Source organism: Hemitrygon akajei, chromosome 1 (genome assembly GCF_048418815.1).
Source record: "Hemitrygon akajei chromosome 1, sHemAka1.3, whole genome shotgun sequence".
Lineage (NCBI taxonomy): Eukaryota > Metazoa > Chordata > Chondrichthyes > Myliobatiformes > Dasyatidae > Hemitrygon > Hemitrygon akajei.
In genome coordinates this window covers 128,394,316-128,538,494 of record NC_133124.1, presented here as the reverse complement: position 1 = coordinate 128,538,494, position 144,179 = coordinate 128,394,316, and the positions used below count along the sequence as shown (strand labels likewise).

The 144,179-nt window shown below is 42.2% G+C and overlaps 1 pseudogene; it reads left to right on the top strand.

Moving 5' to 3' along the window:
• Positions 1–52,636: 52,636 nt before the first annotated feature.
• LOC140716818 (E3 ubiquitin-protein ligase MARCHF5-like) lies at positions 52,637–133,154 on the top strand (annotated as a pseudogene).
• The last annotated feature ends 11,025 nt before the right edge of the window (positions 133,155–144,179 follow it).

The following is a 144,179-nucleotide window of genomic DNA, read 5'->3' as shown; positions in this document are numbered from 1 at the left end:
AAATATAAATAAATCCTATAAAACACAATGTACAAGTAATTGTTAGAGTGATCACATATACATACATACGATTGCTTATATAAGTAGATTAATTGTATGTACAAAGCATGAAGAGACAGTGCATAGAGGGATAAACCAGCCACTTCAGTTTTGTGCTGCCATGAGTGACTCCTTCCAATTCCCAAAAGTTTTCCATTATCCACATAGAAGAAGAAGAATAGCCCTTAACTCAGTAGTGGAGTTATCGAGGCACAGACTTTTGACGGTGTTTCCGTAGCAAGTTATTCTTGTTTTCACGAGGTCGAGTTGCTAGCTCGACGCTCAACCCAACTGGGATTCCAACTCGGTAACCTTCACTCTGGAGCCTGGCGCTGCTATTATTGCATCACCAAGCGGGACATTATCCATATAATCCAAGTTTATTTATTGACTTTGTATAGCTCTAACATCCTTCACATACATGAGGAGTAAAAATCTTTATGCTACATCTCCGATAATGTGAAATGTGCAATTGCACAATTGCACTAGTAATTTATAATAATTTATAATAAATAGAAAAGTCAATGTCACATAGAAATACACTCAGATCAGCGTGAGTTAATCTGTCTGATGGCTTGGTGGAGGAAGCTGTCCCGGAGACTGTTGGTCCTGGGTTTTATGCTGTAGTACCGTTTTCCAGATAGTAGCAGCTGAAGTAGATCGTGGTTGGGGTGACTTGAGTCCTCAATGATCCTTTGGGCCCTTTTCTCACATCTGTCTCTGTAAATGTCCTTAATCATGGGAAGTTCACAACTACAGATGTGCTGGGTTGTCCGCACCACTCTCTGCAGAATCCTGTGATTAAGGGAAGTACAGTTCCCATACCCAGCAGTGACGCAGCCAGTCAGGATACTCTCAATTGTGCCCCTTTAGAAAGTTCTTAAGATTTGGGGGTCCATACCAAACTTCCTCAATGATCTGAGGTGAAAGATGCACTGCAGTGCCTTTTTCAGCACACAGCTGGTGTGTACAGACCACATGGGGTCCTCAGTGATGTGGATGCCGAGGAACTTAAAGCTGTTTACCCTCTGAACCCCAGATCCATTGATGTCAATAGGGGCTAGCCTGTCTCCATTCCTCCAGTAATCCAGAACCAGCTCCTTTATTTTTGCAACATTAAGGGAGAGGTTGTTTTCTTAACACCACTACCGCAGAGAGATGGCTTCTTCCCTGTAGGCCACCTCTTTATTGTTCGAGATTAGGCCAATCAATGTAGTGTCGTAGGTAAAATAGTTAGCAGATTAGAACTGTGGATGGCGACACAGTCATGGGTATACAGGGAATAAAGGAGAGGTCTTAGTTGACAGCCCTGAGAGGCTCCTGTGTTGAGAGTCAGAGGGGTGGAGGTGAGGGAGCCCACTTTTACCACATGCTAGCGATCTGTCACGAAGTCCAGGATCAAGCTGCACAAGGCAGGGTCAAGGCTGAATACTTGTCAAAGGATGTGGTCGAACACTCATCAGCTGCCAGTTTGTGGGGATGGAAGCAGCACAGTGGAAAGGCAGGTGGAGCTGTCACCTCATAGTTCTAGTGATACAGATTCAATTCTCATCTGCAGTGCTGGCCATATTGAAGTTTGAAGTAAATTCATTATCAAAGTATGGATTTGTCAACCGTATACTACCTTGACATTCATATTTGTGCAGGCATTTAGAGGAAAATACAGAAACACAATAGAATTTATGAAAATCTACACATAACAAAGGCAAACAACCAATGTGCAAAATAAGATACATTTTAAAAACAATAAATTTAATAAGTAAATAAATGATACTGAGAATATAAATCGTAGAGTCCTTAAAAGTAAGGTTATAGGTTGTGTAGTCAGTCAGCGTTTAAGTGACAGAAATTATCCATGCTAGTTCAGGAGCCTATTGGTTGAAGGTAATAACTGTTCATGAACCTGGTGGAGTGGAACCCAAAGCTCCAGTACCTGTTTCCTGATGGTAGTAGTGAGAAGAGAGCATGGCCTGAATAACGGGGGTCCTTGATGATAGATGCTGCTTGCTTGTGGCAGTGATCCTTAAAGATGTTGTAGATGTGCTCATGGTGGGGCTGGCGTTGCCTGTCATGGACTTGGTTGTATCCACCACTTTTTGCAAACTTCTCCATTCCTGGGCATCAGTGCTTTCAACCCAGGTTGTGATGCAGCTAGTCAGGATACTCTCCACTGTGCACCTACATAAGTTTGTCAAAGTTTTGGATGATATCCCAACTCTAAGCAAACTTCAAAATCAGTGGAGGCAATGGTGTGCCTTCTTTGTGATGGCACTTATAAGGAGGTTGCATGTTCTCCCCGTGACTTCCTTGTGCTCTGGCTTCCCCTTACATCCCAAAGAAATGCTGCTTGGTAGATTAATTAGCTAATGCAAATTGTCCATGTGAGTAGAGGAGTGGTACAATCTGAGAGGAGTTAAAGTGAAAGTGGAGAGAATAGTTTGGGATCAGAATCAGGATCAGGTTTAATATCACCCGCAAATGTCGTGACATTTCTAACTTTGCAGCAGCAGTACAGTGCAATATAGAAAATTATAGTTGATACATATATGTATATAAAATAGTTAAATTAAATAAGGTGTGCAAAAACAGGAAGAACAATGATGAGACGGAGTATAGAGAAAAAGTGGAGCAGCTGGTGGATTGGTGTCAGAGGAGCAACCTAAGCCAGAATGTGGAGGTGCCCAAGGAAATCATTGTGGACTTCAAGAAGGCGTAAATGAACCACCCCCCCCCACCCCTTTGTAAATACATGCCTCCTCTGTAGAGACAGTCAAATTCCTGGGTATTCATATCATGGATGTCTTCACCTGGTCTTTTAATATCACCTCACTGAACAAGAAAGCACAGTAACACCTTCACTTCCTCAGAAGATTGAGACAAGCAAGGTTCACCCCCTCCCATCTTAACTGCATGTTACAGAGCACCATTGACAGCATCCTGACAAGTTGCATCTCCATCTGGTATGGGAGTAGTCGAGCATTGGACCAAAAGTCCTTACAAAGGACTGAGAGAACAGCTGAGAGGATCATAGGGGTCTCCCTACCATCCATTGGGGATATTCATCAGGAGCATTGCATACGCAGGGCCCTTAGTACAGTATTATTAAGGATCACAGCTATCCATCCAGTATCCTCTTTGACTTTCTATCATCAGGCAGGAGAACACGATGCATAAAAACAAGAAGGGTTAGAATGAGAAACAGTTCCTTCCCCCAGGCCATTAGGCTTCTGAACACCTTGCCACATCATACTTTACAGTATTTAATATTAATGCACTTTATTTTGTTATTTATGTGTGATTCATCTGTAGATCTTATCCTTACCTTCATAAGTTATCGTGAGTTAAGTGTGTTGTGTATACTACTATGCTTTACACCCTGGTCCAAAAAAACATTGTCTCATTTCTATATGCACAATATGGTTATATACATTATATACATGTATATAGTTAAGTGACAATAAACTTGATTTGACTTGACTTGACTTGACTTGACTAGTGAAGAACTAGTACAGTGAGCTAGAACTAGTTCATAGGTTCAATGTCCATTCAGAAATTGGATGGCAGAGAGGAAGAAGCTGTTCTTGAATTACTGAGTATGCGCCTTAAGGCTTCTGCACCTCCTTCTTGGTGGCAACACAATGGGAAAAAATGCATCTCCTGGGTGATGGAAGCCCTAAATAATAAATGCCACCTTTCTGAGGCACACCTCCTTGAAGATGTCTTGCGTACTACAGAGGCTAGTACCCATGATGGAGCTAACTAATTTTACAAATTTCAGCAGCTTACTTTGATCCTGTGCAGTAGCCCACCTATACCAGATGGTGATGCAGCTATTCAGAATGCTCTCCATGATACATATATAGAAATTTTTGAGTGTTTTTGGTGACATGCCAACTTTCCTCAAACTCCTGATGAAATATAGCTGCTGTTGACTGCTGCATTGATATGTTGGATTGATATGTAATATAGGATTAAACTAGGATCAACTTAAAAGGGCACCTGATAGCACATACTCGCTAAACTGCTTCCCTGCTATATTATGTGTCTGTGCATATTAAATGTGCTAAATGCTTTCCAGGACAAAATCATCTCAGGAATATTTCAAAGTTCGAAGTAAATTTTATTATCACCATATATAACCCTGAGATTCATTTTCTTGTGGGCATACTCCTCAAATCTATAGAATAGTAACTATAACAGGATCAATGAAAGATCAACCAGAATGCAGAAGACAACAAACTGTGCTTGGACAAGTTGGCACCAGCGATCATCGGTGACTTTCTGTGGGCTACAGAAAAATGTTCCAAAATTCCTCTGAAATATTCTTCTTTTGAATTTGAATAAACCCATGGCTTCTTAGCTGTTTATGGCCACCCAGCACCTTTGGGAAACGTAGACAATGTTTTCAGAAAAATTGTAATCTGGCAGACAACTTAGTCTTTGTCACTCTCAGTCACTGATCCCATCATCAGACTTGGCTCATAGTCCACTCTGTCAATCTTTCCAAGAGCACAATTTTTATGCTGCTGGTAAGGAAGGATTGGCTCATGGTGCTCCCGAAAACAGAGCAGGGAAGCAAACAAGCAATGACAAGACAGCATTTTCTGAGTTGCAACACCCTGAAGAAAAACTAACATGCAAAATGAAAATGGTTATCTACATATCCATAGAGGTGTACAAGATGATAAAAGGCATAGATTGAGTCGACAGCCAGAGACTTTTTCTTAGGGCAGAAATAGCTAATACAGGGGATGCAGCATAATTTTAAGGTGCTGGGGGGATGTCAGAGTTAGTGTTTATGTTTACACAGTTAGTGGTGGATGTGTGGAATGCACTACAAGAGGTGATGATAGACGCAGATACATTAGAGACATTTAAGAAACTCCTAGATAGGCACATGGATGGTAGAAAAATGTAGGACTATGTAGGAGGGAATGGTTAGATTGATCTTACAGTTAGGTACAAGGTCAGCACAACATTATTATCTGTGGCTTGCCGTTGAGCATTGGGATTCTGGGTTTCTCGAGCATCTGTATTGACTAATTGTTTGAACCATTAAGCCCAGGTGGTTTCGGTTTTATCTTGTCAAGTTAAATCCAGCACATGTTTCCTAGATTCCATGTTTATCTAAAGGGGACTCTCATGATGCTCTGGAGTGGAGTCCTACTGTGTGTTTGTGGAGAATGATCTGTCTTGTGGTGTCACTTGGTCATGCTTCTGATGCTCTGTTGATATCCCTACCCCTAAGCTCTTGTTTCTGGCTCTTCATGTGGATTCTGCCATTCTTCCAGTCCTGCGAGTGTGCACCATCACAATTGTGGGCTGAATGGTATGTACTGTGATGTAGTGTTCTATTTTCTATGTTCACTTTACATAAACAAATTCAGCAATAGCAAACTAAATTCAAAAAGTACTAAAGCTGTGATCAGCAATCTGGATAGTGTATACATTTGTGCCTTTTGTTCAGTGTGAATGGTTCTATTAACAAAAGCAAGCAGTCTGTCTATTTTGGCTACATCTTCTCTGTATTGTTCATCAACCATGAGTGATCGCTGTACAACCACATCCAGATCCTATTATTTCTCAGTTGTTTTCAATATCATTTCCTGGAAAGGATAAATATCTCCCTTTGCCAATACTATGTCTACTTGTCACACCATATTTTTCTTGCTCAAGTGACATTGTGATTTCTACTCAATAACCTTACTAACAATGCCCAGGGATTTAACTAAATAACTCACAAGGCCAAAACATAACCTTGGTTTAGATCCAGATGGATAAACAAGAATATGCTCATTTCATGAAGGTTATTTTAATAAAAACTAGTTTACTGATGTATCACTCATGCATTTATACTTATATCCAATGACACATTTTTTTCCTTGCCAATTTTTCCTAAGTAACACATGCAGGAAGTTATTTGTATAAAATATTATCATTTACTCTTTTTAAATTTACTCCTTCATTAAATTTAAAGTTTTCACTTAATGCTATCCTTTCATTTAGACCACCTCAAGTAAAGTTTTACAATTAGGTATTTTGTACTTCACTCTATATTCAGCTTTGTTCCTCTAAATTGAGGGAGAAATAAAAAAAGACCTTATTTTTTTCTCCTCAAAATGTTCTTTTACAATAATACAACGTGTAATTTTAAATGTCTTCTCTATTACCTTCATTGGATGATCAAAGACATGCTCACATCTTGAATTCTCTATGTCAGGTAATAAGCAATTAGACTCAAACTGTAATATGGTGACAGGAGCATAGGTGTGACGGAGAGCACTCGGTAAATACACTTCTTATTGTTGTACATTTTTGCACACACAAACATTGCCCTGCCATTCTGCTGTCATTGCGCAGAGGGTGTATCCTTCAATGCCTTCCCCTGGTACAGTCTCATAATGTGTCCTAAAGGGATGGCTTTATGGTTCCTTTCAGGCTATTTGTTGTGCAATATTCTATTTCTTTAGAAATGGGGGTCTGTAATTTTTTTATGTTGTTTGTATAGTGCATTTAAGGCAGATACTTCTGTTTATTTTGTAATATGATTGTAACTATATTGTGGGGTGCATCATTTTCTGATTCATGTGCAGACTTAAGTTAACTTTGTGGGTAATTAATGATAGGATGTCCTGGTGCCTAATAAGTGGGGCGGTATGCTCTCAGTAGCAGAGAGGGAGATCAAGCTGCCAGAAGTTCACACTGGACAAAGTATTGTGTTTTCTAGTAGATATCTTTTTGTAGATATTGGCAGTTTTCTTTTCACCAATTTCACTGATGTTTGCAAGTTTGATATTTGATGCACCTAATTAGCATCCTTACATTAAAGTGCTTTGCCACATCAGTAAATTTTCCCTTTGGACATAACCCATGTATCTAACATCAGAATTTGATGTGGTCAACAATAACTACAATTTATATTTATAAAGGACCGATAATAAGGAAAACATCCTAAGATGCATGTCTTTCAGAAATAAAAATAACAGTCTTGGCAGAGTTATCAAGACTTACACTATCTCAATTTGGTGAAGTTGGAAATCTATAGATGTTCACTCTCCACCATCCATTTTAAAGTAAAATTCTGAAGTATTCACTACTGGACTAAACTGATGTAACAACCTGGGAAAGGTTTTCCTGCTAATGTAATGGTTTCTTTGTATCACAGTGTTTGGTTTAGGACTAGAGGTAACAGGGGCACTGGCCAATGAGGAGAGATGTTTTCCTTTCTTGTGTGCCCGAGCGAAGGTTTTGGGGGCTTTTGTTTGGCGGAAGATGGAGAGAGAAGAATCCAGAATGGGGAAGTCATTGACTGTAAGACGGAGTGGAATTGGAATTGGAACCGATGACCGGTGGGAAGATCGATGGAGAACGAACAGATGGGAAAACCGTGAGCTCCAACATTGCGCATTAGACTATTTCATGAGAATGGGACCTTTTTCTTTTTTATTTCTTTACTAACCTATAGCCAAATTAAGAATTATAAAGCTCAATCATTTAATTACATATTGTGTACTGTTTGTTACTTTGTGGTACTGATTTGTAACAGGGGAACACATCATGTAGCATCCACACAAACAAGATTACTCAAGTTTGGCTGGGCCAGAGGCTATCTTCCCCTAGATTAAGCTGCCAGCCAAACCTGAGGGTTACAAGAGTGGATAGAATCAGAGAAAACCTACAGCACAATACAGGCCCTTCGGCACACAAAACTGTGCGGAACATGTCCCTACCTTAGATTGATTTCAGGATTGATTTCATTGGATACTGTGTGATTACCCTGAGCATTGAACCAGTGGCGTAGATATTCGTACTCTAGATGAATTGTTAATTCGCCTGTTAAGTACTATTAAAGTTGTGATTGGGGGTGGAGATTTGATAAAATGATGGGCGTAGCTCTCATTTTAATGCAGATCAGCGCCGACATAGCAGTAGCTGGGGGCAGAGATTGTAAAGACAGGGTTCTATGGTTTCTGACGAGTGAGGGGAAGGAGTGGTCAGATTTGGAATATCTAATTAGTCCCCGTTCCCTATGGAAGAGTGAGAATTCTGTGTTAGAGTGAGGCTGTAAGTCCTTACCTCTCTGGTGAATAAATGGGAAAATGCAAAGGGTCAAAGTTCCAGTTATAGTAGGCTCTGCCTATTCTCTGGAATAACACCCACCCCTGAAGGGGGGGGGGGGTAGGAGTATGAGACCTGGGCGGAGCAGAACTCTCAGCTGTTAGATAAGTGGCAGAGCACTGATGATGTAAAGTGACAGAGATTGGTTGAGAGTTTGAGTGGGCGGGCTGCTGACATTGTGAGAGCCATCAGGTTGTGGTATCCCCTAGCAACTATGACTGATTACATGCGAGCACTGGAGAATGTCTAGCACGACAGGAAGCCCAATGGCGCTCATGGAAGGGTTTCAAAATATGCGTCAGGGGAAGGGGGAGAAGCTTTCTGCTTACAATTTTTGGCTAGAGAGGCAGCTAAATTGCTTGCAGTACAGAGGGGTCATTCAGGTGGCTGAGGTGGGTCAGTTAAGAATGGACCAGATAGCCAGGGGCGCCCAGTCCCAGGACCTGATTGTTTGGGGTCTCCGACAGTCTCATAAGACATAACCCCCCTCCCCTTTTGTTGAGCTGATCAGAGAGGTATGGGAAGAGGAGAATGCATCAGAGGCGCAGGAGGGCTCTGTCAGCAGGGTCCAGTCCTCGATGAAAGGACCACTGATAGCCTGCCCCAGGGAGTGGTAGACCATGCTCCAGTGTGTTGCTCTGGATAGATGAAATTTATGCAAAATCCATACTCGCTATGGGTCCCAGGTCACCTTGTTGTACTGTTTGTTTTACAACAGGAATCTGAAGCATTTACTATTGACACCATTCAGGGCACTGGAGATCTGGAGTATTCGTGCTGGTGATTACCCATACGTTATTTGTCAGTGAAGCTGGAGTTCTCAGAGGCTGATGTGGGAGTATCTGAGGTCCTTGATATATTAGTGCTGGTTTGTCTGGAACCTGTTGAGAAGGGCGGCATTCCATTTCTGGTGAGGACCAACACCCCCATTGTGAGGAGGCTCATGGGGGCCCGCAAGGAGAAGGCTTCTTCGTCGGTGCTGGCTTTTGCAGATCCCCAATTGCCGTATGTACTGCACACGGATCCCAGCCAAGAGGGTTTAGGGGGAGTCATGTATCAGGATCAGGGCAATGGCTTGAGATCCATTGTGTTTGTCAGCCAGAGTCTGTCACCCTCAGAGTAAAACTATGCCACACACAAGTTCTGGGAACACTGTTCGTGCACCCGGTGTTTCAAGCTGCTTTTGAGGAAGTGTGTGGTTGCAGTGGATCGGATACTGAATTTAGACAAGGGACTGTGTGGTTCACCCAGTCGAAGCCAATGGTGATACAGCCCGGGGCAGTAGTGAGAGTGATAGGGACCCCCAAATTTTCTGGATTGCCTGAGGGCAAGGCCCTCTTAGTGGACACTCCAGAAGGCCTCAAGAGGGATTCAGGATTTCCTGCTGGGGTACTAGTGAGGCCCGAACTGCAGAAGTCCTCAGTTGTACAGGTGAGCAGGATAGAAATGATTGTCAGGAACACTACGAAGAGGGAGGTCACCTTCAAGCAGGGGATGCCCCTGGCACATCTGTTCATGGTGATGGTAATGATTAGTGTCCCTTGAGACAAGCCATGAGGAACTATTGGAAAAAGGGGGAAAGTTGACCGCTGAGTCATTCAACTTCAGGGATTCCCCGATTCCTGCAGGTTGGAAGAGGAGGTTGGTAGAGACCATGTTGAAGCTGAAAGTTGTCTTTTCCACTGACGAGTTTGATGTGGGTTGTTCCAAGGGCACTCGTCACACCATCCAGGTGGCCAAAGACACCCCGTTTAGAGAGAGTTTGTCGAGACTGGCCCCTGCAGAGGCGGAGGACATTCAGCAGCATTTTTGTAAGTTGAAGGAAGCTGGGATCATCACCAAGTCCCGAAGCCCCTGTGTGTCTCCAATAGTAGTGGCTAGAAAGAAGAATGGGAACGCACAGATGTGTATCACTATAGGTTCTGAACAGGCACACCGTCCCTGACCAGTATACAGTCCCAAGGATGGGAGACATGCTGGTCTGTCTGAGTGGCGTGAAGTGGTTCAGTGTGCTGGACTTGAAGAGAGAATATTACCAGATCCCCATGAGTGAGGCTGACAAAGAGAAGACGGCATTTATATGTCCCCTGGGATTCTTTCAGTTTGAAAGGATGCCCCAGGGCATATCAGGAGTCTCTGCAACCTTCCAGGGGGTCATGGAGAAGACGGTGCGGGATATGAACTTGTTTGAGGTATTTGTGTATCTGGATGACCTCATAGTATTTGGATCCACCTTGAAAGAACATGAAGCGAGGCTGCTGATGGTGCTGGGCCACCTGAAAGCTGAAGGGTTAAAACTTTCCCTAGACAGTTCTGCAAAATATCTGTTAGATATGTTGGGCACATTGTCTCATGAGGTGGAGTAGCTACAGATCCGGCTAAGACAGAGGCGGTGACCACTTGACCAAGACCCTAGACAGTGAGCACTCTGTGCTCGTTCCTCAGATTCTATGGATACTATCGGAGGTTCGTGAAGGGCAACGCAAAAGTGAGTCACCCGTTGAATCTGTGCGGTCACCCTCCCTTCGGGAAGAAAGGGAGGGGGAAAATGGACAGGAGGGTGGAGAGAATCTTAGCCCATCGGAGCCCTTTGGACTGAGGTGGGATGTATACTGTGAGGAGGCCTTTCAGTCGCTGAGGGAGCTGCTGACCCAGGCGTCGGTGCTGGCTTTTGCAGACCCCCAATTGCCATATGTACTGCACACGGATCCCAGCCAAGAGGGTTTAGGGGGAGTCATGTATCAGGATCAGGGCAATGGCTTGAGATCCATTGTGTTTGTCAGCCAGAGTCTGTCACCCTCAGAGAAAAACTATGCCACACACAAGTTGGAATCTCTGGCATTGAAATGGGCAGTGGTGGATAAGCTGAGTGACTACCTCGATGGGGCCAAGTTTGAGGTGTGGATGGACAACAACCCCCTAACATATCCTGACCTCAGCGAAATTCGATGTCACAGGCCATCAGTGGTTGGCGGTGTTGTCTGACTATGATTTCAGCCTGAAGCACCTGCCGGGAAGCAGGAACTTTGATGCTGATGCTTTGTCTCAACGGGTGCATGAGGGACTGGACAGGGACAAGGAATGGGAGAGCATTCCTGACCTGGGGGTGAAAGCCGTGTGTCAATTTGCCATCACCGTGAAGGCAGAGGAGAAACAGGACCGAGCGGTGGATCAGTTGGGGGCTTCTGATGACACTATTCCCCAAGTTTATTGTAACCTGCTCTGAAGGCCAATCAGCTTCCAGAATTGAGTTATGGGGAAGCGGCAGCTGCTCAGCAGGGTGACCTGAGCATCAATACCCTTTGGTCAGCAGTCAAAAAGGGAGACATGGCTCAAGCAGAGAAGACGAGACATGTCCTTACTGAGCAAATAGCCTCAGATGGAGTTGCGGAACCAGATTCTATACCAGGTCACGTCACCCCCAGACGGACCTCGGTGTTGCCAGCTGGTTCTGCCGGAGAAGTATCGGAGGATTGTGTCGAAGTCACTTCATGATGATTCTGGTCATTTGGGGGTTGAAAAGACCTATGGATTGCTCAGAGATCGGTTTTACTGGCCCGGAATGAAGTCGGACGTCGAAAAATGCTGCAAGTCGTGTTTTGGATGTATATGGCGGAAGATGCTGCCTAGGTGGGCAGCTCCCTTGTCTCACTTCAAAGGTTTCAAAGGTACATATAATATCAAAGAAATGCATACAGTATACATCCTGAAATGCTTTTTCTTCACAACCATCCATGAAAATAGAGGAGTGCCCCAAAGAATGAAGGACGCCTAAATGTTAGAACCCCAAAGTCCCCCCCAGCTCCCCCTCCTGCACATAAGCAGTAGCGAGCAACAATCCGCCTCCTCCCACAGACAAAAAAAATGCATCATCACTGCCACTGAGCACTTAAGCATTAGCAAAGCAATAGCAAAGACACCGACTTGCAGTTACCCCAAAGACTTTGCATTTCACCTGGTATTTGACACACCACAGGTTCTCTCTCTCTCTCCCTAATAAAGGAAAAAGAAGTGTCTCCATTTTTCCAGTGAGTGGGGAGACATAACAAACAACTCGCTGGTTTACGATGTTAAAAGTCCATTACGTCACTTTTTTCGAGCAACTTGCCTGAAGATCGCATAGATCACAAAGATCCCAGGTCTCCAGGCACACAGCAGATATCCCGACTCCCCCAACATCACACAGGTCTCCTGTTGTGACACCAACCCTCGATCCACCCGTCTCCAGAGCCCTGAGATCCTAGACTTCCGAATTTGAACCGGACTCTCAGGCCGAACCCTTGGCGTGCTGAACAACGGCCAGTTATGCAACCCCCCCCCAAGAGCGGGTCCCATTCCCACAAAGAACAGTAGTCAGCCTGTAACTCCAGGTCAGGGTCTTCAAAAGAACCCTGAAAGGAAAAAATAGAGATATTAAGGACGAAAATAGAGTTTTTTCCAAAGATGCAAGCAAAGGAGTCGCCATTAGGTGCCATTAACTCTCCTAAGCACCGCCTTAAAAAGAAGAGTGTGGGGCCTCTGGACCTGATGTGTTTGGATTTCCTGTCAATAGAACCCGATGCCAGCAGCACAGCAAATGTCTTAGTCATCACGGACTACTACACTAGATATGCACAGGCTTTTCCTACCAAGAACCAGAAGGCATCCACGGTTGCCAAAGTGTTATGGGAGCAGTATTTCATTTATTATAGGCTCCCTAGGTGGATACATAGTGATCAGGGATGGGATTTCAAGAGCAGACTCATCCATGAGTTACTGGGCATGCTTGGAGTCGAGAAGTCAAGGATCCTCAGCCCGAGAGGTTTAATTGGACCTTGCTCGGGACCCTGGAGATCAGCAGGTGGAGTCAGCATATTGGACGTCTGGTCCACAGTTATAACTGTAACTGAAATTCACCATACTATCTGACGTTTGGGCGTGAGACGAGGTTGCCCATTGACCTTTGTTTTGTGACTGTCGAGGTCCACTTACCACCCAAGACTTATCTGAAGTATGTATCTGATGTGACAAGAGATCTGAAAAGGGCTTATGAATTAGTTGGGGTCACAGCAGCCAAACAGAATCAAGGAAGTAAGAGGAGGTATGATCAAAAGGTGATGTTCTCCCAACTCCTGCCTGGATACCATCCTCATAAGGAATTTGGGGCTACCTGGGAAGCACAAGTTGGTTGACTGCTGGGTGGCTATGCCCTATGTGGTGGTGAGTCAGATGCCAAACCTACCAGTTTTCTGGGTGAAACCAGAGGATGGGAATGGACCTGTCAAGATTCTCCATTGGAACCACCTGCTACCCCTGGGACAAGAGGTGCAGGTAGACCCAGAGCTTGACCTGGAGCCTGCACTTAGTAAGAGGACTCTGTGAAAATGTGGGGTGACTGCAGGGCCCACAGCAGGAGAGGTTAGGCTGACAGGGATACTGTTTCGGAGGATGAGGCCTGGATGTGTGGTATATGCTGCCTTTCCCTAACTCCCCAGTGATTGTGGAAGAGACTCCCAGCCCTTCTCCCACTGAGTCAGGTGAAATTAGGGGGCTATCTGTGGACAGCCTGGGTTGCAGCAAGATCCTGCAAGGGATGAAGCAGGGCTTGCCAACGGGACAGAGGTGTCCGAGTTGCCGGTGGGCACGAATGAGAGGCCAGGGGAGGCCTCGCCAGTTAGACCAGAAGTATCCTCAGTAGTGTCGGAACCTGAAGAGTTAGGTGAGTGGGAATGGAGGTCTCAGAGAATTAGGAGACCACTGGATAGGCTAGCCTATGTAGCACTGGGGGAACAGAGTGTGGCCCCTGCTGTTTTGGGGAGCTATGCCACTGCCTTTTACACCTGGGTTGGACTTTGTGTTTTGCAGGAAGGGTTGGCAAATTATCTCAAAGTCATGACTAAATTAGGTGGGGGGAAGAGTGTAACAACCTGGAAAATGTTTCCCTGCCAATGTAATGGTTTCTCTGTAGCACAGTGTCTGGGTTATGACTAGAAATAAAGGGGGCTTTGGAATGTGTGGTGGCCAATGAGGGGAGATGTTTTTTTTCTTGTGGGCCTGAACAAAGGTTTTGTGGGCTTTTGTTCGGCGGAAGATGGAGAGAGAAGATTCCAGAATGGGGAAGTCGTAGACTGCAGGACGGAGTGGACTTGGAATGGGGTCAGGAGTCGACGGCCAGTGGGAGAACAGACGGGAAAACTGTGAGTTCCAACGTTGTGCATTAGACTGTTTCATGAGAACGGGCACCTTTTACTTTTTGCTTCTTTACTAACCCTATTGAAAAATTAAGAATTATAAAGCTCAGTCTTTTAATTGCATATTGTGTACTGTTTGTTATTTCGTGGAACTGATTTGTAACAGGGGAACACATCACACAGCATCCACACAAACAAGATTACTCAAGTTTGGCTAGGGCAGAGCTGTCTTCACCTAGATTAAACTGCTAGCCGGACCTGAGGGTTACAATGTTAAAACTTACATTGTTGTACATTAACAGGACCATGTTGTAAAGGAAAACTGAGAAAAAGACATCTGTTTAGAAGCTGTTCTGGTATTTATGTATGACCTTCAGCAGGTCAAATATCTAATTAGATCCATTGGAGATAAACACCTCCCTTAATTTCACATGTTTACTGTCTCCTGGCAAACAAAATGTTCTACTGCAAGGTTAACAGAACTATAGTAAATGCTCAAGCAATTTCACATTATCTATTCTCTTTGAAGCATTTCTCCCAGATATCATTAGGAAATTCTCTTTTTCTCTTCTTTGATCTGACATGTGCTTTCTTATATCTCTTGTCAAAATATGTTTATAAGATCATAAGACATATGAGAAGAATTAGGCCACCTGGCCCATCAAGTCTGCTCTGCCATGCCATCATGGCTGATTTATAAACAATTTCATCTCCATTTTCCTGCCTACTTCCTGTAACCTTTGATGCCCAGACTAAGTACGAATCTATCAAACTCTGGTTTAAATATACTCAAAGACTTTGCCTCCACAGCCATCCGTGGCAATTAGTTCCACAGATTCACCACAAATTCCTCCTGATCTCTGTTGTCAATGAACGTCCATCTATTCTGAGGCTGTGCCCTCAGGTCCTCGACACACCCACTATAGAAAACCTCCTCTCCACCTCCACTGTCTAGACCTTTCAATATTCAATAAGTTTCAATGAGATCCCCCTCATTGTTCTAAACTCCAGCATGTACAGGATCGGAGCCATCAAATTTTCCTCATACGTTAAACCTTTCATTCCCAGAATCATTCCCATGAACTTCCTCTGAACCCTCTCCAATGCCAGCACAAAATTGCTCATGATATTTCAAGTTCCATCTGACCAGTGCCTTATAAAGCCTAAGCATTTCATCCTTGCCCTTACATTCTAGTCCTCTCAAAATGAATGCTAGCACCGCATATGCCTTCTTCAACAATGACTCAATCTGCAAGTAACATTTAAGGAATGCTCCACGAGGACTCCCAAGTCCCTTTGTACCTTGGATTTTTGGATTTTCTCCCCATTTAGAAAATAGTCTATGCCTTTATTCCTTCTATCAAAGTGTATAACCATACAGTTCCCTATGCTATATTCCATCTGCTATTTATTTGCCCAGTCTCCCAAATCTGTCTGCATCCTTCTGCAGACTCCCTGCTTTCTCAAAACTACTTATATTTACCATAGAACATTACAGCACAGAAACAGGGCTTTTGGCCCTTCTTGGCTGTGCAGAACCATTTTTCTGCCTAGTCCCACTGTCCTGCACCTGGACCATATCCCTCCATACACCTCTCATCCATGTACCTGTCCAAGCTTTTCTTAAATGTCAAAAGTGAGCCTGCATTCTCCACTTCATCTGGCAGCTCATTCCACACTCCCACCACTCTCTGCGTGAAGAAGCCCCCCAATGTTCCCTTTAAACTTTTCCCCCTTCACCCTTAACCCATGACCTCTGTTTTTTTTCTCTCCTGGCCTCAGTGGAATCATTTTCTCAATTATTCTCTCAAACTAATTCACAAAGCCATGCATTCCATCATCCAAATCATTGACATGCCTTGTAATGTGAGAAGAAGCAGTGTCAGTCCCAAACCTTGAAGAACACCACTTGTCACCTCAGCCAACAGAAAAGGCCCCCTATATCTGATTCGTTCCCTACTGCCAATCAGCCAATATTCTATCTATGCTAATATCTTTCCTCTAATACCAAGGACGTAACTTGTTAAGCAGCCTCATGTGTGGCGCTGTGTCAAAGGCCTTCTGAAAATCCGGGTAGACAACATCCACTGAATCTCCTTTGTCTATCCTGCCTGTTATTTGCTCAAAGAATTTAATTAGATTTATGATGCAAGATTACCCCTTAAGAAAGCCATGCTGACTTTGGCCTATTTTATCATGCACCACTAAATAACCTGAAATCTCATGCTTAAAAAGGGACTCCAATATCTTCCCAATCACTGAAGTCAGGCTAACTAGCCTATAATTTCTTTCTTCTGACTGCATTCCTTCTTGAAATGAGGAGAGGCATTTGCAATTTCCAGAGTGTTCCTGAACCATTCCAGAATTTAGAAATTCATGAATCATCATTAATAATGCCTCCACAATCTCCCTCAGAATGCTGGGGTATAGTCCACCTGTTCTAGGTGACTTATCTACTTTCAGATCTTTCAACTTTCCAAGCCCTTTCTCCTCAGTAATAGCAATTAGACTCACTTCTCTCCCTGAACACTCGCAAATTACTGGCATACGGCTAGTGTCTTCCATAGTGAAGACTGACAACAAGTACTTATGTTTGTCCATTATTTCTTTATCCCCCATTAACAACTCACCAGCATCATTTTCCGGCTGTCCAAATTACACTTTCACCTCTCTTTTACTCTTTATAGATCTGAAATAACTTTTGGTATCCTCTTTGATGTTATTGGCTAGCTTACCTTCATATTTCATCTTTTTTTCTCCTTATGGCTTATTTAGTTGCCTTTTGTTGGTTTTTAAAAGCTTCCCAATCCTCTAACTTCCCATTATTTTTTGTTTTTAACACACGCAAAATGCTGGAGGAACTCAGCAGGCCAGGCAGCATTTATGGAAAAAAGTACAGCTTATCTTTGGCAGAACTGGAGAAAAAATGCAGAGTAGTAGATTTAAAAAGTAGGGGAGGAGACAGAGCAACACCAGGTGACAGGTGAAACCTGAAGGGGGAGGGATGAGGTAGAGAGCTGGGAAGTTGATTGGTGAAAGAGATACAGAGTTGGAGAAGGGGGTTCTGATAGAGGAGGACAGATGGCCATGGAAGAAAGAAAAGGAGGGAGTGCACCAGAGGGAGGTGGTGGGTGGGCAAGAAGATAAGATGAGAAAGGGAAAAGAGGATGGCAAATAGTGGAGAGGGAGGGGGGTATTAACTGAAGTTTGAGGAATCAATGTTCATGCCATCATGTTGGAGGCTACCTAGACAGAATATAAGGTGCTGTTCTTCCAAACTAAGTGTGGAGGAGGCCATAGATAGACATATCAAATGGGAATAGGAAGTGGAATTAAAATGGGTGGCCACTGGGAGATAGAAACATAGAAAACCTACAGCACAATACAGGCCCTTCGGCCCACAAAGTTGTGCCAAACATGTCCCTACCTTAGAAATTACTAGGCTTACCTGTAGCCCTCTATTTTACTAACCTCCATGCACCTATCTAAAAACCTCTTAAAAGACCCTATCATATCTGCCTCCACCACTGTTGCCAGCAACCCAATACACACACTCACCACTCTCTGAGTAAAAAACTTACCCCTGACATCATCTCTGTAGCTACTCCCCAGCACTTTAAACCTGTGCCCTCTTGTGGCAACCATTTCATCCCTGGGAAAAAGCCTCTGACTATCCACATGATCAATGCCTCTCATCATCTTGTACACCTCTATCAGGTCACCTCTCATCCTGCTTCACTCCAAGGAGAAAAGGCCAAGTTCACTCAGCCTATTCTCATAAGGCATGCTCCCCAATCCAGGCAACATCCCACTTTTTCTGACAGATGGAGCGTAGGTGCTCAGCGAAGTGGTCTCCCAATCTACGTTGGGTATCACCGACATACAGGAAGCCACAATGAGAGCACCAGACAGGGTACATGACCCCAACAGACTCACAGGTGAACATTCTGGAATGGTTCCAGAAGATTGAAAAATTACATATATCACTTGACTCTTCAAGAAGGGAGAGGGGCAGAAGAACGGAAACTATAGGCCAGTTAGTCTGACCTCAGTGGTTGGGAAGATGTTGGGATCGATTATTAAGGATGAGGTCTCAGGGTACTTAGAGGCACATGATAAAATAGGCTGTAGTCAGCATAGTTTCCTCAAGGCAAAATCTTTCCTATCAAATCTGTTGAGATTCTTTGAAAAAGTAACAAGCAGGAGAAGCAAAGGAGAATCGGTTTCTGTTGTGTACTTGGATTTTCTGAAGGCCTTTGACAAGATGCCACATACAAGGCTGCTTAGCAAGCTACAAGCTCATGGTATTACAGGAAAGATTCTAGCATGGATAAAGCAGTGGCTGATTGGCAGGAGGCAAAGAGTGAGAATAAAGGGAGCCTTTTCTGACCGGCTGCCATTGACTAGTGGTGTTGCACAAAGGTTTGTGTTGCGGCTGATACTTTTTACATTATATGTCAATGATTTGGATGATGGAATTGATGGATTTGTTGCAAAGTTTCCAGACCATATGAAAATGGCTGGAAGGGCAGATAGTGTTGAGGAAGTAGAGTTGCTACAGAAGGACTTAGACAGATTAGGAGAATGGGCAAAGAAATGGCAAATGATATACAATGTTGGGAAGTATATGGTCATGCACCTTGTGGAAGAAATAAAAGGGTTGTCTATTTTCTAAACAGAGGGAATATACAAAAACTGAGGTGCAAAAGAACTTGGGAGTCCTTGTGCAGGATTCCCTGAAGGTTAATTCATAGGTTGAGTCTGGGGCGATGAAGGCAGTGTTAGCGTTAAGTTCAAGAGGACTAGAATATAAAAGCAAGGATGTAATGTTGAAACTTTACAAAATGCTGGTGAGGTCTCACTTGGAGTATTGTGAGCAGGTTTGGGCTCATTATCTTAGAAAGGATATGCTGAAACTGGAGAGGGTTCAAAGGAGGTTTGTGAAGATGACTCCAGGCTTGAATGGCTTGTCATATGATAAGTGTTTGATGCCTCTAGGCCTTTATCCACTAGAATTAAGAAGAATGAAGAGTGACCTCATTGAAATGATCAAATGATGAAAGGCCTTGAAAGAGAGTGAACACTCACAAGCCAGAAAATCCAGATGGAGTACTGGTAAGCCTCTGAAAACCTATGGCTACCAACTAGTGGGAGCATTCAAGGACATTTTCAACCTCTCACTGCTACAGGTGGAAGGTCCCACTTGCTTCAAAAAGTCAACGATTATACCAGTGCCTAAGAAAAATAATATGGACTGCCTTAATGACTATCGCCTGGTAGCACTCACTTAGACAGTGATAAAATGCTTTGAGAGGTTGGTCGTGACTAGACTGAACCCCTGCCTCAGTAAGGACCTGGGCCCATTGCAATTTGTCTATCGCCACAATAGGTCAATGGCAGATGCAATCTCAATGGCTCTCCACACGGCTTTAGACCACCTAGACAACACAAACACTTATGTCAGGACACACAAAATGCTGGTGGAACACAGCAGGCCAGGAGAAGCACTGTCGACGTTTCGGGCCGAGACCCTTCATCAGTCCTGAACTGAAGGGACTGAATTCCTGCATGGTAGGTCAATCTAGGTGGTTCAGTCACTTGGCATTCAGGTAGTGAATTGGATTAGGTATTGGCTTTGTGGGAGAAGCCAGAGAGTGGTAGTAGAAGGTTGCCTCTCCGACTGGAGGCAGTAACACAGGGATTGGTGCTGGGTGCTTTCTTACTTGTCATCTGTCTCAATGATCTGGATGATAATGTGGTTAACTGGATCATCAGCAAATTTGCAGATAATGCTAATAATGGAGGAGTAGTGAACAGCAAGGAAGACTATCATGGCCTGCAGAGGGATCTGGAAAAATGGGCTGAAAAAAATGGCAGATGGATCTTAATGCAGACAAGTGTAAGGTTTTGCACTTTGGCAGGACCTACCAGGATAGGTCTTACACAGTGGCAATTAGGGCACTGAAGGGTGTGGTAGAACAAAGGGATCTGGGAATACAGGTCCATTATTCATTGAAAGTGGCATCACTGGTAGAGGGAAGGTCATAAAGGAAGTTTTTGCCATATAGACCTTCATAAATCAATCTTTTGAGTACAGGAGATGGAATGTTGTATCAAAATTGTACAAGACCTAATTTGGAGAACTGTGTGCAGTTTTGGTCACCTACCTACAGGAAAGATGTAAATACGTTTGAAAGAATACAAAGAAAATTCACAAGGATGCCTCCGGGTCTGGAGGACATGAGTTATAAAGAAAGATTGAACAGGCTGGGACTATAATCTTTAGAATGTAGAAGATTGAGAAGAAATTTGATTGAGCTATTCTAAGTTATGAAGTTATGGTGGGTAGATAGAGGAAAAAACCTGCTTGCATTTATCCTGAGAAGAGAAAATCTGCACATGCTGGTAATCAAAGTAATACAAACAAAATGCTGGAAGAAGTCAGTAGGCCAGGGAGCAAACGAGTAAACAGTCAATGTTTCAGACTGAGATACTTCATCAGGACTGGAAAAAAGAGATAAGAATTCAGAATAAGGAGGTAGAGGGAGGGGAGTAAGAAGTACCAGGTAGTGGGTGATAGGTGGAACAAGGAGAGGGGGAGTGGTGAAGTAAAGAGCTGGGAAGTTGATTGGTGAAAGAGATAAAGGGCTGGAGAATGGGGAATCTGACAGGAGAGGACAGAATTCAATGGAAGAAAGGGAAGGGGGAAGAGCACCACAGGGAAGTGATAGGCAGTAAAGGAATAAGGTGAGAAGGGGAAATGGGAATGGGGAATGGTGAAGGTGGGGAGGACAATTAAAAGAAGTTTGAGAAATCATTGCTCATGCCATCAGGTTGGAGGCTACCCAGATGGAATACAAGGTGCAGCTCTTTAATCTTGAGGGTGGCCTCATGGTGGTAGGTGAGGAGGCCATGGACTAACATGTTGGAACAGGAATGGGAAATAGAATTAAAATGGGTGGCTACCAGGAGGCCCCATTTTGTGTGGCAGATGGAGTGAAGGTGCTTCGCAAAAGGACTGTTTGGGGCCCTGAATGGTAGTGAGGGAAGAGGTGTAGGGGCAGATGTGTCACTTGTTCTACTTGCAAGGATAAGTACCACGAGGGAGATCAGTGGGGAGGGACGAATGGACAAGAAAGTCACAAGCATATTCCTGCAGAAAGGGGGTGGTGGGGGAAAGAGATGTGCTTGGTGATCGGATCCCGTTGGAGATGGCGGAAATTACGGAAAATTATGTGCTGGGTGCAGAGTCGGGTGGGGTGATAGGTGAGGACAAGAGGAACCCTATCCTTGGTGGGGTGGTGGGTGGATGGATTGAGAGCAGACGTTCATGAAATTGGAAAGTCGTGAGTAATGGCAGCACTATTGGCAGAGGAAGGAAAACGTCTTTCTTTGAAGGAGAACAATCTCTCATTAGTTCTGGAATGAAAAGTCTCATCCTGAGAGCAGATGCAGTGGAAACAAAGAAATTGAGGAAGGGAATGACATTTTTACAAGGAACAGGGCAGGAAGAGGTATACTTCAAATAGCTGAGGGAATCAGTGAGTCGATTAAATATACCACTATTAAACTGTCTCCAAAGATAGACACAGAGAGATTGAGAAAGGGATGGGAAATGACAGAAATGGACCAGGTAAATTTGAGGGTAGGGTGGAAGTTGGAGGCAAGGTAAATGAAGTCGACAAGCTCAGCATGGGTGCAGGAAGCAGCACCAATGCAGTCGTCAATGTAACATTTGAATAGTTGGGGGATGAGACCAGTGTAGGCTTCAAACATAGACTTCCATGTAAACGTCAAAAAGGCAGGCATAGCTGGGAACCATGCAATTGCCCATGGCTACACCTTTTGTTTAAAGGAAGTGGGAGGAGCCAAAGAAGAAATTATTGAGAGTGAAGAACAGTTCTGATAAACTGAGGAGAGTGATGGTGGAGGAATATTGGTTGGGTCTGGTGTCCAGAAAGAAGAGGTTTCCACTGAGGCTGGGTGGGACTACAACTAGAAGTTAAGGGTCAATGGTCAAAGATGAGAAGTTTAAGGGGAATATGAGGGTAATCTTCTTCATTTAGAGGATTTGTGAGAGTGTGGAATGAGCTGCCAGCACAAGTGGTGCATGCGAGCCCAGTTTCAACATTGAAATCTATAGAATATTGAAAGGCCAAGATAGAGTGGATGTGAAGGTGATGTTTCTAATAATCGAGGAATCTAGGACCAAAGGGCACAGCCTCAGAATACAAGGCTAGAGCTGAAGAGGAATTTCTTTAGTCAGGGGTGGTGAATCTGTGGAATTCATTGCCACAGACCGCTGCAGAGCATGAGTCATTGGGTATATTTAAGGTGGAAGTTGATTGGCTGTTGATAGACTAGGGTGTCAAAGGTTACAGGGAGAAGACAGGGGAATGGGTTCGATATGGATAATAAATTAGCCATGATCAGGTGGAGCAGACTTGATAGGCTGAATGGCCTAATTCTGATCCTTATGGTCTTATGTCCTAAAACAAAATTTAATTCCCTCAAGAAAAAACATGCATGTGAAGGTAATTGACTAAGTAATATTTAAATTACATTTATAAAATAAACCTATAGTTAAATTAGTCATTGATGATGATAGAAGACAGTAGAAACTATGCAGCAGAAACTAAATATAGTGGTTACAAACTATTTAAGCACAACAGCAGTAATTCTGAAGTAGGCTGGAAAATAACTAATGTAAAGTGACTAGAACAGTTATTCTAACACTCATTCAGTAAAAAATAATACTTATTACTAAGTGTTTCTTTTGTGATTATCAGAGCCATAACTGAAAGCCAAGACAGATTCAGAAGTACTGATGAAGGGTCTCAGCCTGAAACATCAATTGTTCTTTCCTCTGCATAAAACTGCATGACCTGCTGAGTTCCTGCAGCATTTGTGTGTGTTACAACAGATTCATAAGGGGAAGATTCTGCCTGACAGATCTCATCTGAGACATTGGCAAACCAGCCTGGATCACAGAATGAGGCTAAATGGAAAAGGATATTGAATTGACTGTAACTCAGGGTATGATTATATCTTCTCCTTGAGGCCAATGCAAGCCTGAGATTCAAAAGATTTCAGATAAATTTCTGCAGGGAAGGCCATTCATCAAACTCAAAACTTCACAGTTCAAAGGAACACAGGGCTAGAAAACAATGAATAATTATTAAAGAAGCTATACCAAATTGACTGGATAACTTTCTCAGCACTTGGTTTTGTGAGTACAATCTGATTCTCTAACACCGACCACTCTTTTGGAAATGCCACTCTGATTGCTTTTGCATCTGGTGTGACAGGATCACTGCACAAGACTGGAAAAGGCTGACATCCTCAAAAGGCAATACCTCAAAAAGACAGCATCCATCTTTAAAGACCCCCACCACCCATAACATGCCCTCTGCTAATTACTTCCTTCAGAGAGGAGATACAGGAGCCTGAAGACCCATACTCGACATTTAGGAACAGCTTCTTCCCCTACAACACCTTATATTCAATCTGGGTCACCTCCAACCTGATGGCATGATCACCAATTTCTCAAACTTCCAGTAATGCCCCCTCCCCTTTACCATTCCCCAAACCCTTTTCCTCTCTCATCTTATCTCTTTGCCTGCCCATCACCTGCCTCTGATGCTCCTCCCCCTTTTTCTTTCTTTCATGGTCTTCAGTCCTCTCTTAATATATTCCCCCTTCTCCAGCCCTGTATCCCTTTTGCCTATCACTTCCTACCTCTTTACTTCACCACTCCCCCCCAACCAGTTCCACCTATCACCTTGTGCTTCTCTCTCCCTTCCCTGCACCTTTTAAATCTACTCTTCATCATTTTTTCTCCAGTCCTACTGAATGGTTTCAGCCTGAAGCTTTGACTGTACTCTTTTCCATCAGTGCTGCCTGGCCTGCTGAGTTCCTCCAGCATTTTGCGTGTGTTGCTCAGATTTCCAGCATCTGCAGATTTTCTTAGTTCATAGTACTGCTAAACTCTTCTTAGCAAACACAGTCTAGAGAGAGATTATTTTTCTGTCCCTCAGAACAATCTTAACTTTAATTATAAAAATATCATTATCCTCTGTAACTTCATTTGTTTCCAACTTTGTCATCCAGCTGGTAAAAAAGAAATGGTGTATAGCTGTATTGAGCCAGGGTGTAATTACTGGACAATAGCAAAATACTATATAGTATTTAACCAAAGGTGCCTTCCATTGTCATTGGTGCTCTAAGAACTAAAACAAGGCAACTCTTCAAACAAACTTGTCCTTATCAATGATAAATTACCAAACCCAATATGATTTTTTTTGTAAAAAAAAGTAGTGATGTACAACAATGCCCCTGGTGGAGACAATGTACCGGTACTTGCAGATGTTATCTTGCCAGGATCTACTTCATACCTTCAGGAAACAGATTACAAAATCACAAGTTTTCACTCATGTTGCTGTGCATTAACCAGGTGAACTGGCTTCAAGATTGTTGAGCTCAAGCTTGACATGACGTTTTTCATGTCCTTGGCAACTTCTGCACCACAAACAGGCCAAATGTCTGCAGTTACAGGAGCATCTATATTTGGCCTCTATGACTTGTTGTTTCATTAGACACTGGCATCACAATTACAGCTAGGACTTTATTCCCAAAGCACATAGTTCACTATTGCACTCTGCAAGCTACTTATCCAAAAGACTAAACCCATTATTCTTCCCTTTGGTCAGTAATTATAAATACAGCATCCATGTTGGTGGGGAAAAATTATTTGCATAGAAAATATGAGTAGTAATTGTTTCTGTGATAAGTATAATGCTCAAAAGCACAAGAAATTCTGCAGTCACTGGAAAGCCAGAGCAACACACACAAACACATGTTGGAGGAAATATTTTATGTGATACTCTAGATTCCCAGCATTTACACCATCTGTTGTATTCATGATTTGCTGCTCCATGGTGAAATGTCTTTCAAATATAGAATGCCTACTCTGAAGAAGTTTAAATCTTCTCCTGACTTCCTCCTGCATTTTATATATTGCATTAAATAATGTTCTCCTGTAACTAATTCATCTACTGATTGGAACAGCTTTTACCTATGTATTTTATTCAGACCCCTCTATTAGATACAGCAACATTAATTTATATTTTTGCAGCTGCTTAATATTTTACAATGTTAAGAGTATTTTACAACATTTAACAGCAACGAACAACAAATTATGTAAGGACATATCTGGAGATCAGACTGGAAAATATTTGGAAAAATGAATACATTTTGAAGATAGGAGCAAAAGTAGAAAATAATTTAAACTAAAAAAAGTTTGAGTCAGCTATACCCAGCATGAGTTGGTTCCTCAGTTCTACCAAGTCTGATTTATTATCCCTCTCAACCCCATTTTCTGCCTTCTCCCCATATCCTTTGACACACTTACTAATCAAGAACCTATCAATCTCTATTTTGTATATACCCAAACCCTTGGCCTCCATGGCTGTCTGTGGCAATGACTTCCATGGATTCACCACCTTCTGGCTAAAGAAGTTCCTACTCATCTGTTCTTGTCATGGTAGTCACTGGCTGGAATGGACCCAGGTGCAGAGGAATGGCAGACTTTGTCACAGTGAGCACTGGCAATGACTGAACCCATGTGTGATGTCATAAGGGACGTGAGACTAGACTCAAATGCAGGACGCAGGCACTGAAGTACTGGGGGCAGGACGGGACAAGCTAAAGGATAGGACAAAGTGTAGAGACAGTGGCATTCAGAGATAATCTTGGAGTTCAGAGACGATCTCAAGGCTAGGGGTCTTGAGGCTTGGCTAGAGGCCTTGAGACTAGGAATGCTGGGAGTATAGCCCCCTGGGTGGACCACAGAACTCATGGGCAGGGCCCAGACCTCCCAGGCAGAGCACAGGGGCCTGGGCAGGTCACAAGGCACAACCCATCAGAGGCACAGGATAGGAAGGGGCAGAGTCCCCCACCAGGCAACAGCAATCCGGCCTGGCTTACCCAACAGAGGCAAGGGATAGGAAGGGGCAGAGTCCCCCGCCAGGCAACAGCAATCCAGCCTGGCTTACCCAACAGAGGCAGGGGATAGGAAAGGGCAGAGTCCCCCGCCAGGCAACAGCAATCCGGCCTGGCTTACCCAACAGAGGCACAGGATAGGGAGGGAGCTCAGTCCAGGGTGACTTCAAGACTCATTGTAGCTGGAAGACTTGGGCAGGCTACTGAGCAGACCAGTCCCACAGAACCCATCATTAACAGTGGTACTCCAAGACAGGACACCCCCAACTATGCTCAATCCCAGAGCTCCTTGTATTCACAGCCAACCGATAGGCATCAGGTGCACCTTCTTGAGCCCAACCAAGCTAAGATGATCCTCAGGTGTGACTACTTGAGTTCAAGGCAAAACGAGGGGCAGTCAAAAGACCCGGAGTCCAGAGTCTGCAGACCGGATCAAGAACCGGGATGCGGACTTTGGACCCGACCATAACATGTGGAGGCATAGAAGACTCCTATGTAGAGACAGAAACAAGAGGTTATTTGTAGGAACACCAACAGACCATCAGAAGTATGACTGAGTGACACCTCACAACAAACTATTCTCTATACAAAAGGACTCCTCCTTCCATACTAATCGAGAGTCTGGATTAAGTAATCATAGAAAGCAGAAAAACTGGGCCTGCTACAATTAACATGACCAGATTAAACAGAAAGCATAAGGGCTTAAATCAGGGGTGTCAAACTCATTTTAGGTCACGGGCCGGATTGAGCAAAATGCAGCTTCATGCGGGCCGGATCAGTCGGACGCTTGCAAACGCAGCTTTCGTTGCCTCCGTTTTTTCAGCCTGCTCTCATGTGTCTCAGTCTCTGCTATAACTACAAAGTGTTTCACTTTACAAATTCCGTTTCTTATGAAGAAGACTGCCGAGCAAGACTGCCGAATAAACACTAAAAACCCTGAAAACCTGGTACCTGAATAAACTCAGCATTAGCCATATCATACACCATAGGCGCTTCGATTACTGGGGCCAGCTTTAATAGTAATTAGATATTATCTCGCGGGCCAAAGATAATTCCACCGCGGGCCGGATTTGGCCCGTGGGCCTTGAGTTTGACATATATGGCTTAATGACTCACATTAACACAACAATTAGCAAGAACAGGTGCTCGAGAAGCCTCAAAGCACAATGCTCTACGGCAAGTTACAGAGGCCCACAAGTTCTAAGGAACATCCTTCTATTCCAAGGCTGTGCGCTGTGGTCCTAGACAGCCCCACTGTAGGAAACACCATCTCCACATCCATTCTACCTAGGCCTTCCAATATCCGATAGGTTTCAATGAGATTTCCCCATCATTCTTCTAAAACGCAGGTACAAACTCAGAGCTTCTCATATGTTAACCCTTATATTCCCAGGATCATTTCTGTGAAACTTCTCTGGACCAGCTGCAATATCAGCACATATTTTCTTATATGAGGGGCCCAAAACTGCATACAACACTCATTAGTGTCTCATAAGGTGAAGTGTAGTCTCATCAATATCTCATAAAGCCACAGTGTTACTCCCTTGCTTTTATGTTCTAACTCCCTCAAAATGAATGCTAACATTGTGTTTACCATCCTTGCCACTGGCTGAAACTGCAAGTTAGACTTATGGAATCCCTCATGAGGACTCTCAAGTCCCTTTGCACCACTCCATCTGGATTTTCTCCCCATTTGGAAAATTGTCAACCTTTTATTCTTCTAGCAAAATACATAACCATACACTTTCCTGCACTGTATTCCATCAGCCACTCCTTTCTCCATTCTCCTCATCTGTCTAAACCCTTCTGTAGACTCCTTGCTTCCTTAAAATTATCTTCTCCCTCCAACTTTATTTGTATCATCCATCATCTTAGTCACAAAACCATCAACACCTTTGTCCACATTACTGACATAAAGTGTGAATGGAAGTGGTCACACAACTAACCTCCACAGAACACCAGAAAAGGCGTCCTTTATTCCCAAAATTCTTTTCCTGCTAGTCAGCCAATAAAGTTCAAAGTTCAATGTAAATTTATTATCAAGGTATGTATATGTCACCATGTACAACCCTGAGATTCATTTGCTTCACAGTGAATATAAAGAAACACTATAGAATCAATGAAAAAGCACACACAAGACGATGTGCAAAAAGCAAACTGCAAATACAAATAGAAATAATAATTATAATAACCATGAGTGGAAGCAGGGGCAGCACCACCCTGGATGTGATGAGACAACAGCACCGGTCTCCGGCAGCAGGAGGCAGAGTTTGGAGAACGTGTCAGATGGTGAGCCACTCAGTTGCATATTCTTGGAGGACAGGTGAGGAGCTAAGGCTCGGTTTCGGGCCCTGCGGGATGGTCTCGAATCAGTGACACAAGGTGCAGGAAGAAGACATCTAGCGGTGCAATGTCAGCTGCAGCCACCCCAGCTCCTCAGTCCAGACAGACCTGTACTCAAAATGGGTGGTGCTATGGTCAGTGTCCATTCCCCATGTTAGCAGCAGCTGAAACTAAATTCTGGCTGTAGGTATAAAAAGCAATACCTTTATGCTTTAGAAATGGAAAGATGTCTACAGAACAGATTGATAGGGCTGCTGCCTGCCGATCGCCAGGGCAGGCCAGGAGCTGGCGCTGGGCATAACAGCAAGCGAACCAATAGTGGTGCACTGTTGAACAGGCAGAGAAGCACCAGCAAACCTGAACAAGATACTGCCAGCGCTCAAAGTAGTCTACTAACACCACAGGCTGTGACTGCTGCAAGTGTTTCTCAGGGTAACAGTTCACTTACATCTGAGACCGCTTAAGCAGTTAAGAGAAGAAAGGCACACTTGAAATGGTCATTAGAAGAGAACACATTCACAATGTGTCTATATTACCCTGTAACAGAACTTGAGACTGACGTGACAGCACACAGGAACTAACTTCAACAGTTTGTAATGCAATATCCCTTCATTCACACAATGAATAGCAGATCAATGTAGAGCAATAATAAAAAATAACTTGTTCCTGATAGACATGTTAAACAAATAAAATATGAAGTTGCACAAAAAGGAAACCAACCTAAAGATCATGACAATACTATAAAGGAAAATAATGAAGATGCAACCCACCGAAGAACTGATGAAAATACAATTATTTTGACTGCTTCAGAATCAGATGTTAACAACAACACAAATGTAGAGCCTCTGCAGAATGCTGATGATGAAGCTGAGCATACTGAAAAAAAATTATCCTAATATTTAACACCGCACTAACAGAATATATGAGCACTGACCCAACAAAAAAAACCTACATACCCAAACAAAATACATCAACAAAATTTGCAAAAATTGGTAATACTCTCAATAATATTATATTACCACAACATTTAGGAAAACTTGAAACATTTGAAGAATTACATACAATAACATACTGAGCAGCATTAACACATTGTAATGCAATGGCTCCAAAATAGAGGCACTCATTAATAGAAATTCAAAACTGAGTAATGAAATGAAAACACCAAAATGGCAGAAATGATTAACAACAAAACTGAAACCTTAAGATCAGAAATAGCCCACTGAATGGAGCATAAAAAGGATAATCCAAGCAAGTTAGTTAAAGAGAAAAGGTAAGGAGATATAAGGTCCATACAAGATAGGATCAACCTAACAAAAACACTGTAGAATTTATAGATCTACTAAAACAAAAGCTTGGTGCAAACAAAGCCAGAATAAATAGATAAATTAAGTGTACCAGATGAAGGAAACAAAATTATCAGAATCAGAATAAATTCAGCAACAATGATAAAGGTTTATATAGGACATTGAAACTAAATTTGATGCACCAAAATATCATCAACCCCAGCACAGAATTAACAACAAATACAGAGGTCACGATTAGGGAGGAAAAAGAATGCACACACATGACTGAAGAAATGCAAATACCTGAAGATACAATAGATATGCTGAAAGAGGTTATAAAAATATCCACAGCTGGAAAAGTACTGGAAGTGATAATATTGATATAAAAATTATTTGCCTTCATCCGTACTTATTAATGCATGTCAACTATTTTCTTAACGATTCTGAAAGAGTGCCTAAATTTTTGACAGAAGGTAAAACATATTTTTAACCTAAAGAGGAAATCACAGAAGTTCCATCAAAATATCATCCCATTACTGTTTACAAACTATATATAAAATTATAACATTGTGTATCTTGCAACTAATCACCGCTCACTAGACAACCACAATATACTTATAGAAAAGCAGAAAGGATGCCGTATGGATATGAAAGGATGTAAAGAACAAACAATAATAGTTTCCATAATTTAAAATCAAGCCTGGTGGAAAAACAGAAAACTTTCATGTTGGTATATTGACTTTACATTATCTTTATATTGTTATGAAGACATTTGGCTCAATCCTCCCACACTCATGGTTAATAAAAGTTCTTGATATATATAAACTATACCCAATATTTGTACAATTCTTGCAACTTCTGATGAAGCATTGTCGTACTGTAATCACCCTATCTATTAACAACTAAAAACAACCACTATCAAAATAAACCGAGGGATTTTCCAAGGTGAGTCTCTAAGTTCACGATAGTTCTGTTCAGCTTTAAACCCACTCTCTAATTTACTGAATTTGAAGAAAATTGGGTATCAAATGAGAAACAACAAAGTGAGCTATACTGTAACACACCTTTAAAATTATCCTTCATCAGTTAAACTAAAGCAATTAATTCAAATAGTAGAACTATTTTCAAAAGATATAAACATGAACTTTGGACTAGGTAAATGCAGAATATTAAACACAAAAGGTGCAATAGATATAATATAAATCAAAATAGATACAATACAAATGATGAATGAATCTGAAACACAAATATCTGGGATATCAGCAAGGAAAGAAAATAGTGCATAGTGTGGTAAAGGAAAAACCTTTGACAGAATTTACTTCAAGGCTTAAGAAAATCTAATGAACAGAAGTCAGCAGTAAAATCATAACAAAGGCAATAAACACTTTCATTATACCTATATTAATGTATTCTTTTGGCCTGATATTTTGATCCAAAACTAATCTGGAAAATTTACAAAGAAAAGTAAGAACTGAATTGACAGATTTCAGAAGGCATTATGGACACTTAAATGTGATTAGATTAACACTACCTTGGACTGAAGGGGGAAGAGGAATAACAGACATTAAAAATCTACACAACAGTCAGCTAAAACTTCTTAAGATATTCTTTCATCAATGAAAACAGGAATTAGCATTCCACGCAAGCATATGCAATTCTGATAAGTATAAACCCCTAAACTTAAATGAGAGCACAACGCAGAAAAATGAAGACATTATCACTATTGAGGAAAAAGTTGACCAATGGAAGAGCATGACACTCCATTGAAGATATCACCCCCAATCTGAGCAGGCTAGATCTCGACAAAGCTCATTGTGGGAGGCCTCTTCACAGAAACAGAAAGTTTCCATATGGCAATACAGGTCCTGTTGGTTAACTCAAAAAATATCAAAGATAGATAATAAAAGACCAACAAATTCAAGGTAATAAATGTAGAAAATCCAGAAACAGTCCATCTCATTACAGGATCTTGTAGCTACTTAATGCAATCTGATTACTTGCATAGGCACAATCAAGTGGCAAACATCATTCATCAAAATCATACTTTAATATACAAACTCAGAAATGAACTCACATCTTACTATAGCCGTCTGATCCAGTTTTAGCATCAGAATACCACAAATCATATTATGACCGATCAGTTATTACAGATAGGACAATCCATAATCATTGTTTACATATAATAATACAGGATAAACAAGCAAGAACAAATTCTGAACACAAATAGCTTACAGAAAACAATAAGTGAAAAACATCAGCGATATGATGAATTAAATGAGGAAACTGAAAGATATTGTCCCAAACATAATATCTTCAGCTGGTATCATTCCAAAGGCACTAAGCAATAGCAATAAACAATTAGGTCTACAGAGCAATATGTATGTAAATCTTCACAAAGCCACAGTACTAAACACCACTGGAAAAGTCCAAAAGTTCCTAGAAAATGAGAAATGTGCTTGGTTATGCCTGTACATTATATTTTACCAACCTGAGCTGAGAAAAAAATAAAAATACAATAATAATAAATGAACAATAAATATCGAGAACATGAGATGGAGAATCCACAAAAGTGAATCGGTGGCTTGTGGGAACAGATCAGTGCGGGGATAAATGAAGTTGAGTTAAGTCATCCACTCTGGCTCAAAAGCCTGATGGTTTAGGGTTAATAACTGTTCCTAAACATGATTGTGTGCATCCGGAGGCTCCTGCTAATCATTCCAGATAGCAGCAGCAAGAAGAGAGCATGGCAAGGATGGTAGAATCCTTGATGACAGATGCTGCTTCCCTGCAACAGTGCTGACATGAAGATGAGCTCAGTGGTTGGGGGGAGAGGTGGGTCAGAAGAGGACTTTACCTGTGATACATTGAAGTCCAGTCCATGGTATAGCAGGCCATAATGCAAACAATAATATACTCTCCATAAAGTGTCTGTAGAAGTTTGTCGAAGTTTTAGGTGACATGCTGATCTACAGAAACCTCTAAGAAAGTAAAGGTACTGCCGTGTTTTGTTTGTAATGGCACTTATGTGATTGATCTAGGACAGATCCGCTGTAGTGAAGGCACCAAGGAATTTAAAGTTGTCTGACCCTCTCTACTTCTGATCCCCTGATGAAGGCTGGCTCATGGACCTCTGCTTTCCTCTTCCTATAGTCAATGATCAGCTCCTTGGTCTTGCTGACAATGAGTGAGAGTTACTTGCTGAAGCTCCAATCAGCCAGATTTTCAATCTCCCTCCTATATGCTGATTCACCACCTACTTTGATTCACCTAACGACAGTGGTGTCATCAGCAAAATTGAACCTGGCCTTGGAGCTGTGCTTAGTCTCACAGTCATTAAGTATAAAGCGAGCAGAGCAGGGGACTAAGCACACAGCCTTGTGGTGCACCTGTGCTGATGGTGTTTGTAGAGGAGATGTAGTTCAGATTAGCAATGACATCTCCTCCATAATCACCTTCAGCACACTTGATGAAGTTATCCATGTTAGTATCTTTCCTGTAGTAACATGGACTCTTAATCTTATTTGCAGTGTCATGTGTGGCTCTTATCTTGTTTAGCAGCCTTGTCAAAGGGCTTCTGAAAATCAAAGTAAACAAAATAAGCTGACTCTTCTTTGTGTGTCCTGCCTGTTATTTCTTAAGGAATTCCAACAGATTTGTCAGGCAAGATTTCCCTTCAAGGAAGCCATGTAGACTCAACCTATTTTATCATCTGTTTTCCTGGGGAGTAGTCCATCTGGTCCATGTGACTTATGTAACTTCAGACCTTTCAGCTTCCCAAACACCTTCTCTTAGTAATAGTAACAACACTCACTTCCGCCCTCTGACACTCAGATTTTTTAGTACACTGCTGCTGTCTTGCACAGTGAAGACTGGTGCAAAATATCTATTGGGTTTGTGTCATTTCTTTGTCTTTAGCATCATTTTCCAACTGTCAATATCAGCTCTTACATTAAAAAATGAACTTTTGTTATCCCCTTTTATATTATTGGCTAGCTTACTTGCATGCTTCAACTTTTAAGTCATTATTGTTTATTAAATTGCCTTCTACAGGTTTTTAAAAGCCTCCCAATTATCTAGCTCCCCATTAATCTTTGCAATATTATATGGTTTTATGCTGTTCTTGAATTCCCTTGTCAGCCACGGTTGCTTCACCCTTTAGAATACTTCTCCCTTCAGATGAATCTATCCTGCACTTTTGGAATTTCTCCCAGAAATCCAGCCACTGTTGTCCTGCCATCATTCCTGCTAGTGTCCCCTTCCAAACAATATTGGCCAGATCCTCTCTCATGTCTCTGTAGTAGTAATAGTAACACATCACTGTGAGTAATACATCAAATTTTAATATCTCTCTCAATCTGCAGAGCAAATTCTATAATATTTAATTTATTGCCTCCTAAGGGTTTCTTTAACTTAACTTTGAGTTTGAACCGGACAAAACTGGTTTGGTATTTTGAACTGGCCAAAATTGGTTTTAACTAGCCAAAACCAATATTATCCAGCAGAAGCAGGAAGGAATACAAGCTGCAAGGTGATAGGTGAAGACAGGTGAGAGAGAAGGCAGGTAAGTGAAGGGTTAAGAAAGGAGTCAGAATGGAGAATCGAAAATGAGAGAAGGCAGAATGGGAGAAATTATTGGGGAGTGGAGAAATCTTTGTTTCATCTAAAAACTTGGTCAGAAAGCCATCAAATCAATCATCCACATCTTGACATATAATGTGAAAAGACATAGTCCCAACACTGACCCCTATGGAACACGACTAGTCACTGGGAGCCAACCTGAAAAGATATCCTTTATTTCCATTCTTTGCATCCTGCCAGTGAGCCAATCTTCTATCCATGTTAGTACCTTTCCCTTAATATCATTAACTTTTATCATGATTAGCAGCCTCATGTGCTGCATCTTGTCAAAGGCCTTCTAAGAAAACAGCTTCCACAGACTCTCTTTTGTCTTTCCAGTCTGTTAACTTCCTCAAAGAATTCCAACAGATTTGTCAGGTAAAACTTTCCTTGCAGGAAACCATGCTGACTTTGGTCTATTTTATCATGTGCCTTTAAGAACCCCATCCTTACTAATCGACTCCAACATCTTAGTAACCAGTGAAGTAAGGTTGACTGGACTATCATTTCCTGTCTATTACCTCCCACCTCCTTAAAGAGTGGAGTGGCATTTTCAATTTCCTAGTCTTCCAGAACTAATTGTGAAAGATCATTATTAATGCCTTCATAATTTCTTCAGCAACCTTTCAAAACGTTGGAGAGTAATCCATCTGCTCTGTCACTTATTAACTTCAGACCTTTCAGCCAAGTCTGACTCAAAACACTAAGAGCACCTTCACCATTCCCAATTATTCCCTCTCCAGTGTCATTTTCCAGCACTCCGATATCCACTTCTTCCTCTCTTTTACTCTTTATATATCTGAAAAAAAGCCTTTGGTATCGTCTTTTATATTATGAGAGATCTTACCTTTATATTTCAGCTTTTAACTCCGTATTGCTTATTTAAATTGCCTTCTGCTGGTTTTTAACAATCCTCCAGGTAACACAATTTTTTTTGTAACATTATATGTCCGTTCTTTAGCTTTTATGCTGCCTTTGACTTCCCTTCCTTTCGAACACTTCTGCTTCTTTTGAATGAATCAATCTTGCACATTCGGAATTTCTCCAAAAACTCTAGCCAATGTTGTTCTGCAGCCACCTCTTCCAATTAAATGTTGCCATCTCCTTTCTCAAGCCTCTATAGTTCCTTTTACTTTACTGTAATAATGATGCATCAGATTTTAGCTTCTCCGTCAAAAACTGTAGATTATAATCACTGTCTCCAAAGAGTTACTTTACCTACTGCCCTGGTTTGAACCAGATGAAACTGATTCGAACCAATTTGTATAGGCAAATACTAGTTTGAACCAGTTAGAAACAATGGAAACCAGTTTAAACCAGCTGAAATCAGTTTGAGCTAGCCAAAACTGATCTGGTCTGACTGAAACTATATTGAACCAGCTAAAATTGGATTCATGAGTTTTGACATTATGGATGTCTTCAAGAGATGAAAACTGTACAGTATACAATTTAAAGGGATGATACAGATTCTGTCCATTTGAAACAACTTAGGGGAAGACAATGAATATCGCTACTGATAACACATTGTATCTCAGCCAGTTCAGGACAGGTCTATAGCAGGCCTCTTAACATTCTGGTTATTTGTACGTATATTCATGGAGCCATTCATCAGCACAACAACTAAAGGGGTATATTTTTGGGACAGATGCAAAATCAGTGGTTTCTGATTAATCAGGCCCAGTGCATTTTGGCTCAAGTAAGCTGTTGCCCCAATTAGCCAAAGTTTCATGGAAATAGTGATAAATGTATAAAAAGACAAATTACCATTTAATTGAGTAGCAAATTATGTATTTAAATAAAATATTGTATAAATTAAAACATTATCAATACTACAACAGTACTATGAAACTGTGTTAGTTCCTAATAGATATTGATGGAGGAATCCATTGAGTCTACACTGCCGTGTTCTTTTGATTGACTGTGGGTCAGCAAAGTCAGAGCAGATACCTGGTGCAGTTAGTGGACTGTACTTAATGCCTTCCAACATGAAGTAGTGTCATAATCCAACAATAAATTTCTTTGCACAATATTATCAAAAATCACTGGTTTTTTTACCTAAATTGATAGCACAAACACAGGCAACTGATGCCATTTAAAAACTGCTCGCTCTAAGCACGGTGTAGTTTCTGATGGCAGCACAAGTGCATGTGACTGACGCTGGTTAGGAACTGTTTTGTAACAGTCTCCTTCCTCAATTAAGCCAAATAAACAAAGGGAGTCCTCGCTATTTTCTCGATCAGTTTTCATTCTTTAAGAGTTGCCCCAAATAAGTGGCTGCCCCCATTAATCGATGGCCCAATTAACTGGAATCCACTGTACATCGTTCCCGTTATATCTGAAAATCTATTGCTTTGTACATACATGATGAGTGAGTCTCCACAGCTCACTCAGATAAGCAATCCCAAATAATCCTCACACCCTGGGTAAAGTAATGTCCTCTCCTCTGAGCTCTGAAGGTTTGTCCTTTACTCTGTAACATCGATGCCTGGTTTTATATAACTCAAGCGGGGTAAATGGCAATTAAACATTTATATTCTAGTAGTGCGATCACTTGAGTCGAGTATGATGTTCTCCAAAGGGGTTGTCTCTAGATGGGTTCTCAGGTGGCTGCAGTGCTGATCTGTGACCCGCACAACTGGGATGTTAGAGGGGTTTCCATTACTGTATATTGCTTGTGTGTGCCTTTGTTTAACGTGGGGAGGCTGATGCATGGGCAGCACCTACGTGGTCCTTGACAGATCGGGGTCAGGGTCCAGAGGCATGGAGAGCAAGACAACCCTTCACTACTGCAGCCTGACTCCACCTACACCGTCATTGTGATATGTCATCATCTTCCGACAGCTCCAAGGCCCAGTGAGGTCTTGATTTCATTGCTCTTTGTCTAGAGCCTCCGCCTCAGCCTTACCACCATGTGTGACCCTACCAGCCAGATGGCTAAACTCCAGACGGCATCGCACTCAGGATCTCAGGAACTCACTAGCCTCTGTACCACGACAAGGTGACAAACCTCAGAGAAGACAATATCAAACTCCATAGTGTTCCTTTAGACCTTGTGGAAGGCTAGCAGAGAAATTACAGTGGCCCTAGCAGAGATATTCAAAATGTTCTTAGCAGTGGGGGAGGTGCCAGAGGATTGGAGGATAGCTACTGTTGTTTCATTGTTTCAGAAAGACTTTAAGTATAAGCCAGGTAATTATAAGCCGATGAGCCTGACATCAGTAGTGGGTGAATTATTGGAAATATGCTAAGGGACTGGGCATATAGGTAGTTGGATAGACAGGGACAGATTAGGAATAATCAACATGGCTTTGTGCATGTAGGTCATGTCTAGCCAATCTCAGAGAGTTATTCAAGGAAGTTATTAGGAAAGTGGATGTTGTCTACATGGACTTCATAAGACATTTGACAAGATCTTGTATGGGAGATTGCTTAAGAAGGTTCAGTCACTCGGCATTCAGCAGAGGTAGTAAATTGGATTAGATGTTGGCTTTGTGGGAGAAGCCAGAGAGTGGTAGTAGTTTGTTTCCTCTCTGACTGGAGGCCTGTGACTAGTGGTGTGCTGCAGGGATCAGTGCTGGGTCCATTGTTGTTTGTCATCCATATCAACGATTTGGAAGATAATGTTGTAAATTGGATGAACAAAGTTTTGGATGACACCAACATTAGGGCATAGTACACAGTGAGGAAGGTTTTTTTTATATTGCAGCGTGATCTTGACCAGCTCAGAAAATAGGCTTAATATGGCTGACAAATGTGAGATATTACACTTAGAGAGGACAACTCAGAGTAGGACTTGCACAGTGACTGATAGGGCACTGAGGAGTGTGCAAGACCAGAAAGATCTTGGAATACAGATTTATAATTCCCAGAATGTAGCATTATGGGTAAATAGGGTTATAAAGAAAGCTCTTAGAACATTAGCCTTCATAAATCAGAGTATTGTATACAGGAGTTGGGATCTCATGTTGAAGTTATGTAAAATGTTGGTGAGGCCTAACTTGCAGAATTTTGTGTAGTTCTGGTCAACAACCTACAGGAAAAATATCAATAAATTTGAAAAAGTGTGGAGAAAATTTATAAGGATGTTGCCAGGACTTGAGGACCTGAGTTATAGGGAAATGTTGACTAGAACTTGGTTTCCTAGGAGAATGAGAGGAAATTTGATAGAGGTCTACAAAATTATAAGGTGTATAGATAGGGTAAATACAAGCAGGAATTTTCCACTGAGGTTGGATGAGACAAGAACTGTAAGTCATGGGTTAAGGGTGTGATGCACCATTAATAACTCTTGGAGACTTGAGGCGAGATATAGGCTTTTATTGGCTGTAAGAAGGAACAACCAGCAATTGACCACCACACTACTTCCTGGAGACTGAGGCCAGGGCGGTGTCCCCAATCGCCTTCATACCGGGGTCCATGGGAGGAGCCACGGTCAGTGGGAGGAGCCACAGGAGCAGTCAGCGGGGGGGGGGGGGGGCGTGTCCAGACAGGTATATGTAGTTCACCACAGGGTGAAAGGTGAAATATTTAAGGGGAATATGAATGAGGGGGACCTTTTTCAATCAGAGGGTGGTGAGAGTATGGAATGAGCTCCCAGTGGAAGTAGTGGATTTGGGTTCTATTTCACCATTTACAAGAAAGTTGGATTGGTACATGGACGGGTGGGGTATGGAGGGCTATGGTCTAGGTGCAGGTTGATGGTATTAGGTAGATTAGTTGTTTGGCATGGACTAGATGGGATGAAGAGCCTCTTTCTGTGCTTTAGTGTTCTATGATTCCATAATTTCTATATATTATATGACTTAATCAGATCATGCATATTCCTTCTTAACTCTGTTTATTTGCTCAACCTAGAGTCCAGCCTGGTGACTATTTGTGGCATTCCATCTCTCACAAGTATACCCTTTTCAGTAGAAAAGTCAGACTTGTACATAACATTCCAGATGGAGTCTCACCAGGGCCCTGTATAATTGGAGCGAGACATCCTCATCTTGCGATAATGACTAACATAACATTTGCCGTCCTATTAAAGACTAACATGCCATTTGCCTTTCTAATTGCTGCGGTGCTGGCTTGTTAACTTTCAGTGATTCATTTACAAGAACACCAGGCCCAATACCTTCCAGTCTCTCACCATTTAAAACACACTTGGCCTTTCTAATTTTTTCTCTACCAAAGTGTTTGACTTGACATTTTGAATATTTTGTCAGAAGTCTTTGCTGACTCTTATGCCTCAGAGTGAGGCCCACAGAGAGGTCTGGAGAAATGTCATAACTATTCAATAGATCATCACTGTTTCAATTGATTCTCTAGTTGGGATTTAATCTCTAGGCTCTGGCTGATTGATAGGGCAGATTCATTTAGGAATCAAAGAAAGCCTTAGGCAGAGAAATAATTTTGCTTCTAGTGGCAGTCCAATTTGATAAAGAGGAACACAAACAATTCCCAGTCAAATTCATGCAAAATATATCCAATTTCCAATGGCAATCAATCAATGCAAATCTCTTACAATTTCTCTTCTCTCTATAAAGGTATACAATTTTATGATTCACAGTTTATTGTATTCTAAATACTTTTTATTCCCAGTGCTATGAGTACGAAGAGATATCTAGAATGTACAGGTGGGATTCAGCTGATGGCTGAACCAGCTCTGCTGATCTTTCTTTGAAAAAAAATTTCAGAAGTAAAGCAGAGTGCAGACAGGTTAATTTAGCTAGCTGCTAAGTTTGAAAATAAAATAATTGTTGACTGTTTTAGCACCTTTAGTTGAAATACAAGTCCCTTTGATTAGTTGTGAGCATTAGTATTCTTTCCCATTCTTTGAAAATAAATCTTCCGACAAAGAGCATGTGCCGTCTGAGGGAAAATGCAACTTCCGTACTGTCGTGAATACAATTTTGACAATTTTTTGGTCGAATCAAATTCATTTCATTCTTATGGATTTTGTTACTATCTTGATTTTTATCATAGATTCAATACCTTCTGGAATACCCAGGAATGAGAATTTAGAGGTGTCTAGAAAGTGGCATGTGCTGAGGTGTGTTAATAAGACAGTGCAAGGCAGTCCAACAAAAAACTGTTTGAGGCTTTACGTGTGTAGTGTATGGTGGCAAGTGATGTCCAGATTCTTAGGATTAACTTTATGGAGGGAACAACTTTCCCATTGTGAGATCAAGGAAGTCAAATCAAAGACTGGGGGAAAGTTGAGTGATGCCATACAGGTGAGAGATCTCATGTTCAGGAAAGGAAGAGCCTGTAAAATGTGGTGCCCAATCGATCACGGGAAAAGCCATCCCCATCACTGAGTTCTGTGCAAGAAAGCAGCATCCATTATCAGGTGCCTCCACTACCCAGGCTACGCTCTCTTCTCACTGTGCCATCGGGAAGGAAGTACAGGAACCTTAGTTCCCACACCACCAGATGCAGAAACAGTCATTATCCTTCAGCCACCAGATTCCTGAACCAGCGTGCATAACTTCACTCACTTCAACACTGGACTGATTCCACAACCTGTGGACTCACTTTCAAGAATTCAACAGCTCAAGTTTCCCATTTATTTATTTGTTATTTGTGTTTGTGTATTTGCACAGTTTGTCTTTTTCGTATTTTGTCAGTTTTGTCTGCGTATAGTTTTTCACTGATCTAGTGAATTTCTCCGTGCCAGCCAAGGTTCCCCACCTGTGTCCATCCCATCTGCCTGCGTCTGGCTCATCTCCCACTCTCCTCGCTGCTACCATCAGGCAGGAGGCCTGGGTCCCATTTCACAGGGTTCAGGAACAGTTGTTGCCCTACAGCCATTGGGCTCCTGGACTGCCATGGATGGCTTCACTCGCTTCATTGCTCAACTGACTCCACAGCCTGTGGACTCACTTTCAGAGACTCTGCCATTGTTAAGTATGGTTTTCATAGATCCTTCTATATTTCTTTATTTTCCTGTGGGTGCCTACAAGAAAAAGAATCTCAAGGTTGTATATAATTTTGGTGATAAATTTACTTTGATCTCTGTACTTTGAATTTTGCACAATGTGAGCTGATCAGCTCCAGGGAATTTCTTCTCAATTCACTAATGTGGCTGGTATTCTATGCCAAATCCCTTTTTAGTCTGGGATAGTCGATACTGGGTCAGCTTCATAAAAGACCACACGGCAAAGGTTTTCCCACAAGCTGAAATTCTTCTCAGAGTTTATTTTATTTTTCGTATTTTCAGCCCATAAAGTCTACATCAACTAATAGAGCATGCCCATTCTCCACTGATCTCCCCAATAACCTATTCTCACAAAATTGCACCTCTCATATACACATAAGTCACAATTTACAATGTCCAAATAAGGCACCAACATTCATTGTTTTGGGAGAGAGGAGGACATCAGTATGCCTCAGGGAAAACCCATGCAGTCACAGGGAGATCTTGCAAACACCACAGACCAAGACAGAACCAGGGTCACTGGAGCTTTCAGCTAGCAAAGTGACAATCCGCCACTCCACAAAAATAGGAGTTGTGGTTCATTATCGATCCTATTTAATACCAAAGAATGAGATGTCTGGCTGAGTAATTTTGCCATTAAAGGAGATGTGAGGATCTAGGTCCATAGTCCTTGAAAGTGGCTTAGTGGCTTATTCCATCTGCCCTGTTCACCACACTATAAACCAGAACAGGTTTAAAAGAGGTGAAGAGGGTATATTGAATGCTTGCATTCATTAGTCAGCATATAGAGTATAAGATTTGGGACTTTATGTTGCAACATTATAAGGCACTGCTTAGGTCACCCTGTAAGGAAAAGCATGGTTGTGACAGTGAGCCACCAAGATATTGTTTTGATTGGAGCACTCTAATTATGGGGAGAGACTGGAAAGGCTGGGTTTTTTTCTCTGAAGCAAGGGAAGCTGAGAGATGACCCAACAGAAGGATATGCAGTAAGATTATGAGGGGAATAGATTAGATAGATAGTCAAAATCTGTTGTTTTTTTTATGGTAGGGGTATCAAAAGCAAGGAGGTATGGTGTTAAGGTGAAAGGAAGAAGCTTGAAAAAGGATCAGAGGGTTTTGTTTTACACAGAATGTAGTTGATTCCTGGAATGTGCTGAGAAAGGAATGGTTGAATCAGATGCAAATACTATGATTAAGAAGCACATGAGCAGAGAGTTAACCAGAGGAGGCACGAAGGGATATCGACATGATGTAGGCATACAGGCAAGAGGCATGATGTGGAAAGTTGAAGGGCCTATTGCTCAAGGTTGAATTAGATTTTAAAGGACATGAACTTTGGGAATTGCGTTTTTGTTGCTTTACTGAGTGTATAATTGACATATATTTGTCATAATTGGTTACATATTTTGATAAATACATAATTTGAGATTCATTAACAGAGGTATCCTGGGAACCACAATGGTCCGATGTTTAACTCCGCTGGTATTTGATGATTGTGAATATGAAAAGTTTTCACAGTGAGGGAGATCAACTCTTTACATTATAAACACAAACACAAGGAAATCTGCAGATGTTGGAAACTCAAGCAACACACACAAAACGCTGGTGGAACACAGCAGGCCAGGCTGCATCTATAGGAAGAAGTGCTGTCGAAGTTTCGGGCCGAGAACCTTCGTCAGGACTTCTTCCTATAGATGCTGCCTGGCCTGCTGTGTTCCACCAGCATTTTGTGTGTGTTATCTTTACATTACAAAGATGTTTTACCTTCTACAAATTATTGTTCTGACAGAAGTTTTACACAACTCCTCAGAAACCTAAGGAGACTCAGCCACATTCAGCAATGAAGCTTTCAGAATTACCATAACGGTGAAGCTGCCTGACCATTGACTCCTACCGTTTCTGACTCTCCAGGCCACTCAGGAGGCAGTGAAATGACTGCGACTGGAGGTGAAAGAAACTCGGGTAATGGCCTGTAGCTGGAGGTATTGCAGGCAGGTTAACTGGTTTAGTTGTTGCAGTGCTATAGAGTAAGATGTGCAGCTTATGCTTGCAAAGAACTCCAAGGATAGGTTCCACCTGAAACTCTAGCTGCAATGGATAACTAAGTCAAGTCAAGGGCAAAGAGGAATTCAGAGTAAACGTTTTTGTCTTTCTAGTCTTATTGCACTTCATTGAATTCAGGATGACAGCAAGGCACTATGACCAAACAGGTTGTCAGTTGAGGACTGAAGGCTACCAGTGTGGGTATTAGTGTGAAATCTCTTCATGATGAGCAGTAATTTCACCAAAGGTCTTATAGTTAATGAGAGAAGGCAGTCAATAGCAGATGCTTGTTGGACTTCAGAGGAATGGTGTGGGGTAAGTGCTGTACATTTTCTGCTTATGATAAATCATGAAAGAAAGGAGTTAATTAAGGATATTAAACGATCAATGAACACAAAGATCATATGAGTCAGAAATGTTAAACAGCTTTGAAAGTAAACCCCAAGCTAAAAGTATTCGTCAAACCTTTTAATAAGAATTACTTTGTAAAAATTACTATATAGGAAGGAATACAATTTTGAAAATATTATTTATTGTACATTCAAATACAATGTTATATTTTACTAGATATGTTACTCTGGCTGCAGAAACAAAAGAAGGAAGTGGGGTGAATTTTGCAATAAAATGTCAGACGTGGTTTCAGGAACTTAAAATTTTCAAGACACAGGTTTTAAATCAGGAATGCGTTTATCTTCAAGGTTTAACATATGTGCCATTATCTCAATGAATATTTTTGAAATCAGAGCAATGACTTACCCGAACTTCAGAAAAATCAAGAAATTTCACAATTATTAAAAGCATAACTTACTTACAGATTTCTTTGTTGACAGAAAATAAACTTCCTTTAGGTGTGTTGTGAAAGCAGGCTCTTTAATATCAGTCACTTATTGCGGGAGTCAGACCTTTGTAGCATTTTAAAAAGCTTGCTGAACACATCAAGACCTGGAAGCCTTTAGGCTGTAGTGAGGAAGACATGCATTAGAGCTAGTTTGTAGTACAGAAGGGTATCTTTTAGGCACTCACAATTCAATGCAACATTGGAATTAACGTCAGACAAGCATTGTGCAATGTTCCTCCAATATGTCCTGCCACAAAAAGCTGTCCAAATCTAACCCAACCAATTACTGCTGTAGCAACATCTGACCAATCATTACCAGAGAAGAAGTCAACAGTGCCATCAAGTGACACGAACTTAAAATAGCTAGCTTGCTGTTGGCTCAGTATAGATTCCATTGAAGCTATTCAGCTCACATTATAGCTTTGACATGAACACAAAGGACAAGTTCTGTGGTACACGCCACTTTACGACACATGAAAGAGCCTTAGACAAAATTAGGCTTGTTTGGGGATTAATAGGACAACAGCTTAAGAGAATTTTTTTCTTTTTTTTTTCTGGTTATCCATCCCACAGGATGATGATGGTTCCTTTTAGTCAGTCAGTGGGGTTTGATATGTGCGTCCTTGAGTGGCTGTACAGGCCGATCCTTGACAGGCACTGCTTGCCACATTCTTGCAGGTGAGGCCTGGGGGGCAGCAGGGGCAGAAGCTCTGTTGTGGCACTTCCTGTGCCTTTCCTCTGTTGCCTCTATGAGCTTGTTCTCAGCAACGTCCGCACCTTTTCTGATGGCATCCCTCCACTGTGAGCGATCTTGAGCCAGATCCTCCCATGTTGATGGGGCAATGTCAGCTTTCTTGAGGCTCCTGCGCAGAACATCCTTGTACCATAGTCGCTCGCCTCCTCGTTTTCGGGTACCACTGGACAGTTGGCTGTACAAGATGTCCTTGGGCAGTCTTCTGTCAGGCATTCTGACAACATGTCCTGCCCAGTGCAGTTGGGCTGACATCACCAAGGTTGAAACTGCTGCCATTCCAGCTCGAGAGAGGACCTCGGTATTGGAGACCTTGTCTCGCCAGGTGATCTTCATCAGAGATCGTAGGTGATGCCACTGCAGTTGGTCAAGCTGGCGTAAGGGACTCTGATATGGGCACCACATCTCACATTCGTATAGCAAGGCTGATATGACAACGGCCCTGTACACCTTGCACTTGGTGGCCAACCAGATGTTCTGTGACCAAACTCGATCTTTCAGCTGACCAAAGGCAAAGCAGGCTTTTCTGGTTCTTGAATCAATCTCTACATCCAGAGAAGCTGAGGATGTTATTATGCTGCCCAGGTAGCAAAAACCTGTTGACAGCATTGAGACGAGTGTCATCAATGCAGACAGTTGGTTCTTTGGAGTTTGAGCCAGGAGCCGGTGGGTACAAAACTTCCGTTCTTTTTCTGGCTGATTGTTAGTCCGAAGCTTTTGGCTGCACTGGCAAAATGACTGGTGATCTGTAAGTCTTCGAGAGAGTTGGCAAGCAGTGCACAGTCATCAACAAACTGTAACTCATGTGCCACAATGACCCTGACTTTTGTTTTTGTTCTCAATCTTGCGAGGTTGAGGAGGCCGCCGTCAACCCTCATATGTAGGAAAACCCCTGACTTCAGGTCTGATGTGGCATCCTGAAGAATAGCAGCGAAGAATAGTCCAAACAGAGTAGGAGCCAAAACACAACCCTGTTTTGCGCCGTTGCTGATGGGAAATGGGTCTGACAGCTCACCACACATGTTGATGCAACCTTCTATGCCTTCGTGGAACTGACAAATGATGTTGGTTAGGCGTGGGGGGGCAACTGAATTTTGGTAGGAGCCATCTCTACCAACAGTGTCAAACGGTTTGGTTAGATCAACAAATGTGACAGAGAGACTTCTCTGCTGCTCAACACATTTCATTTGGAGCTGTCTCAGTGAGAAGATCATGTCCACTGTACTACGGCCTGTTCGAAAACCACGCTGGCTTTCTGGAAGGATGTTGTCACTGATGTTGGACACCAAGCTTCCAAGGTTGATCTTCGTGAGGCATTTTCCCGGAACTGGCAGAAGAGAGATGCCACGGTAAATGTTGCAATCTCTCTTGTCTCCCTTGTTCTTGTAGATGGTCATGATTGATGCATCTTTGAAGTCTTGTGGTAGTTCTGCAGCTCCCCCACAACTTTGTGAACAGCTGGTGCAGGCATGATGTCCATGTGTTACCATCATACTGGTAGATCTCGGCTGTGATACCGTCAGGTCCTGGTGCTTTGTTGAGTTTTAGCTGTTTGATGGCTTTGATGAACTCCTGAAGAGTAGGGGAAGCACCAAGCTCGAACAGTATGTGTCGAGGGTATACTCTGCCCAGTGCTTCATCAGTGATGGTTCCTGGTCTGTTCAGCAGCTCATGGAAATGTTCTTGCCATCTCATCATGTGCTCTGACTTCTCAGTGAAAATGGATGTACTGTCCTTGCTCAGGAGTTGTGCGATGCCTTGTTTTGATGGACCATACACAACCTTGATTGCTTCATAGAAGCTTCTTGAGACATTACAGTCAGCGAAGGCTTGTAACACCTTGGCCTTGTTCATCTTTCATAGCTCTGAGCTGCTTCTACAAAGCTGATATTGCACTCAAAAAGGCATGTTTATTGGAACTTGAGTTCGGGTGTCGAGAAAGAACCTGGTGTGCAGCTGCCTTAGCTCTTAGAAGGTCTTGCACAGATTGGTCGCTCTCATCAAACCAGTCCTGATGCTTGCGCTTGACTTTCCCCAAGGTGTCCTGGGCAGCGCTGTAGACCGTTTCTTTGAAGGCATTCCAGTGCTCAATAATATCATCTGGTGGATTCTCAGCCAGTTTCCATAGAGGATTTTAGGGCATTAGCACACTCATGGTGCTTCAGGTGGTGGTGTTCAGCTGTTTGGGTGGCTTGGCAGCATTCAGTCTGCATGGAGGTTTGATCAATAGACGTAGATCGGACCACACCATTTGATGATCAGTTGAGCACTCAGCTCCATGCGTAACTCTGGTGATATGAACGTCAGAGATGTCTCGTTGTTGGGTGATGACTTAGTCAATGAGATGCCAGCGTTTAGATCATGGATGCATCCATGTGCATTTGAGCTTGTCTGAATCTGAACAGTGTGTTAGTGATGCACAGTTTGAATTCTGTGCACATTGAGAGGAGCAGTAGACCGTTACTATTACTATTGCCAACTCCTTCGTGTCCAATCACACCAGGCCACACAATGGACTCCTTGCCAACCCGATCATTAAAGTCTCCCAGCAACAGCAGCTTATCGGAAGTTGCCACGCTACTGATGGTGGTTTTCAGCTCACTGTAGAATGCCACCTTGACTTCGCTGGGATTAGGCAGAGTTGGGGCGTAAATGTTGACTGTGGTGAGGTGGTGCTTTCCTTGCAGAGCTGTATGCAAGGTCTGGATTTGGTCATTTACAGCAAAAGGCAGGGTTGGCAGCTTTGCTGTGAGGCAGTTCTTGATAGCCAAGCACACACCAGATTCTCTTCGTTCTTCTTCGGGCCTGCCAGACCAGAAGAATGTGTACCCTCCTTTCTCTTCACAAAGCATGCCCTCTCCAGCGAGTCGGGACTCCTGGAGAGCCACAGTGTCCCCTTTGTAGTCCTTGAGCACACGAGCAACAAGTGCAGTACGTCTCTCTGGGCGATCAGAGTTAGCATTGTCCCACAGAGTTCATATGTTCCATGAGGCGATGATCAGATTCTGCTTGTGATTCTTACCGCTAGAGTTGGACGACCCGCCAGCCGCAGTAGACTGGCCAGGTTGGTGTGAGCGGGCTTTGTTTGAGCCACATTTTCTAGGCCCTTCCCTAATTCTAGGGTGAGCAGTGCCTCCCTAACAGGGCTGCTCAGATGCAGAGGGTGCTGCCTCACCGGATCTCCGCTCTGTAATCCATGTGCGACCGCTCTCCCCCTGCTGCCGGAATGCAGACTTGTGACTGCGGCTCCCAGCTGGTCAAGCCGACCGCTTCACCACTGTTCCGTCACTACAGGACTGGGGTGTGTTGTTCCTCAGAAAGGAACAGCGTGTGCGTGAATGGATTTTAGGTGAGTAGGGGGTTGCACAGGTCGAGACCCACCCTCTCGACATTCCCTCCCAGATCCAGCAGTATGGTGGGATCCAAGACAGCTGGGGAAAGTTCTGTTGCAGTGAATGGCCAGACCAAGCGGCGATGCAAGGGATGCCCTTTCCGCGCTTCATGGCACGTTTTTGCTAGATGGCCGTTGACCTTAGGAGAGAGTTCATCCGCCCTGTGACAGGTAAGAGAATATAATCATATTAAATGAAATGTCTCGGATTCCAAAGATATACAGTTAGGGCCAGTGAGTTGCAGGTCACCAGAAACATCACAACACTTACAGGCTTCTGAGCACAATCCTTGCTGATTTGATTTGACAAAAACAGTGCATTTCACTGCATATTTTGATGTACATGTTGCAAGCAAAGCTAATCTCTAAATACAATATATTCTCATTTTCAAAAACCCTGTGATGAAAAGACTCATAAGCAATCCCAGAGTGTGATAAGTTAGAGACAATAACTGAGTGGAGAACAAATTGTGTCCGAAACACGAGAGAGGACTATGGACAAAGATTGTTACACATAGAGGCAGCAAGTGGGACATGGTGTTTCATAAGGATTGAAGCAGTGACTAGTGTCGTTCAATGTGTCTTTAATCAATTTGCACTTAGCTATGGAAAAATAAAGTCAGAATTTCAAAGTTGCACTAGATCGGAATCAGAATCAGGCATATGTTGTGAAATTTCTTAACTTAGTAGCAGCAGTACATGATAATATAGGAAAAAAGTAAATAACTCAATTACAGTATGTATATATGTATATTAAATAGTTATATTAAAATAGTGCAAAAACAGAAATAATATAAAAAAGTGAGATAGTGTTCATGTGTTCAATGTCCATTTAGGTATCGGATGGTTCTAACCAGGGGTCCATAGACCCCTCGGTTAATAGTAAGGCTCCATGACATAAAAATTTTGGGAACCCCTGTACTAGATGAAGTGGTATTGTTGTTACTGGGGAAGATTGCATCAAAATACAACTCATAAACAATGAAATAAGCATTATTAATGAAAGTGTCAATGCGATAGGCACTTAGAGCAAGGTAGAGTAATTTGATTGGAAGATTAAGGAGGCTCCACACTGCGCAATTTGATCTGGAAAGTCAGTTAAAAGAACCATTTAGTGTTGCACCAAAGTCAATAAGACAATGGAAGTTATAAACAAAATACTGTGATTCAACTCCGGAAGGAAATAATTGAGAAGCAGATAAATTACATTAAATGTAGAGAACATTGGCTAGTTTAGTCTTGCAGTTATGTTATCTGAACTGCATATTTTCAAAGACACATAAAAATGCTGGAGGGAATGAAAGAACTGTTTACAAGGATATCATGGCTCATATGTTATTATTGAGGCCCTAATTACACTTAGGTGGCTCAGATAGACAAGCTACATCATTTATATGCTCAAAACTAGACTTCAGAAACTAACACTGTTCTGAGCTCTGTCACTTTAAGAGATTGAGCATGGTCATTCAAAATGGAGAAGGAATATTTGGGATGGCACTAAGAATATGGGGTCCATTTACTGTTGACCAATGAGATACATTGGAAATGGCAAAGGAATTCACCTTATAAACAGCTTGGTTTATTAAAAACTACTGCAGATGCGCTCATGTCCACACCCTCAGCCCAATCAGTGATGTACTTCAAAAATCCACCATTGGCCCACCAGATACATCAGAATCTAGACAACTGGAGTGGAGGTAAATCATCCTCAAAAAAGATAAAAACCAGTTGGAACCCTGTCTATGTGCATGAGGGGAGGAGTGGGAGAGAAAGTGGTTTGTTGTGCTGTTGTTGCCTTGCTGTTTTTCCTTGTTGCTGTTGTTGTGTGGTCCTCCCAGGCACTGCGGACGTGCTATCTTGATGCCAGAATATGCGTACACCTGCGGGGTGAACACAGCATATCCTTTGGTATGTTGGTTCTTAACACAAGCGACGCATTTCGCTCTATGTTTCGATGTACACGTGACAAATGAATCTGAATCTGAATCTGAACCATGGAAATGGCAAAAGACAGATAACTCACCAGAACTCAATTGGTCCGCCGGGAATGTTTCAAGCCGGCAAGGAAAATGGAGTTAATACGCTCAGTGGCCACATTATTAAAGTTCAAAGTTCAAAGTAACATTTATTATCAAAGTACATATATGTCACCATATACAATCTTGAGATTCATTTACTTGTCAGCATACTCAACAAATCTATAGAATAGTAATAGTAACAGGATCAATGAAAGATTAGCCAGAGTGCAGAGTACAGAGATGTTCTTCTGCTGCTGCAGCCCTTCCACTTCAAGGTTTGATGTGTCGTGCATTCAGAGACGTTCATCTGCACACCACTGTTATAATGTTTGGTTATTTGACTTAGCGTCACCTTCCTGTCAGCTTGAACCAGTCTGGCCATTCTCCTCTGATTTCTCTCATTAATAAGGCCTCAGGATTGGTGAAGTGTCTCGGCCCAAAATGTCGACTGTTTATTCTCCTCCCTAGATGCTTGACCTGCTGAGTTTCTCCAGCAAATATGAAAATATTACCAGAAGCAAAGTTGAAGAAGTTGATAGATGTTGTCAATCTGTCTAACTGTTGAATTCAGTATTAACTTTGGGGAAGTTATATTGTGTTGTCAGCAGATGAGGTGCTATTCTTTGAGTCTGTCCTGGAGGATGATGACATGGAGGAGCAACACCTCATATTCTGTGTGAGTAGCCTCCAACCTGATGATATGAACATCAATTTCTCTAATTTCTGGGTTTTCTCCCTTTCCCTTCCCTCTTCTTCCATTCACCACTCTGGCTCTTCTCTTCTCCTCAGCTGTCTATCACCTCACACTTGTGCCTCTCCTCCTTCTCTTTCTCCCATACTCCACTCTTCTTTCCTATCTGATTCCTTCTTCTTCAGCCCTTTACCTTTTCCACCTACAACCTTCCATTTTCTCAACTCACCACCCATCTCCCCTCCTAGCCACCTTCACCCTGCTTCACCTATTACCTGCCAGCTTGTACCCCTTCCCTTCCCCCCCACTTTCTTGTTCTGGTTTCTTCCCCTTTCCCTTCCTGTCCTGATAAAGGGCCTCAGCCCAAAATGTTGCCAGTTCATCCCTTTCCATGCATGTTGCCTGTTCTGCTGAGCTCCTCCAGCATTTTGTAGGCATTACTCAGAACAAAGACATGAAGAGGGGGAGGGACAATTAACGTGGCAGACAACTGAAAGCCATATTTACACTTGCAGGCCAAATGGAAGTGTTCCATTTGCAATTGGTTTCCCAGATAGAGACAGCATAGCGAGCACTGGATGCAACATAACTAGGTTACAACATTGGCTAGTAAGAATGACCCTGACATTTCCATGGGCAATCAACAGAACCTAGTAAATTGCTGCTAATGGATGTTTGTAATGCTGGTCTCTGAGAGCTTTGTTTCCTTGTACAGCTAAGAAATAATTGGAGGTTGCTAAATGGTATTGATGGCACTGTTAACCATGTTCTGCCAAGTTGTGCCATGCATCTTCCAAATTCTCCAACTTCAAATAATTACCTTGTTATCGCTGTCCACATTCAGTGGCCACTTTATTAGGTACACCTGTACACCTGTTTGTTGATGCAAATATCTAATCAATAGGTTCAATAGGTACATTTAATGTCAGAGAATTGTATACAATATGCCTCCTGAAATTCTTTTTCTTCACAATCGTCCATGAAAACAGAGGTCTGCTCCAAAGAATGAATGGCAGTTAAATGTTAGAACCCCTGGCAAGGCAACGACCACCACCCTCCCCCCACCAGCAAAAAAGCATGAGCGCCCTCCACCGAGCACTCAAGAGTGCATCAAAGCATTGATAAAGACACAGACTTGCAGTACCCCAAAGACAACTTGTCCACCCAGTAATTCAACATACTCTCTCTCTCTCTCTCTCTCTCTCTCTCTCTCTCTCTCTTTCTCTCCCCCTAATAAGGAAAAAGAGATATCCACAGTTCACAGCGAGAGGGGAGACATAACAAACAACTCGCTGATTTACGATGTTAAAAGTCTGTTGCGTTCCAAGCTCCGCTCCCAGAGAATCAGCCCCGGAATGGCTCAGGTCTCTGGACACACAGCTCCCGATAATCTGTGTTCTGTCATGATGTCTCAGTCAGGGGCACTGACCTTGAATGTGCCCGTCTTCAGAGCCACGGAAATCTGGCACCCTGAAGAAGGTGCGCTAGTCTAGTAATCAGCCAATCACGTGGCAGCAACTCAGTGCATAAAAGCATGCAGACGTGGTCAAGAGATTCAGTTATAGTTCAAACCAAACATCAAAATGGGGAAGAAATGTGATCTAAGTGATTTTGACTGTGTGATGATTGTAGGTAAAAGATCTGGTGGTTGAGTATCTCAGAATTTGCTGATTTCCTGGGGATTTCATGCACAGCAGTCTCTAGAACTTACAGAACGGTGCAATAATCCAAAAACATCCAGTGGGAAGCAGTTTTGTTGGTGAAAATGCCTTGTTAATAAGAAGAGTCAGAGGAGAATAGGCAGGCTGATTCAAGCCAACAGGAAAGTGACAGTAACTCAAATAAACATGGGTTAAAACAGTGGTGTGCAGAAGAGCATCTCTGAATGCATGACACCTTGAACGTTGAAGTGGATAGGCTACTGCAACAGAAGACCACAAACATACTCGCAGTGGCCACTTTATTAGGTACAGATGTACCTAATAATGTAGCCACATACAGTAGTGTACATCAAAACAGACTGTTTCTGCCAGTCATCCGTCTTTGATTTTCATTCTGTTTTACCTTCCCCTTGGAGCAGTATGGCCTGTTTGTCTTATCCCACAGACTTTAACAAACACAACAGGGACAAAGAAGTATAAATTGCCGCTGTCACAATAACTAATTTGATATCACTGTGATTTTCCTTTTGTTTATCCACCACCAACTCCCCCACCCACCCCGCATCTTCTCTGCTGCTTAAAAATAATTTGTTTACTCTCTTTCCCAGTTAGGAAGAAGAATCTCAGGCTTAAAAGATAAACTTTCTTTCTACAGATGTTGCCTGACTCAATGTATATATGTAGCAACCTCTGTTTTAAAAAAAAATTGTTTCCTTCCAAACTCACTATCGGATGTCACTCTCAAGCAGCTGCTAATTTTTGATTACTTTCTCTATCTTTTATATTATTATTCTTTGCTATCACAATTTATAAGAAAAATTAGTGAAGTGCCCTGGAATACAAAATGAAACTCCTCTTCTCATTAATCTAAAAGGGACCAAGAACACAGCTTAAACAGCAGAGAAACCCACAAGCATTTATCTTTTAAATCTAAAAACAACATTGTCATTTATGATGACGGAAATGGTACTCACATTAGAAAATAATGATTTGCAGTTTTGGAGAATTGTGGGAAATTTGATGTCTTCAATAAGGTGATCAACATTAATATAATCTTTATTAAATGGTACTGAAAGAAGACCTAATCCTTTAATAAATAGTGCAGTGGTTTCATTAGCACCAGCTGTTTTTTGATGGATTCACTGTCCTATACAATTCCTGCATTACTTAAAAAGAGAACTTCTTTGCTGTCATCTAGCACTTTGTTTTCAAAGATATTATTTTCATTTCTTTGAGGGAACTTCATCTTTGATTTTATCTGACTGAAACATAGCATTTGTGAAAGGAGCATCTGTGGTCCAGACTTCGCAAGTTTTCAAAGGCATTCTGAGAGTTCAGTGTAAGAGATATTAGAGCAACATTAAACATTGGACAATAGAGCATTTTTAATTGGCACTCATTGAATAGGGAATATCTGAATAAGAAATGAATCCCTGGTTCAATTAGGATTAATTTGGCACAGATTCTTATCCGCTGTTTTGTTGAGAATTAAAATAACACAAAAGAAGATTATTAAAACAACTTTATTCTTGCTGAGTGGCCAAAGAGGGGGTATGCTTTGGGAAGTGAAAAGAAGCTTAACTTAGGTTCTTGCATCCATTTTTCATGATTAATCAATTGAAGGATAAAGATAACTATTACAAAAGCAAATGGAATTCTATGCCCCATTTTATGGAAAACTACATTGCACTCCATGAAATGTTTAGCTCTCTGTAGCTTTTCATCAGAAACTTTCTTTTAACTGGTCCTGTTTAACGTTAACCTTTCAGTTAGGTACACTGGCTGGTCAATGAAGTAACATTTGGCTTGATGTAGATGAGGAAAATAATGTCTATATGGTTACTAATGACATTATCCTCAAAGCAACAGAGGTCAGTTGGTCACAGCTTTGTTTGTCTGTCGTAATAGCCGGGATCTCCAGGTGGCCAGCTGTTGTGTGTTTAATATTCAAGTAATATTTGAGTAATGTTGTAAGTATTGAACATGAGAAATTTGCAGATGTCGGAAATCCAAAGCAACGTGCGCAAAATGCTGGGGAGCTAAGCAGCCAGGAAGCATTAATGAAAAGGCATTAACTGTCGATGTTTCAGGCCAAGACTCTTCTTCAGGAGGAAAAGGAAGGGGGACACCTAGATAGATAGATAGATAGATAGATAGATAGATAGATAGATAGATAGATAGATAGATAGATAGATAGATAGATAGATAGATACTTTATTCATCCCCATGGGGAAATTCAACTTTTTTTCCAATGTCCCATACACTTGTTGTAGCAAAACTAATTACATACAATACTTAACTCAGTAAAAAATATGATATGCATCTAAATCACTATCTCAAAAAGCATTAATAATAGCTTTTAAAGAGTTCTTAAGTCCTGGCGGTAGAATTGTAAAGCCTAATGGCATTGGGGAGTATTGACCTCTTCATCCTGTCTGAGGAGCATTACATCGATAGTAACCAGTCGCTGAAACTGCTTCTCTGTCTCTGGATGGTGCTATGTAGAGGATGTTCAGAGTTATCCATAATTGACCGTAGCCTACTCAGCGCCCTTCGCTCAGCTACCGATGTTAAACTCTCCAGTACTTTGCCCACGACAGAGCCCGCCTTCCTTACCAGCTTATTAAGACGTGAGGCGTCCCTCTTCTTAATGCTTCCTCCCCAACACGCCACCACAAAGAAGAGGGCGCTCTCCACAACTGACCTATAGAACATCTTCAGCATCTCACTACAGACATTGAATGACGCCAACCTTCTAAGGAAGTACAGTCGGCTCTGTGCCTTCCTGCACAAGGCATCTGTGTTGGCAGTCCAGTCTAGCTTCTCGTCTAACTGTACTCCCAGATACTTGTAGGTCTTAACCTGCACCACACATTCTCCATTAATGATCACTGGCTCCATATGAGGCCTAGATCTCCTAAAGTCCACCACCATCTCCTTGGTCTTGGTGATATTGAGACGCAGGTAGTTTGAGTTGCACCATATCACAAAGTCCTGTATCAGTTTCCTATACTCCTCCTCCTGTCCATTCCTGACACACCCCACTATGGCCGTGTCATCAGCGAACTTCTGCACATGGCAGGACTCCGAGTTATATTGGAAGTCTGATGTGTACAGGGTGAACAGGACCGGAGAGAGTAAGGTTCCCTGCGGCGCTCCTGTGCTGCTGACCACCGTGTCAGACCTACAGTCTCCCAACCGCACATACTGAGGTCTATCTGTCAAGTAGTCCACTATCCAATCCACCATGTCAGAGTCTACTCCCATCTCCGTTAGTTTGTGCCTTAATATCTTGGGCTGGATGGTGTTAAAGGCACTAGAGAAGTCAAGGAATGTAATCCTCACAGCACAACTGACCCCATCTAGGTGAGAGAGTGATTTGTGCAGCAAATACGTGATAGCATCCTCCACTCCCACCTTCTCCTTATATGCAAACTGAAGAGGATCCTGGGCGTGCCTGGTTTGTGGCCTCAGATTCTGTATTATCAGCCGCTCCATGGTCTTCATCACGTGCGACGTCAAAGCAACAGGTCTGAAGTCATTCAACTCCTTTGGTTGTGGTTTCTTCGGTACCGGGACAATACAGGATGTTTTCCACTGTCTGGGTACTCTTCTCTGCTCCAGGCTCATGTTGAAGATGCGCTGTAGTGGTTCTCCCAGCTCAGTCGCACAGGCCCTCAGTAATCGTGGGGAAACTCCAACCGGTCCAGCCGCCTTGCTGGTACGGATCTTCCTCAGTTGACCTTCCACCTGTGCAGCCGTAATCCTGGGCGTGGGCAAGGTCTCCTGTGAGTGGCTATTTTCCTGTGAGGGAAGTAAGCCTGGTGTGGATTTCTGCGGTGAGGATGAGATTGAGCTGTCGAACCTGTTGAAGAAGTTGTTCAGCTGGTTCGCTTTCTCCACATCTCCACTTATGTTCGCCCCCCGCTTTGCGCCGCATCCGGTGATGATCTTCATCCCATCCCACACCTCCTTCATGCTTTTTTTCTGCAGCTTTTGTTCTAGCTGATGCACCATCAATAACTCACGCCGAGACTTAGGAAGTGAGATATCGGCTTTTATTGACTGAAGAACAACACTACATCCTGGGGAAAATGAGGGAGAGCAGCAGGCCACAGTCGCCTTTATACAGGGGTCTGTGGGAGGAGCCACAGGGGTAGTCAGCAGGGTCTTGGGAGGAGCCACAGGAGCAGTCAGACAGGTATATCTAGTTCACCACATTCACCCCCCCTTTGTTTAAAAAAAATTCCCAAGCATATTTACAGGTTAAGTCGATCAGGTGGTCGAATCGTTCGCTGCAATCTACGTAGCTCCGGCTGCAATTGCACAGGAGCCGGAGGTGATGACGGCACAGGTGCCGGAGGTGGTGTGTGCTCCGAAGGCGGAGAGTGGGTTAATTCTGTCCCAACAGGAGGTGTCAGGGATCCCTCGCGTGTGAGCGAGGGCCCTGGAACAGACGCATACGGAGTCTGTGTGGGGCACGGTGCGCGCGGAGTCACCTCGGGTACAGGGTGCATAGTTACCGTGGAGTGCTCGGGGTAGTGGTCTGCTGCTCCGGCGGGCGCCAGGTCGCGGACAGAGACCGTGTCCTCCCGCCCATCAGGCAAGACCACGTAGGCATACTGGGGATTAGCATGCAGGAGGTGAACCTTCTCGACCAGTGGTGAGTACTTATTACTCCTCGCATGTTTACGCAGCAGCACTGGCCCCGGGGACGTCAGCCAAACTGGCAGGGTGGTCCCAGTGACAGACTTCCTGGGAAAAGAGAATAAGCGTTCGTGAGGGGTGGCATTAGTGGATGTACACAACAGGGAGCGGATAGAGTGGAGTGCCTCAGGGAGGACCTCCTGCCATCGGGAGACCGGCAACCCTTGTGACTTAAGGGCTAAAAGTATGGCCTTCCACACTGTGGCATTCTCCCTCTCCACCTGGCCATTCCCCCGGGGATTATAACTCGTGGTGTGACTAGTAGCTATGCCCCTAGCAAGCAGGAACCGGCGCAACTCGTCACTCATAAGGGAGGACCCTCTATCACTGTGGACATAGCAGGGATATCCGAACAGTGTGAAGAGCTGGCGCAGGACTTTTATGACCGACGTGGTAGTAGTGTCGGGGCAGGGAACGGCAAAGGGGAATCGCGAGTACTCGTCAATAATACTGAGAAAGTAGACATTGCGGTCGGTGGAGGGAAGGGGGCCCTTAAAGTCAATACTCAGTCGCTCAAAAGGGCGGGTGGCCTTGACAAGCTGCGCAGTGTCAGGACGGTAGAAGTGCGGTTTGCACTCAGCGCAGATCTGGCAGTCCCTGGTCATCGTCCAGATGTCCTCCAGGGAGTACGGCAGGTTCCGGGCTTTAATGAAGTGATAAAACCGGGTGACCCCCGGGTGGCAAAGTTGGGCATGAAGGGCATACAGCTGGTCGAGCTGGGCACTAGCACACGGTCCCCGGGATAGGGCATCAGACGGTTCATTGAGCCTGCCAGGCCGGTACAGGATATCGTAAGTATAGGTGGAGAGTTCCATTCTCCATCGCAAAATTTTATCATTTTTGATTTTGCCCCACTGTTGGCTGCTGAACATGAACGCAACTGAGCGCTGGTCGGTCAGCAAGGTGAACCTTCTGCCGGCGAGATAGTGCCTCCAGTGCCGAATAGCTTCCACTATGGCTTGGGCTTCTTTCTCCACCGCGGAGTGCCGAAGTTCAGAGCCTTGAAGGGTACGAGAAAAAAACGCCACTGGCCTGCCTTCCTGATTGAGGGTAGCAGCCAGCGCGACGTCAGAGGCGTCACTCTCTACTTGGAAGGGAATGGTCTCGTCTACCGCATGCATCGTTGCTTTGGCAATGTCCCCTTTAATGCAGCTGAAGGCCGCGCGGGCCTCGGCAGAGAGGGGAAAGGTGGTAGACTTGACCAGGGGGCGGGCCTTGTCTGCGTAATGGGGAACCCATTGGGCGTAATAGGAAAAAAAACCCAGGCACCGCCGGAGGGCCTTGAGAGTAGTGGGAAGAGGGAGTTCTAACAGGGGGCGCATACGGTCGGGGTCAGGGCCAATGACCCCGTTCTCCACGACATACCCAAGGATAGCGAGTCGTGTGGTTCTGAACACACACTTGTCCTTGTTATAAGTGAGGTTCAAAGCATCGGCCACCTGGAAAAAACGTTGGAGGTTGGCGTCATGGTCCGACCAGTCGCGACCACAGATGGTGATGTTATCTAGATAGGGAAATGTGGCCGTCAGTTTGTACTGGTCCACCATCCGGTCCATCTCCCTCTGGAAGACCGAGACCCCATTTGTGACACCAAATGGGACGCGCAGAAAGTGATAGAGCCTGCCACCCGCCTCGAAGGCGGTGTAGGGGCGGTCCTCTGGGTGGATGGGGAGCTGGTGATAAGCGGATTTCAGATCAATTGTCGAGTACACCTTGTACTGAGCTATCTGGTTGACCATATCCGCGATGCGGGGTAGGGGGTACGCGTCAAGCTGCGTGAATCTATTGATGGTCTGGCTATAGTCCACAACCATCCTATTTTTCTGCCCAGTCCGAACAACGACCACCTGGGACCGCCATGGGCTTGTGCTTGGCTCAATGATCCCCTCCCTGAGCAGCCGCTGCACCTCTGAATGAATAAAGGCCCTGTCCCCCGCACTGTACCTCCGACTTTTAGTTGCCACAGGTTTACAGTCGGGGGTCAGGTTGGTGAACAGCGATGGGGGAGGGATCTTGAGGGTGGAGAGGTTGCAAATAGTGTCAGCAGCACAGCTATCGACATGGTGCTGGGCGGGATGTGGGGTTCGGGGTGTATGTGCGTGTGGTAACGGAGTATATGGCGAAGTCCCACCAAACTGAGGATTCCTGACAGTGAGTGGTGGGTGGGGCCCGTCATATGCCATAGTCACACTTTCGAGATGGCTCTGGAAGTCCAGCCCCAATAGCACAGGTGCGCACAGCCGAGGCATGACCAGGAACGCAAAGTTCCGATATTCTGTGCCCTGCACCACCAATGTCGCTACACAACCCACCCGGATGTCTGTGGAATGCGACCCTGAAGCCAAGGTGATCTTCTGACGGACCGGCCGTGTCACGAGTCCGCAGCGTTTCACTGTGGCCGGGTCAATAAAACTCTCAGTGCTGCCCGTGTCAAACAGGCAGCTAGTCCTGTGCCCCTCCACCAGGATGTCCATCATCGACCTTGCAAGCTGGTGTGGGGCGCTTTGATCGAGGGTCACGGAAGCCAGCGTTGAACGGGGCGTGTCGGGGGCGGGGCCTGGTGACGCCGGCAAAGTTGGCCGCTCACATCCGGGCATGCAAGATGGCGAGGCGGGGGCGGGGCCTGGTGACGCCGGCAAAGATGGTTGTCCACATCCGGTCATGCAAAATGGCGGCCCCCAGGTCTCAGACGCAGCGCTGCTCGACCCCGGGCGCGGTTTAGATTTACAGACCTTGGCGAAATGGCCCTTCTTCCCACAGCTGGAACACGTCGCTTCGCGCGCCGGGCAGCTGTCCCTGGCATGTTTCAGAAGCCCACAAAAGTAACAGAGTTTCATACCTGGCGAATTCGTGGGGTTTGAGATACCGCGACTGGCAGCGGCGTTGGCGAATTCGCTCGGAACCGGGGAATCGCTCGGCTGGACTTCTTCGGCGTACAACTGCGCAGCCTCTATCGAATCGGCCGTCTCTATCGCGGAGCGTAAGGTAAGATCAGCTTTTTCCAGCAGCCGTTGGCGGATACACACTGACCGGACCCCAGTCACAAAAGCGTCTCGGACCAAGAGTTCCTTATGCTGTTCCGCTGTGAGCGCTGGGCAGTCACAAGCCCGCGCGAGTGTCTGTAGCTCGCGGAGAAATTCAGCAGTCGACTCCGTAGGCCGCTGTTTTCGTGTTGCCAAGCGGTGCCGTGCATAAACTGGATTTACTGGCCGCAGGTACTGTCTTCGGAGGGCGGCAAGCGCCTCCTCGTAGGTGGATATGTCCCTGATGAACGAATAAACTTTTGGGGCGACCCTCGAGAAGAGAAGTTTGTGCCGAACAGCCGAGTCGGTGGCACAAACCTCCTCTAAGTACGATTGGAAGCACACCAGCCAGTGTTCAAAGGCAAGAGCTGCTCCAGGGTCTCGGGGGTCCAAGTCTAGGCGTTCTGGGCGTAAAGCGGTTTCCATGTTGTAACTTTCAGTCAATAAAATTGATGCACCATCAATAACTCACGCCGAGACTTAGGAAGTGAGATATCGGCTTTTATTGACTGAAGAACAACACTACATCCTGGGGAAAATGAGGGAGAGCAGCAGGCCACAGTCGCCTTTATACAGGGGTCTGTGGGAGGAGCCACAGGGGTAGTCAGCAGGGTCTTGGGAGGAGCCACAGGAGCAGTCAGACAGGTATATCTAGTTCACCACACTAGCTTCCTCCTATACTGCTCCTTTGCCCCCCTTATCTGTACTCTGAGTTCCTTCTGAACTCTTTTAAGCTCCAACCGATCACCATCTTTAAAGGCCCTCTTCTTCTGGTTTAGGAGGCCTTTGATGTGACTAGTGATCCAGGGCTTATTATTGGGATAGCAGTGAACAGTTCTAACAGGGACAACTGCATCCACACAAAAGTTAATATAGTCCGTTGTGCATTCAGTGACCTCCTCAACGCCCCCACAGAGCCCCCCTTGCAGTACATCCCAGTTAGTAGTACCGAAGCAGTCTCTCAGGGCCTGTTCAGCTTCAGGAGTCCACTTCCTAAAAGAACGTGTGGTAGTGGGATGCCTCATCACAATTGATTTATATCTGGGCTGTAACAAAACCAGGTTGTGATCAGCTTTCCCCAATGAAGGCAGTGGGGATGCACTATATGCCTCCTCTACGTTTGCATACAGTAGGTCAATAGTCCTATTACCCCTGGTGTAGCAATCCACGTACTGGGAGAAAGCAGGTAGTGTCTTGTCCAAAGTCACATGGTTGAAGTCCCCTGTAATTATCACCAGTGCCTCAGGGTGCTGTGTCTGAAGCCTAGCAACAGCGGAGCTGATGACGTCACATGCTACCGTTGCGTTGGCACGCGGCGGGACATACACATTCACAACAATGACGTTTGCGAATTCTCGAGGCAGGTAATATGGCCTCATACTCACGGCGATCAGCTCAATATCTCTTTCACAAACGGAGATCTTCGCCCTTCCTTTTCATCCTGAAGAAGGGTCTTGGCCCGAAACATCGACCATACATGCATTTCCATGGATGTGCCTGTCATATTGTAAATATATTGTTTGATTAACCATTCTTTGTTTCTTTAAATAATTAATCAAGTCAAGTCGAGTCAAGTCAAGTCACTTTTTATTGTCATTTCGACCACAACTGCTGGTACAGTACACAGTAAAAATGAGACGATGTTTTTCAGGACCATGGTACTACATGAAGCAATACAAAAACTACACTGAACTATGTAAAAACAACACAGAGAAAACTACACTAGACTACAGACCTACCCAGGACTGCAAAAAATTGTACAAAACAGTGCAGGCATTACAATAAATAATAAACAAGACAATAGGCACAGTAGAGGGCAGTAGGTTAGTGTCAGTCCAGACTCTGGGTATTGAGGAGTCTGATGACGTGGGGGAAGAAACTGTTACATTATCTGGTCATGAGAGCCTGAATGCTTCGGTGCCTTTTCCCAGATGGCAGGAGGGAGAAGAGATTGTATGAGGGGTGCATGGGGTCCTTCATAATGCTGCTTGCTTTGCGGATGCAGCATGTAGTGTAAATGTCTGTAATGGCAAGAAGAGAGACCCCGATGATCTTCTCAGCTGACCTCACTATCTGCTGCAGGGTCTTGCGATCCGAGATGGTGCAATTTCCGAACCAGGCAGTGTTGCAGCTGTTCAGGACGCTCTCAATACAACCTCTGTAGAATGTGATGAGGATGGGGAGGGGGTTGGGAGATGGACTTTCCTCAGCCTTCGCAGAAAGTTGAGACGCTGCTGGGCTTTCTTTGCTATGGAGCTGGTGTCGAGGGACCAGGTGAGATTCTCTGCCAGGTGAACACCAAGAAATTTGGTGCTCTTTACTATCTCAACCAAGGAGCCATTGATGTTCAGTGGAGAGTGGGTTATATATTAATTTTGGGTTATATATTAAAGTACATGAATGGCTTACATCATTATGCCACCATGTGATATGGACACACATTGCCAAAGTCAAGAAAGCTGTGTGTTTTTCTCTTGATTAGTTTTATGTTTTTTTATGTTTTAGAGTTACAAAATATAACAATAGTGATGTGTAAGTTTTAAAATAAATTTGAGATGATTACCTACCTGTTGAAGCATAGCAAGATGTTTGAGTTCAAAGAAGGCACAGCACTCGTTCTTCACAAGAGGAGAGAACTGGTTGAGTTAAAATAAAGCACAGCACATGTCTCTTCAGAAGAGAACAGAGATGGTTAAGTTAAAAAATAAGGCATAAAACTATTAAAATTCATGGGTTCATAACCAGTGAGTACATGTTGATAATAATAAATAAATAAGCAGAAATGGCTGACTACATTGGAAAAAAAGACACAATCGCTCGCATGAGATAAGTGGATTTTATATACTGAATGAATTGAGCAGTATTTAAAGCACATGGAATAGCTGATGAGAAAAAAGTGTTGGTTTTACTGAATGCAACAGGTAGAAGAGCATACTGTTTGCTTAGAAGTTTGACTGCTTCAACCAAACCAGCTGAAATGAGCTTTGCTGATATTTTGAATGTAATACAGGAACATTTATAACTGAAACTGTTGCTGATTGCAGAATGCTTTAGGTTTCATAAGTGGAAGCAAAGGGAAGGGGAGTCCATTTCAGTATATGTGGCTGAATTGAAGAAATTGCCTGAGAATTGACAATTCAGTAATGGGTTTAATGATACACTGAGAGTTTAATTTGTGGAATCTTACAAGAAAACATTCAAAAGCAAATCCCATTCTGTTCCTTATACCATTTTTGATGAAGTAATCCTTTCCAATGTTGCTTGGAGCCCATGGGCAACACCAATGGTCCCAGTAACCAAGAAGAATGGGTTGGTCAGGATCTGTGATGATTTTGAAGACACCATTAACCCAGTAATGCAAGTAGATCAATACACTCTGCCCAGGACAGAGGATATCCTTGCAAACCTTTCTGGAGGAAAACACTTCAGCAAAGTGAACTTAGCTGAAGCCTACCTACAGATCAAGATGGAAGAAGAGTCCAAAGTGTTTCTCACCATAAACACTCATGAAGGGCTTTTATTATTATAATAGACTCATTTTTGGAGCAGCATGTGCACCTATACTTTGGCAGGAAGCTGAAGAGCAGGTGCTGCAAGGGTGCCCAGCCACTCAGTGTTTCCTAGATGACATCACTGTTACCTGTGGGGATGACAAGGAAAAGCTCCAAAATATTCAGACAACTTTTAAAAGATTAGAAGATTATGTGCTCACTGCACAATGCAATAAGTGTGAATTCAAGTCAAGTCAAGTCAAGTCACTTTTATTGTCATTTCGACCATAACTGCTGGTACAGTGCATAGTAAAAATGAGACAACGTTTTTCAGGACCATGGTGTTACATGACACAATACAAAAAACTAGACTGAACTACGTAATTAAAAAAAACACAGAAAAAGCTACACTAGACTACAGACCTACACTGGACTGTATATAGTGCACAAAAACAGTGCAGGCATTACAATAAATAATAAACAGGACAGTAGGGCAAGGTGTCAGTCCAAGCTTTGGGTATTGAGGAGTCTGATGGCTTGGAGGAAGAAACTGTTACATAGTCTGGTCGTGAGAGCCCAAATGCTTCGGAGCCTTTTCCCAGACGGCAGGAGGGAGAAGAGATTGTATGAGGGGTGCATGGGGTCCTTCATAATGCTGTTTCCTTTGCGGATGCAGCGTGTATTGTAAATGTCCGTGATGCCAGGAAGAGAGACCCCGATGATCTTCTCAGCTGACCTCACTATCCGCTGCAGGGTCTTGCGATCCGAGATGGTGCAATTTCCGAACCAGGCAGTGATGCAGCTGCTCAGGATGCTCTCAATACAACCCCTGTAGAATGTAGAATGTACAACCCCTGTAGAATTCTTTAAAACAAGCAGCACTGACTCTGGTAACACCATAACCACACAAGATATACACAAAAGTGCTGAGAAAATTTAGCAAAGGTGAATGCCCAAGGTCAAAGAATGTCACATTGTAGTTGCTTTTAGGATTTGTCAATTACTATAACATGTTCCTGCCAATCCTGGTTACTATGATCCACCCCTTGAACTTACTACTACAGATCAGGAAGAAATGGCAATGGACAAAGTTGTGTAAGGTGGCTTTCCAAAAGGTAAAAGAAATGGTAATGTCAGACACTATACTCATACTTAATGATCCACGTTATCCAGTGAAGCTTGCCTGTGATGTCTCGCCTCATGGTATAGGTGCAGTCATGTCACATGTTGTATGTGATGGAAGTAAAAGCTCATTAGCTTTTGCATCACCTTCCCTTACTGCTGCAGAGACAAGTTAGTTATATACAGATTGACAGAGAGGACTTGAGTCTGGTGTTAGGTATAAAACATTTCAACCCGTATTTATTTGGGAGAGAGTTTACCCTCATTACTGATGATCAACCACTAGTGTCCATTTTCAATCCACAGAAGGGTGTTCCACTAACAGCACATGCACAAGTGTAGAGGTAGGCTCTGTTTCTTGGAGGCCACAATTACAAGATTGAATTTAAAAGACCAACTATTCATGGAAATGCTGACGGATTGTCCTGTTTACCACTGGAAAAGGAAACACCCTTACAACTGACAAATGAGGACACTTTTCCTGGCATACTCTCCCTAATGGAAATCTAAAATCTCCTTAATATGGCAGAGATGATCTAAAGGGAAACTAGAAAAGACCCCACACTGTCTCGTCTACATGGCAACCCAGCATGGCTGGAATGATCAGCAAAAATTCCAGTTTCCCCATTCTTACTGGCACTTGGATGAAATTGTCCTTGACAGGGAGCTTGTCCATCCAAGCTGAGCTAAAGTGTTGGAGGAGCTACACGCCAGTCATCTAGGCATGGTCAAAATCAAGCTTTATCAGGTGCCCTGGAATAGATCAGCAGATTGAGCTGTTTGCCATGCATTGTTTGGAATGCCAGCATGTCGAGAAGATGCCTCGAGCAGCACTTCTCCATCCCTGGGAATGGCCTGCATTGCCCTGACAGAGGTTTCATGTGGATTTTGCTGGACCATTTATGGGCACAATTTTTCTTGCTAGTAATGGATGCAGCTACAAAATGACCAGAGGTGCTCCTAATAGACTTCAGACATAGCCTTCCACACTGCTGATGTGTTGAGAAGCCTCTTCTCAAGGACTAGCGTTCCAGAACACTTAGTCAGTGACAATGGACCACAGTTTGTTGCGGCACAGTTTCAGTCATTCCTGAAAGTGAGAGGATTAAGACATATTACATCTGCACTGTACCATTCAGCTACAAATGGTTTGGTGGAAAGGTTTATCCAGTGTCTATAGAATGCACTGCAAGTAATGACAGCAGAACACTCTACACTGACACTGAATCAGACCTCGCAAGTTCCTCCTTGCATATTACAGTGCATCACAATCCAGCAACTCACCAGCCATTCTGCTCTGGGTCACCCCTTGCGTTCATGCTTGGATATCCTCAAACTCAGTCTCAGAAGGGGTATGCAGGGCAAATAGCTGAGGCAAATCCAGGCCGACTCAAACAAGGAGCTTCAATGTTCCAGTCCTGAACAAACAGTCCTAGTGAGGGACTACAGAGGTGATCAAATGAGATACTTGAAAAGAAAAAAAGGACAGAAATGAACCACTCTCCTACACATTGGAGATTATGTTTGATGCTATCTGGAGACTTTGATCAGAGGTAATTGTTAGAGAAGACATGTGGCCAGAACTGTCAGAACCACTTCATGCAATCTCGGAGTCAACCTCTACAACTATCATGAGGAGGCCCCAGAAACGGAAATTGTTCCACAGCCACAAGCCTCACCTGCAGAGTAGCCCCCACCCCTTGTCAGGAAAGATATTATCCCACAAGAGTAAAAAGCCCTACACCTTGCAACTCCTTACATCTGCCCCACATTCCTCCTCCTCCACCTACCTGTCCTTTCTACTTACCTGGATTCACCAACAATTGTCAGCTTTTGTCCCACTCCCTCTGTCTAGTCTGTTTTTATCCTGGCTGTCTCCCCTCTTCCTATTCAGTCCTGATGGGTATTGACTCAAAACATTGACAGTCCATTTCCCTCCATTGATGCTGCCTGACCCACTCAGTTCCTCCAGTATTCTGTGTGCATGTGTTCATTATCCTTAAAATTGAGATTAATTGAATCATGTCAACTGAAACTAAATCACTGAAATCAGGGTCTCAGTGTAGGAGGACATCCCGTTAGAACTGAGATGAGGACTTTAGCCAAAGAGTGATGAATCTATGGAATTTATTGCCAGAGATGGCTGTGGAGAGCAAGTCATTGGGTACGTGTAAACTGGAAGTCAACTTGTTCTTCATTAGTAAGGACATCAAAAGTTACTGGAAGAAGGCAAGAGAATAGGGTTGAGAGGGATAAGAAATCAGTCACGAAGGAATGGCAGAGTAGACATGATGGCCAAATGGCCTAATTCTTCTCCTATGTCTTATGGTCTTTGGTCTATATTATTTGAGAGGATGAGGATGAAGAATGATGTCTTTCAGAGTGGAGTCATCAAAGGAAGAGATGGATAGAGGACAGCAAAAGGTCACTTATACAGGAAGAGTTGAGATGAAGTCACAAAGACAATAAAGTCATGTCCTGCAAAGTGGCAAAGTAGCATAGCAGTTAGTGTAATTCTATTACAGGGCCAGTGACCCAGGTTCAACTTTGCCACTGTCTGTAAGGAGTTTGTGTGTTCTCCCCATGACCACATGGATTTCCTCTGGGTGCTCTGGTTTCATCCCACATTCCAAAGATGCATAGGTTAGTAAGTTAATTGGTCACATGGGTCTAATTATACAGTGCTGTATTTCTAAATAAAGAAAATGGAAAATAAAACCGAAGGCAAAATTGCACCTTCCCTCAACACTGTAATATAAAAAATAAAGTTCAAAGTACATTTATTATCAAAGTATGTATACATTATGCAATCTTGAGATTTATCTCCTTACCAGCAGCCATAAAACAAACAACCCCAAAAGAACCCATAAAAAAGACCATCAAATACCAAATATGTAGAGAGAAAAGTAAACAAATCTTACAAACAACAGAAGTAAGCAAATAGCATTCAGAACAAAAGTGAGTCCATGGATGTGAAGCCCAGAGCAGGCCACAACCTCAGCGTCAGTTCAGCACAGAGCCGACTAAACACCTTAGAAAGAAGCAAATTCTAAGAAGAAAAAAGGAATAAACCAATATGGTAATACTTAGATGTATTAGATTTAAGCAAATTCACATGGCATAAACATTAGTACAAATCAGTCAGGCCAAATTTCCTGTTTTATTTTTTGTTAATTCTTTATAGTTCTACCAATCATTTCTTTAAACAAATTGGGAGGAATGAAATGATAATGATGTAAAGTGACAGCTCTGATCTAGCATCAAGTCAGGCTCTGAAAAACTACAAATCATGTCTGGATCCACAAGAGATGTAATTTAGTTTTACAAATACACAAAATGTCTAAAGTCTTTTAAAACATGTCATTCAGTTATAACCCAATACTTTTTTTTATTTTTTCTTTCCATTGTTTATTATTTCTGATAGCATCATTTTCATTCTTTCGAAGGAGGCTCCATGGTGATGTAAGTCATCACATTCAGCAGGCAGACTTATGGCATGAAAATCTTCCATCTGTGCTGCATTTGAGAAATGTTCATGGAATGCCAGCATGATGATTCATTCAGCTTCACTAAAGCTGCATTTTGTTTCTTCTTTCTAAATAGCTTTGAATATGGTGCTAAAGCAGGCAATCTCATTCAGATACCAAACAGAGATGGCAGCTGACAAAGTGGAAACACTGAAATAGTGCTGTAGACAGTGTAGATGGTAACATTCATAGATTCAGCATCAGAATCAAAATTAGGTTTAACATCACTGGCATATGTTGTGAAATTTGTCAACTATGTGGCAGTAGTCAGTGGCTCTGGATGAGGAGAAAGGATTCCATCTCGGCCCCCCAAGTGAGTGAATGGTATCTAGGGGGTGAGCCTGGGATGCCGGGATTCACTGCTGAACCCTCTGGAGGTGTCATGGGCCTATCAATGAAACACTGAGGAAAGCGGGTGCCCACTTGATAACCCAGAAGATGCCACCACTCACTTGGCTACCCCGCAGAGTCTAGGCAGCATGTCTCAGGGGTGCAAGTAAGGGATATTAACTTCTAGTCCTACATAACATACCTAATACATAACAAGAGAAAAATATGAATTACAGTAAGTATATATGTATTAAATAGCTAAATTAAATAAGTAGGGCAAAAGTAGAAATAAAAAAAGTGAGGTAGTGCTCATGAGTTTGATGTCCACTCAGTAAAGGAAGAAGAAAAGAAGCTGTTCATGAATCGTTGAGTGTGTGCTTTTAGGCTCCTGTACCTCCTTCTTGATGGTAGTAATGAGAATAGTGCATGTCTTGGGTGATTGGGGTCTTTAATGATGGATGCCGCCTTTTTGGGGTATTGCTCTTTGAAGATGTCCTGGTTGCTGGGGAGGCTAGTGCCTATGATGGAGTTCTCTTCCTCATTCTGACTTCCACCCACATTGACTGAGATTGTGACTGAGGAACACTTAGGGCAGAGCAGAGGGGTCTTTTCACTCTACAGCTCTTCGTGCTGCCTCTGATGTTTCTCTGTGATCTCAATTGTATTACATTCAAATAATATGGAGATTTGACAAACAGAGTATTTCAGCTTCTGTCTTCTTGTAATTGGTGTAAGGGAATGCCAGCCATGAATTGTAATTGCGATGATTCAGACTATTTCTTTAAGACTGAGACAAGGAGGAATTTCTTCGTTCAGATGATGGTGAATCTGAAGAATTCTTTGCCACAGAATGTGGTGAAGGCCAAGGGTGGGTAAAGGCAGAGATTGATTTCTCGATTTTAAGGGTTTTAATGGTTACCCAGAGGATAGGATTGAAAAATAAATCAGCCTTGACTGAATGATGGAGCAGACTTGATCTACCGAATTCTACTCCTATATCTTATGGCCTTACAGTCAGACACATGGCAAATGAAATTTGTGGTTCAGAAGTGTTCTGACTTTAGGCACTCTCAGACCAACAAGGTTTTAATGTCTGCTTAATAATCTGCAAACATACATCACGACCTCTTCCACCTGTCTACAGCCCAAGCACTTGCACTCCAAGCTAAAGAAGGTAAAAAGGCAAAGACTATTTTCTAAACGGGGAGCAAATTCAGAAATCAGAAGTACAAAGAGACTTGGGATTTCTAGTGAAAGATTGCCTAAAGGTTAACTTGAAGGTTGAGTTGGAAACCAGATGCAATGTTAGCATTCATATGGAGAGGATCAGAATATAAAAGCAAGCATTTTATTATGTTTATAAGGCATTAATCAGACCTCATTTGGAGTATTGTGAGAACCTTTGGGAGCCATACCTAAAAAAGGATATGCTGGCATTGGAAAGGATGCAGAGGAGGTTCAAGAGAAAGATCTAAGTAATGAAAGGGTTAACGTATAAGGACTGTTTGATGGTTTTGGGCTGTACTCACTGCTGTTTAGAAGAATGAGGAGAGATCTCATTGAAAACTACCAAATACTGAAGGATAGAGTGTACCTGGAGAGGATGTTTCCGATAGTGAAGAGAAATAAGGAGGTATTTCTTCAGCTGGTGAATCGGTGGAATTCATTGCCACAGATGGCTGTGGAGGCCAAGTCATTTTATATTTAAAGCAGAGGTTGTAAGATTCTTGATCAGTAAGGGCGTCAAAGGGAGAATGGAGGTGAGATGAAAAATAAATCAGCCATGATCAAGTGACTCAATGGGACCAATGGCCTAATTCTGTTCCTATGTCTTATGGTCTTATGAAGACACTAGTCCACAGCACACTTCTAATACATTCTGTCTGGCTCAGCTACATACAAATGAGCACAATATCCCTTCAGTACAGGTCCAAATCTACAGCCAGGGTTTCACCTACACCTACACTTCAGATCAGATCTGCTAATCAATGGCCCTGATTCTGTCCCAGGCCAAAATCTGTAAGACTAATCACTGCCCTACAAGCACGACCTCATCCTATATGCTCCTGTTCATGGTCCAGACGTGCATCTGGATCTTGCTCACCCCAGAGCAGCCCTGTTGAAAATCTTATCCAGTATTTCCCTTTGATTTCCCTGCCTCAGTGAAGTGCATGACATTAGTCTCCACAGACTGTTGTTTATCCTTTGGACTTGGGCTGCATTGAAACTTTTATTCCAGAATCATTGACAACATGATTCCAAAAGTTGTCTCATCCCAAACACTACTGTACTCTATGTAAGCAACTAAGTGCCAGCATTCACTGCCTTTTGACTGCTTAACCAACACGTAAGCAACAACTCTGCAGGTGAAGCAGAATCTGTGGGAGGAGAAGAAATGTTCCGGGTCAAAACCTCGCATCAAGATTAAGAGTGAAGAAGGGAGATGGCCAGTAAATAGCTGAAACGTGGCAAGTAAAAGGAATCCTGCTTCAAGTAAACATTTGGAAGCTCCATGTGGAAGCCCGCATGGCTGCACCTTCCTGTAACATTCTTGGCACGGACATGGAAGGTCAAGACAATACTCAATCTCCCTGAGGATGTGTGAGTACACATGATCGTTCATATATAGTTTGTGGTGTGTTGATCAAATACTTCTTGGACTCATGGAAGTTTTGGACAATTTTGCAGGTTGTCTGAGCATGGCCAAATCCTGTAGATCAAGATAGCGGTAAAAAAGCAATCACCAATCTGAAGTGTGAGTTGCTCCAAATGTTAACTGTTAAACCGTGGCAATGATGATAGGGTCTATGAGTTGGAAGTTCAATTCAATGACAACACACCAGTATGGCTCATCTTACAGAAGATATCATGGTTTGTACATATGGCTAATTAGTGATAAACATTACTGCTTCCTGCACCCATGCCAAGCTCGTCAACTTCATCAACTTTGCCTCTAACTTCCACCGTGCCCTCAAATTTACCTGGTCCATTTCCGACACCTCCCTCCACTTTCTCAATCTCACTGTCTCTATCTCCAGAGACAGTTTATCTACTGATGTCTATTATAAACACGTGGACTCTCTCAGCTACCTAGATTATACCTCTTCCCATCCTCTTAATTGTAAAAACACCACATCCTTATCTCAGTTCCTCTGTCTCCATCACATCTGCTCTCAGGATGATTTGCATTCCAGAACAAAGGAGGTGTCCTCCTTTTTCAAAGAAAAGGGCTTCCTTCCTCCACCATTAACGTTGCCCTCAACTGCATCTCTACCATTTCATGCACGTCTATTCTTACCCCATCCTCCTGCCACCCCACCAGTGGTAGGGTTCCTCTTGTCTTCATGTACCACTCCAACGGCCTCCACGTTCAGCACATAATTCTATGGAACCTCTGCCATTTTCAACAGGATCCAATCATCAAGCACATCTTTCCCTCCTCCCAATTTTCTGCTTTCCATAGGGATCGCTCCCTACGTGACTCCCTTGTCCACTCGTCCCTCCCCACTGATCTCCCTCCTGGCACTTATCCTTGTAAGCAGAAAAAATGCTACCCCTGTCCCTGCACCTCCTCCATCACTACCACTCAGGGCCACAAACATTCCTTCCAGGTGAGGAGATTACCTGTGAGTCTGTTGGAGTATTATACTGTGTCTGGTGCTCCTGGTGTGGCCTCCTGTGCATTGATGAGACCCGACATAGAGTGGAAGACTGTTTCACCCAGCACCTATGCTCCGTCCTTTAGAAGAAACAGGTTCTCCCAGTGCCCACCCACTTTAATTCCATTCCCCATTCCCATTCCGATATATCTACAGTTGCGATGAGGCCACAGTCAGATTGGAGGAACATCACCTTATATTCTCTCTGGGTATCATTCAACCTGAAACCTGATGTCAAGAACATTGATTTCTCGAACTTCCAGTAATTCCACCCTCCTTCATAATACCCCATCCCTTTTTCCCTCTCTCACCTTATCTCCTTGCCTGCTCATCGCCACCCTTTGGTGCTCATCCTCACTTTTCTTTCTTCCTTGGCCTTCTGATCTCTCCTATCAGACTTCCCCTTCTCACACCCTGTATTCCTTTCACCAATTAACTTCCCAGCTCTTTACTTTATCCCTCCCCTTCCAAGTTTCACCTATCTCCTTATGTTTCTCTCTCCCCGCCCCACCTTTTAAATCTACTCTTCATTTTTTTATTCTCCTGTCCTGCCAAAGGGTCTCAGCTTGAAATGTCTTTTTTCCATAGATGCTGCCTGGTCTGCTGAGTTCTTCTAGCATTTTGTGTGTGTTGCATGAACATTATATCGAACAGTTTTCAGCCATTTTGTGATAGTTTAAGTCAATGAAGACAGGAACAACAGGTACAAAAGTCAATACTGATCATTGTGGGTTTACTAAAGATCAGGTTTGTTTAATATATTAACAATAGTTATTGTACCAAAGGAGTCACAGGAAACTATAGGTGCTGAAACAAAATACTGAATGAACTCAGAGGGTCAGGAGGATTCATGGTGCGGAATGGACAATCAAAGTTTTGTTTCTGGACTAAATGAAGGGTCTTGAACAAAAATGTCGACTACCCATTCCCCTCCACAGTTATCACACTAATGATGTCTAAGTAATAACCTTGCTTCCAAGCAAAACACTTAAGCATGAACTTGAAATGTTTAACTGATGTCAAAGGGTTATGGTAACGTTAATCGAATACTCTTTTGAACTCGTGGATTTTTTGGCCCACATTTCAGGTTCTCTGTATAAGACCAAAATCCCATAAATCAAGACATTGCAGTAAATAAGAAGATAATCTAAAAGTTTCTCACCTAATGTATGCTATCAGACCTTCTGAGTATTACATGTTCTGTTTCTATATCAGATTTTTAAACTCTTATAGTCAGATATATTCATAAAATCCTGCAAATTGTTTGCCACTTTCCATCAAATATTTGCTCTATTCAGTGCAAGTTTGAACAGTGTTTCAGAATTACATCTCTAACATCTAGAACTGCATTGTCCATGGTACTGGGATCATTGCCAGCATTGAAAAAACACTCCGAGCGGAAATAAAAAGAAGAACTGGGCAAAGCTCTATAATTAATTAAATACTTTAAATATTTCAAAGTACACCACATTGAAAGAAAAGGCATTAAACAATCCTGAATCTTGAATTAAAAGAAGGTTGGCAGCATTTCTCTTTGATTTCACAGTTTGTTGTCAACATTAACAGTAATTAAACATGTATGAAGCAAAGCGGAGACACAAGAGACTGCAGGTGCTGGAATACACAGCAACAATCTGCTGGAGAAACTCAGCAGGTCGTACAGTACCTGGGGGGAAAGAATTGTCAACAATTGATGCATCAAGACACTTTGCATGAATGAACCAAAATTGCTCTTTTGCAATTTCATCTCTTTATATAACACCGAGAATACTGGGATCAATGTTCAAACTGCACATTATTGGATCCTGATGTTCTTGCAATCTAAAGGTTCCTCTGAAGTCAAGAAGGAAGTTTAAAACTAGTTGCTTATGATTCCATTATTGAGTATTACGAGAGCAAAGAAGAAGAAGAGGTGTCGAGAGAAATAAGAAAGAGCGGACTAAAAATTAGACTTAGTCTTCTCATACCAGACTAGAGAAACAGAAGTTCCATTGATAACAACTAACTAATAAAATAGCAAGATTCAAGCAGTGTGACACCTGCTACTAAAACTACAACATTCTGAGATAAATGTGCAGCAATTGTTGGACAATTCATTGGACAACTACGTGCACATTCATTCAGTGGCCACTTTGTTAGGTAAAAGAGTGGAACCTGTTATGGTCTTCTGCTGCTGTGGTAGAAATGTTGTACATTCAGAGATGCTCCTCTGTACACCACTGTTGTATTGGGTGGTTATTTGAGTTACTGTTGCCTTCCTGTCAGGTTGAACCTGTCGGGTCATTCTCCTCTGACCTCTCTCATTGACAAGGCATTTTTTCCCACAGAACTCTATGCTTGTCTCTGTAAACTCTAGAGGCCTTAAGGACATAAGACATAGGAGCGGAATGAGTCCATTCAGCTCTGCCTTTCCATCATGGCTGATTTATTATACCATTTAACCTCATTCTCCTGTCTTCACCCCATAACCTTTGATGCCCTGTCTAATCAAGAATCTATCAAGCTCTGCTTTAAATATACTCAATGATTTAGCCTGCACAGCCATCTATAGCAATGAATTCCACAGACTAACCATCCTCTGGCTAAGGAAATTCCTCCACATTTCTGTTCTAAATGGATGTTCACTATTCCAAGGATGTGCCCTCCAGTCCTAGTCTTATCCATTATAGGAAACATCCTCTCTACATCCACTCTATCTAGGCCTCTCAATATTCAATAGATTTCAATGAGATCCCCCCAGATTCTTCTAAACCCTGCAATGTACAGGCTAAGAGCCATTAAAATGCTCCTCATACATTGGAACTTTCATTCCTGGAATCATACTAGTGAAGCTCCTCTGTCTCCAGTGTCAGCACATCCTTTATTAGAAAAGGAGCCCAAAACTGCTCACATAGAAACATAGAAAATAGGTGCAGGAGTAGGCCATTCGGCCTTTCGAGCCTGCACCACCATTCAGTATGATCATGGCTGATCATCCAACTCAAAACCCTATACCTGCTTTCTCTCCATACCCCGATCTCTTTAGCCACAAGGGCCATATCTAAATTCCTCTTAAATATAGCCAATGAACCGGCCTCAACTGTTTCCTGTGGCAGAGAATTCCACAGATTCACCACTCTCTCACAATACTTAAAGTGCAGTCTAACCAATACCTTACAAAGCCTTATCATTATGTTTTTGCTCTTATATTCTAGTCTTCTCGAAATGAATGCTAACATTGCATTTTCCTTCTTTATCACCGACTCCAGTTGCAAGTTAACCTTTAGGGAATCCTGGACAAGGACTCCCTAGTCCCTTTGCATCTCTGATTTTTGAATTTTCTTCCCATTTAGAAAACAGTCTACATCTCTATTTCTTCTACCAAAGTTCATGATCATACACTTCCCTACAGTCTATTCCATCTGCTACTTCTTTGCCCATTCTCCTACTCTGTCTAAGTCCTTCTACAGACTCTCACCCTTGTCAATACTACCTGCCCCTACACCTTCTTTTGTACCATCTGCAAACACAGCCACAAAGCCATGAATTCCATCATCCAAGTCATTGATATATAATGTAAAGAGGACCAGTTCCACTTCCAACCCCTGCATAATGCTACTATTTATCGGAAGCCAACCAGAGTAGCTCTCCCTTATTGCTTCCTATCAGTGAAACAATCGTCTTTCCATGCTAGTATCTTTCATTTTATATCATTCAAGAAAAGTATTTTTTATCTTATTAAGCAACCTCATGTGCAGAACCTTGTCAAAGGCCTTCTACAAATCCAAGTAAACTGCATCCACTGACTCTCCTTTGTCTACCCTATCCGTTATATCCTCAAAGAATTCCAACATATTTGTTAAGCAAGATTTCCCCTTCGGAAAACCATGCTGACTTCAGCCTACATTATTGTGTGCCTCTGATAACCTAGAAACTTCATCCTCCAACATCTTTTCAACCATTGAAGTAAGGCTAACTGGCCTATGATTTCTTTTCTTCTGCCTCACTCCCTTCTCAGAGAGTTGAATGATATTTCCACTTTTCCAGTCCTCCAGAACTATTCCAGAATCTAGTAATTCTTGAAAGATTATTACGAATGCCTCCACAATATCTTCAGCTCCATCTGTCAGAACATCGGGGTGTAGTTAATGTGGTCCATGTGATTTATCTACTCTCAAACCTTTCTGCTTCACAAACAACTTCTCCATAGTAATAGCACCCAGACTCATTTCTGCACCCCTGATACTCTCAAATTTCTGGTATACTGCAAGTGTCTTCCAGAGTGAAGACTAACACCAAATGTTTTCTAGGTTCACCCGCCTTTTTCTGTCCCCTCGTTACTTCCTCTCTAGCATATTTTCCAGTGGTCTGATATCCACTCTCACCTCTCTATTACTCATTATAATTCTGAAAAATAACAGTTGGTATCCCTTTTTATACTATTGGCAAGTTTACCTTTATATTTCAGCTTTTCTGTCCTAATGACTTTCTAGTTTCCTTCTGCTGGTTTTTAAAAGCTTCCTAATCCTCTATCTTTCCAGTAATTTTTGCTAAATGCAGTCTCTTTTCCTTTTATGCTTCCTTTGACTTCCCTTGTCAGCCAGATTTACCTCATTCTCCCTTTAAGATTTTTTTTATCTTAGGGATGTATCTATCTTATGCTTTCTGAATTACCCCTAGGAACTCCAGCCATTGCCTTTCTGCTAGTATCCCTTTCCAATCAACTTTGACCAGCGCCTCTCTCATAGATAGATAGATAGATAGATAGATAGATAGATAGATAGATAGATAGATAGATAGATAGATAGATAGATAGATACTTTATTCATCCCCATGGGGAAATTCAACTTTTTTCCAATGTCCCATACACTTGTTGTAGCATAACTAATTACATACAATGCTTAACTCAGTAAAAAAATATTATATGCATCTAAATCACTATCTCAAAAAGCATTAATAATAGCTTTTAAAAAGTTCTTAAGTCCTGGCGGTAGAATTGTAAAGCCTAATGGCATTGGGGAGTATTGACCTCTTCATCCTGTCTGAGGAGCATTGCATCGATAGTAACCTGTCGCTGAAACTGCTTCTCTGTCTCTGGATGGTGCTATGTAGAGGATGTTCAGAGTTATCCATAATTGACCGTAGCCTACTCAGCCTACTGAGCCCTTCGCTCAGCTACCGATGTTAAACTCTCCAGTACTTTGCCCACGACAGAGCCCGCCTTCCTTACCAGCTTATTAAGATGTGAGGCGTCCCTCTTCTTAATGCTTCCTCCCCAACACGCCACCACAAAGAAGAGGGCGCTCTCCACAACTGACCTATAGAACATCTTCAGCATCTCACTACAGACATTGAATGACGCCAACCTTCTAAGGAAGTACAGTCGACTCTGTGCCTTCCTGCACAAGGCATCTGTGTTGGCAGTCCAGTCTAGCTTCTCGTCTAACTGTACTCCCAGATACTTGTAGGTCTTAACCTGCTCCACACATTCTCCATTAATGATCACTGGCTCCATATGAGGCCTAGATCTCCTAAAGTCCACCACCATCTCCTTGGTCTTGGTGATATTGAGACGCAGGTAGTTTGAGTTGCACCATATCACAAAGTCCTGTATCAGTTTCCTATACTCCTCCTCCTGTCCATTCCTGACACACCCCACTATGGCCGTGTCATCAGCGAACTTCTGCACATGGCAGGACTCCGAGTTATATTGGAAGTCTGATGTGTACAGGGTGAACAGGACCGGAGAGAGTACGGTTCCCTGCGGCGCTCCTGTGCTGCTGACCACCGTGTCAGACCTACAGTCTCCCAACCGCACATACTGAGGTCTATCTGTCAAGTATCATGCTTCTATCATGCTTCTGTAATTCTCTTTACTCCACTGTAATACTGACACATCTGACTTTATCTTCTCCCTCTCAAATTGCAGGATGAATTCTATCATATTGTGATCATTTTTTCCCAGGAACTCCTTTACCTTAAGCTCTCTAATCAAAATGTGGTTCATTACCTACACCCAATCCAGAACTGGCTTTCCCCTAGTGGGCTCAACCACAAGCTGCTCTAAAAATCCATCTTTTAGCCATTCTACAAATTCCCTCCCTTAGGATCCAAAGCAACCTGATTTACCCAATCTACCTGCATATTGAAATCTGCAATGACTATTGGAACATTGCCCTTTTTACATGCCTTGTAATTTACATCCCACATTCTGGTTACTGTTCAGAGGCGTTAATATAACTTTCATTAGGGTCTCTTTATCCTTGCAGTTTCTTAACTCTGCCCACAAGGATCTTACATTTTCTGCTCATATGTAACCTCTTTTTAAGGTTTTGATTCTACTTTTTACCAACAGAGTCATCCCAACCTCTCTGAGTACTTACCTGTCCTTTTGATACAATGCGTATTCTTGAATGCTGAGCTCCTATCTATGATCCTCTTGCAGCCACAAGTCAGCGATCCCCACTTCTTTACACCTGACAATCTCTAACTGAACTACAAGTTCATCTGTCTTATTCTATGTACTGTGTACATTCACATATAACACCTTCAGCCTTGTATTCATCACCCTTTTCAATTCTGAACCCGTGGTACTCTTCCAGCTATCCCACTGACTGCAATTTTGCCCTATTATCTGCCTGTCCTCCTCACAGTATCGCTAGAAATGGCATCAACTTGTATACCAACTGCCCCATCTTCAACCCTATCACTCTAGTTCCCATCCCCCTGACAACTTAGGTTAACTCCCCCTCCCAAACAACTCTTTGGTCCTCCTTGGGTTCAGGTGTAATTTATCCTTTCTGTGCACACCATACCTGCCCCGGAAGAGATGCTAATGATGCTGAAATCTGAAACCTTGCTCCCTGCAAAAGTTCCTCAGCCACTTATTGATCTGTATTATCACCTGATTCCTGCCCTGCCTAGCACATGGTACTAGGAGTAATCCAGAGAATTGAACTGAATTGACTTGATTTCTTACATCCTTCACATACATGAGGACTAAAAATATTTATGTTATGTCCCCATCTCAATGTGCAATGTGCAATTTATAGTAATTTGTAATAAATAGTATGTACAACAGGACAGTCAATATAGCACAGAAATACAATTGTATCAGCATGAATTAATCAGTCTGATGGCCTGGTCAAAGAAGCTGTCCCAGAGCCTGTTGGTCCTGGCTTTCATGCTACGTTACCATTTCCCAGATGGTAGCAGCTAGAACAGTTTGTGGTTGGGGTGACGCGGGTCCCCAAAGATCCAATGATTTTTATGCATCTGTCTCTGTAAATGTCCTGAATAGTGGGAATTTCACATCTACAAATGTGCTGGTCTGTCCACACCACTCTCGGCAGAGTCCTGCAATTGAAGGAAATATAGTTCCCATACCAGGCAGTCAGGATGTTCTCATTTGTGCCCCTGTGGAAAGTTCTTAGGATTTGGGGGCCCATACCAAACTTCTTCAACCATTTGAGGTGAAAAGGGTACTGTTGTGCCTTTTCTACCAGACAGCTAGTATGTATAGACCACGTGAAGTCCTTGGTGATGTGTATGCCAAGGAACTTAAAGCTGTTCATCCTCTCAACCCCAGATCCATTAATGTCAATAGGGGTTAGCCCGACTCCATTCCTCCTGTAGTCTACAACCAGCTCCTTTGTTTTTGTGACATTGAGGGAGAGGTTGTTTTCGTGACACCACTGTGTCAGGGAGATGACTTCTTCCCTGTAGACTGCCTCATTATTATTTGAGATAAGGCCAATCAACGTAGTACTATCTGCATATTTAATTAGCAGATTGGACCTGTGGGTGACAATACAGTCATGGGTATACAGAGAGTAAAGGTGGGGGCTTAGGACACAGCCCTGAGGGACTCCTGTGTTGAGGGTCAGAGGGGCAGAAGTGAGGGAGTGCACTCTAACCACCTGCCAGCAATCTGACAGGAAATCCAGGATTCAGCTACACAAGACAGGGTGAAGGCCAAGATGTCTGAGCTTCTTGTCAAGCCTGGATGGAATCACTACTTTGGAGGTCCTGCTCTTCTGCCTCTTCCCTAACTCCTTATACTCACTGTGCAGGAACTCTTCCCCTTTCTACCTACGTCATTGGTGCCAATGACCAGCACGACCTCTGGCTGTTTATCCTCCCTCTTGAGAATCTCTGCATCTGCTGTGATGCATCCTGGACCCTAACACCTGGCAGCAACACACCTTCCTGGCATGTCTTTCATGGCCACAGAGTCTCCTGTCCATCCTCCTGACTATCAAGTCTTCAGTCAGTATCGCTGTGCCTGAATTTTCACTTCCCTGTTGAGCCTTACAGTTGGCCACAGTGCCACTGGCCTGGCTGCTACTGCTATGCCCTGATAGGTGATCCACACCAGCAGTATCCAAAGGGGTACACTTGTTGCTTAAGGAATGGCCATGGGGGAACCCAGCACTGACTGTTAATTCCCCTAAATTCTTCTGGAGGTCACCCATCTATTATCAGAAGCCTGCATTCTGGTTATGACCACTTCAGTAGAAGTCTCACTTATGAGGTGTTCAGCCTCCCAGATGGTCCTGAGTACATTCAGCTCCAGTTCCAGTTCCAGTTCCTTGACCTTGTCAGTCAGGGGCAGAAGTTGGATGCTCTTCCCAGAGACATTGTCATTGGGGAGACCAGTAGAGACCCTGAAATCCCTTATTTTTTAGAAGGAGCATTGCACTGCTTTAACTACATCCTGCTACACTTGTTAGACCTTGAACTTCTCAAGCTGAAGTTCTAGCTTTACCAAAGTCTGTGAAGCCAAAGCCTGACCACTCTACACTGGCTCACTCCTACAGTGTCCTCTTTGCTTACATTTTGCTTCTTCTTATTGGCCCCTGTCGAATGCCTAAGGGATCATTATGACTGCATTCTGCCAAGAAGTTCCAAAAGGCCCCAAACTCTTTCTAAACCTTGTTCTGCCTCAGCCATTCAAGCAACTGCTCATGATGATTAAGCCTGCAAAAAGGTTCCGAAAGGCCATGAGCTCTTTCTAAACCTTGCACTATTGTGTGTGAAAACACCAGGAGGTCAGTGGTTTCTGAGATACTCAAACTGCCCCTTTTGGTGGCATGTCTGCATGCTTTTATACATTGAGTTGCTGCCAGATGTTTGGTTGATTAGGTAATTGCATTAATGAGTAGATGTATAAGTGTATCTAATAAATTGCTGACTGACTGTCGGTTACATGTTATACATCTACCTGTAAGAGGAGACCATTCATTTTAGTGTTTCCAGGTGTTGAATTCACTGGGCCATGGTTCCTATTTCTGCAGTCAGGAACTCTATGATTGCTATGATTCTAGGACCTTGCCTGACATCGCACCATATGCATATCCTGTCCCAGTATTTTCAAGTATTTGTGACTATTTCCCAGTATTTATGCATTGAATTGCTGCCACATGATTAGCTGACTAGATCAGGTGTACAGGTATGCCTAATAAAGTGGCCACTGAATCTATGTTGCTCTCTGCATTAAACAATATGTTATCTGAACTGAAGGGAAAAAAAAGGCAATTTTGTTTTGTGAAAGGTGGACACCACCTAAAGGGAGGCTCAGAAAAAATAGTTTATAATATTTCCATAATATACCCTTCAGAAAATAAATGGCATTTTAAAATTAGGATCATTTAAATATGTGGAATACATACTTTGCTTTTAGTAGACATTCAGTCATGTAAGTCAATGTATTAAATATCTTGTCAACATTATTTTCTATTAGTGATTTTATTAATTCTTTATTATGCTGTAGAATTCTTGATTTAATCCTTGAGATCCTGAAAATGAATTTCCTTGGACTGTTTGGAGACATGAGGGGATCCTTCCTGCTTATGTACTGGGGTACATCAAGGTAGAGTCACTCTTAAACAGCCAGGATCAAAGTCAAGGCATTGCTCAGATGACCAGAGCAGAATTTTAAAATACAGATGGAAAAGCCAACCTCATCATATCTGTGTTGGCACTTCAAAAAGATATCCTGTCATTCAATGTACTTCCCCCCGCCTTCCCATGAACTGTTAATCTTGCCTTTCCGATTGTGTCGTTAATTTCTTTTTGACAGTTGTTTACAAATGTACTTCCATCATGTCACTTTCTTGATCTGGAGAAGAAATGTAATAGACTGTTTTGTCACAGGTAGAATGAGGAAAGCAATGGAAAAGATAACGGAAGTCGTTGGTTAGGACTCTGCAGGTAATTCCAATGACTCGTTTGACAAGGTGCCATGCACGAAGCTGCTAAAATGATAGGAGTCCATGGTGCTACAGGAAAGGTACTAGCATGGATGGATGTTTGGCTGACTGGCAGAAGGTAAAGGGTGGGAATAAGAGAGACCTTTTCTGGTTGGTTGCCCTGTTGGGCCCACTTCTTTTCATATCATATGTTAATGATCTGAATGATAGATTTGATTGTTTACGGCCATCTTAACAGATCATATAAAAATTGGTGGATAGGCAGTTAGTTCTGAGGAAGCAGGGAGTCTGCAGAAGGACTTGGACAGGTTGAGGGAATGGGCAATGGAGTAGCAGATGGAATACAGCACAGGAAAGTGCAAGGACATGCACGTTGGTGAAATAAATAAAGGCTCACGCTATTGTCTAAATGGAAAGAGAATTCAGGAATCAAAGGTGCAATGGGACTTGGGAGAGTCCTAGTGCAGGATTCCCTAAAAGTAAACTTGTGGGTTGAATTGGTAGTAAGGAAGGCAAGTGCAATGGTACCATACATTTTGGGAAGACTACAATATGAAAACAAAGGTGTAATGCTGAGGCTTTATAAGATATTGGTTACACCAAATTTGGAATACTGGGTGCAGTTTAGGACCTCATATCCAAGGAGGTGTGTGCTGGCATTGGAAAGGATTCAAAAAAAAAAATTATGAGACTGCTTCCGGGGTTAGTGTGTGAGGAGAATTTGATGGCCCAAGACCTTTACTTGCTGGAGTTTAGAAGAATTGGGGGGAGGGGTGGGGAAAACATATTGAAACCAATTGAATATTGAAAGGACTAGAGAGAGTGGAAGTAGAGAGAATGCTTTCACTAGTGGGAAAGTCTCCGATTCAGAATAAAAGGAAGTTCCTTCAGAGGATGAAGAGGAATTTCTTCAGCCAGAGGATGGGGAAATCTGTGAAATTCATCGCCATAGATGGCTCTGCACACCAAGTCATTAGGTATATTTAAACCAGAGTTTATAGGTCCTTGAGTAGTAAGACTGTCAAATGTTATAGGAGAATGGGGTTGATAGGGAAAGTAAATCAGCAATGATTGAATGGTGGAGCAGACTTAATGGGCCAAATGATAGGATGTTGATCAATGAAGCCTGCTTGACATTTAAAGTGATCATGGCTGATCTACACAAGCCCCAGATCCTCTGAGAAGGCCCAGTAGCTCTCAATTCTCCCTTAACCCCTAGCATTATCATTTCCTGTTTAACTAGTCACAGTGTTCTAGCTCCACAACATAACCCTTCAGGATTCAGCTCCCTCTACAAGATGAAATTCTTTTAAATGACATTCTTGTTATCATGCAACTAGGTTCCTCAATCAATTCAATGTTAGCATTCATTTCAAGAAGATTAGAAAATAAAAGTAAGGATATAATGCTAATGCTCTATAAGGCATCAATCAGACCACACTTGGAGTATTGTGGGCAGTTTTGAGCCCCTTAACTAATAAAAGATGTTCACACGTCTGAGGGGTTCCAGAGGAAGTTCAGAAGAAGGATACTGGGACTGAATGGGTTAATGTATGTGGAGCATTTGATGGCTCTGGGCCTGTACTCATTGAAGCTTAGAAGAATGAGGCTATCTGATTGAAACTTATTAAATATTGAAAGGCCTGGATAGAATGGACATGAAGATGACGTTTTCTATTGTGGGGGAGTCTAGGATCAGAAAGCACAACCTCAGAATACAAAGACATCCCTTTAGAAAAAAGATGAGGAGGAATTTCTTTAGACTGTGGGGGGGGGGGGTGAATCTGTAAAACTAATTGACAGAGATAGCTGTGGAAGCCGGGTCATTGGATATACTTAAAGTGGAGGTTGATGGGTTCTTGATTAGTAAGGGTTCAATGGCTATGGAGAGAAGGGAGAAGAATGTGGTTGAAAGGGAAAATATATCAACCATGATTGAATGTCAGAGCAGACTTGATGGGCCAAATAACTTTATTCTGCTCCTGAACCTTATGGTGTTACACAAGAATACAAGATAATAGGATACTGACCCCTGAAGGTCATTCAAAATGATCATGACTGATCTACCCAGACCCCAACTCATCTGTGAAGCTCCAGTTGGCCCTCATTCCTCCCATAATTCCTAGCATTATCATTTCCTGTTTAAATAGTCGCAGTGCTCTAGCTCAGTAACAAAACCCTCAGGGCAGAGATTCATCTCCCTCTACATGATAAACTTCCCACACACCTCTTTTAAATGACTGTCTTGTTATCATGTAACCATATCTATCATTCAAACATTCTCCCAAGAGTGGAAACAAATCAACATGTCCTCATAGGATCTTATTAGTATCAACAAGAATAACTCACAGTCTTCTATTCCTTTCAACTGTTTGTAATATATCCCTGGAATTAGCTAGGAGAAACTCCTCTGAACTGTACACAATGTTAATATTTCCTATAAGGAAATGTTAATTAGCAGAGAAGCCTTTGAATTCTAGTTCATAGTTTCCTGAATGTGGTATTTAGGGTAATAAGGAAGTCAACTGGCATGCTTGCCTTCATTATCTTAAGGCACTGAATATGGAAGTTGGAAGGTTATCTTGCAAATTTGCAGAACAGTGTTTTAGACTGCACTGTGTGCAGTTCAGGTTGCCATGCCTTAAAAAGGTTATGATTGCCAAGGAGAGAGTGCAGGAGAGATTCAACAGCGTGTTGCCTGGACTGAAGGACTTCAGTTGTAGGGAGAGACTGGGTAGGATAGGTTTGTTTTCCTTGGAGTGAATGACACTGAGGTGTCACCTGACAGAGGTATGTTGAATTATAAGAGGCATTGATACATAAGGAGTCAGAATCTTTACCTGTGGTAAGTATATAATTTACAGTTTAAGGTGAGACAAAAAAGTTTAAAGGGAATGCAAGAGGAATTATTTTTAGACTCAGAGAATGAATGATATTTGGAACTCACTGCCGGGGGGTGGGAGGGTGGTGCTTGAATCAGATACAATCATTACATTTGAGACATTTCAACTGGTAAGGCAGAGATCTAATGCAGGCAAATGGGATTAATGTTAATGTAAATTAGTGCAAATAGGCTGGCATGAATGGGATGGGCCAAAAGGCCCATTTCTGTCTTGATTAAATCTGTGACTCAAATTTTTACACAGTATTCTTGTTGCAGATTTACCAACAACCTATACAATTGCAAATATACTGTGCATGGTTCTTTATAAACTACACCTTTCTTGCAATAAAGTCAATGTACCATTTGCCTAATATACCATGTTAGCGTAGGGTTAGTGTGACGCTATTCTGGCTCACAGCGTTCCAGAGCTTGGAGTTCGATTCTGGCACCATTCTGTAAAAAGATTTGCTGTATATCCTCCTGTGGAATGCATGTGTTTACTCTGGGCTCCCTGGTTTCCTCCCACAGTCCAAAGATGTACCGGGTAGGTTAATTTGTCATTGTAAATTGTCCCGTGATTATGTTATGATTAATCCAATTTGTTGGGGGTTGCTGGGGCAGCGTGTCTTGAAGAATTGGAAGGACTTATTCCATGCTATATCACTAAGTAAATAACGGCAAGCTAATCTTTTATCTTCCATACACAAGAACACCTGGATCTTTCTGTACTCCAGCCATTTGTAATTACTTACCACTTATCTAATTATCTGCCTTTCGATTCTTTCTACTGTCTGGAAGTCTAAGCCCAATGGGAGAAGTGTGCAGGCTGCAGACTGGAGTTCTGGAGGCCTGTCCTGAAATTGGAGGATTGCCCACGTGAGTGTGTGTTTATGGGCGGGTGGGAGGGAGGAAAGGAAGGGGCTTGTTTTGCAGTTGTTGAATTGTCGCTTGTTGTGCTCTGCGTTGTTCTGCCAGTGTCGTGGGCTTGCTACGTTGGTGCCAGAATGTGTGGTGACACTTGTCACCTGCCCCCCAGAATATCCTTATTCTGGTTGTTAACAGAAATTGCGCATTTCACTGTATATTTTGAGCTTTCTGGTGGACAGCAGTGGAACTTGGTGTGGCTTTCTGCTGCTGAAGCCCATCCACTTCAAGTTTTGATGTGTTGTGCATTGAAAGATGCTCTTCTGCACACCACTGTTGTGACATGTAGTTATTTGAGTTACTGTTGCCTTCTTGTCAGCCTGAACTTGTCTGGCCATTGTCCACTGACCTCTCTCATTAACAAGGCATTTTCACCCACAGAACTGCCACACATTGGATGTTTTTTTGATTCTTGCACCGTTCTCTGTAAAATGGAGACACTGCTGTATGGGAAAATCTTAATAGATCAGCAGTTTCTTAGATAATCAAAGCACCAACAATCATTCCATGGTCAAAGTCACTTAGATCACATTTCTTCTCCATTCTGATGTTTGATCTCTCTCTCTCTTCATCTTGTTTTACGGCGGTTGGCACCCAGCTTAATGGTTCATTACCGTCACCTTATGCTCTGGAGTGTGCGATGGACTCACATTCTAAATCCCTTCACCCAATCGCACACACACACATACCCTAACCTGCACTTTATCCTCCCATCTTTGGCCATCCTAGTACCCTATTCCTGTTTATCCATCATATCCTATAAAAAAACCCTGTACCCCTTAAGAAAGCCAAAAATACCCTAACCTCTGTTCTCTCACCCATGCCCAGCAACCCTTTTAATGTGAATTCCTGCACCCCCAATTCCCTTAGATTAATTCTCATCATCTCTCTCTGTATCCCATACTTCCTGCAACTCCGAACTACATGTTCTACTGACTCCTCTTCCTGACATTCCTCACACAGTCCTGTCTGGTGTTTCCCTATCAATTTCAATGTTTGGTTTAGTGAGCAGTGCCCCAGCCTTAACCTAGTCCACACAATTTCCTCTTTTCTGTATCTACTACCTACCCTAGTACCTGCAACACATGCCTCCCTTTCCCCTCCCTGTCCCATCTTTCTTGCCACATTTGGTTGATTTTTTCCCAGATTACACACTTAACCTCTGCTTTGCTGATACTAATGTGCATTTCTATATTTTCTTTCTTTAATGCCCTCTTTGCCAACTCATCCACCCTTTCATTCCCCTTCACCCCTACATGAGCTGGAACCCATAGAAATTTAACCTGACCTCCCCGATTTGCAACTCTTGTGACTGACTGAAGGACTTCATGAAGTACATCTTGCCGGCTGTTTGAGTGAGAAGACCTTAAACTTGCTAGTACTGAAGATGAATCTGAGCATATCAACACTCTGACTAGTCTAGCTTTCTCCACTCAATGCAACGCAACCAACACTGCCATCATCGCCACTGTATACACTGCTAACTTATCAGATGTTCTTCTGCTGATTGCAATTGCTTTTGCTGGTATAGCCACCCCAAACCCTGTCACTCCTGTCTCAGGTTCCTTAGCACCATCTGTATAGACCTGAGTATAATCACTATACTTTTCCATCACATGACAGTTCAATGCGCTTACCAAATCAGTTTTATATTTTCCTTTCCTTTTCACCTCTAACAAATGCCAGTCTACGTCAGGCCATACCAGCTTCCATGGTGCTACAACCGGATAAACTACTGAAGGACTTATCCTTAGATCAAACACTCCACATGATCTAGCAATATCATTCCCTACCCAACTAAAGTTTTCCCTCTGAAACCTCCCATTTTCCCAGGACTCCTGCAACACTCCTTTAGCACGGTGAGAATCATTGTGTCCCTACAAATTAGCCCAGTAGTTTGCCATCAATTGCATCCTTCTTAATTCCAAAGGCATTACTCCCATTTCTACCTGCAGGGCTGATACTGGTGATGTTTTAAAAGCCCCACTGCACACTCTCAAAGCCTGAGCCTGAATCACATCCAGTTTCCTTATAAGAGACCTAGCTGCTGATCCATATGCTACACTTCCAGAATCCAACACAGATCTTACTAAAGCCATGTACATTCTCTTCAACGCTGAACAACTTGCTCCCCATTCCCTACCAGTCAAACATCTCATCACATTTATTATTTTTTTACATTTAACCTCAAATTTCCTGATATGGTCTGCCCACGTTAATCGTGAATCAAATATAACTCCCAGAAATTTAAATGATCCAACCCTTTCTAATTCAATCCCATACATCCTTAACTTCTTCCCTACCTCAATTCTTTTCCTGGTGAAAAATACAGTTTGAGTTTTTTCTGCTGAAAATCTACATCCCCAATCATAACCCCACCCTACCACTTCATCATTTACTCCTTGTAGTTTCCTGATTATATGCTCCGTGTTCCTGCCTCTTTTCCACAAGGTCCCATCATCCACAAACAGTGACCTACCTATATCCACTGGTACCTTCGTGAAGACATCATTGATCATAACGATGAAAAGTAACGGGCTAATCACACTACCCTGAGGTGTGAGGTGTGCCATTTCCCACTATGTACTGTTTTGATAATTCTGATCCAATCCAAACTTGAATTTTTCTACCAAACAAAAAATCTTTAATCCAATTAAAAACTCTCCCCCCAACCCCCATCTTGTGCAGTTTAATTAATAATCCTTCCTTCCACATCATATCATAGGCTTTTTCAATGTCAAAAAACACTGCAACTACTGATTCTTTATTTGCCTGGGCCTTTCTTATTTCAGTCTCTAACCTTATCACTGAGTCCATGGAATTCCTTTCCTTCCTAAAACCACTCTGATAACTTGCCAGCATTCCTCTTTTCTCAAGATCATACGATAACCTTTCAGTTATCATCCTTTCCATTACCTTACATATATTTGATGTTAATGCTATTGGCCTGTAGCTAGTGGGTTTTGACGGATCCTTGCCAGGTTTCCTTATTGGAATTACTACTGCTTCTTTCCATGTACTTGGTAATCTTCCCTCCTCCCACACTCTGTTATAAAAATGCAGTAACTTCAAGAGCGCTCCTTCTCCGAGATTTTTTAGCATAACATAGCATATTAAATCTTTCCTTGGGGAGGTTGGTCTCGATCTCTTTATTGCTCTCACCATTTCTGCCAAAGTAAATGGATCATCAATTATATCATCTGTTTCTTCCCTCCTGTTTAACACACCTGGGTATTGACTCATTGTTCTTTCCCTTCTCCTTCTCCCTTCCTCAGAAAATTTTCTGAACTATGTAACTTTACAAATGACTTGGCCATGATCTCAGCCTTATCCCTGCTGGAGACTGCCGTTTCCTCCTCAGATATCATTACTGGATATTCCCAATCCCTTCTATCTCCCCCCATCCTCTTAATCATTCCCCATACCTCTCTCACAGGCGTTGTTCTTCCTATTTTGTTGCAAAAACTCCTCCAACTTGCCCTTTTAGCCTGACATATAGTTCTTCGCACCACTGCCTGTGCCTTCTTATATTGAATCAAATGCTGCATATTATGGGTTCTCTTAACTAGCCTGAATGCTCTATTTCTGTTTTTTTACAGCCTGACAACATTCCTCTGTCCACCATGGTACTAGTCTTCTATTCATCCTATTGTTACTCCTGGGTATAGATCCTTCTGCTGCCATAATAATTGCTGAAGTCAATGTTTGATCTGAACACCAACTGAACATATGACCATGTCTGCATTGAATTGCTGCTACATGATTGGCTGATTAGCTGTTTGCATTAATGAGCTGGTTTACAGGTGTGCCTAATAAATTGGCCACTATTTTTTACTGCTTTCATTTCTCAATTAGGAATCATAGAGATATGAACTTCGTTGGTTGGCAAGATATTTTCAGAATGCATGTGGAGAAGTTTATATAATGAATGCATTATTAATATTGTTTTATATACTAATTTAATTGATCTTGAATGTCACTGGCCACAAGATGAAGCTACCTGTGTTATTAAATATGCAGTTAGCACTTTAATTAATAAACTGGATAATTCACAGGAATAGTAAACATTTGCACCCTCCATTGGAATGTGGAGTGTCAAGTTTATGAGTTGCATTTTTAAATGGTCATTTCATTTGTCAACAAGATTTTCAGTCTTCCCAGATCCTGGTCACGTGTCTCAAGGTCAGCAAGATTTTCTCTGTAGATCCATTTTACTTAATCAGAATATTTCCACTGGAGATGTGGATACAAAAAACAACTGTTATTGTTTCACATTAAATACCATTGGTTTCTGCAATAGAAACTATCCACTAAAAAAAAAACAAAGTGTAATACACCGTCTGTTTTGGGAATATTTCTCACATTACCAATTGTAAAATCATCTCTATACACTGTTGTAATTATGCCTTATGCCAGCATCAAGTTTTACTTCATTGACTTAATCAATCAGTCCTCCTTGCCTTCATGGTTAAGTCCTCAGTCAGAGTACTTCCGATAACAACTCAAAAGCAGTACAGTGCACAGATGTAACCAGAATCACATGAACACCTCAGGAGTTAAAAGTACATGGTTTTCTGCCTGGGCAAATCAGGTGAGGATCTATATTATGCTACAGATCAGGTATCCAAATTAATGATAGCCTTCTGTGACTTCCATAACCTTGCAATTCAAGAAGGACATACATTGATACAGTCAAGGAGTAAGACCACACTGCAATAGAGTAACAACAACCTGGAGATAAGGGTCCCCTAAGGAGTAGTGATAAAAGCAGTGTAGCATTTCAGATACCAGATTTGCGGATGAACACCTTGACTCCAAAATGAGTGTCCTCAAATGACTTAAGGATAATTGAAAAGTTATGAACTTCACAATTGACTTTATGAATGTTTGCAGGGTGGCACAGTAGTGTAATAGTTAGCACAATGTTTTACCATGCAAGCTGTAATATTAGAGTTCGATTCCCACCACTGTCTGTCAGGAGTTTGTACGTTCTCCCTGTGACACCATGGGCCTCCTCCAGATGCTTTGGTTTCCCCCCCCACATTCCTACCAAAAATTTATGGTTTGAGTTAATGAGTTGTGGGCATACTATGTTTGTGCCAGAAACGTGCCACCGCTCATTGGCTGCCCAGCTCAATCCTCGCTGATTTGATCTGACACAAACGACACATTTCACTGTATGTTTAGGTGTCCATGTGGCAAATAGAGCTAATCTTTATCTTTTGAAGGAAGAGTTGTCTAGAGTGGACCAAGAAAACAGGGTATGGTCTGAAGGTAAAGAACAGCATATATTAAAGCAGCTGTTTAACAATGCTCAGCAGAAATTTATCCCAATTAGAAAGATGGGACTCAATAAGAAAAACAAAGAATCTAGGTTTAACAAATAATGCCGAGGGAAGTATTAAATCAAATCAAAATGAATGCATACAAAGTAGCAAAATCCAGTGGTAAGCTGGAAGTGTGGGATTGTTTTCACAAGCAGCAGCGACAGACTAAAAATCTAATAAGGCAACAGAATATTGATTATAAGAGAAAACTTTAAGTAATTACTAAACAAACAGTGGGAGTTTGTGTGGATATATAAAAATGAAGAGAGTAGCTATGGTAAGCGTGGGATCCCTATAGGGTGAGAACGAGGAATTAATAAGCATGAAAATAGTAGGTAATTTAAATGAATACTTTAGATCAGTCTGCACAGTGTAGGACACTGCAAATATGCAAAAGGTAAGGAACACAGAAACATAGAAAACCAACAGCACAATACAAGCCCTTTGGCCCACAATGCTGTGCCAAACATGTACTTAACTTAGAAATTACGTAAGGTTAACCATAGCCCTCTATTATTCTAAGCTCCATGTACCTATCCAGGAATCTCTTAAAAGACCCTGTTGTATCTGCCTCCACCACCATTGCCAGCAGCCAAGCACCTTAAACCTGTATCCTCCTGTGATAACCATTTCAGCCCTGGGAAAAGGCCTCTGACTATCCACACGATCAATGTCTCTCATTATCTTGTATACCTCTGTCAGTTCACCTCTCATCCTCCATAGATCTGAGGAGAAAAGGCCAAGTTCACTCAACCTAATCTCATAAGGCATGCTCCCCAATCCAGGCAACATCCTTGTAAATCTCCTCTGCACACTTTCTATAGTTTCTTTCCTGTAGTGAGGTGATCAGAACTGAGCACAGTAAAGCAAGTGGGGTCTGACCAGGGTCCTATACAGCTGCAATGTTACCTCTGGACTCCTAAACTCAATCCCACGATTAGTGAAGACCAATGCACCATATGCTTTCTTACCCACAGAGTCAACCTGCGCAGCAGCTTAGAGTGTTCTATGGACTCGGACCCCAAGATCCCTCTGATCCTCCACACTGCCAAGAGCCTTACCATTAATACTATGTTCTGCCATCATATTTGACCTACCAAAATTAACCACCTCACGCTTATTTGGGTTGAACTCCATCTGCCACTTCTCAGCCCAGTTTCACATTCAATCAATACCCCGCTGTAGCCTCTGACAACCCTCCACACTATCCACTACACCCCCAACCTTTGTATCATCAGTAAATTTACTCAACTTTTCGCGGAATTGCTTGGAGTGTTCGTTTGTCTTCATGATGCAGTTTTTGCCAGGACACTGACTCTCCAGCAGCTGGACCTCTATCAGGTTTTTTGTTTAGCTTCAAACAGCTGTAGATACCTGAAGCAACCCCATTCATGAGGGACCAGGGACAAGGTACTCAATGTCTCACTGATCACACTGATTAAAGTGTCGAGGAAGATTGAAATCAATGAGAATGAGAGCGGAAGGCAAGTGGGTGTTCAGTGCAGTCTACCTGTGTGTGATCAGTCCACTCTCACCTCTTTGCCCGCTGCTCCTGGAAGAAAGTTCCTACGTTCAATGGGCAAGCACGAGGAAATCTGCAGATGCTGGAAATTCAAACAACAAACACAAGATGCTGGTGGAACACAGCAGGCCAGGCAGCATCTATAGGGAGAAGCACTGTTGACGTTTCGGCCCGAGACCCTTTCAGTTAGTCCTGACGAAGGGTCTCGGCCCGAAACGTCGACAGTGCTTCTCCCTATAGATGCTGCCTGGCCTGTTGTGTTCCACCAGCATTTTGTGTTTGTTGTTATGTTCAATGGTCTCTCTCTCTCTCTCCCCCTCTTGCTCGATGTTGCCAGAGGAAGGAGCCGGTGTCTTCGGTCTTGCGCAAGGCTTAATCGATGCAGTTTGTGCATTGGACTCAGTAGTTCATGTTGTGATGTGTTTCTGGTTTCAGGTCACTCCTTTATTTGTTGCTGTTTTGTGTGATTTTGATTTGTGGTCAGCAGTCAATGAATGATACAGTGCTAGAACGGAACCAAGCTGAACTGAATATGCCCGAACTCTTTCAACGACTTTGTGATTTGGTGTTTTATATTCTGTGTTCATCGCTCTTTTTTGCCATTTGTATGATCTGTTCTTTATTAGCACATGTGGGATTTGATGTTTTTCTTTCAATCATTTCCATTGTTTTCTTTGTTTTGTGGCTGTCTGTGGGGAAGACGAATCTCAGGGTTGTATACTGAATACATACTTTGATTATAAATGTACTTTGAATCTTTGAATTGGAAAACTAATGGGATTAAAGTTACCAGAAATCATTAGCTTTGATCTATGTGGTTTAGGTATGTAGATGTATAGGCAGTACAGCATTGATTAAAATGTTTCAAAACTGATGATTTCTAGTACACAAATAGATCCACAAATATGATCCCCTTGTTTAAGAAAAACAGAATGCAAAAAGCAGGAAACTCTAAATAGGGTAGCTTCAATTATACTGTCAGATGGATTGTTGACTCTATTACCTCCATAAAGAATCATCTGATGTGTCAAATGAAAGACTGCAAGCCAAGTTTTAGTATAACTTAATATTTATTACCACTTGGGCTACTTTAAAAAAGCATGCAAACCACTGACTTGTGAATGAAATCTCAGGACTCACAGACTGGACTTAAATAGTCCCTGTGTAACATTTAACTGTCCACGTTCAATCCAGCAGGTAATTTTCTATAAGTTCCAAACTCAGGGCCTTAACTTCTTATGATTATTGTTCTCAGTCTTTTGTACAAATATCTCAAACAACCCTTCTGCTACGTGATTTTCCTTTCAATCTTCCTGGACCTTTTCTTTGTTCTTATCCCAGTCCAGGAGCTCACAGCTCTGAAGTCAATCAGTCAAGCTGTCATTCATTCCAGGGCAGATCAACAAGACACATTTAATTCCTTTCCTTTTCTCTATCTTCATAATAGACCTAGGCCAATAGCTTGTCACCTAAAACTTTGACAAATTTCTATAGGCAAAAGTGAAGAGTATTCTGACTAGTTGCTAAACAACCTGATATGGAAACATCAATGCTGAGGAACAGAAAAATCTACAGAAGGTGGTGGATACAACCCAGTTCATCACAGGGCAAAGCCCTCCCCACCACTGTGCACATCTACAAGAAACATTGCCGCAAAAAAGCAGCATCCATCATCAAGGACTTCAACCATCCAGGCCATTGAGTTGGAGGTACAAAAGCCTGAGGTCCCACACCACCAGATTTGGGAACTGTTATTACCCTACAACTATCAGGCTCTTGATCCGGAATGGATAACTTCACTCGCCTCAACTCTAAATTAATTCCACAACCCTCAGACTCACTTCTGAGAACTTCACAACTCATATTCTCAGTATTATGCATTTTTTATTTGCACAATTTGTCTTCTTTTGCACATTGGTTGTATGCTAGTTTTTGATTATGTACAGTTTTAATAGATTCTCTTATATTTCTTAATTTTCTAGTAAAAGTTTGCAAGAAAATAAATCTCAAGGTAATATATGGTGGTATATACAAACCCCATTTCCAGAAAAGTTAGGATATTTTCCAAAATGCAATAAAAACAAAAATCTGTGATATGTTAATTCATGTGAACCTTTATTTAACTGAGAAAAGTACAAAGAAAAGATTTTCAATAGTTTTATGGACCAACTTAATTGTATTTTGTAAATATACACAAATTTAGAATTTGATGGCTGCAACACACTCAACAAAAGTTGGGACAGAGGCATGTTTACCATTGTGTTACATCACCTTTCCTTTTAATAACACTTTTTAATTGTTTTGGAACTGAGGATACTAATTGTAGTAGATTTGCAATTGGAAATTTTGTCCATTCTTGCTTAATATAAGACTTCAACTGCTCAACAGTCCGTGGTCTCTGTTGTCTGATACTCCTCTTCATGATGCACCATACATTTTCAATAGGAGATAGCTCTGGACTGGCAGCAGGCCAGTCAAGCACACGCACTCTGTGTCTACAAAACCACGCTGTTGTAGTCCATGCAGAATGTGGTCTGGCATTGTCCTGCTGAAATAAGCATGGACGTCCCGGGAAGAGATGTCACCTTGATGGCAACATATGTCTCTCTAAAATCCTAATATACGCCTCAGAGTCAATGGTACCTTCACATACATGCAACTCACTCATGCCGTGGGCGCTGATGCACCCCCATACCATCACAGATGCTGGCTTTTGCACCTTTTGCTGATAACAATCAGGATGGTCATTTTCATCTTTGGCACAGAGAACTCAACGCCTGTTTTTTCCGAAAACTAGCTGAAATGTGGACTCATCTGACTACAGCACACGGTTCCACAGTCTTTTGGTCCATCTGAGATGAGCTTGGGCCCAGAGAACTCACTGGCGTTTCTGCATAGAGTTGATGTATGGCTTCCTCCTTGCATAATACAGTTTCAAGTTGCATTTCTGGATGCAGCGACGGACTGTGTTAAGTGACAATGGTTTCCTAAAGTACTCCCGAGCCCAGGTGGCTATAATTGTCACAGTAGCATGACGGTTTCTTAGGCAGTGCCGCCTGAGGGCTCGAAGATCACGTGCATTCAACAGTGGTTTCCGACCTTGCCCTTTACGCACTGAGATGTCTCTGAATTCTCTGAATCTTTTCACAATATTATGTACTGTAGATGTTGAAAGACCTAAATTCTCTGCAATCTTGCGTTGGGAAATATTCCTTTTGAACTGACTAACAATTCTCTCACGAATTTTGGCACAAAGGGGTGAGCCACGACCCATCCTTGCTTGCAAAGACTGAGCCTTTGATGGACGCTACTTTTATACCCAGTCATGATACCTCACCTGCTACCAATTAGCCTGCTTAATGTGGAGTCTTCCAAACCGGTGTTACTTGAATATTCTGTGCACTTTTCAATCTTATTTTAACTCTGTCCCAACTTTTGTTGAGTGTGTTGCAGCCATCAAATTCTAAATTTGTGCATATTTACAAAATACAAGTAAGTTGGTCCGTAAAACTATTGAAAATCTTTTCTTTGTACTTTTGTCAGTTAAATAAAGGTTCACATGAATTAACATATCACAGATTTTTGTTTTTATTGCATTTTGGAAAATATCCTAACTTTTCTGGAAATGGGGTTTGTATATACATATACACACATAATGAATGAAGTCTATTATTAAGGATGAAGTTTGGGGGTACTTAGAGGCACATGATACTTAAGGAGAAATCTTGTCTGACAAATCTGTTGAATTTAATTGAGGAAATAACAGGCAGGATGGACAAAGGAGAGCTATTTGATGCTGTTTACATGGATTTTCAGAAGGTCTTTGACAAGGTGCCAAATATGGAGACAAAATAGGAGCCCATGATATGGCAGGAAAAATACCAGCATAGGTAGAAGATTGGCTGACTGGCAGGAGATGAATGGGAATAAAGGGTTCCTGTTCTGGTTGGCAGCCAGTGACACTAGTGTTCGGACTGCATGCTTCACGTTATGTGTCAATGATTTGGATGACAGAGTTGGTGACTTTGTAGCCAAATTTGCAGGCGATACAAAGATAGGTGGAGGGGCAGTGCTGAGAAGCAGGGAGTCTGCAGAAGGACTTACATTAAGAGAATGGGCAAAGAAGTGGCAGATGGAATATAGTGTAGGGAACTGTATGGTCATGCACTTTGTTAGAAGCAATAAAGGCATAGATTATATTCTAACTGGGGAGAAAATTCAAAAATCAGAGGTACAAAGAGACTTGGGAGTCCTCATGCAAAATATAATGCTGAGACTTTATCAGGCATTACTCAGATTGCAGTTGTAGTATTGTGAGAAGTTTTGGGCCCATTATGTAAGGAAAAATGTGCTATTGGAGAGAGTTCAAAGGTGGTTCACTAGAATGATTCCAGGAATGAAAGGGTTATCATATGAGAATTGTTAGATGAATCTGGGCCTGTTTATACTGGAGTTTGGAAGAATGGGAGGAATCTCTTTAAAACCTATTGAATATTGAAAGGCCTAGGTGCAGCGGATGTGGAGGAGATGTTTAGGACCAGTGGGCACAGCCTTGGAAGAAAGAGATGTCTGTTTAGAGCAGAGATGTAGAGATGAGGCTAACTTTTTTAGCCAGAGGGTAGAGATCCTGAAATCTATTACCATAACAAGTTGTAAAAGCCAAGTCATTGGGTATATTTAAAGCAAAGGTTGATAGTTCCTGATTAGTCAGGGGATCAAAGGTTATGAGGAGAAGTAAGGAGAATGGAGTTGAGAGGGAGCCATAATAGAAAGTTGGAGCAGACTCGTTGTGCCAAATGGCCTAATTCTGCTCCTATGTCTTATAGTTCTATGTTCTTCACATGTTGTTCAGACCAAACATCAGAATAGTGAAGAAATATGGTCTAAGTGGCTTTGATTGTGGAAAGATTGTTGGTGCCAGACAGGGTGGTTTGAGTATCTCAGAAACTGCTGATCTCCTGGAATTTCATGCACAACAGTCTCTAAAATTTACAAAGAACAGTGTAAAAAATAAATAAAAAGTATCCAGTAAATGGCAGTTCATATTAAAATGCCTAGTTTATGAGAGAATTCAGAGGAGAATGGCCAGACTGGTTCAAGTTGACAGGAAGGCAATAATAACTCAAATAAACACATTACCACAGTGGTATACAGAAGAGCATCTCTGAGTGCATAACATGTTGAACTTTGTAGTGGATGGGCTACTGCAGAAGAAGATCAGGAACATACAATTAGTCGCTACTTTACTAGGTTCATGAGGTTTCAAATAAAGTGGCCACTGAGTTCACATTTCCCTCTGATTATTAAATAAGAAATGAAAGATTTAAAAAATATAAAAATATAGAAACATAGAAAACCTACAGCACAATACAGGCCCTTCGGCCCACAAAGCTATGCTGAGCATGTCCTTACCTTAGAATTCACCTAGGGTTACCCATACCCTGTATTTTTCTAAGATCCATGTACCTATCCAGGAGTTTCTTAAAAGGGTGACAGGACAATTGCGTCATGGACAACTGTGTCCCGGTCAAGTGCGTCCTGGACATTTGCGTCTGTTTTTTTTTGCATCCCAGACATTTGTGTCCCAATATTTGTATATCTCATATTAGATTTGTGTCCTGGGAGACTTCCGGTGGCTGTAATGGAGTAGGTTGCACTAGCTACGTGCTCCGAAATTATTTGCTTACTTTGAGGTTTAAACCTATCTCGGTGAGAGCACCATGAGTAGAAAACACTCAAAAAAAGAGGCTACTTTAGAGACTTTGACTGAAATGTTTCAACAAATGTCAGAGAAACTCGAAAAATTGGATAAACTGGATGAATTGGCATCCAAGTTTGATTTGTTACAGAATTCCTTCGACCTGGTTAAATCTGAACTGAAAATGCTTGATCGGAAACTTGGGAGTATACAGCAGACTGTGAATGACCATGAAATTCGTATTAAGCTACACGAAGAATCTCTGCCAGTGTTGCAGAAGGATATCGAAGGTTTCAAGAAAATTTCTGTGTCCCAATATATGTATATTTCATAAAAGATATAATTTTACATATTCATGTAATTTTTAAAAAATCAAAAACAGTTTTATTAATTAAAAAGGGATTGTAGCATGCATTTTATTGATTAAAAATGTGATTTATAAGTCCAAACTTAAAAAGTATGCATGTTGTGGGCAACCCCTCGTAAGAAACTTAATTTGTCCTCAAGATTGTAGCGTGCAATTAATGATTGAAGGCACTTATTGATATTCTTCTTTCCTGGTTGGACAATAATCCCTCTTTGGTAGTCAATTTTCTTCTTTGTTTGCCATAGCTTCCTTTTTCTTCAATGCATCAATTAATTACGAAACAGAGGGGTGTTGACAAGTAATTGAATTTTGGATAGCGTTATGCCACCCCTCTAAACTATTGTTAGATCTCAGCAAGTCGTATCAATCGCAAGAAACCTTTGTCCTGTGGGGAGAATACAATATTCTTCTGGTATTTCATAATTACATCTTTGGTTTGGTATAGATGGAGTATTTTGTGCTTTTTGTCTCCAACAACGAACATTTCTCCGCATTGCTGAGACAGAGGGCACCTCTGTCACTGAAAATTCATCATGTTTTGACAAAGTTGTTCCAATGAGATGTCTTGTTGGTTCTTGTGAAGATATCGCAGTTTCTTTCAACTCTAAAATCGATTTTTTTGCTCTAATTGCAGCAACAGAAGAACCATGGAAATGCTCATTAATTCGTTTTGTTATTACATCGCTCTCGGTATGAACTCTTGATTTGCAGGATCGTACCACACATCTCCAGTAAGTTTTCTTGCCTGCAGCATCTTTCTTATGATAGTGATAGATATAATTTCCGCCATCAACAAGTATTTTTCCACCTTTGCTTGATTTCAAGAACAGTGACATAGCTTAGTTTCTGAAAAAAAGTAAATTTAAAGCAAAGTTGTAATAGGAACCATGTGGGGGTTTGTTTATAACGAGGCCCCCCCTCATTTGCCTACAATTACCCTAATTGATTAGACGGTTGCTTTTTGAGCTGAGATAAGAGGCTTAGCATATATTACACGGGGTTTGTTACCCAGTAATAGTTAGATAGTGGCACGCAAATGACCGGGACACAATCGTCCAGGATGCAAATACCCTAGTACCTCTTAAAATACCCTATCGTATCCGCCTTCACTGCCGCCACCGGCAGCCCATTCCACACACTCACCACTCTCTGCATAAAAAACTTACCCCTGACATCTCCTCTGTTCCTATTTCCAAGCAGCTCTCTGCTAGCCATTTCAGCCCTGGGAAAAAGCCTCTGATTATCCACACAATCAATGCCTCTCATCATCTTATACACCTCTATCAGGTCATCTCTCATCCTTTGTCGCTCCACGGAGAAAAGGCTGAGTTCATTCAACCATGTTCACATAGGCATGATCTCCAATCCAGGCAACATCCTTGTAAATCTCCTCTGCACCCTTTCTATGGTTTCCACATCCTTCCTGTAGTGAACTGAGCACAGTATTCCAAGTGGGATCTGACCAGGGTCCTATATAGGTGCAACATTACCTCTTGGCTCCTAAACTCAATCCCATGGTTGTTGAAGCCCAATACACCGTATGCCTTCTTAACCACAGAGTCAACCTGCACATCAGCTTTGAGTGTCCTACAGACTCGGACCCCGAAATCCCTTTGATCCTCCACACTGCCAAGAGTCTTACCATTGATAAAATATTCTGTCATATATTTGACCTACTAAAATGAACCACCTCACACTTAACTGGGTTGAACTCCATCTGCCAATTCTCAACCCAGTTTTGCATCCTGTCAATGTCCTGCTGTAACCTTTGACAGCCCTTCACTCTATCCACAACACCTTCAACCTTTGTGTCATCAGCAAATTTACTAAACCATCCCTCCACTTCCTCATCCAGGTCATTTATAAAAATCACCAAGAGTAAGGGTCCCAGACCAGATCCCTGTGGCAGAATATGGGGCTAAACTATACGTTATCGGATAATGAAAGACAGTGCATGTGAGCAATAATCAGTGCATCGTCTAAATGGCCATTCATATTGCAACTTGGAATTTCATGACCTGCCCTAAAGTTTTGCAAGCAAGTTTTAGTGCTCATAGGCATTGGCCTTTAACACATACATGGAAATCCTGAACTAACTGGGTGAGATCTGCCAGCAACTTTCATGTATGTCCTGTCAGGAAACTCCCCATGGAGTCCAACTGCAAAATAGATGTTTTCTGAGATTCCTTGGTGTTTTGCTGGGGAATTTTCTCTCAGATCCCATGCCAAGTTTGACGCGCTGAGGATTTCCAGGTCCTATATTTTGATGGAAATTATGGGACTCTGAGGGTATGGACAGAATGGGCAAGCCCCTTGCAAACGACACTGGAATTGAACTCCAACCTCTGATGCCCCGAGTTGTAATAATGTCTCAGTAATTGACACGCTACCATGATCATCTGATGTTGATTTCGTCCCTGTAGATATCGGCAATAGTGAATAGGAACAGGACCCACACCATTCATCCAGATATCTCATTTATTTTGTAATTCAGAGAAAGCATGAATCAGTAAAGCTCTACCATCGTGTTGCCTAATGTTTCAGGTTCCTGAGTATATGAGCAATGACAGTAAAAGCATAGAACATACCAAGTCAGAATCAGGTTTAATATCACTGACATATTTCATGAAGTCTGTTAACTTTTCAGCAACAGTGCAGTGCAATGCACAATAAATATTAAAATAAACTGTGAATTACAGTAAGTATATATATGCGTATAGTTAAATTAAAGCAGTGCAAAAACATAAATTAAAAAAATTACCATAGATTTCGCACTACAGAGCGCACCTGATTAAAAGCCGCTGGCTCTAATTTTAGAAAGAAAATCAATTTTGTACTTGTACAAGCCGCACCGGATTTTAGGCCGCAGGTGTCCCACGTTGTAATATGAGATATTTACACAGAAAGATATTACACGTGAGGATTTTTTAACTTTTAATTAAATCCATATGGTAACATAAACAAATACATATTGCAAATGCTTTTTTTCGAACCGTGCCTGTAACACGGCTACTTTTAAATATACATACGTATCGGTAACACACAAATTACGTTGCATATACATTCCAATATCTCCTAACGACTGGTAAAAAAATATATACTGCAGCCTACCAGGAAAAGTTATTGATCGCCTTTAACTTAAAAGCAGCATTTCGTGCTCGCCTAATGCCCCCACCTTCCTGTTTATCGCAAACCGGCATTTCCCACAAGACGCAGCGAAACCGGATGTGACGTCATAGTATCCCGGGATGTAGTACTTCTAACTTTAACTAGAAAATACTAACAAATGAATTACTAAGCGAAAATATTATAAACTAAATAATTGTCATAAAGGCAGCACAATGCTTTTCTTTGAGTGTTTTCCATGTTGATGAGGGTGAGTACAAATGACTGATTTACAATAATTTAATTGTGAAAGTGCGCTTGATTTATCGTACAATTTCATTGGACCTCTGTGAACTACTCATCAATTTTATTGGTCTACTGTTACGAGGCAAAATGTTTTTGGCGGCATGAAAAAAATCATGTATTAGCCGCACCGTAGTAAAGGCCGCAGTGTTCAAAGCTGTTCAAAATGTGGGAAAAAAGTAGCGGCTTATAATCCGACATCTACGGTAAATGTAAAAAAAATTGTGATATCCACAATACTTACACAACACATGTACAATCACTATAGATTTTGTGTATAAGTATTATATGGATTATACAATTTTACAACGAAGTAAGATATAAAGGAAAATTCTGGACTAACTCTAAGTTGCTTGATTTCCACATTTTTGTTTCTTTCCTGCACAGCATGAGTTGGATATGCTAATGTATGAAAGAGGAGTGTTGTCCTAAGGTTTAGGTTATGGACTAGGTTATGGGCACTGTGCCACACAGAGGATGGCCATTACTGTGCCTGTGAAACTTGCTTCAACATTATTTCAAGAGAAACACACACAAAACGCTGGAAGAACCCAACGGGTCTGGCAGCATCTACGAAGAGGAATAAAGAGTCAATGCTTTGCTTCATCTGTAATAGGAAGGATTTCCCAGTGGCCAAACGTTTTAATACCATTCCTACTCCAACATGTTGTTCCATGGCCCCTCTACTGCCATGATGGGGCCACCCTCAGGCTGAAGGAGCAGCACCTCATTCCATTTGGGTAGCCTCCAACCAGACTGGATGAACATCGCTGACTCCAGCTTCTAGTAATTTCTCCCCTCTCACCCTTCTCCATTTTGGCTACTCTTTTTTCTTCTATTCACCTATCACCCCCTCTGGTGCCCCTCCTCCATCCCTTTTTCCATCATCCACTCCACTCTTCTATATGATTCTTTCTTCTTCAGCTCTTCGCCTTTTCCACCTATCACCTCCCAGCTTCTCACTTCTTCCTCTCCTCCCCTCCCCACTCAACTACCCTCCCCCTCACCTAGGCTTCACCTATAACTTTCCATTTTGCACTTCTTCCCTTGCTCGACCACCTATATTCTGGCTTCCTCCCTCTTCCTTTGCAGTCATAATGAAGGGTGTTGGCCCAACATGTTGACTGTTTATTTACTTCCATAGATGCTGCCTGGAATCAGTCTTGGAATAAAGGGTCAAACAGTGAGGACTGAAGTTAAAATAAACATCCTTAATTCAAATGTGCTGACTGTTTAGAATAGAGAGCTGCCCAGTTTAGATTCTTAGCTAATTGCTAATATGAATGTTAAGAACTTAAAGCGCTGCAGGTCGATCCCATCAGTGAGTTGCTCGCTGGTGGAGAAAAGCAGGAGCTACGTGTCGTGCTGCTGCCTGAGCCGAAGGAGACGTACAGTCTACTAGTGACTGACCATCTTGGTTGCTTTTCTTGTGATCACTAAACCTATTTCTGAGACTGTTAATGTGGACTGTTGCAATTTTGATGCACTGATTTATTGACCGTGATCAGGGGCAGCTGGTGTGGAAGTTGTGTGGCCTCATTTGTAGCAAGGACTAGGCCTCAAGCTGTGGTATCACCTGTTTACAGCTGGCAAGAGTGAGGCATCAGAGCCAATACATTCCACTGGGGGGCAGTGTGGCATTGGTCCAGGCTGGAGTCAGTGCTCCCCCCACCAGCGTTTGCTCAGCAGAACACAAGCTCTATTGTATTCGACTGCAAATTTTGCTGGCATTCACTTGGACTCAGGGCCCCAAGGCAAGGTACCACCTGTTTACAGCCATTGGGTGGGAGGCATCGGAACCAGTGCATTCCATCGGGAGCGGTGTGGCACAGCATTCAAACTGGAGTTGGAGCTGCACCCCCCGATGTCTGCTTGACAGAACAATGGACGGGGTCTGAACAATATACAGAAATATTTTATGTGATTGTATTACTGATATCCTATATGTGTTTGCTATCTTGTATGTGTGAGGATTAGGTCCCAAGCAGTGGTGTCACCTGCTTACAGCTGCTGAGAGAGAGGCAGCAGTACCGGTGCACTCTGGGGGGGGGGGTGGGGAGGGCCGTCCAGGCTGGAATGGGCCCTGCTCCCTCAAGTAATCGTTTAGCAGAAGAACGGCTCTGTTGTGGTTGTCTGCAGATTGCGGTGGTATTAGGTGGCTTCAGCTTGGACTCTTCCATTGAGTGGCTGTATCTTTCTGTCTTGTGTCTGCTATGTGTGATTTGTGCTGTGTGTGATTGTTGCTACTGCGTTTTGCACCTTGACCCCGGAGAAACACTGTCTCATTTGACTGTAATCATGAATATTCATGTATGGTTGAATGGTAATTAAACTTGAATTGAATTGAATATTCAAGGCTCAAAGGTAACATATGAGAGATGACAGATGTTTGACCACTAAGAATAGTAAAGGATGGGGAAATAAGGTGTAAAGTAAGGAAAGTAACTAACTTTGCTAACAATCACAGTCTTATTGATTACTAAGAACAAAGAACAAAGAACAATACAGCACAGTACAGGCCATTTGGCCCACAATGTTGTGCTGACCCTTAAACCCTGCCTCCCATATATCCCCCAACCTTAAATTCCTCCATATACCTGTCTAGTAATCTCTTAAATTTCACTAGTGTATCTGCCTCCACCACTGACTCAGGCAGTGCATTCCACGCACCAACCACTCTGTGAATAAAAAACTTCCTCTAATATCCTCCTTGAACTTTCCTCCCCTTAGCTTAAAGCCATGTCCTCTTGTACTGAGCAGTGGTGCCCTGGGGAAAAGGCGCTGGCTGTCCACTCTATCTATTCCTCTTAATATCTTGTATACCTCTATCATGTTTCCCCTCATCCTCCTTCTCTCCAGAGAGTAAAGCCTTAGCTCCCTTAATCTCTGATCATAATGCATACTCTCTAAACCAGGCAGCATCCCGGTAAATCTCCTCTGTACCCTTTCCAATGCTTCCAGAACTGGACACAGTACTCCAAGTGTGGCCTAACCAGAGTTTTATAGAGCTGCATCATTACCCCACGATACTTAAACTCTATCCCTCAACTTATGAAAGCTAATACTCCATACGCTTTCTTAACTACCCTATCTACCTGTGAGGCAACTTTCAGGGATCTGTGGACACATACCCCCAGATCCCTCTGCTCCTCCACACTACCAAGTATCCTGCCATTTACTATGTACTCTGCCATGGAGTTCATCCTTCCAAAGTGTACCACCTCACACTTCTCCAGGTTGAACTCCATCTGCTACTTCTCAGCCCACTTTTGCATCCTATCAATGTCTCTCTGCAATCTTCGACAATCCTCAACACGATCCACAATACCACCAACCTTTGTGTCGTCTGCAAACTTGCCAACCCACCCTTCTACCCCCACATCCAAGTCGTTAATAAAAATTATGAAAAGTAGAGGTCCCAGAACTGATCCTTGTGGGACACCACTAGTCACAAAACTCCAATCGGAGTGTACTCCCTCCACCATGACCCTGTGCTTTCTGCAGGCAAGCCAATTCTGAATCCACCTGGCCAAACTTCCCTGGATCCCATGCCTTCTGACTTTCTGAATAAGCCTACCATGTGGTAGCTTGTCAAAAGCCTTACTAAAATCCATGTAGATCATATCCACTGCACTACCCTCATCTATATGCCTGGTCACCTCCTCAAAGAACTCTATCATGCTTGTTAGACACGATCTGCCCTTCACAAAGCCATGCTGACTGTCCCTGATCAGACCATGATTCTCTAAATGCCCATAGATTCTATCTCTAAGAACATTATCCAACAGCTTTCCCACCACAGACGTAAAGTTCACTCATCTATAATTACCCAGACGATCCCTACTAACTTTTTTAAACAAGGGGACAACATTCGCCTCCCTCCAATCCTCCGGTACCATTCCCGTGGACAACGAGGACATAAAGATCCTAGCCAGCGGATGAACAATCTCTTCTCTCGCCTTGTGGAGCAACCTGGGGAATATTCCGTTGGGTCCCGGGGATTTATCCGTCCTAATGTATTTTAACAACTCCAACACCTCTTCTCCCTTAATATCAACATGCTCCAGAACATCAACCTCACTCATATTGTCCTCACCGTCATCAAGTTCCCTCTCATTGGTGAATACCGAAGAGGAGTATTCATTGAGGACCTTGCTCACTTCCACAGCCTCCAGGCACATCTTCCCACCTTTATCTCTAATCGGTCCTATCTTCACTCCTGTCAACCTTTTTTTCTTCACATAATTGAAGAATGACTTCGGGTTTTCCTTTACCCTAGTCACCAAGGCCTTCTCATGCCCCCTTCTTGCTCTCATCAACCCCTTTCTTAAGCTCCTTTCTTGCTACCCTATATTCCTCAATAGACCCATCTGATCCTTGCTTCCTAAACCTCACGTATGCTGCATTCTTCCATTTGACTAGATTCTCCACATCACTTGTCACCCATGGTTCCTTCACCCTACCATTCTTTATCTTCCTCACTGGGACAAACTTATCCCTAACATCCTGCAAGAGATCCCTAAACATCGACCACATGTCCATAGTACATTTCCCTGCAAATACATCATCCCAGTTCACACCTGCAAGTTCTAGACTTATAGCCTCATGATTTGCCCTTCCCCAATTACAAATTTTCCTGTCCTCTCTGATAATGTTAAAGGCCAGGGAGTGGTGGTCACTGTCCCCCAGATGCTTACCCACTGAGAGATCTGTGACCTGACCCGGTCAATGGGACTGGTGACGTATCCCTGTTCATACCTCCTACATTCTATTGCAAAGTAAATTATCCCAATCTTCTTCTTGCCAGGAACAGCAGGAATTAATGATTCAAAATGTGCAAGGTATTCTCAAAAGAAATGATTATTAAAATAATTATTTTATTTTATTCTTATTTTTATGTAGAGATACAGCACGGTAACAGGCCCTTCTGCCCAATGAGTCTGTGTCATCCAATTACACCCATTTGACTAACTAACCACAGGTCTTTGGAATGTAGCAGGAAACACATGCGGTCACGGGGAGAAAGTATAAACTCTACACAGACAGCGGCGGTAAATGAACCTGGGTCATTGACACTAATGCTGTTCCATGCTGACCCCTCTAATTATAATAACTCCTTTCAAATTAAAAACAAACAAAATGGATCCTTAAAGAATACTGTATCCTCGAATACAACATACAAATCACACTTGGTGATTTAAATTACAGGAAGCTGACGGGAAGGCGACAGTAACTCACATAACCAGGCATTTCAACAGTGGTGTGCCGAAGAGTATCTCTAAATACACAACATGCCAAAACTTGAAGTGGATGGGCTCAGAAACAGAAGACCAGGGATATACACACAGTAGTCACTTTATTAGAGTCAGGAGACACCTAATAAAGTGGTTACTGAGTAATGTTCCATCTAAGATGTGTATGCACATGTCTTTTGCCACTAGCACACAAAGGAATTTAAACTGCACACAAAAGGTTGTCACCCTCTACCTCGTTGGCATGTTAAGTATATTTCACAATCGTACCCAATTACATTTCCTTTTTAGGTTTCTGATGTGAACAGTGTCATCAAAGTGGAGTTTGCAATGACTCATCTGCTGATTTTAGAACTGGCTTATTTATACTATTTTTATTGAAGAAATTATTCAGTGTGCACATGCTTTGTCACTGGGCAAAAAATTACACAGCACAAGATTTTTGTGCACACTGGTCATTACAAATTAGAGAGAACACTGTTACTGAGTGTATGTTCCGATGGCTTTCTGTGTTTCCTTCAATTGCTAATAACAAGAGGGCTTTGAATTCATGGTGAAAGGCCTCGATTGAGTGGATGTGGAGAGGATGTTTCCTATGATGGGAGAGTCTAAGACCAGAGGACACAGCCTCAGAATAGAGGAGCATCCTTTTAAAATAGAGATGAGGAAGAATTTCTTTAGCCAGAGAGAGATGAATCAGTTGAATTCTTTGGCTCAGGCAGCTGTGGAGGCCAGGTCTTTATGTATATTGAAGACAGAGGTTGACAGATTCTTGATTGGTCAGGGCATGAAGGGATGCAGGGAGAAGGCAGGAGATTGGGGATGAGGGGAAAATTGGATCGGCCATGATGAAATGGTGGAGCAGACTCGATGAACCAATTGGCCTAAGTCTGCTCCTTTATCTTATGGTCTTATGGTCATCAGGGTTCCATCAATTGTCTGACAAGTACCATAATTTAATGGACACTCCAACTATGTATAGAGAACAGCAGTTAAAATATTTTACAGATTGCGTAGAAGTATCAATATCCTAAAGGTGACTGTGTTAAAAAAAAATGAATTTTAACCTGCACACCTAAACATCATGTTTACTATCTAATCTGTCATACTATTCATGTCACAATTTCTTATTTTTAGCCACTTCATGCAACCAGTTTAAAAAAGCAGAGAGGTAATTGCTTATTGAACTGATTCTTATCCTTGTGGTCAACACCATAACCTCTCCTGGTTGAAATCCCCCGGCTGATGTAACTTATCCTGCAGCAGATGCACTCTTATTGATGGTCTGATGCCATATGTCAAAGCTAATCACTTGCTGAGTGGAGCTACATTTTTGATAGCTCCTAGCAACAGCAATATACATTGTTGGTGGTCAAAGCACACTGTACACAAAATTCATGCAGAAAATACTGTGGCCTTCAGCTTCAGTTTCTTCCAAAGCTGCATGTAGCTTGCAGCTTTCCAGCCTGAACTTACAGTCTTTCTGCATAACAGCTGATGTAAAGTCAGTTTTCTTAACTGAAGCAATTATTGAAGAGATGCTTAAACATAAGAAATCTGGCAGAGCAGTACCAGAGACAGGGATGGAGGGCACGATGTGAGCCCATAGAGTGGCATGTAGAGATATTGCTGGCCTGCTTGCATTTACCCTATCTATACCCCTCATAATTTTGCTTATCGCTATCAAATTGCTTCTCAATCTTCTATGTTCTGAAGAATACAGTGCTAACCTATTCAAGCTTTCCTTATTGCTCAGATCCTTCAGATCCGACAGCATGCATATAAATTTTCTCTGCATTCCTTCAAACTTGTTTACATCTTTCCTGCAGGTAGGTGATCAAAACTACTGCTCATTGTCCCAAACTTACTGTCTGCTTGGCATTATGGGGCTGCAAAGAAAAGAGCCATCAGAACCATCACAGAGGCTTTTGAGCAAGCCTCCAGATGGGTATGGATCAAGAGATGTGACCTTTGGACCAGGACTGCAGGGTCTGATGAACCTTCGCAGGGTCGCCTGTGCAGGCATGTCTGATGTTGAAAGACCCAAAACACTCGATGACCCCAGGTTAAATGAGAGGTGTTGCAAGTTTAGTCAAAGAGGAAAGGGAAGCATATGCAAGGTTTAGGAAACTAATATTGAACAGGGCTCTTTAGCAATATAAAGGAAACAGGAAATAAACAGACAATCATGGGTTCTGAAAGGGGCCATGAAATTTTCTAGGCAAGTAGGATTTTTATATGCATTAAAAACACGAGAAAAGCTGGGGAACAAATAAGAGAACATCTGCAGATGCTGGAAATCCAAGCAACACACACAAAATTCTGAAACAATACAGCAGGCTGTGCAGCATCTATGGAAAAGAATAAACAGTCGACATTTCAGGGCAAGACCATTCATCAGGACTGGAGAGAAAATATAGGGTGATGGTTGGTCCACTCGAAGACAAAAGTGGAAATTTAGGCCTGAAGCCTGAAGGAGTGGGAAAGGTACCAAAAGAGTTCTTTGCATTAGTATTCATTAAGGAGAAGGATATGGATGATGGCAAGATTAGCAATGGATATGCTGATATTCTAAGTCATTTTAATACCAAGAAGGAGGATTATGGCATGTCTTGAAGAACATTAAGCTGGATCAGTCCTAAGTGTCTGATGAGATTTATTACAGGTTATTAAGAGTGGCAATGGAGGAGACCGCTTGTGGTTTGACAAAGTCCATTTATTTTTTAGCTGCAAGCATGGTCCCAGAGGACTGGAAAATAAGCAATGTTTTTCCATTGTGAAGGGGCAATGGGGATAAGTCAACAAATTATTGGCTGTGAGCCATTCATCAGTGCGAAAGGAAATAGTCCTGTTGAAGGGTCTCAACCTGAAATGTCGACTCTTTATTCTTTTCCACAAATGCTGCCTGTTTTTTTGTGAAGCACAGTTTGTTTTCACACGGAGAGAAGTGTAAGTGCCTGCACTGTGCTACCAGTGCAAGTGTGGTGGAAGCAGATACGAGAGCAGCACTTAACAGACATTTAGATAAACACAAGAGCAGGCAGTGAATGAATGTATACTGTGTACAGGCAGGAAGGATTAGTTCTGTTTGGATTCGCAGTCAGCACAAATATTGTGGGTTGAAGAGCCTGTTCTTGTGTTGTATTGTTCTATGTTGTGTTCCTCAGTATTGCTTACAAAGCATTGTAAAATGCTTGAATTTGTAAAACACATGGGGCTGGAAGAACACTGCAATGTACTTGAACTGCACCACAAGTATTTCCTTTCTGTGCGATAATGGCATCTGCTACACCACAGCGCACAACATGTAAGCAATCTGCTCAAGGTGTTTATTCACACCTGAGTTCATATTCATTGGCAAAGATCAAGGATATAAGCCAAACATAATATAATGTGGTAGTTAGCATTCAGAAATAAATTACAATGCCCAGGGAAGTGACTGTGCATTAAGTCACCACATCAATACTAATTCTGAGCTGCAATGGCTAAATATGTGAAACATATTGCTGACAGTTTGCTTTGTTCCTGAAATTACATTCAATTAGTAACCATTAAGAGCTGAACGCCTTTTGTGTCAATAAAAATTTTCCACATAAATTACATACTTTGTGAAAGTATATAGATTATTTTCCCTTACGATTAGTTATTACTAACATTTGACAAAGCAGTAAACTCCTAGGATATTGAAGGATCAAGGAACAAATTTATTTGCTATCTACACTCAGTAGCCACTTTATTAGATACAAGAGTGTACCAAATACAGTGGCCACTGACGGCATGTTTGTGGTCTTTTGCTGCTGTAGTCCATCCACTTCAAGGCTCAATGTGTTTTGCATTCAGAGATATTCTTCTACACACCACTGTTTTAACATGTTTGAGTTACTGTGGCTTTTTCCAATCAGCTTGAAACAATCTGGCCATTCTACTCTAACCTCCCTCTGGTACTTTTGTTGTGTCCAAGGGAATTTGGCGTGGTTGAGAAATGATTGTGCGGCCTACTGGCAGAGCACAAACATATGATCAGTTCCAATTCTCAACCAACTCGTTGATTAAAGTGTTAAGCAAGATTGAAATCAACAAGGAGGACAGTGGAAAGCCATCGGGTGTTCGGCACTGCCTGTCTCTGTTTGGCTAGTCTTCCTCTCCCTCTTTTTGATTTTGATTGGGGCGGACTGGCTCTGCAGCCTGCTGTCAGTAAGCGACGCAGCACTAGGTTGAACTGAACTGAATTAAGTTGAACATTCCTAGGCTGTTTCAAGGACCCTGCAAATTCATTCTTAATATTTTGTGCGTTATTTGCCCATTTTTTGCTGCTTGCGTAATTTGTTTTATTTTGTTTTGCGCATTAGATAGCCAATGTTTTCTTTGAATGGGTTCCATGGTGTTTCTCTGTTTCTGTCTGCAAGAAGATGAATCTCACGGTTGTATATTGCATACATACTTTGGTAATAAATGTACTTTTTGAATCTTTGAAACCCACCCCTGCTGGAGATTCTGACAGATGGTTAAATCCAATGCATCTTTGCTGCACTCTTCCATATCCATCATTGCAGGATGAGAGAGGGAAAAGAGATGAGCCTGGGAAGGACTAGTTCTGGGTAAAAGGTGAAATTGTACAGTCATATGGCCAGTGTGGAGGCAAGGAGGTGGTCTTCTATTTGCTGAAGACCTCAAGAAGGTTAGCACATTCAGTCAAAATACTAGACAGGTTCATACCAGCAGTTGATACAGTAGGGTATTTGTGGACAGGAGTTTGAGGTGGACCCAGACAGCTAGACAGGCATGCTTGCCCCCACTCTTGTAGCATCCTTAGGAACCAATGAATCCATGGGTTGTGTCGAGATAACCAGGGAATTCCAAGCCCCAGCAGCTGTTCCAGAGATTCAACCAGATAGCAGGAGAGCTGTTCCCAAATGTTAACCTGTAAAATAAGTTGGAGGGGTTCTCTGGAAAGGTGAGCAGAGTCTGACCATCCAAGGCCTTGACATCAATATTTTTTCCCAATTGCTGAGTCGGAATTCTCCACCTTTGAGCCAAAGAGATATCCAAAAGGTTTCCAGCTGCCCCGGAATCAATAAATGCCTGAAACTCATGGGTCTTAGAGCCTCACAACAAGGAATCTGGGAGCATTACACAATAAGGGGAAAATCTTTCCAGTCAGAATCAACCTGTCAAAATTCCCCTTCCTGTAGATGGGTATCTTCTTTTACTGGGCATGTGACATCTTGGGACATTCTTTCTCTGCACTACTCAGTTGCCTGATTATCAATTCAAATGGCCAGATTACTCAGGAAATCCAGGCTGATCTGCTTGTCATACACCATGATCCCATGCCGGATCTCTGTGCTTAGTTCCCGTTGGAAGGCAGTGATGACGGAATGCTCATTCCACCCCATATCAATCAGAAGCATGTGGAACTTTACTGCATAATCCCTCACTGCTCCTCTACCTTGGCACAGACCTAGGAGTCAGTGGCTAGCTTCCTGACTCCATACTGGAAGGTCAATAACTCTCTTGAACTCGAAAACAAATTGTCGAATCAACTGGGCTGCAGGGCAACTTTGTTCCTATGGAGTGTTGAACCGGCTGAGTGGGAGTCTGACTATGTCTGCCTATGTTTTGTGAATCATCACAAAACCAACCAGACTGGGCTTAGAAAGTCACCTCACACTGGGTAATAAAATTCCTGCAGCCATCAAGGTCACCTGAATATTTGCCTGGCGGAGGAAACTCCTTACTGGTCAGGTTGCAGTTACAGGAGTTGAGGCATTAATGGCCTAGGTTGATGAGTCTTTTGAAGAGGAAGATGTGGGAGATGTTGGGAGTGAGACTGTCATGGCTAAAGGCAGCAGAATTGCGGCAAAGTGAGGTGCAATGGCTGTTACCTGATTCTGGCTGTCCGTTGTAAGCTGTGGAACTGTGGCTGGGAGAGCAGTAATCACTACCGCCTGATTCCAGCAGTCTGCGGTGAGCTGCTGAACCATTGCTACATGGGCTGACTCCTGTTCTTCCAGTTGGGACACTACTTGCCATTATGAAAGTACCTGTCACGCTGTGTGAGGCACATTGGCCAATCCAGGCTCTACTGATTTTAGTTTCTTCATCACAACTTTGGGTAGGACTAGTCTTGTCATTCACAGAGCATCTGTCTCACTGCTTGAGTCTCTACTCCCAATGCAGCTCCAACTGACTGTAACTTCACTCTTACCTGGCCAATGAATGTCAGCGCCAAGGTCAGCTGTTCTCTCTCAGCTGCGTCCATTCTCTGTTGTCAAAACTTTCTGACAGGGATATGCAGTTAGAGCCCAAGTGCAGAGGGAGAGACAATGGAATTGATCAATAGTTCACTGACTTATAATCAGAACTGTGCAGAAATAAAGGTAAAACAATAACACTAGCCCAACAGAGCCATTAACTAGAACTGTCAAACTAAAGCTAATGCAAATACAGCAGCTTATCAGTAGTAGCTTAATAATAAACAAGTACTGCTCCTTAACAGTGTTAGTCTAGACAGTAGTCTTCTTTCCCAAAACCAAGATAACAGTAAGCAGAGAGCACTGGCATTGCTCTGCTTTTCGTCAAGTCTCGACACGACTGAAATGAGAGGAGGAGAGTTAAATGTCTCCACAATAAAACACTAATTGTCTGGAACCTGCAGACTCAGAAACATTATTGCTGAGCCCATTCCACAGCCTGCCTGTGGTTGTGACAAAACTAGAGATCTTCAAAAGTGGACTTCATTGTCAGTGACACTTTAAATCTACTGTACACTCAGTGACCACTTCATTAGGTACCTCTTGTGCTTAATCAAGTGACTGCTGAGCGTATGTTCATGGTTTTCTGCTACTGTAGCCCATCCACTTCATGATCCAATGTGTGTGCATTCAAAGATGCTCTCTGCACACCACTGTTGTACCTCATGGTTATTTGCATGACGGTTGGCTTCCTGTGATCTTGACCCTTTTTGCCCAATCTCTTCTGACCTATCTCATTAACAAGGAGTTTCCGTCCATTGATCTTCACTAGATTTTTTTTTTTGCTTCTCATACTACTTTCTGTAAACTCTGGTGACTTTTGTGTGTGAAAATCCCAGGAGATCAGCAGTTTCTGAGATATTCAAACCACCCCATCTGGCACCAACAATCATTCCCTGGTCAAAGTCACTTAGATCACATTTTCTCCCCATTCTGATGTTTGGTTTGAACAACAACTGAACCTCTTGACCATGTCTGCATGCTTTTGTGCATTGCGTTGCTGCCACATGATTGGCTGATTAGATATTGCATTAATGATCAGGTGTAGAGGTCTACCTAATTTAGTGGCCACTGAGTGTATGAAAGGAAATATGTAACATTGTAGCCCCTTTCTCTGATATTGTGCTGCCCATTGGCTGACAAACAGCAGAAGACTTCAGGGATTGTGCTAGGACTGAAGGTGGGGTGTACAGTCTCCCAGGTACAGCATTGTGGATCCAGCACTCAGATTGATCTGCATGTGCAAGAAGAAAGGAAGCAACTTTTAACCAATGAGGCGGATGTAGGATGAGTTTTCCCACAGCACTGCAGCCAAGACACCATCTTCTCAATCTGCCAGAAATGTAATGATATGACAATGTGGTCAAGTTAAGATCATGTCTCCCGGATACAATATTAAGAACTGTACCACCTTAACTGATACAGTCTCAAACACACATTATCCACTCTCAGACAACAGTTTTACATAACACCCTCTACCTCATTCCCCTGGGTCCTGATGACACCGTAGATGTGCATTCAGTGACCACATTAGTAGGTACCTCCTGTGCCTTATAAAGTGGCCATGCAGTGTATGTTCATGGTTTCCTGCTGCAGTAGCCCATCCAATTCAAGGATCAATGGTTTGAGCATTCAGAAATGATCTCCTGTACACTACTATTGAAATGCAAGGTTATTTGAGTTACTGTCTCCTTCCTGTCAGTTTGAAGCAGTCTAGCCATTCTCCTCTACCTCTCTCATTTACAAGGCATTTTTGTCCACAGAGCTGCTGCTCATCGAATGTTTCTTGTTTTTTGCACTGTTCTCTGTAAACTCCAGAGACTGTTGTGCATGAAAATCCTTGGAAATCAGTAGCTTCTGAGATAATCAAACTATCCTATTTTCATCAAACAATCATTCTGTGGTCAAACTCACTTAAAGCACATTTCTTCCCCTTTCTGATGTTTGGTCTGAACAACAACTGACCTTTCGGACCATATCTGTCTGATTTTATGCATTGAGTTGCTGCCACATGATTGGTTGATTCAGTATTTGCATTAACAAGTAGGTGTACAGATGTATCTATTAAAATGGCCACTGAGTATACTTGTGTAACACTCTCACTGTGGCTCATAATAAACCAGGTTCCTTAGCTAGCTCTGGCTAACAGCTACATGACTCAGCATTGCATGGGTAACAGTGAGAAAGTCACCTTCAATAAGCAATAGACATCTAGGGTCAGTATGATTCGGCTTCAACCAAACAGGAAAGTTGGAATGTTCCGATGAGGGAACAGAAACTATGGCGAACACTGTGCAAAAACTGCCCCATACAAAATTATCCTTCACCAGGAAATAAAGGATCTTACACTGGCATAAAATTACATTCAATGTACACACAGTTAATAGAAAAAAGGCCCATTACAGTTAAACCAGTCTAAGTGTGCACATAAACATTGGAGCTCGTTTCTGGATAGCCGGGTGCTTCACTTTAATTACTCACAGCGCTGAATCCACTTCACCAGCTACAGTTCGATCTTCCCCTGCAGATCATTAAGAATGAACTGGCTAACTCAGAAGTATTGGCATTTCCTCCTAGGAACCATTCTCATGCACAAAGCACCTCTTTTATTGGGTCGCTCCGTCATGCGGGGTTCTGCCTATATCTTCCACTGGGATTTTCTCTGCACTTCCTTTTTCTTCCAGCTCCTCCCAACAAAAGGCTAAAACCAACCCACTGTATTCAGGAAATCTGATGCTGCCAAGCTCTCTTGAATGTTCCATGGCATCCCACTGGACAGAATGTTATCAAGACAAACCCAATTGGCTGACACACCATTCCTAAGATGAGCTAACGACTCCTTATCTTAGCAGAAACCAAAATACTGGACTGTGAAGCTTAATGAACAGAACACACTGCATTTTACAGAAAAGCTGCAGAAAATAAACTCTGGACGTCACAACAGTAGCAATACAATAAAACATGTTCTTAACCGGGGCAATACACTTGTAACCCAATAATCATTATTATTACTCCAATAATTCACGGACTCCTTGGGGTTGGTATCTTTGATTTATGAAGCTATATCAAATGATGTATCATCCTCAGCCACGGGAACGCACTGTAGCAAAATACACGCAATGCATTTCACCAGCCTTTTGATATATAACATTTTGCTAATTGAAACATTCTTCATGATTGCATCCCTTTCATAAATCAAGGAACAGCTCGATTCTCTGGGTGATGTTGAAGGGAACTGAGTAAAACAGCTCTAAGCAATTGATGTGCTATAACCCACAAGGCTGTGGGTCAAGTGCTAGGATCTGATTGCTTGTCCGTCTTTGCTTGTGTGCAGTTTTTTTTCATTGATTCTGTTGTGTTTCTTTGTATCTACCATGAATGCCCGCAAGAAAATAAATCTCAGGGTGACATAAACATACCTTGATAATAAATTTACTTTGAAATTTAAATAATTCAGTAAAACTCTTTTCCATTAGTTTAATTGAGTATAGACAGGGAGAGGAAAGGTTGAAAACAACAAAAGCTAACAGCTTCTGAAGGAAACTTCCTTTTGATATAAGCTAGATATAAGCTCTAGCCTGAAAGGAACCTCACTGCTATTAAAGTTGACTATGGTGAAGATTTTTTCCTTAATTAAATAAGATTACTATGTTACAATCTGTATTGTTCTGTAATTTTTGCAATATAACTTTGTATGATTAAAGTAATGCGACAGGCGCATGCCTCTCAGGAGCACAGAGTTTAAACCGTATTGAAAGCTTCAGCCTATCTTTCAAGTTTGTTTCTACAGTGAGCAGCAAGCTGATTTCCTAAGCATCAGAGTCTGTTTCCAGCTTCCTTCGGACTGCATGGTCAAACTTAAGGAGCCAACTACACACAAATAATGATTCCCAGAAATTATTCGTTTTGGGGAGCAACAACCTCACTACCTTAACAGTTCCGAGAATTCCAATCAAATGTTACAGAAAGTGCATTTCCAAAAGCTGAATTATTCAACATGCTTTAATTCTTTGCAATGTAACTAAAGGCTTGTAGATTTAATGATGTTAACGTTTGCAAAGTTCAAAAGTTCAAAGTAAATTTATTATCAAGGTATATATCCATATACTCCCCTGAGATTCTTTTTTTTTACAGGTATTCACAGTAGACAAAGAAATACAATGGAATCAATGAAAAACTACACATAAACACTGACAAACAACTAATGTGCAAAAGAAGGCAAACTGTGCAAATACCAATAAAACAAATAATAATAATAATAATAATAATAATAATAATAATAATAATAATAATAATAATAAATAGTTACTAAATAACACTGAGAACATGAGTTGTAGAGTCCTAGAAAGTGAGTCCATAGGAGCAGAATCGGTGTTGAGGTGAATGAAGTAGTCCACTTTGGTTCAGGAGCCTGATGGTTGAATGGTAATAACTTCCTGAACCTGGCAATGTGGTACCTAAAGCTCTTTTTTGATGTGTCTGTAATTAAAAGTATAAGCATGCATAAAGCATTCTGAAATCTTCCCCTGTCTTTTTGATCATAAAATTCTATTGTGCTCCCACATCTGAGAGTCATGCATGAAAAAGCAAGGCTTAATGGCCACTATTTATAACTTATGACTGGTTGTTATTAGCACTTTAGTGCTGATTAATTGTCCTTCATTTGCATTTGCAATTTTAAATATTTTTAAAATCTATTTTAAATATTCACCTTTTATTTGTTGATAAAAATCTGAGCACGTTTCTTCCACAAGTCATACAACAAGCTTGGAAATACACAGCATTTCAGTTTATCTACCGAACAAAGAGAATAATATGGTTTAGCTGCCATATTTAGACAATAAAGTTTAATAAATACTTAGAAACATTTTAATTGCAGGAGGAAAATCAAGGAACTAGTCTGCAAGGCAGAAGGATTAAAAATGAAGTATCCCGATAACTGTTCATTGATAATTGGTTTATTATTGTCATATATAGAGTCATAGAGCACTTCAGCCCATTTGGTCCATTCTGCCTAGTTCCATCAAACTGCACCTGGACTGCACCCTCCATGCACCTCCCATTCATGTCCCCATCCAAATCTCTTCTATATGTTGAAAACAAACCCACATCGACCACATCCACAGGCAGCTCATTCCACACTCTCACCACCCACTGAGTGAAGAAGTTCTCCCTCATGTTCCTCTTAAACATTTCATCTTTCACCCTTAACCCATGACCTCCAGTTCTAGTCTCACTCAACATCAATGAGAAAGCCTGCTTGCAATGACCCTATCTATAGCACCTCATAATTTTATATACCTCGATCAAGACTTTACTCGTTCACATATGCTCCAGCAATTAAACTCTTAACCGATTCAATCTTTCCCTATGACTCAGCAATATCCTTGTAAATTTACCAAGATAGAGTGAAAAGATTTTGTTGCATGCCATCCAAACAGATCATTCCATGCATAAGTACATCCAGGCGGTACAAAAGAGAATGCAATGCCTGAATATGATGTTACAGTTACAGGGAAAACGCTGTGCAGGTAGACATTAAGGGTCAAGGATCTGATAAGAATAAATTGAGATGATATGTCATTGGTCTCAACTGTTAGTTGTACTTCCCCCTCTACAGATGCAGACTGACTTATTGAGTATTATTGGAATATTTTGATTTTATTTGCATCAGAGACATCCGGAGTGATAAACATTTCTGGATCTTCAGATAAACCAGTGTGAGTTCAGCAGCCTAAACAACGGCATGGAGGGACTGGTTGTCCGCCATACCTGATCACATACCTCTTTGGCTCTTTAGAAGGATGGGACACAGGTCTTATTCAATCATTGCATCCACCCACTATTAACTAGCAAGGATCACTAGCTTGCTTCCAACAGCCGTTCTAAAGCTGTGCACTCTGTGAGAAGCAAATTTATTCAAGAGTCTCCAAAGCATTTCAGAGTGTGCTAAAACACTTTCTATTTCCTTGAATGAATGTAGTTCCAGCAATAATCAAGATAAGACCATAAGACACAGGAGAAGAATTAAGCCAATCGGCCCCTTGAGTCTGCTCCACCATTCAATCATGGCGAATTTATATTCTCTCTGAATACCATTCTCCTGCTTCTCCCCATAATCTTAGACACCCTTACAAATGAAGAACCCCAGGAGAAAGCAGTCGATGTAAACCACCACAAGAAACATCTGTTCCCTCCACTTTATGTGCACTGTGACTTCAGTGTTGACTGCCTTGGGGTCTTGACCTCATTGATGGAGTTGGTAAAAGAGGATGACAGATTCAATGATAGCAGAGGAAGGCTGCAGCAGTGAAGGGTCCCCTTGCCTTGCATTCTATGCCACAGTACCCTGACCCCAACCTGTCAAGGCCTCTGTGGTGGCTCCCCATGCATCAGCCTTCCCAGGTTAAACAAATTCCTGCACAGGCATTTCCCATTAAGGGAATCCACCCAAATATCCTGGATTAAGTCCCATGGTGATCAGCAAAAGGCAAACTGCATGAGATTATGAGGTCTGGAAATCCTTAGTATGTGGAAACTGGATTGGTCACTACAGCAACCTGAGAACCACTGATAGACAAATGCTTAGGAGAACGTCATATTCAATTTGATTCATACTATTGAGTGCCCACCAGATCCTCAGCAGCAACTCAGCAAGGATTGCTCAACAGTCTGGCCCAGACCCAGAGCGTGGGCTAGCCAAAAGGAAAAGGACACCAAGAATAAGAGCAGTGAATTATCATCTTCAAGGCACTCTATATCACATATCAACTGAAATTGGAAATGATTTGCTGTTCCTTTATTTTCTCTGCCATAAAAACATAGAATTCCTTGTCCATTAGCATTGTGGGAGTACCTACACTGCACAGATGCCAGCAACCCATGAAGGTGCCTCACAACTTCCTTCTCATAGGTTCTTAACTCACAACTTTCTCAAACAGTCTTCCTAAAACATTGAGTGTGTGTCTTCACACTCCTGGTACCTCCTCCCCAATAGAAGTAATGAGAAGAAGCATGTTCTGAATAGAGTAGGTACTTAATGACAGATGCTACATTCTTGAGGCATTAACTTTAGAAAATGTCCTCGTCGATGGGGAAGCCAGTGTCCAATGATGGAACTGGCTAAGTTTACAATGCTTTGCAGCATTTTATGGACCTTTGCATTGGCATTTCCATGGGTCACTGTGATAGCAATGAATCACAACCAGGAGGAGAGAGTTTTATAGTTTTTCAAATTTCCAGCAAAGAAACAAAAAGTTTCTGTGATGACATGATCTACACTTAATCACTTTGATTTCTGCACCTTCCTTTTCTGGAACCCCAAAAGAGAGGGAATGAATTCTACCATTTGGGAGAAGGAAGGGATAGCAGATCCTCATGGATTAAGGAGGAAAGCAGTAGCTGTTATTATTACTTTGCATGAAGAGGTATGATGCTGAATCAAAATGGTAAAACAACGGTATACAGGTTCTATTCAGATCAAGTGAAGGAAGAATTTTTAAATCATTATTCTGTGAGAGCCACCAACAATAATCCCCTTACTTTTCTTTATCAGAGAAAGGCACTTTTTCCAACAGGGCACTGCCAGTCTGTGAAGAGGTAGGATGGCACTCTGTGTCAATGCCACATACCTCCCTGGTGCTGGTGCTCTCAACATGATATCATCACATGGACACCAAGGATTCTCTCTCTCCAGCTACATTCCCCATCAAACTGGTCTAGTCCTGGTCCCTTTTGCCCAGATGAGAATAAGATCATGCTCGAAGACTTAAAACTATCCATAGATAATGGTTGCAGATCACAAAACATTTCACTCTAGGCAAGAAGGGAAACAGACAGTAAGAACTAGTTTTGTAAGGATTTAAATTTAAGATTTTAAAGTTATAGGACTTAGCTGTCTCTTCGATGATTTTCAATTATGAAGAGAATGTGAATCCTAAACATGTGGCCACTTTATTGGGTACACCTATAAGCGACTCATTAATGCAAATATCTAATTAGCCAATCATGTGGCAGCAACTTAAAGCATAAAAATGTGCAGACATGGTCAAGAGGTTCAGTTGCTGTTTAGCCCAAACATCAGAATGGGGAAGAAACGTGATCTAAGTGACTTTGACTGTGGAATCATTGTTGGTGCCAGACAAGGTGGTTTGGATACCTCAGAAACTGCTGATCTCCTGGGATATTCGCACACAATAGTCGCTAGTGTTTGCAGAGAATGGTGTGAAAAACAAAAAAAAATCCAGTGCGCAGAAGTTTTGTGGGCAAAAATGGCCAGACTGGTTCAAGCTGACAGGAAGGTGACACTAAATCAAAGTACCACGTTTTGCAGTAGTGGTGTGCATACAGCACCTCTGAATGCACAATGCATTGAACATTGATTTGGATGGGCTATAGCAGCAGAAAACCATGAACGTACACTCAGTGTCCATATTATTTGGTACAGGAGGTATCTAATAAAGTGGCCACTGTGTGTATGTTCCAGCAGTAATGAAGTTTCATTTTCAAATAATTTGTGTAGGTTTGAAAGGAAAAGAAGGAAGAAAAGAATGATGATGATAAGGAAAAGAATAGGAGGAGGAGAAGAAAACAATAGAGAGGAAGAACATAAGAAAGTGGCGTAGATGCAATAAATAGGACAGAAGGAGGGTAAGTCAGAGGATGTGTTTTTACTTGCTTCAATGTCTCTGAAAGCTCACTAGAATCAACACTGGATATTGGCTGAACTTACAAAAGTAATTTTCTTGACTTATTTTCAGCAATCTGTAGCAGTATCAATTTACATCTCAATGCACAAGTTGTTTGTCAACATCATTTATACAAAAGTCTGTCTGCTCAGTGTTTCTACAGCTTACTGAATGGCTTCTATACAACCCTGTTCTCATTGTCTAAATAAACTCTCGAAAGATGAAGTCTCTTTTCCAGTGTCATTTTGAATTACTACTAAGATTGCTCTGGTCTCATGTCTAACCATTGGATCTGCAGGCCGTCAGAATGTGATATTTCCTTCAGCAGTAAAAGCACTGGACAGTTGCAAGCTGCCAACATGTGGTGTGTGAAGGCCATTGCAGTGATAACATTTGACTGAAGTGTGCGGTCTTGGACTTTGCTTCACCTGACTGACTATGGATCGTCATTATACTAATTACTTGTGATGGACAAATTTTCCAGCATTCTTGAATGCCATTTCCATCAACACAGTCATTTAACATGCAAGTTTGAATGTCAGGTCTGCATATGCAATAATTTTGATTGAACTTCTTCACTTACCAGCCCCCACACAAATCTGTCATAGACTGAAAAATTTAAAAAAAACACTAAAATTGCAATACAGCAATACATTCTTTAATAAAACAATCTACTAAGTAATAATCACACCTTGAATATTGTTCATGGCTAAAACCTATAACTTTCAGTTATGCTGACAGCTTTGCAGCAAAGTTGTCTTCTAATTCCCACAAAAATATTTTTAAAAGAGATACCTTCTGCCTCATGTGATTCCAGTTCAGTTGCCATCAGTAATGTTTTTAATCTTACATATCTTTTTGGTTTGGACTCTTACCAGGTTACCATCTTTTACTTTACACATTTGCCTTGCAGCACCTAGGATCACCCATGGGTGTTCAAGTCCCACTGCAGACTTTGTACGTTCCCCCTAAGACTTTGTGCATTTCTTCCAGGCGCCCCGGTTCTCTCTCATGTTAAAAAGATGGTTAGGGTTAGTAAGTTGTGGACATGTTATGTTGGCACTGGAAGTGTGATGACACTTGGAAGCTGTCAAGCACAATTTTCGCTGATTTGATTTGACACAAAGGATGCATTTCATTGCATGTTTTGATATACACATGACAAATTAATCCAATCTTTTTTGATCATCTTGTTAAACCACTAAGTTATTGCCCCGTTTATAGACTGTGTCCATCTGTTTAAGCCAGTAAATTTTTCTTCTGTTCAGTCAAACATCCACGATGCAGCAGCCATTGTAGACATGTTATCTTTTACCTATTCAGCAATACGTGGTCAACTCGTGTTCTCATCAGACAATTGATTAATCAACATAATCATCCTGTTTGCTGGCTGTATGTGTGATAACTTTGTGAAATGAGTTTTTGTGTGAATGGTCTCAGAAAATGCTGATAAAAATCAATGTTGGTGCTGCAAGCACACCTTTGTGAGAGTAACTAATACGTGTTAATATATCTGAAGGGAAGTTTCAGTCCTTGCCTTTGATATGTAAAACTTTCAGAATCTATTCAGACATTACACAGAGGTTCAAAACACAATGGATTCTGGAGATGCTGGAAATCCAGAGCAACACACACAAAATGTTGGAGGAACACAGCAGGTCAGGCAGCATCTATAGAGGGGAATAAAGAATCAACATTTCAGGCTGAGGCCCTTCACCAGGGCAAACCGATCACAGAGAGAGTTGGAGGTAGCTCCTTGTGGAGTTTACACGCCAGTTTTAAAAAGTGAGCAGGGCCTGTGAGGACTTTTCTGCCAAGCAGGAGATCTCAGAGTGAGTTCCAGATATTGGGAAGTACTTTCCTTCTCATCTGAAACATCAACCAATTGGAAGTGAAAATGTAACAATCCTTGATGAGAAGTGATATTCCACTCAAAAGACATTGAGAAGGAATATTTTGACAACAGGAAGTTCACAGATGTTGAGAAATTTCTCCTCTTTTTAATCGGGCATACAATTAGTTTTAATCACACTTTATTTCAATCATGCTAAAGAGATTGTTTTCATAATGGATGGAAAGTGCAGAGGAGGGGCTATAGGATTGCTTTAAGTTGCTGGTCTAGGCCATGTTCAAAGACCAATCAGAGAACATGATTGAATAAACCATGCTTGTCATGGACTTTAGAAAGACACAATGTGGATGATTTGTGTCCTCACAAGATGGTTCAAATTCTTCTCCAACCAGAGCCCTGGATCAACTACGAGATTCACAATGTGCTGAGGGCCAAATTGGTGTTGTTCAGGACTAGTGATCCAGGAAAGTACAAGGCGTGATCTCTGGAAAACCATCTGAGATGAAAAGTGGAATCAAAGAAGGATGTGTGACAGCTGTGTCAGGGCTTGAATGCCTTCTCCTCCTAGAAAACAAAACAAACAACATAGGTGACAACAAGCTTCTGGTAATAGTTCACAAGGCACAGGTTAGATATGTCTGCCAGAGGAAGAGGTTCTCAAATGGCAAGGGTAGGAAACTGTGCCTGATAAAGGAAGTTAATGACTGCATAAAAGCCAAGGAAAGGGCATTTAAGGTTGCAAAAGTGAGAGGGAAGCTGGATGATTGGGAGGCTTTTAAATTCCAACAAAAGGCAACTAAGAAGCTATAAGAGGGGAAAAGATGAAATATGAGGGCAGACTTGCCAATAATATAAAGCAGGATACCAATAGATTTTTCAGTTATATGAACAGTAAAAGGAAGGTGAGAGGTGATATTGGACTACTGGAAAATGATGTTGGTGGAGTAGTAATGGGGGGGGGGAAGAAATAGCAGATGAATTTATTGGGTACTTTGCATCATTCTTCACTGTCAAACACACTAGCAGTGTTCCAGAGGTCCATGAGTGTCAGGGAGCAGGAGTCAGTGCCATTACAATTCAAAGGAAAAGGGGCCAGGCAAAGTAAAAGTCTTAAGGTGGATGAAGCACATGGGCCAGATGGACTACATCCCAGAGTACCGAGAGAGGTTGCTGAAGGGATAACAGCTGCATTGACCATGACCTTTTAAGAATCACTTGACTCTGGCATGGTTCCTGGAGGGCTGGAAGATTGCAAATGTCACTCCACTCTTTAAGAAAGGCAGAAGGCAAAAGAAAGCAAATTATAGGCCAGTTAGACAGACCTCTGGGGTTGGGAAAGTGTTGGAGTCTATTATTAAAGCTGATGTTTTGAGGTACTTGGAGACTAATAATAAAATATGTCAAAGTCGGCATGGTTTCTGTAAAGGGAAATCTTGGCTGACAAATATGTTAGATTCTTCAAGGAAGTATCAAGCAGCGTGGACAAAGCAGAGGCAGTGGATGTCACTTGTTTGGTTTTTAAGAAGGTGTTTGATAAGATGCCACATATGAGGCTACTTAACAAGATAAAATCCTATAGTGTTATAGGATAGATTCTGGCATGAATAGGAGAATGGTTGATAGGCAGGAGGCAGTGAGTGGGAATAAACAGAACCTTTTTCAGTTGACTGCCAGAGACTAGTGGTTTTCCTCAGGGGTCAGAATTGGGACCGTTGCTTTCCACACTGTTGGTCAATGAGTTAGATAATAGAATTATGGATTTGTGGCAAAATTTGAGGATGATACAAAGACAAGTTGAGGAGTAGGTAGTTCTAAGAAAGCAATGTGATTGCAGCAGAATTTAGGCCATTTGGAAGAATGGGCAAAAAAGAGATGGAATACAGAGTTGGCAAAGGTATGATAATCCACTTGGGTAAAAAGGACAATAGTGGAGACTATTATCTAAATGGAGAGATAATTCAAACATCAGAGATGCAAAGGGACTTAGTAGTCCTTGTACAAGACTCCCAGAAGGTTAATTTACTGTTATGGTCCGGTCCGAAGACCGCGTTCCGGGTCTTGATCTAGTCCATGTACTCCGGACTCCGGGTCTTGCAGCTGTCCCTCCTGTCACCCTTAAGCCAAATAGTATCATCTTGGCTTAAGAAGGTGCACCTGTTGCCTATCAGATGGCAGGTGGATATAAGGGTCTCTGGGACCAAGCCTAGTTGGGGCTGGCTGGACTGACTCGTTGAGGGAAAGAAGTAGGAATTGATGGGAGGGGTTGCCTGGGTCTGGTAATGCTAGACAAGATGAGAGGAGGGGCTGAGGGAAAGAGAGTGGAGGAGTGGGATAGGGATTTGGGATCAGAGGTAGGCAGCTGGGGAGAAATGGATTATTGTGAAGGGAGAAATAAAGGGAATAAGGAGATAGTGAGGGGATGGATGAATGAAAACTGAGACAAAGGGAATAAAAGAATAAGAAATGAGAGTGGAGAGAGTTTTGAAAGTGAGGAAGATGAACAAGTTCAGAGAGGAGGTGTTGTCATAATTAGGTTTAATGAGGTGTAAGGACACATGAAGAAAATTAACCTGTTTGTGCTAACAACAACTCTGGCAAATAAGATAAGGGAAATAGTATTTGCAAAAGTCCTTAATGATGGCAATCTATTGGTAGGATGTGTGAATGAGGAACAACTTGAGAAAGCACTCAAGCTAAAAGAGATAGGAAAATGCAAGGTGGAATATACAGGGAGGGTGGGAGCACAAAATGATGGTTGTAAAGGAGTGATCACGGGTGTACCAATGAGTATAAACATGGAGGAGTTGAAGAGGAATAGCAAAGGGGGGAAAGTAATTAATGTTCTAAGACTGAAAACAACAAAAGAGGGAATGAAAAAGGAAAGTCAAACAGTATTGATTGAATTTGAAGAAGAAAGAGTTCCAAGGAAAGTGTTCCTGGGTTTCATGAGTTACCCAGTAAGGGTATATGTGCCAAAGCCATTGAGGTGCTATAATAGTCAAAGGTTTGGACACATAGCTCAAAACTGTAAAAGGCAGAGGAGATGTGCTAGATGTGGGGGTGATCATGAATATGGAAAGTGCGGAACAGGAGTGCAACCAAAATGCTGTAATTGTGGAGGAGCTCATAATGTGGTGTATAGTGGGTGTGAGGTTATGAGACGGGAGAATAAAATTCAAGAAATAAGAGTGAAAAGAAAGATCACTTATGCAGAAGCTGTAAGAATGTCAAGAGAACAGAATAATGCTCCTAATGACCAGAGAGCAATAGGGATGCAAGAGATGCAGCGAAGAGTAAATGACAGGATTTATGGGGGGGGGGGAAGCTCTCATAACATTCATTGCAGAAGTCATTAATAGTATGGCAGAGGTAAAGTCAAAAAGTGACAAAATTCAGCTGGTGGTCAAAGCAGCAGTAAACCATTTAGGGTTAGTAGGACTGACATGGGAAGAAGTGAGGGAGAACCTCACTAATCAGTCAAGCCAGGAAGTGTCATAGGTTAGTTAGTACTCATTATGGTGATTCTATTGCAATGGAATGCAAGGAGTTTACTGGCCAATGGCCAGGAATTTAAGCACTTTATTAAGGAAATGGTTGTAAAACCGGTTGTAGTGTGTATTCAGGAAACTTGGTTGAAACCAGCTTTAGACTTTGTGGTACATGGGTATACAATGATAAGGAAAGATAGAAATCTAGGGAGAGGAGGAGGTTGTGCTATGTTAATCAAGCAAAGAATACCGTATAGAGTACTGGAAAAAGGAGATGATCAGGAATACATAGTGGTGGAAATATGGGAGAGAGGGGAGGGAGTGGTTATAATTAACTATTACATTCCATGTAAAAGGTTGGATTTGGACAGCCTACTAAGGATACAAGGACAAAATAGACATAAAATAGTGTGGTGTGCCTATTTCAATGCTCACAGCACAATATGGGGGGATCTGATTACAGATTCAAATGGAACGGTAATTGAAGATTTGATGGAAGAAAGGGATTTGGTGTGTATGAATGATGGTAGAGGAACAAGGATAAACATAACAGGAACTGAGTCGGTATTAGATATTACGTTAGTGTCTAATGTCTTGGCTGGCATCAGTAACTGGGGAGTTTGGACTGCTTCAACAGTAGGCAGTGATCACTACCCAGTTTTATGTTCAGTGGGTGAAAGAGTTGAAATAAGACCAAGTGGGGGAGTCCCAAAGTGGGTGTTTGGAAAAGCAGATTGGGGTAAGTTCCAGAAGTTAAGTGAAGAAGTATTGAGAAAGATTGACATTTCTGGAGATATAGATGAATTAAACAGTCAGGTGACTTCAATTATTATGGCAGCAGAAGGATCTATACCCAGGAGTAAAAATAAGATGAATAGGAAAAATAGTGCCATGGTGGACAGAGGAATGTTGTCAGGCTGTAAAAAAACAGAAATAGAGCATTCAGGTTAGTTAAAAGAACCCATAATATGCAGCATTTGATTCAATATAAGAAGGCACAGGCAGTGGTGAGAAGAACTATATGTCAAGCTAAAAGAGCAAGTTGGAGGAGTTTTTGCAACAAAATAGGAAGAACAACGCCTGTGAGAGAGGTATGGGGAATGATTAAGAGGATGGGGGGAGATAGAAGGGATTGGGAGTATCCAGTAATGATATCTGAGGAGGAAATAGCAGGGATAAGGCTGAGATCATGGCCAGGTCATTTGTAAAGATACATAGTTCAGAAAATTCTTCTGAAGAAGGGAGAAGGAGAAGGGAAAGAACAATGAGTCAATACCCAGGTGTGTTAAACAGGAGGAAAGAAACAGATGATATAATTGATGATCCATTTACTTTGGCAGAAATGGTGAGAGCAATAAAGAGATCGAGACCAACCTCCCCAGGGAAAGATCTAATATGCTATGTTATGCTAAAAAAATATAGTAGAAGGAGCGCTCTTGAAGTTACTGCATTTTTATAACAGAGTGTGGGAGGAGGGAAGATTACCAAGTGCACGGAAAGAAGCAGTAGTAATTCCAATAAGGAAACCTGGCAAGGATCTGTCAAAACCCACTAGCTACAGGCCAATGGCAGTAACATCAAATATATGTAAGGTGATGGAAAGGATGATAACTGAAAGGTTATCGTATGATCTTGAGAAGAGAGGAATGCTGGCAAGTTATCAGAGTGGTTTTAGGAAGGAAAGGAATTCCATGGACTCAGTGATAAGGTTAGAGACTGAAATAAGAAAGGCCCAGGCAAATAAAGAATCAGTAGTTGCAGTGTTTTTTGACATTGAAAAAGCCTATGATATGATGTGGAAGGAAGGATTATTAATTAAACTGCACAAGATGGGGGTTGGGGGGAGTTTTTAATTGGATTAAATATTTTTTGTTTGGTAGAAAAATTCAAGTTCGGATTGGATCAGAATTATCAAAATAGTACATAGTGGGAAATGGCACACCTCACACCTCAGGGTAGTGTGATTAGCCCATTACTTTCCATTGTTATGATCAATGATGTCTTCACAAAGGTACCAGTGGATATAGGTAGGTCACTGTTTGTGGATGATGGGACCTTGTGGAAAAGAGGCAGGAACATGGAGCATATAATCAGGAAACTACAAGGAGCAATTGATGAAGTGGTAGAGTGGGGTTATGATTGGGGATGTAGATTTTCAGTGGAAAAAACTCAAACTGTATTTTTCACTAGGAAAAGAATTGAAGTAGGGAAGAAGTTAAGGATGTATGGGATTGAATTAGAAAGAGTTGGATCATTTAATTTTCTGGGAGTTATATTTGATTCACGATTAACATGGGCAGACCATATCAGGAAAGCTGAGGAGAAATGTAAAAAAGTAATAAACGTGATGAGATGTTTGACTGGTAAGGAATGGGGAGCAAGTTGTTCAGCGTTGAAGAGAATGTACATGGCTTTAGTAAGACCTGTGTTGGATAATGGAAGTGTAGCATATGGATCAGCAGCTAGGTCTCTTATAAGGAAACTGGATGTGATTCAGGCTCAGGTTTTGAGAGTGTGCAGTGGGGCTTTTAAAACATCACCAGTATCAGCCCAGCAGGTAGAAATGGGAATAATGCCTTTGGAATTAAGAAGGATGAAATTGATGGCAAACTGCTGGGTTAATTTGCAGGGACACAATGATTCTCACCTTGCTAAAGGAATGTTGCAGGAGTCCTGGGAAAATGGGAGGTTTCAGAGGGAAAACTTTAGTCGGGTAGGGAATGATATTGCTAGATCATGTGGAGTGTTTGATCTAAGGATAAGTCCTTCAGTATTTTATCCAGTTGTAGCTCCATGGAAGCAGGTATGGCCTGACATTGACTGGCATTTGTTAGAGGTAAAAAGGAAAGAAAAGTATAAAACTGATTTGGTAAGTGCATTTAACTGTCATGTGATGGAAAAGTATAGTGATTATACTCAGGTCTATACAGATGGTGCTAAGGAAACTGAGACAGGAGTGACAGGGTTTGGGGTGGCTATACCAGCAAAAGCAATTGCAATCAGCAGAAGAACATCTGATAAGTTAGCGGTGTATACAGTGGAGATGATGGCAGTGTTGGTTGCGTTGTGTTGGGTGGAGAAAGCTAGACTAGTCTGAGTGTTGATATGCTCAGATTCATCTTCAGTACTAGCAAGTTTAAGGTCTTCTCACTCAAACAGCCAGCAAGATGTACTTCATGAAGTCCTTCAGTCAGTCACAAGAGTTGCAAATCAGGGAGGTCAGGTTAAATTTCTATGGGTTCCAGCTCATGTCGGGGTGAAGGGCAATGAAAGGGTGGATGAGTTGGCAAAGAGGGCAATAAAGAAAGAAAATATAGAAGTACACATTAAGTGTAAAATCTGGGAAAAATTAACCAAATGTGGCAAGAAAGATGGGACAGGGAGGGGAAAGGGAGGCATTTATATCAAATACAAAAAAGTTTTGCAGGTATTAGGGTAGGTAGTAGATACAGAAGAGAGGAAATTGTGTGGACTAGGTTAAGGCTGGGGCACTCTGCACTAAACCAAACATTGAAATTGATAGGGAAACACCAGACAGGATTGTGTGCAGAATGTCAGGAAGAGGAGTCAGTATAACATGTAGTTCTGACTTGCAGGAAGTATGGGATACAGAGAGAGATGATGAGAATTAATCTAAGGGAATTGGGGGTGCAGGAATTCACATTAAAAGGGTTGCTGGGCATGGGTGAGAAAACACAGGTCAGGGTATTTTTAGCTTTCTTAAGGGGTACAGGATTTTTTTATAGGATATGATGGATAAACAGGAATAGGGTACTAGGATGGCCAAAGATGGAAGCATAAGGTGTAGGTTAGGGTATGTGTGTGTGTGCGATTGGGTGAAGGGATTTAGAATATGAGTCTATTGCATACTCCAGAGCAGAAGGTGGTGGTAATGCACCATTAAGCTGGGTCCCAACCGCTGTAAAACAAGACAGAGAGGGAGAGGGAGAGCGCGCGCCTAGTTGGGGGGTTGTCCTGCTCTGAACCTGTTTTGTCCTGGTTGCCTTGTATGAGCTGGTTTTACCACAGATGAAGATGATTGGACAGCAGAATGGGTGAGACCCTGCAAGTGCAGGGGCTCTACTAAATGGGTTCATCACGTTTGTCTACAATGATGGGTAGATGAGAAGTAAAGGGCAACAGTACAGCCAGAGTGGCATGTCTACAGTGCAATGCTGAATATTTAACTGTCTTTACAAAACTAGGTCCTGTTGTTTATGTACTGGATCTCAAAAGCATGCCCATTTGCAGCAGCTGGAATCTATCGACTGGACTGTGGTCACCTATGGAGCTGTGACTGTTATGCAGGTTGTAGGACATAAAGAAGGCCTAGATCTCATGGAGAGAGCTGACCCACTATTCCTCCTGATTGGACTTCCAACCATTCTAGTTATGCTTATTTTGGGCAAGATGATTTGTTGGGAAGACTATGTTCTGAGACTCTGATGAAAATACTCCAATAAGTTGCAGATTTTAAATAGTATATTTCCAGGAATAGGTTGTCCAGTTCCTTGTGTTCCAGCTGAGGCCAGCCCTAGAGACCCTCCTTAGTTGCCTGGAGGCTCCCTCTGCAGGGGGGTACTGTTATGGTCCGGTCTGGAGCCTGCATTCTGGGTCTTGATCTGGTCTGTGGACTCTGGGTCTTGCAGCTGTCCCTCCTGTCACCCTTAAGCCAAATAGGATCATCTTGGCTTAAGAAGGTGTACCTGTTGCCTATCAGCTGGCAGGTGAATATAAGGGACTCTGGGACTGAGCCTAGTTGGGGGGTTGTCCTGCTCTGAACCTGTTTTGTCCTGTTCGCTGGTTGTCTTGTATGAGTTGGTTTGCCATGTTCCAAGGTATTTTGTCCAATTGGCTCTGTTCGTTCCGGTTGTCCCGGCTTGGAGGGCCCATGGCTTCATCCTGAAGTTCTGTGAGTCAGCCTTGGAGTTACTCCAGACCAAGTTCCCTTACGATCCCTTGCCTCTGTCGGGTAGCAGGCCAGACTGCTGTTGCCTGGCATAGGGGACTCTGTCCCCTTCCTACCCCTCACCTCTGGGTTGTGCCCGCACCTGCCCAGGTGTTCCGCGTCTTGCCCGGGCCTCCGTGTTCCTGCCTGGGAGGCGGCCCTGCCCAGGAGTTATGCAGCCACCCAGGGAGCTCTCCAGCCTAGCCACAGACTCTGGGACCCAGCCCAGCCACGAACTCTCTCTGAACCCCAGGATTACCTTCCCCATCTGGTTCTATCCTTAAGTTATTCCTGTCCTGCTCCTAGTACTTCAGTGCCTGTGTCCTGCACTTGGATCCAGCCTCCTGTCCCCCGTGACATTTACAGGTTGATTCTGTGGTAAAGAAGGCAAATGCAATGTAGCATTTAATTCAAGGGGAATAGAATAGAAAAGCAAGGAGATAATGTGGAGCCTTTATAAGACACTGGTCAGGCCGCACTTGGAGTATTGTCAACAGTTTCCGGCCCCATATCCCAGAAAAGATGTACCGTCGTTGGAGAGAATCCAGAGGAGGTTCATGACAGTGATTCCAGGAATGAAGGGGTTAACGTGAGAGGAGTGTTGAGCAGCTTTGGGACAGTATTCACTGGAATTTAGAAGAATACAGGGGGATCCCATTGAAACCTACCAAATGTTGAAAGGACTACATAGGGTGGAGGTGCAGAGAATGTTTTTTATGGTGGGGATATCCAGAACTAGCGAGCACAGACTCAAGGTTGAGGGGCCACCATTTAGAACAGTGACGAGGAGGAATGTTTTAGCCAGAGAGTAGTAAATCTACGGAATGCTCTGCCACATGCTACAGTGGAGGCCATGTCCATGAGTATATTTAAGGAGGAAGTTGATCATTTCCTGATTGGTCATGGCATCAGTGGATATGGCGAGAAGTTAGGTGTATGGAGTTGAGTGGAATCCAAGATCAGCCATGATGGAATGGTGGAGCAGATTTGATGGGCTGAATGGCCTAATTCTGCTCCTATGTCTTCTGGTCTTGAGGTCTCAGCTTTTGCTCCCAGGTGAACTCAATGCCTTTTATGCTCAGTTTGACCAACAGAACACGAAGTCACTTTCATGAAACCCCATGGCCCACTACGACCTTGGGTCTTCAGTCTCTAAAGCTGATGTGACAGTATCCTTCAGGGGAGTGAATCTATAGAAACCATTAACTGACTGGTGTGTTTACAGACATCCTTCAACCTCTTGCTTTGGCAGTCTGAAGTGCCAAACTGCTTCAAACAGGCTTCAATTATACCTGTGTCCAAGCAGAATGTGTTGACCTGTCACAATGATTATTGTTCAGTTGCACTTACATCCATTGTGATGAAGTACCTTGAGATATTGTTCATGAAGCATATCAACTCCTTCCTGAGATGTGACCTGTACCCACTCCAATTTGTCTACTGTTACAACAGCAGATGTCTTTTCATTGGTTCTTCACTCAACCCTGTAGTTGAGCATCAGGATGCTCCTCATTGACTACAGTTTAGCATTCAATATTTTCATTCATTCAAAACTAATCACTAAGCTCCAAGATCTAGGCCTCAATATCTCCTTATGCAAATGGGATCTTGATTTCCTCATTTGCAGACCCCATTTAGTACTGATTAGCAATAACATCTCAACCACCATCACCACCAGCATGGGTGCACCAAAAGGCTGTGTGCTTAGCACCCTGTTCTAATTGCTTTATATCTTTAATCTCGTTGCTAAGATACAACTATAATGCCATATTTAAATTTGATGATGGCTCCACCTTTGTTGGCTGAAGCAAATATAATGACAAATCAGCTTAAAGGAGGAAGACTGAAAATCTGATTGATTGGGGCCACAACAATGTCCTCTCACTCAATGTCAGCAAAACCAAAGGGCTGATTATTGACTTCAGAATGAAGAAGCCGGACGTCCGTGGGCAGGTCTTCATTAGAGGATCAGAGGTAGAGAGGTCAGTAACTTTATATTTCTTGGCGTTATCATTTCAGAAGATCTGTGCCGGGACTTGCACATAAGCACCAACACAAAGAAGGCTCAGCAGTGTATCGACTTTCACAGAAGTTTGCTTAGATTTGACATGTTATCTAAAACTTTTATAAACATTTATAGATGCACAATAGAGAGTATCTTGACTGGTTGCATCACAGCCTGGTACAGGAACATGGAATGGATCAGTCCTGTCCATCATATGCAAAGACCCCTCCATCATTGAGATCATCTACAAGGAGTACTGCCACAGGAAAGAAGCACCCATCATCAAGGATCCTGCATCATCGGGGTCATTCACTCTTCTCACTGCTACCATCACCAGGAGGTACAAGAGCCTTAGGTCCCAGACCACCAGGATCAGGAACAGTGATTACCTTGCAACCAATAGGCTCCTGAACCATCACTCATCTCAGCTTTGAACTGATTTCACAACCTGCAGACTCACTTTCAAGGACTCATCAACTTATGTTCTCAGTATTATGTTTTATTTGCACAATTTGTCTTCTTTTCCATTTTGATTGTCTTTGTCTATGTATAGTGTAACGTACCCGTGACACGTGACAGTGGTACCCTTGTCACGTGACTGGGGTTGAAGTTATACTGGACATGAGGTAATGGTTTTGTGATGGTGGAGTGATGTCATTTTCCCGCCAGTAGAGGTCATGTGACAGGTTTTTTCTACAGGGTATAAAAGAGAGACCCACCCTGTCGGGTGGGGCAGTTCGTGGCTGGATTTGCCAAGATGACTTCATATCACTGTGTGATTTAATGGGATGACGCAGTTTAGTTAAAAATGAAGTTTTATATAATGCCTAAAGTTTAAAAGGTCAGAGCCAACGGTTTCTTTGCTAAAGGAGAGTGAAGTTTGGAAAATGGAGATCAAGAAAAATCGATTTTCGATGGATTGACTTCGACCTTGTGTGATCCTCATTCGGAAGGATTTCGTTTACTATTCTCATGATAGTCTCCGCTGGAAAAAGCGGGAGATTGAGAATATTGTGGAAGGAAGGTCAGTCACTTTAAGTTGTTATATTTAATAAAATTCGACGTGGGAGTTCGACGCTGGGAATCGAAGGACATCGACGTGGAAGAGAATTTACATCGCTTTAAAAAGTCTCTCCTTTTAAAAGTACCGTGAGCTTTTGAACTGTCGGCATATCGTTTTAAAGTCTGTTTGCTTTCGGCATACCGTTTTAACGAACTGAGTTCTTTTCAATACCGCTTTGAAGACTGTTTGGGACTGCAACGCTATTAAGGACTGTTTGAGCAGCTGAGCTCGGATCATTGTTTGGGTTTGTTTACATTTGAAGGGGGTTTGTTATCAGTGTTTAATAAACGTGTTATTTGTTATAAAACCCTTCGTCTAACTCATCTATAATTATTGTTGCCTGAATACGTAACAATAGTTTCCAAAAATTTGATTGTGCTTCTTTATTTTCCTGTAAATGCCTGCAAGAAAATGAATCTCAAGGTAGCATATCATGACATATATGTACTTTGATAATCAAATTTAATTTGACTTTGACTTTGACTCTTCAGGACTATCTTGAACCTTGACTGGGGGTTCACTGGGGGCTATAATTATCACAGAAATAGTTCCACCCAGAGATATCTCTGAACATTGTTATATTTAGAGCCAAACATTAAGTTACATCGGCAATCCATTCCCAAAAACCTTGTTTAAATTAAAACGATTTAACTAGTCCCTGTGGAAAATAAGGGATCAGAAATTGGTACTAAGATTAGATTCCATAATAAAATTATATTTAAACCTAACATATCAGAATTAATAAACATATAAAACATTTAATTATAAATTACAAATCAAAATTATAAAATGAACATATCTGAAGCTTGAAGAAGGAAGCGGCCCTCTGCAACTCCAAAAAGAGCTGACCAGGAAGGTCATTTCCTGTGAAGCTAATTGTAACATGAAATAAGTTTATCTGAGTCTCACTTAAAGTTGAGACTAATATCAAGATGGGCTCAAGATCGTGATTTTTTTCACTAAGTGTTTGCAGGAATCCCTGGAGGGCCGTAGGAGCTTTTGAAGAACAGAGCTTTTGGGTGAGAAGAGAAAGGTTTAAATAAGGATTATGTGGCAATTTTGTTTCACACAGAGAATGATGGAAGCCGATACAACAATAACATTTAAGATGTATTTAAATAGGGAGGAAGTGAAGGGATATAGACCATGTGCTGGCAGGTGGAATAAGCTTGGATTGACATTGTGCTCAGCACAGATATTATAAACTGAAAGGACTGTTTTCATGCTGTACTATTTTCTCTCGCCTGCTCAGGGCCTCATTTCTTCCTCTTTCTCACTGCTACTGCTGATGCAGTAACTTACTAAAATTCTTCACTAGCTTGATCCTGTTGATGGAACCGATCACATCAGCCAATTCACATTCACAATCTCTTCAAGTCTCCCTCCTCCAGCCCTTTCAGCAATTCAGCAATCCTGACTCACAATGTCAGACACTTCATTGCCATTGGTGTGGTAAGTCCCTTTAGTCATGGACAATCTCAGGTTAGAATTTGTCCCAACAGGCATTCAGGGATGAAGGTCTGGCCACTTTCCTGGCTCCCTAGAATAAGCTGATGCAACCTGAAATCCTGCACTGTCTCGAATTTATATCAACCCAAAACTGGCATAGTGCTATTGTCTTCTCTTCACTAACTGGGGATTTCTGTTACCTGGGCCAAGGTATTGGGATTAATTCTCTCTGGGATACAACATCAAACCTTCATTTAATTGCACTTTCAGAAGTATTGAAGTTAAAAATGAATTGACTGTGATTTTGATACTAATTTAACAAACTTATGGGAAGCTAAGTATTGTGCGAGTTGGTCACTGAACAAAAAGCACATGTGTATACCTATGATAGAGAAATGGAGGCTATGTCAGTGGGAAGGGTTAGATTGACCTTGGAGTAGGTTAGAAGTTTGGCATGACATCATGGGTTGAAGGGCCTGTATTAATGTTCTATGTTCTATCTACAGTATATGAAGCAGTGCATCCAGTGGAATTCTCGAAAGAGTTTCTTTCAACAATAATAAAACTACATGGGAGGGTGAATGAAAATGGGTATAAATTGGCATCAGGCTATGTCATAATTTCAAAGCATATATTGCTAGATTATATTTCACTTGAATTTGTCTGAATAAAAATAAATAAATTGCAAGACAAGCTTTCAAAATTCATTCGAGTGCAAGGTGGGCTTTATTCTCCTGTGCAATCTGTCTCCTAAATAATGCCAGGACCCTTGGTTAAGTACTCAAGTGCAGCATGTTTTGGAGCAGTTCCCAGTAGTGTCATCACCTGCAGATTTTTATCCCTGTCAATGTCTGGACACACCTTTTCCCAGCAATACGTCTGAGTGTTTCTGCATTTCTACTATTGCAATCTGCAGAGGCACGTTAGGGAATTAAGCTCTACAATTTTCACCAGGTTCGGATATGGCCCAAGTGCACAGTGAGAGACACTGAGGTAGGTCGAAATTTCACTGACTTTAATGCGAACAGTGTTAAAGGGAAAACAATAAACTCTCAGCCAAACAGGAGCATTAGGTAAAACTCTCAAATGGTGAACGAAGCCTGCACTGTGGTTGAAAAGAAGAACTAGGAATAAAACGAATATCACTAGTCTTCAGAGTCAGTTGACCTGACTGCCCGATATCACAGGCAAGACAGAATGCAGGCAGCGAAGTGTTGCTGTGTCCTGTCCAAGTCTCGACAAATACTACGACGGAATGAATGGAGTTAAATGCTATCACAATGAAGAAATAATTAACTCACACGTGCATTTCACAAGTGCTATTGCCGTATCTGCTGCACTGCCAAATCCATGGTTGTGACGACGGCCCGGACTCGACTGGGTTCAGTAACATTTCTCACTTCCCTGCTCTACCAACACCAAGAAGGATTGTCACTGAGCTATAGTGAGGTAACTATTAGCATCCAAAGTAACCATTAACAATGTCAAAGTTTGAAGTAGATATTATTATCAAAGTACGTATACATCACCATATCTGAGATTCATTTTCTTGCAGGCATTCACAGTAGAACAAATAAATTCTACAGAATCAGAGAAAAAACTATACACAAAGACTGTCAAATAATAAAATGGGCAAAAGAAGTGAAACTATGCAAATACAAAAGAAATAAATATGAGTGGTGATTGATAAGTTTGTAGCCTAAGGTAGAAGGAGATGAATTATTAACTTCAAACTTTCTGCATAATCACTCAAACTGTTGAACAGCGCGTGCATATAACAAGAGCTGTATAACTCATCTCCTACCTTAGGCCACGAACATATCAGTCACCCCTGCTGTGGACCACTTTTGGATGTCCAAGACGTCGGCTTCTACCCAAAGAAGGGATCCATATGCTCCACGACCACTGGACTAAGTGTGTAAATGTAGGAGGGGACTATGTTGAAAAATAAATGTGCTAGGTTTTCTAAAACTGACTCCTTCTACCTTAGGCCATGAACTTATCAATCACCCCTTGTAAATAATACTGAGAACATGAGTTTAAAGGTCCTTGAAAGTGAGTCTGTAGGTTGTGGAATCAGTTCAGAGTTGAGGTGAGTGAAGTTAACCAGAGTGCTTCAAGAGCCTAATGGTTGTAATTGGGTTATGATTGCTTCTGACCCTCATGGTCTGGGACATAAGGCTCCGGTACCTCCTTCCCAATGGCAGCAGCAAGGAGAGAGCATGGCCTGACTGGTGTTGATAACAAATGCTGCTTTCTTGTTGCAGTGCACCTTGTAGATGTGCTCAATGGTGCACACCTACTTTATTATAGAATAAAACAAAGCAAAATATTCTAAAATATTAAATGTACTTAAAATACATTTACAAACATCAAAATCAAATACCAATAAGGTCAGAAAATAATTTACCCACGTTTACCTATCAAGTACTGACTCCATTCACAATGACATATGCCAGTCTAGGAATCAAGGCTGTTAGAACCTTTTAGCTCAAGGAAGCTTCTACCAAATTCAGAGTTGAATCCAGTGGAGACAGAATGTGTTCCTCAGTTTTGCTCTATTGTGTGTACAGACACGGAAGATGTGAATGTGCAGATTCATGCACTGCAGTTAATTAGCAGTTCTTCAAACATCTGGAGGCTCTCTGGTTGTTTCTTGTTAGAGTTTTGTACATTATGCAGACTGCTCCCATTTCTGCCCTTTGTAATGTCACTTCCCATCCTGGGACACGTTTTAATGTCATTGTTTAAGTGGCTGTCATTAACCAAGCTTTCAGATGCACTCTTTCACCTCACCATTTCTTTATGTTCTTCCATTCTCACATTTCTAATTGCTGCTTTTCTAAGTTTCTAAAAAGTGTACTAAAGATGCAGGAAATATCACCCAAAGATTGGCCAATTATAATGGAACAATTATTATATTGCTATATTGATGAGATTATTAATATGCCCTTTTCACCTATTCCTTGATCTTTGCCCTTTGTAAGAGCACATTTAGTAAAGGTAGGTTGCATCTTTCCACGGGACATCGTGTACTAGACAAGTTACAGCAGTGGTTTGCCATTGCCTTCTGCTGGGTGAGTTTTTTTTCAGCTCTTAACCAGCTCTTAACAGGAGCCAGCTGGACTCGATCTCAGGACCTCTCGTCCCGAAGTCCAGCACTGATGCCACTACACCACCAGCCGGCACATTTGGTAAAGTGGTGCATTATTTTCCTACACTCCCCATCTTCCTGGTGCATTGGTTCTTTTCCCTGGCATTCTCCATTTCCTTATCTAAACTGCTGCATTTAGAGGTGAATTACAGTGGCATGCAAAAGTTTGGGCACCCCTGGTCAAAATTTCTGTTACTGCGAACAGCTGAGTGAGTAAAAGATTATCTGATTTCCAGAAGGCATAAAGTTAAAGATGACACATTTCTTTAATATTTTAAGCAAGATTACTTTTTTTTATTTCCATCTTTTACTGTTCAAAATAAAAAAAAAAGGAAATGGGCCCAAAGCAAAATTTTGGGCACCCTGCATGTTCAGTACTGTACTTAGTATCACAGCTTGTAAATGCTTTCTGCAGCCAGCCAAGAGTCTTTCAATTCTTGTTTGGGGGATTTTCACCCATTCTTCCTTGCAAAAGGCTTCTTGGGCCGTCTTGCATGCACTGCTCTTTTGAGGTCTATCCACAGATTTTCGATGATGTTTAGGACTGTGAGGGCCATGGCAAAACCTTCAGCTTGCACCTCTTGAGGTAGTCCATTGTGGATTTTGAGGTGTGTTTAGGATCATTATCCATCTTCTTTTCATCTCTTTTTTACAAATGCTGTGATGGTTGCTTCCAGAATTTGCTGGTATTTAATTGAACTCATTCCTCCCTCTACCAGTGAAATGTTCCCTGTGCCAGTGGCTGCAACACAGCACCAAAGTATAATCGATCCACCCATGCTTAACAGTTGGACAGGTGATCTTTTCATGAAATTCTACACCCTTTTTTCTCCAAACAAACCTCTCATTGCAGCCAAAAAGTTCTATTTTAATTTCATCAGTCCACAGGACTTGTTTCCAAAATGCATCAGGCTTTTTCAGATGTTCCTTTGCAAACTTCTGACGCTGAATTTTGTGGTGAGGACGCAGGAGAGGTTTTCTTCAGATGACTCTTCCATGAAGGTCATATTTGTGCAGGTGTCGCTGCACAGTAGAACAGTGCACCACCACTTCAGAGTCCACTAAATCTTCCTGAAGGTCTTTTGCAGTCAAACAGGGGTTTTGTTTGTCTTTCTAGCAATCCTATGAGCAGTTCTCTCAAAAGTTTTCTTGGTCTTCCAGACCTCAACTTGACCTCCACCGTTCCTGTTAACTGCCATTTCTTAATTACATTACGAACTGAGGAAACTGCTACCTGAAAACGCTTTGCTATCTTCTTATAGCCTTCTCCTGCTTTGTGGGCATCATTTATTTTAATTTTCAGAGTGCTAGGCAGTTGCATAGGGGAGCCTATGGCTGCTGATTGTTGGGACAAGGTTTGAGGAGTCAGGTTATTTATAAAGCTTTGAAATTTGCATCACCTGGCCTTTCCCAATGATGACTGTGAACAAGCCATAGCCCTAACAAGCTAATTAAGGTCTGAGACCTTGGTAAAAGTTATCTGAGAGCTCAAATCTCTTGGGGTGCCCAAACTTTTGCATGGTGTTCCTTTCCTTTTTTTTACTCTAAAATTGTACAAAACAATAATAATAGACTCATCTTACTTAAAATGTTGAAAAGAATGTTTCATCTTTAACTTTATGACTTTTGGAGATCAGTTCATGTTCTAGTCACTTAACTATTCACAGGAACAGAAATTTTGACCAGGGGTGCCCAAACTTTTGTGTGACACTGTATAAACACCTAGACAATAGAGTGGAGAGCACCAAGATGAAGCCTGACAAAGTCCTGGGACACCAATTAACCAGCCTGTTATGCTTGTTCTTGTTAAAAGACAAACAGCGCAGTTAAGACTAACAATTTTTAAATCAGGATTCTCCAAGCTGTGACGAGTGTGTGCAATCAGGTCACCAACATCACTTCTGGTGCTGGGTGAACCATCCACATTGCACACTGGGACCTTAAGTTCTTTATTATGTACACCCAGAATAACACATCTTCTCTTTTTAAAGAAGAAGCAAACATATAGTATGTCCTCATGAACTTTCAAGAAACAATATTGCTTTCCAACACAGATATTGACATTAGCTTCTATCGAAATGCCCCTTATTCAGTCATCAACCCTCAATCAGTTTCTGAGGTGGTTTGATGATCCTTTTTGGTCTACTATTTATCTCCACATATTTATTGCTTTCACTTCAACACACACAAAATTCTGGAGGAACTTCAGCAGGTCAGGCAGCAACTATCAAAAAAAGTATGGTCAATGTTTCAGGCCGAAACCCTTCAGCAGAACTGGAGAAAAAAAGCTGAGGAATAGATTTAACGGGGGGGGAGGGGGGGAATGGAAGAGAACCATCGGGTGATGATGAAACCTGGAAGGGGAGAAATGAAGTAAAGAGCTGGGAAGTTGATTGGTGAGATGAAGTGAGAGAGGGAAAAGTGGATGGGAAAAGGTGGGTATTGGGGGGCATTACTGGATGTTTGAGAAATTGATGTTCATGCCAACGGGTTGAAGGCTACCCAAACGGAATATAAGGTGTTGTTCCTCCAACCTAAGTGTGGCCTCGTCATGACAGTGGAGGTGGCCATGGATGGACATATCGGAATAGGATGGGAAGTGTAATTAAAATGGGTGGCCACTGGGGGATCCCGCTTGTTCTGGTAGATGGAGTGTAAATAATCAGCAAAGTCATCTCCCAATCTACATTGGATCTCACCGATGTAAAAGAGGACACACCAAGCACAGTAAACGACCCCAACAGACTCACAGATGAAGTGTTGCCTAACTTGGAAGGTCTGTTTGGGGCCTTGAATAGTAGTGAGGGAGAAGGTGTAGGGGCAGGTGTAGCACTTATTCCGCTTGCAAGGATTAGTACCAGGTTGCCCCACTTTCTGCTCTGCGCAGGGATCTCTCATAACGTGACTCCCTTGTCCATACATTCCTCCCCACTGATCTCCCTCTTGGCATGCATATG